At 41.1% G+C, this 144,179-nt stretch overlaps 3 protein-coding genes across 3 annotated transcripts; 2 read left to right on the top strand and 1 right to left on the bottom strand.

The window, feature by feature from the left end:
* Nucleotides 1–22,754: 22,754 nt before the first annotated feature.
* Nucleotides 22,755–33,880, bottom strand: cmpk2 (cytidine monophosphate (UMP-CMP) kinase 2, mitochondrial). Its single transcript, XM_080413922.1, has 5 exons — nt 33,122–33,880; nt 32,176–32,290; nt 27,630–27,831; nt 27,059–27,292; nt 22,755–24,529 (listed from the first exon to the last, which is right to left on the bottom strand). Exons 1-5 carry the CDS (start codon nt 33,782–33,784, stop codon nt 24,409–24,411), a joined length of 1,335 nt encoding a protein of 444 aa, XP_080270048.1. The 5' UTR covers nt 33,785–33,880; the 3' UTR covers nt 22,755–24,408.
* Nucleotides 33,881–35,395: 1,515 nt separating this feature from the next.
* rsad2 (radical S-adenosyl methionine domain containing 2) lies at nt 35,396–38,034 on the top strand. The gene is made up of 6 exons (XM_080414023.1): nt 35,396–35,730; nt 35,824–35,985; nt 36,342–36,571; nt 37,000–37,149; nt 37,443–37,475; nt 37,738–38,034. The coding sequence occupies exons 1-6, from the start codon at nt 35,397–35,399 to the stop codon at nt 37,900–37,902; spliced, it is 1,074 nt and encodes a 357-aa protein (XP_080270149.1). The 5' UTR covers nt 35,396; the 3' UTR covers nt 37,903–38,034.
* A 1,358-nt stretch (nt 38,035–39,392) lies between these two features.
* On the top strand, nt 39,393–101,055 carry rnf144aa (ring finger protein 144aa). Its single transcript, XM_080413725.1, has 9 exons — nt 39,393–39,499; nt 40,403–40,484; nt 73,452–73,602; nt 79,050–79,154; nt 81,275–81,335; nt 84,497–84,713; nt 90,622–90,769; nt 91,722–91,811; nt 94,626–101,055. Exons 3-9 carry the CDS (start codon nt 73,468–73,470, stop codon nt 94,755–94,757), a joined length of 888 nt encoding a protein of 295 aa, XP_080269851.1. The 5' UTR covers nt 39,393–39,499; nt 40,403–40,484; nt 73,452–73,467; the 3' UTR covers nt 94,758–101,055.
* The last annotated feature ends 43,124 nt before the right edge of the window (nt 101,056–144,179 follow it).

Here is a 144,179-nt window from a genome sequence, read left to right as displayed (position 1 = left end):
GTGATTAAAGTTTGTTATGTAACAAAATAACACAATTAGTGAGTGATGGATGACATCACTGAATAAGCCATCTTCTTAATGCAGGAAAACAATGTTTTAGCATTAGGCTGATAGAGAGCAACGCTACATGGGATGGGATGGATTTTTTAATTGTGTGTGTGTGTGCGTGCGTGTGCGCTTGCGTGCGTGCGTGCATGCGTGGGGCTGTGTGTGGGTGAACGGGTATGTACATGGGTGTGTTCTGTATTTGTGTCTGTATCTGTGCCCGTGTCCACGCGTGTATGTGGATGTGTGTGTGCGTGCGTGCGTGCATGGATGTGTGCGTGTTCCAGCGACAGGCAGGCTGGCCCCCTCCACACACTGACTGCAGTGAAATACGAGCTGCTGAGATGCTGTGAGACTGCTAGCCTCTGCCTGAACCTCCACCGAGGCCCACCTCCACCTCGGCCAATTAAATAGCACCCATAATGCAACCTGAAGGATGCACTGAGCCTGGCAGCTTTATAAACATCCTCCACGTGCACAAATCACACACACATGCACGCACGCACGCACGCACGCACACACACACACACACACACACACACACACACACACACACACACACACACACACACGCATGCACAGCATCCTCCTGCTCAGCTCGGCTCTTAGAGGTTGCGTTTGTACACGCATGTGTGTGTGTGTGTGTGTGTGTGTGTGTGTGTGTGTGTGTGTGTGTGCGTGTGCGTGCGAGTGTGTGTGTGTGTGTGGCGATGGAGAATGGCAGATAAGGAGACCACATTGTGCGCAACATTAACATACACACACTCACACATACACAGATCCACCTCTTTCTTCCCGAGATTGAGCAGTACAGCCATCACTCTCTCTATCTCTATCTCTTTCACTCTCTCTCTCTCTCTCTCTCTCACCCACACTCTCTCTCTCTCTCTCTCTCTCTCTCCCCCCTCTCTCTCTCCCTGCTACATTATCTTATCTGATTACGCTCAGAGCCAGGCAGCGCAGACATGCTGGAGACTGCAGTGTAAAATAACATGCCTTCATATGACTTGTGGTTGCTACATGAGATATGCCACCACACACACACACACACACACACACACACATCATACTGCCGGTAACATCAGACCCCTCTCTGCCTGCTATACTCAATCTGACAGTTTCATTGTTACGAAGGCCGTAAAGGAGAGAGAGAGAGAGAGAGTGACTGAGGGCCGCGGACACGCGGGTCTGTCTGTCGGCGTCGCAGTGACGTGCCCTAATTATGCAGTAACTCAGAGCGCCGGAATCGTTGCGAGCGCACCGGACGGTTTATCTCCAGAACCTGGAGGTTTTAATTGGCACGGGGGAGAAAATGTATCGCCCGGTTCCCCCAGGTTACTTTGTGTACACCGTAGAGACAGATTTATACATTAGTTGTGCGCAGGGTTGCCAGGTCTGCTTATTGTAATTTCCCCGCGAAGATTTTATTTGTAAATAGCCGATCTACAAGCTCACAACGCGTCGCACCGCGACGCGTTGTGAGCTTGTAGATCGGCTATTTTCAAATGGCTGATATATATGTTAAAGTGCTCATGGGGCCCATCGCTTCTGCTGGGCTAGTTTTCCTAGACCTGGTTGCTTGTTTCTCTCACAGAATCTGGCAACACTGGTTGCGCGCCGATGTTGCGCACCGAAAAAAGCCGGATCTACAAGCTTTGCAAACGACGCGTTGCAGCGCCCTCACGTTGCAGAGCTTGTAGATCTGCTATTTTCGGTTGCACGACACACCGACACACAACTAAGTATATAGCAAGCTCTTTGGGAAACAAACACGCGGGCTCTTATGATGGAGTGCAAGGTATGCCGTATATACATCTACGTGCGATGCCGCATCCCCAATGCAATCTCCATCTTCTTCGCCAGTGCTGAAAGATTGCTTTCCCAGCATGAGCTCATAAAGTGGCTGTGAAACCGTAGCCTCCTATCGGGTATACAGGACTATTAAATGATCCGCGGTGTTTTCAGTGGCCTGTAGGGATTGTAGGGCTGGGGATGGTATAAACATTAGAGTCGGGAACAGTGCTCCAGTAAGCCTTTCTTTTCTTTCTTTTTTTCATTTCTTTCTTTTTTTAACCCTTTAAGACCGGGGGACGCGTCTGTGTGTCATTTTAGATTTTACCCATTATCTCATACTTTGGCTATTCAAAAATAGCAGATCTACAAGCTCATAGCGCGGCACCGAGTGCCGCGCTATGAGCTTGTATATCTGCTATTTTTTGGGAAAATCTTGAAAACGTGTGCAAATCTCTGAATATATATTTTTAAAGCAATTGTTTTTTACTCAAATCTTTGCTTCTGGGGGGTCCCTGGAACAAAATATTTTGAGATGGGGGTCCTCAGCCAAGTACATATCTTTTTGGGGGTCCTTGACATGAAAAAGTTTGAGAACCACTGTTTCAGAAAACTGTTTTAAACTGATTTAGAAGACATTTGTAGAATCCCCAGAAGCTAGAAATGTTCGCTTTAAAAATATATACATTCAAAGATTTGCACACATTTTGACGTTTTTTAAAAAACAGCAGATATACAAGCTCATAGCGCGGCACTCGGTGCCGCGCTATGAGCTTGTATATCTGCTGTTTTTGAATAGCCAAAGGAATCTAAAAAATGACACGCAGACGCGTTCCCGGTCTTTTATGGGTTAATGCTGTGCGAACAGGTGTGATCTCTGCTTCTCTGCTCTCAAACAATTGTTGGGAGGTAATAACAGACATCAAACTTACACAACTGTGCTCCAGGCAGTAAAAATAAATAAATAAACGGCATCCCCCTCCGTGAAGTTCCTCCCGAATGATGGCATTTACAAAAGCCATTCAATAAGAAGTTCTCCCTGATAAATGCTGCATGTGAACTGAAATCACCTCCGTTTGCACGTATCCCGTTTATTGGCATATTGCTTGCCAAAACCGGCATACTGGAACACATTTCTGCAGGCAAACATTTTAAGGTCTTAACTTTAATACTGGCAAATTTGCTGCTTCAGTGCATCGGTCTCTAAAACTGACAGATTGGTTTCGGAGGCACAAGTGTGTCATTCCATTAGAACACTGTTCGCAAATTGAAAGTAAGGTGTTTTTAGTGATATATCACAAAATTATGTGCAGAAAGTGTGCACACAAAAAAAACATTTCACAAGACCCGAGGTCTCGTAACACTATCGTGCTCCTGACTGTCTTCCCCATTTAAAGTCATTCTCTGTAATTCTCTCTTCTTAAACCAGTGGTTCTCAAACTTCTTCACGTCAAGGACCCTCAAATTGACACTTATTAGCCCGCGGACCCCCATTTGAAAAGATATGCCAGGGACCCCCATAAGAGAAGATTTTTACGGCTCTAGCGGTGATTCTCAACGATTTTAATTTCAAGGACCCCCAGTTTGACATGCATTAGGCTACGGACCCCCATTTAATGGCATTTCTATCTCTTTGACCTCAATTTATATCGTAAAATCAATGTTTATTTAACTCTGAGAGTGTACAAATGGAACCATTTGTACACTCTCAGAGTTACAGACCAATAAGGTTCCATTTGGTTCCTATTCCTAACTATCCATCATTTAACTGGGGACCCCCTGGAACTCCCTCAAGGACCCCTGGGTGTCTCCGGACCCCACTTTGAGAACCAATGTCTTAAACCACAGATGGGTGTCTCACTTGGTGAAAATAAAGGGTGGCGTGCCCAACATGAGGGTCCTGTTGCCTGTGTAAAGGTAGGAGGACTTGTGATTCTCATAGCATCCACAGCTGAGGCGTATCTCTGCCAGACAGAGCATTACAAACACATAAAACGATGCAATGCCCACTTTCCATTAAGAGATACAGAGAAGACATGAGTTATATCACACATATATGCTCTCACACACACACACACACAACACTGTTGCCTGCTTCGGTATTGCTCATCTCAGTGCAACCCCCACACACACACACACACACAATGATGGAAATATGGAATGATGCAATCTTTCATATAATTTCCTCGACTGATCGGCGGGGAAGATTCCCCTTCGTATGAAGCGGTGGGATTTTGTGTCAGAGACTGTATTCTGTCCGACCAGCTCCTTGTCAGTCTTGCCTCTTCCAAACGTCACAGAGGAATGACAGTGACACGTGTATATAATGTAAAGACCAGTAGAAACTACAGGAATGAATCTGTTATTACATGGACATGGTCTGCTCCATGCTTGACTCCGAGACATTATCATTTATGTCTTCTTTATAATGGATAGTTTGTCATAGTCTTGTTGTAGACACATTCCATTGATCAAACTGTGTCATCTTCCAGCGGCCTCGATGGCAGACACCTTGTCTTGTAACCCTGACCTGTCCTTTGTACTCCACTTTCAACTTACACACTATATAATGTCAGCGGACAGCCTTTCTAATTAGTGTTTCTAATGAGTCCACTTTGTTCCAGTGAACTAATTAGACCTTTAGTCATATAGTGTCTCTAGCAGCTGGAGAGTAGGGTCATTTTCTCTCTGCAGAGAAAGACACCGTCTTTCAGAGAAAGACAGTCAATAACAGATAGAAATTATGTATGTGTATATAGTGTATATTACACACACACACACACACACACACACACACACACACACACACACACACACACACACACACACACACACACACACACACACACACACACACACACACACACACACACACACACATACACACAATTCAGTATGCCTATATGGGGATCCATATGGGTGCCTATGATTCTTGTATGCATGGTTTCTTTGTCTAGCCTGGAGTTCATAGTTGTACAATTGTTAGGTATTTATATTAGTTTTGCAATGAACCTCCAGTGGTATAAATTAGGCCTACCATTTGGTGCTTACCAATCAAGCAGTCTGTGAGAGCACGCACGCACGCACGCACGCACGCACGCACGCACGCACGCACGCACGCACGCACGCACGCACGCACGCACGCACGCACGCACGCACGCACGCACGCACACACACACACTCATAGATGGCTAGTCTCATAAAGAGCCAGGTTATAAAAAAGAACAAAAAGAACAAAAAAAATATGTAAGAAAATCTTTCAACATTCCCTAAAAACAATACAACAAAAAGCAGTATTCAGACTAGTGGAATAAGTAGAGTTGAGGTGTCAAGCTATCAAGCAATAATCAAGCAATATCAAGCAATAAATAAATGAAAGTAGAAAGGCTACTGTTAAGATTCCAAATAAGAACGTCAGGATATCTCACCCGATTGGCCAAGGTTGAGGTTTTTTGTTAACCTCATCTAACGGATACCAACCATGACCGGAACTCACCTGGGTATGGTTTCTGATTGGACAACCTGAAGTGTTTTCTGCCACCCTATTCATCTTGAGTACATTCTCTCCAATGATACAGTATATGGAACCCTATGAGTGCGACCTTTGGCCGAAGAGAGTAGATAACAGTATTCAGACGAATGTAATGACCAGTAAGAGTAAACACCTAGAAGTGACAAGCTATCAAACGATAATCAAGCGATGTTAAAAAAAAGTCAAAATACATAATACTACTGTTCAGTTTGCAACTAAAAACACCAGGGTTTATTTAGACCATACTCTGCCTTATTTTTGTTAACGGCATCTAAAACAAAAATCAACAACAAAAAAAAGATCTTGACTGCATTCCTTTATTTTCATTTTACGTGGCACACGCTTAAAATATTGAATCATGTGGGTATTGAGATCAGCACAGAGATAGCTTGGCTCCAATGTGGATCTCGGACATCCGTCATCTATGACGTATGACTCCGTATTCGGGCAAGGTTTCAGTACGATCACAGCCGGATTGACTTCCATTATAACATTTTTGTTAAATACTGTGCGTGATATTTCTGTGGCCTACTGGCAGCGTGCATGCAAGGATTGGCGGCCCTGTAGTTTGGAAAGGAAATGCAAAAAGGAATCTGAATGAATCTCAAAATTTCATCTGCTGCTGTTCATACTGTAGATGTGCTGTAGGTCCATTAGACAATGATGTACTCCATAGATGATGACCGATCACCTCAACCTGGTTGTGTTGGCTTGCCCTCTGGGGGGGGGATCCATCACAGGCTGGCCCCTGTGAGGTCCTCACGGGCAGAGGTGGATCCTGATAACCCATTAGCAGCATTGGTAGTCGCAGGTTTTTCATTTCCCTCTTCTACTACTGTACATTGGTGAGGGTTACTAAACAGTTTATTCTGGTGTACAACCGTTGAGCTTCCACATTTTGTGTTAAAACTGAATATTCACGAAGCAACATACTGAATAAATACTAGATAAAAGTCAGGAGGACAGCGTTTAGACTTGTTTAACCCATTAAGACCTGAGGCCGCGGACACCCATCTCAAAATATTTTATTCTAGGGACCCCCCAGAAGCAAAGCACACATTTTCAAGATTTTTCAAAAATAGAGCTTGTAGATCTGCTATTTTTCAATAGCCAAAGAAATCTAAAAATGACACAGATGCGGAGGGAGTGACACTGGTGAATAGCATTGTCTTCTGTAATCATTTGATCACAAAACGGGCTCTGGTACTTAATTATCATCCTTTTTTTCAGGTTGGAGGGTTACCAACCGTTCCCTGGACCGGAAGAAGCATGCCTAGCTTCTGCCGCATGGAGACCAGGGTCTGATGGGGGATCTTGTCGGCTACGGACTCCAGGTATTTCAGCACATAGAGGTCAGCATCGGTCAGGACGAAGCGGCTTCCGAAAACATCCACGGTGGCTCCAATCGCAAAGTCGGCCGGTGAGTAGAACTCAGGATTGTCCGATGTGCTGCCTTGCTTGGTGATGCGCATCTTACTCAGGAACATTCCACCTGCGATCCCACGGGCGGGCCGCTCATAAATATTAACCATGTCGTTGGCAAGGAAGTAAGACAAGATGAAGAAACGGCCCTCGTCGTGGGGATTCTGGGAGTCCAGCTTGGCGACGTAGCGTAACACTTGCTCCATAATGGTGTTCCGGATGAATCTGGATGGCCCCAGTCACTTCGGTGTCAGGTCGGAACAATACTTTTGGTTTTCGGGTGAATGTGAAGCAATCAAGAATGCTTCTGGAATGTTATAACTATTAGCGATAGCACTTTCTCTGCCTGGATTGTATATCGTAAATGGTTGAACAAGCCTTCCTGCTGCTATAAATACTATGTTTTTGATGTAGGTGTGATGTAAGTGATGATGTAACAATTATGTTGGCTATGGAGTCCAAGCAGTGGTGGAAAAAGTACTCAGATATTTTACTTAAGTAAAAGTAGCAATACCACAATATAAAACTACTCAGTTACAAGTAAAAGGCCTGTGTTCAAAATGTTACTTGAGTAAAAGTACAAAAGTATTGGCATCAAAATGTACTTAAAGTACCAAAAGTAAAAGTACAAAATATTTGAAAATAGCCGATCTACAAGCTCACAACGCGTCGCGGTGCGACGCGTTGTGAGCTTGTAGATCGGCTATTTTCAAATAGCCTATGTATAAAATAGGGCTAAAGTGGTTAATGTATGTTTTATTATATCATAGTTTATATCTGAAAAGTAACTAGTAACTAAAGATTTCAAGTAAATGTAGTGGAGTAAAAGTACAATATTTGCCTCTGAGATGTAGTGGAGTAGAAGTAAAAGTATTGGAAATTGGAAATACTCAAGTAAAGTACAAATACCTCAAAATTGTACTTAAGTACAGTACTTAAGTAAATGTACTTAGTTACTTTCCACCACTGAGTCCAAGCCCCCAGAACCGAGAGGGAAAAATGAAGCTCAGTCCTCCTGTCCATCTTAGGGCCCTATTTTGCGTGCCGCCTTAACCCTTATGCCTAAACTTATTAGCCATATTTTACTATTTTGAAAAACATTTAAAATTAGTTCAACTAGCCGATCTACATCGACACGTGAGCTTGTAGATCGGCAATTTGAACTATATTCTTTTAATGTTTTTCAAAATAGTAAAAATTAGCAAAAATGTTGAGGGATAAGGGGTAAGGCGGCGAGCAAGATAGAGAGGGCCCTTCGTGTTTTGTTACATATTTGGGGGCCCACAGGTTCAGCACTGATCTATATTAATCTATAGTCATATACAGTAGTATTATAGTCATTGCTTTGCCCTTTCATGCTAACCAGCGGTTGAACCCTGTTGATTTTGGTGTCTCCAGGACCATCTAGACTAGAGATGGATCTAGGGACAACTTCTGCCAAAATGTCCAGTTGGAGCAAGACGCAATCCGCAAACAAGTATAACTCAGATTTAGACTTGTTTTTTGTTCGTTTTTTTGCTACTGAAACAACTTGAGAGGTTGTGTCCTCATCCTGCTTTGATTTGGAGCTCAGACCATACAGTACAATGTATTTATTTCAGATTATAGATGCTCTCTCTTTTTCTCTTTCTGACATGGACAAAGCAAGCGGTATAAGCCCCCTGTCTTTTAGCTGCTTCTCCCTGTTGAAGAAAGTTGAAGAAAGAGAGAGGTGAGATTAGAAAGGGAACGAGGTGGGAAAACAGGGTGAATTCAACAGCGGGAGAGAGAGAAAAAAAACACAAAGAGAGACAAAAGGACAGAGACGGAGCGTGTTTTTGGCAAAATAGCTCGGTGTCAGATTCTAGCCGGGAGCCAGAGTGGGTGTCCCTGGGCTGTCATGAGTGTAACAGAGAAGGCCAATGGACCACTGTACCACTGGGCTGACTTTTCAAATTATAATGTTGCACCGTGCATATTAATCACACAGACACATCAGCCAGCCCACTGCACTCCAGGGCTGCTTCAGTTACTCACTTACAGGCCAGTATCCATTAACCATCCCAGTGTAAGGAGTGCTGATGCAGGACTGGTTCTGCTTACAGATTAAAAGCAGTGTGATGTGATGGTCAAGCGGGTCTGTGACCTTAGATTAGTACTCCTACTCGGGTTTGATAAATAGGGGCTCTAGTTTGTGCTATTTGTGTGTGTGTGTGTGTGTGTGTGTGTGTGTGTGTGTGTGTGTGTGTGTGTGTGTGTGTGTGTGTGTGTGTGTGTGTGTGTGTGTGTGTGTGAATGTCATGGGCTAGTCCTCCCAATTTAGGCGTGCGTGCGTGTGTGTGTGTGTGTGTGCGTGTGTGTGTGTGAGATAGGTCTAACCCTGTAACAATATCTCTGCCTTTTGTTGTCGGTCTTTCCTCAGGGTAACCTGGAGGTCAGTTCTTGTCAGGTGGTTTTGAGATTAACCAGTTGCGTGTCCTTTTGTGAAGAATGGCTCTATTTCTTTTGAACTGAAACCTGCCACTGGCACAGCACTCTTTTGAAAAGTTGAATCATTTAAGTGTGTAAGCCAATCAAACATCTCTGCATGATGTGCCATAGAATTGAATAGCTTCTTTTCTTTCTGAAGTGAACTTTAAGCAGTGGTGGAAAAAGTACTCAGATGTTTTACTCTGTTACAAGTAAAAGTCCGGAATTCAAAATTTACTTGAGTAAAAGTACAAAGGTATTGGTATGCAAATGTACTTAAAGTACCAAAAGTAAAAGTATTAAAATGTTTGAAAATAGCAGATCTACAAGCTCACAACGCGTCGCAGCGACGCGTTGTGACGCGTTGTGACGTGTTGTGAGCTTGTAGATCGGCTATTTTCAAATAGCCTAGGTATAAAATAGGGCTAACGTGGTTAATGTATGTTTTGTAAAGTATCTGCAAAGTAACTAGTAGCTTAAGTTTTCAAATAGTTGTAGTGGAGTAAAAGTACAATATTTGCCTCTGAGATGTAGTGGAGTAGAAGTAAAAGTATGGACAATTAGAAATACTCCAGTAAAGTAAAAGTACCTCAAAAGTACAGTAATTGAGTAAATGTACTTAGTTACTTTACACCACTGACTTTAACCAGATTCAAAGTGGTTATAAATATCTGTTCAGATGCTTATACAGTATCATGGCTGTTAAATACACAAGCAACAGTTTCTCACCGAACAGCCGAGTTATTATGCATGGCTTGAGACATTCGAATTTGGAAAAGAAATCCCTATTCTCCCTCGTTTTAACATTTCTGTCCTTCCTCCAAGTGTGTCCATACTGTATGTGCATATGGAGTGTGGAAAGTCATGAATAAAGCGTATGCTGTACATGCAAATACATACGGTTTTTGTCTTCAGGCAGAAACTATACTATTTTAGAACTCCTCCCCCTGCTCATGCAGAGATACCCTGAAAACATTTAAGTAAATTACTTTTTTTTTTGAAGACGACAACAAGTCATTAAAATGGAAGATCGTTTAAAATGTGCTGTTTATTCTTCTCTACTTCGCTGTGCTTTGATATTTGTTTTAATTTAGGTGGAGAAGTGAACACCTTTAGGGAACCTGCTATATGTGAGTGTGTGTGGGTGCATATACGCTGTGTGTGTGTGTGTGTGTGTGCGTGTGTGTGTGTGCGTGCGTGCGTGTGCGTGTGCGTGTGCGTGTGCCTGTGCCTGTGCCTGTGTGTGTGTGTGTGTGTGTGTGTGTGTGTGTGTGTGTGTGTGTGTGTGTGTGCGTGTGCCTGTGTGTGCGTGTGCGTGTGCGTGTGCCTGTGTGTTTGAGAGAGACTCGTTTACCCTCATTATCTGGGTTATTGATGCATTATTCAATTGACAAAGTTTATAAACAGAGAAAGTGTGACCCACATTAAAAAAAACAAAAAAATCTATAACTGTAGGGCATACACTGTAATGGTTGGTCAAGGTTATAAATGAAAAGCAGATGCATAAATAATCCTAAATAATTGCAATGCAAGTTTGATATTTTTTTAAATAGAATCAATCTAGTATTATGTATTTTACATTTTGCCTGTATATGAGGTATATCGTCTCTGTCGGGTGGAAACCTCATATGTCCAAAACTGTTACTTTTCAGGATTCAAATTTGAAAATAGCGAAAGTAGAAGATCTAGGCCTAGAAACGTGACGCTCCGCACCGGTTTTCGAGCTTGAGGATCTGCTACTTTTAATACTTTTGTGTGACGCTGTAGTATGATCAAGTAGGGCATTCATTTACGAAAAAAACACAATGAGTTAGGAATAAATGGAAATAAGAAGTTTCTTCCGGACAGTGACGATATTGTACTTTGATGAAGTATTGCTTTTGGCTGGACCACAACAGCCCTATAAACGTGAACGTCTCTGACTGAGTCACTCACTGACTGACTGATGAAGTCACAGCATTGGTCGGCTGGTTGGCATAACAACGAACTAACCAATTGCAGAGCAATCATCCCTCCAGGCTATGACATAATAATCTGTCCTAATAACCGACCTGGCCGGTTGCCATAGTGCTCCCAGGCTATGGCATGTGTGAGAGAGAGAGAGAGAGAGAGAGAGAGAGAGAGAGAGAGATGAGAGAGAGAGAGAGAGAGAGAGAGAGAGGAGAGAGAGAGAGAGAGAGAGAGAGAGAGAGAGAGAGAGAGAGAGAGAGAGAGAGAGAGAGAGAGAGTGTGAGTGAGTGAGTGAGTGAGTGAGTGAGTGAGTGAGTGAGTGAGTGAGTGAGTGAGTGAGTGAGTGAGTGAGTGAGTGAGTGAGAGAAAGAGAGAAAGCACTACTTGCAGGCACTTCACAAATGCACATATTTTTACAGTCTGTGGAACGCACTCATTTATTTGGTTCCAGCCAGGATGAGCTATTCAACTGGCACGACCAAACCCTCTACGGGGATAACACGAAAACCTGAACATCACTGTCTGATGAAGTTACAGGATTAAGCTATGCTAAAGCTAAGTCACGAGTGTCACCACTTCCTGTATAAAAGCTCTTAAATGCCCGCCAGCATTTCATGCACGGTTCAGCCCTATAGGCCTACTAGGTTTTGACCTATAGTGTTGTTATTAGTTTGTTTTGGTAATTCATGGATTCAGGCTGCGCTCTTCCTCTAAGGCTCTATTACAGTGCAAAGGGGTGTCTGCACTACCACAAAACTATGCGATAACTGTGTCCGCCACTCAGACTTCATAACCAGACAACTTATTGCAGCAGCAGGTTGCACACACCTTCGTCAGACGAACAACAACAAAAAAAATGTGTCTTCTATAGGAAGAGCTATAGGAATGTGCCTGCTCCGTCTTGGCCCAGGAGGAGACATCAAACACACCCTCCCCATGCCCCGCCTGCCTACTGTTCCCCCTGGAGAGACAGAGACTTAGAGAGTGGAGACTGGCCTCTGGTAGTGTAACTCTCTGTGGAGCCCATATTGATTACACCTGCCACCGGCGGCTAGCTGGAGCTGTGCTCTCTGACAGCTGGCAGCACAGGGCGAGATGGATAACTGCTCCAGCCAGACTCCAGCCATGCTACATCATTGCCTGGCTCCGGTAGAGGGTGTTTGGAAGGCGCGTTGTTCTTTTGTCATTGCTGCCGTTATTTAGTTAACTTGCACGCATCGTGCGTACCTACATGTGTCCGGTCGGCGTCCAATTAAATTACACCGATGAATGTAGCGGGAGGTTGAAAGGCAGAGAGAGCATCGCCTTGTTCACTCGTTCACAGTGCATTGTTTACCTGAGAGAAAAAAAGTTTTTCATCTTTATTTTTTTTCTTCCCTCGAGGGCGCGCTGCATCATCAGTCAGTTCGAAGTTCCAAGCCATAAGGGAATTGCATAATGCCTCGAACATTTGAAATGGCTGCAACTTGAGATACAGTATCTGCAACATCCAACGCAGTGTATCTGCATATCATTAGAGCAGTATATGCGTAATGTAAATGTCACATCAGGAGGCATTTTTGAATAACATGCATTCTGTGCACATTTAACATCAGGCGCGATTAACAGCCGTGGAAAAAGTACTCAAATTCTTTACTTAAGTAAAAGTACCAATACTGCAATATAAAAATACTCTGTTACAAGTAAAAGTCCAAAATTAAAAATTTACTTGAGTAAAAGTACAGAAGTATTGGCATCAAAATGTACTTAAAGTACCAAACTTAAAGTGCTAAAATATTTGAAAATAGCAGATCTACAAGCTCACAACGCGTCGCGATGCGACGCGGTGTGAGCTTGTAGATCGGCTATTTTCAAATAGCCTAGGTATACAATAGGGCTAAAGTGGTTAATGTATCTACCTTTATAATCGGAGAATTGCTACTTCCGCCGCTGACGCCACACCCACTCCATTCATTTGGACCTCTCGCCGCTGACGCCGTACCCACAGCATTGATTTGGACTAAACACAACAACTACATATGACATGTCACCACAACACCAGCCACAACGTGCACGCTGAATTTACGGGTGGCGTAGGGTACTTCTCATTGGTCACTACACATTTGCCTCCACGGAACATAATTAATTCTACTCGCCACATTACGACCACACCGGACGGGGAAACACTTTCGCACCGTTTACCGTCAGCACAACCGAACGCCGACGGCCACAGCCAAAACAACACGAAGCGGCGGCCATTGAAATCAGCGTCCTTCGCTTCAACCCCCCCGCTCCACACACACATTCTTCCACTTCATTGCACCGTGTCTTCTGCTTCCACGTTCCATTCAGGTCAGTACAATACTAATAAATTAATGCTCTACCTCACAACCACACGCTTCTCCGTTTAGTGTTTCATTAGCGCGAGCGTGGAAAAAAACAACAGCGCGTAGTGGTGACGCATCTGGTAAACACAATAGGCTAGGATCATGATACCAAGGATTCGACAGTGATGTCACCATTATGCAACCCGGAAGTAAAGTTACCAAGGATTCGTCAGTGATGTCAGTCGGGATGCCAGGTTCGAGTCAGGTTCGCGAAAAACAAGCGGCAGAAACAAGCAAGGAGGTTCATGAAAAAACAAAAGCCACAGGGAGCAAGACGGTGGATCTATATGGGGTCTGAAGGGGTACGCGCTGTTTCGCGCGGCTCTCCAGGGGGTCCGTGAGGGGGTCCGTGGACCACCATGTATTTTTTTTTTTCCCTTTTTTTAAATTACTTAATACATACAGACAGAGGGACACGGAGGGACCAACAAACGCAAAGCCCCGCGCAGCGGATGGCGTCTCGGGGGGCTACTCTAGTGTTTCATAATGTAATAATTTATATCTGAAAAGTAACTAGTAACTAAAGTTTTCAAATAATTGTAGTGGAGTAAAAGTACAATATTTGCCTCTGAGATGTAGTGGAGTAGAAGTAAAAGTATTGGAAATTGGAAATACTCAAGTAAAGTAAAAAATACCTCTAAATTGAACTTAAGTACAGTACTTAAGTAAATGTACTTAGTTACTTTCCACCACTGGTGATTATTAAGTAAAGTTTTCTTTATCAGTGATGGACAGCAGCTCTGCAGGAGTGAGTCAGTCTCAGAGTTGTGAAGATGTTTTCTACTTTCTATCTATCCTCCCCAAGGACTGCTCACTAAACACAGACTGTTGAGGAGCCAGGAGGCAGTGGCTTGTGTGAAGAGTTTTGGAGGTAAAGCCAGTATGAATCCTGTTCCCCTGTCGGCTCCCCCATAGTCCCTCCTCCAGGCTGATGGGTCTATGGTGTTGATTATTGAGATGAACGGCTATAAACTCAATATTTTCAGTAGGAGCAGTGAGGAGACTGTAAAGTAGGCAAATGCCCGGGCTCTCACACAGGAGAGCCGTGGAGTGAGCAAGCTAAATGGGTGTAGGGGGGATTCATACGGCTTAGTCAGGATAAGGAACTGGGATCTGGTAGGGGTGTTTCTCTCATTTCTCTTTCTCTCTCTCTCTCTCTCACTCTCTCTTTCTCTCTCTCTCAATCTCTTCTCCCTCTCACACACAGCCCAAGGGCTTTTATTTTATTTTTAATCCTGTACTTTTCACAGTACAGTCTACTCTGTAACAAAGGCAGTGAGAGACAGAAATGGAAATGTGATCTTGGCCAAATCCCTGGTCATTTGGTTTGAGAAATTGCGCTCATGAAACATTAACGTTGTGGAGCGCTATACCCGCGCAAACAGACAGCACACGTATAGTTATGGCACCAGAAAAAAAAGAAAATAAACAATAATAATTTGATATATTACAATGCGCGGCTCACTTTTACAGAGTTATCCCACTGAACTTGAGCAAACATTTGCTCTGCTTAATGATTCATATTCTGCAGTATTATTCTCATTTTCTCTGTCAGTCTCTGCATTGTAATTTCTCCATTCCCTGCAAAGCATAGTTTCCCCCCTCCACAACCCACCATGCATCTGTCTTTGGTTGCGTTCATCAAAGACCAGTCACTCCCCTGACACCATTACAAGAATCCGGGATCAAGTTGCTCTACTTTTATTTATGTGTAGCTAGCGACTGGGATGTTTAAATATCTTCTCTCCATGTGAGAGCTTTAGTCTGTTTTGACCCAGCCATCATTTCTGTCACAGCGACCACGGAAAAACCAGACCTCTGTGTCTCTCCTGAGACACAGAATCAAAGAGTGAGTGTAGATAGGGGGAGAGAGAGAGAGAGAGAGAGAGAGAGAGAGAGAGAGAGAGAGAGAGAGAGAGAGAGAGAGAGAGAGACCGCGTACCAAGAGAGAGAGAGAAAGAATGATGTAGATAGAGAGACTCAGTTAACCACTTGTCTGACAAACAAGTCGCTCCTCGGCTGTCTGGCGACGCTTGATGCTGATGAAGGTGGAGACATGCCTAAGCATTAATGGAACTGAAACGAAAATAAACCATCTCCAACTATAAAAAGAGACACACATAACATGTACGCGCAGCTGTGTGGAAGTTGGCCGTGTTGCCTTTGATTTATTCCTCTGGGGGGGAAAGAAGGACGGCATGTGTGTGTGTTGGGAAAGCATGGGGAAGAGGGGGGGGGGGAAAACAACGTAGCACACACAAGGAACATTCCAAGTTCGCCACAGGAAATCAATTTATTTGAGAGGGCAGCCAGGCTAAAAATAGGGAGGCCCCAAACAATAGCGTTGGAATTAATTGCCCAGATTTTGTAGGAAGGCAAGAAAGACTCCAGAGAGACAAAGTTTGTTCTCCATCTTGTTTTTGTGTGTGCGCGCGCGTGCGTGTGTGTGTGTGTGTGTGTGTGTGTGTGTGTTGTGTGTGTGTTTACATGTTATGGAAATATTAGTCTGGTCGACTTGTCGTGTTATTTTGTTTCCCTGGCACATTTCTTGCTAGTCTGCAGCTGTCACAACAGAACTGAGTCTCAATCATTTCCTGTCCTAGATATGATGACTTACGACGCGTTCGCGCCGCCGCCAAACCCGCCGCACTTGACGGGATATGATGATTTATCCTCGACTTCTGCACAGTAAACAGACAATAGCTGTTTTGTCACACTCCGCCGAGTTCTAACTGGCTTCTTTTTTTTTCAGGAGTATACGTGAAGGAGTGCTGCAGGGGCCTGATGGGGGCTGATGTGCCACTTTTAATGAGATCTCACATAGCAGTGTTTAAATATTTAACCGTTCCTGGTGAAGCCTCTCCCCCCAACGGCCGCCAGGCAAAAACTGCCGAGGTTTCCACTGAATCAACACCTTATACCGTACAGCACCTATCTCTCTCCCACGAAAACATCCCGGAAAAATAGGCACAGTGTGAATAGGTAATGGCATTTTAAATACATACAGTAGCGCCCGCCCCAATACCTAGCTGCCTCACCTATATATGGATAGGAGATGTCTGCCTGCTCCCTGCATAGAATGCATTCAAAGACACCACCGTGACAAAGGGGTGAAGGCTGCAAGATGGAGAAGCTGTTGAATTATACATCCGTTTTCAATTAGGTATTTTAACCCATTGATACCTGGAACGCATCTGTGTCACTTTAGATGTCTTTGGCTATTCAAAAATAGAAGATATACAAGCTCATAGCGCGGCACCGAGTGCCGCGCTATGAGCTTGTAGATCTGCTATTTTTGAAAAATCTTGAATTTTCATTTTTTAGATATTTTTTTCAAAAAACTGTTAAGATTTTAGATTTTTTTAAAGAATTGCCTCGTCTTAATGGGTTAAAAAGAGGGGGGTGGGGGGATTCCAGCCAAATAACTCCCATTCCTGCCATGTTTTGGTTGGGGGGGTGTTTCTATTTCACATCGAGTCTCACAGTGTGTTGTGAGGAGCATTTTTTTTTTGCAACAGATCATTTCAAATCCACCGTTTAATGTTTTTCCTTTTTTTCTGCATCTCCACCCCCCGCCCACCCCCCAAGCCCCACCCCCAATCATCCACAGAAAATGAGGCTGGGATGTTTGCCACCCCCCCCCCCCCCCCCTGCTGAGTTCAGAGGGCATGGTGGTGGTAGCAGAGTCATGTGTTTAATGTGTTGTGTTTGATGTTTGCGTACTGTAGTCTATAGCCTGATTCATACTTGGCCGTGCACCGGAAAATAGCCGATCTACAAGCTCACAACGTGTCGCGTGGCGACACGTTGTGAGCTTGCAGATCGGCTATTTTCCGGTGCACGACACAGCCGACACAACCAAGTGCAAATCAGGCATACAGTGTGTGTGTGTGTGTGTGTGTGTGTGTGTGTGTGTGTGTGCACATCTGGATGTGTTGAGCACGCTGGTGGAGAGGAGGAGATAGAGGAGATCATAAAATCCTCAGTGTTAATTCATCCATTTGTGAATCAGGGTGCGTACAAATGAAACCAAATGGACCACCAGTCCCCTTAGATTACATTGCACTTTCAGAGTTAAATTAACATTGAGGATTTTGCAGAGTAGAACTGGTTGTACAAAGTTTAGAATCTCTAGATCAGTGGTTTTCAACCTTTTTCATGTCAAGGACCCCTAAATTGATAAACATTTGGCCGCCGACCCCCATCTGAAAATGTTTTGTGCCAGGGGACCCCCAGAAGCAAAGATTTTAGTTAAAATGTTTGCTTTAAAAACATATATATTGAACGATAATGCACACATTTTCAAGATTTTTCAAAAATAGCAGATCTACAAGCTCATAGCGCGGCACTCGGTGCCGCGCTATGAGCTTGTATATCTGCTATTTTTGAATAGCCAAAGCTAAGTGGTTCAAATGACTGCTCTAGACCACTGCTCTAGATAGTAATGGAGCGTATAGGAGATTTGGAAGGGTTGACATAGTTGCTCTATAATAGCATTTTGTAATTTTTCAACCTGTACAGTAGTAACATCCATTTGAACCCCCTAAACACTGATTACACTCTGTTACCTTTTAATTCCTTTGACCCGCTAATCCATAAGCTATGATCTAAAAACAAAGAGCCTTAATTAACCAACATATTAACCACTTAAACCCTATATATACTTCGCCGACCGGAGTCCCCCAGGAGTCTATACTATAAAATCTCTTTGCCGAAAATACGTAGCGGATGTACAAGCTCACAGCACATCACGTTACGACGCGTTGAGAGCTTGTAGATCTGCTATTTGTAGATCTGCTATTTTGTCGAATGTTTACCCCAGAATAGGGACGCTAGATGTTGTTGGTTAAATGATACAATATATTAAATACTGCATTAATAACAATATCAATGTTGCTAACTGTACAACCACTGACATCCGTTATTTTGTTTGTAACATATGTCTAAATACATACAGTATAATCTAAGTAGATTTAGTTTTTTTACATAGAATTTGGCATGCACTCGTTTTGCCAATGTTTCAGATTGTGATCCATTCTCACGTGTTTCACTCGTGCACACACACAGATTTGGCAGTTGGCTGAGGGCGGTCGTGGAAGGAGGCTGTCAGGAAGGGATGGCGAATATTTGGGAGAGGACGGGCTGGCGTTTGAGTCTGTTTTGGGACGATACATATTTGGAGGGCGGGGGTGGCTTTTTGGAGGTGGCGGGGGCGGGATGAGGGGATAGTATTTGGGGAATATATGCTCTACCTGCCAGCTGGAGGATTCTGGAGGCACAGATGATAGGATTCATGGAATCTCTCCTTGCTCTTTACACTCCCCCCATGCACACCCCCAACACACACACACACACACACACACACACACACACACACACACACACACACACACAAATCCCCTCCTCCTTTCCCCTCTTCCCCTCTGCTGCCCTTCCCTCTTTCATCCCCCCCCCCCCTGCATCCCAGACGCAAACACAGCCTATCTCTGCCTGTCTGCCGTGCCAACTCAGCCCCTCTCTCTCCCCCGAAACAATCCTCCGCCGGCGTGCCCAATCCCTGCTCCCCCGCAGGATGCAGGGGAGCATCATTAATTCCCTCTAACCTGTCCGTTTTTCTGTAGGAAAGCGTGGTATTATTTGACAGTTGGATGTACATATAGACATTGCTGTGGATGTACAGGGTTTCGGCACACAGTCGGCGGGCGCGCCAAATCACATGCATGAGTCCTCTCGCCGCGTCGCTTCATCTGGCTGCCAATTCGGGCCCAGTGGAGAGGGGTGTTTGCCAGGGGGACCAGACTAAAAAGCCACCTCCCCCGACACACACACGCACACACGCACACATACACCACACGCCTCGTGCTACCCCGATGCCCTCCCTCCCCCCCCCCCCCCCCCCACCCGGTACCACCCCTTATGCCCTCCCACTCCCCGCCCCCCCCCCCCCCGTGTCCCCCCGTCTCTCTCTCCATACCACACTCATTATTAATGATCTGAGGGACAGCTTTCATTTGATCTATTACTTAGGATGGGACGGCGGCTGCTGCGCGGCTGCATCCCTGCTGGATGTTTAATTATTTCATGGAGGGCTTCTCTCTCCTCTCTCTCTCTCTCTCTCTCTCTCTGGCTCCATCTCTGTTGTGCAGATGAAATATTGAAGTTCAGGAGTGTAGTGCAAAGTGGCCCCATGCAGGGCAAGGTGTGTGCGTGTGTGTGTGTGCGTGTGACTGTGTGTGTGCGGGCTCGTGTGTACGTACAGTACATGAGCTTGTGGATGTTTGTGTGCTTGTATGTAAAGAGGCTGAGGTTTATTTACTTCTCAGACAGATCTTGTTTTTTTTCTCTCAGAGTTTACAGTTTGGACTTTCATCTAGCCCCTCCAGCTATGAGGTCACAGACTGGTAGCTGAGTGTATTAGTTTTTAAGGTCATCCTTAGTGAGAAAATGTGGCTTTTTTTACTTTCAAATGTCAGTTCCATTCACTTTTACTTATATGAAGATATATAGACCCCTTAACAGACGACGTCACACTGATAAGAACCAGTATGCGCGCGCAGGCCGGCACCAAATGAAACCCATTCTGTCATGTCTCGCTAGGACGCGCCTCACTAGCCAACACACAAGAGGAGGTTGAATTAACTGAAACCAGCGCACCTTGAAACAATACGTTGGGAATTGATTGCATGAAACAATCACCTGTGCGTCTCAATGTTGGTAAACAAATAATTGGTCAATACGTTTTCTACAAACTACCATAAACTTGTAAACTTGAGCTACCATAATCACGTGCTCAAGGAACATTATTTACGAAGCATATAATGCGCATATGAAATGCTATTAACGACAGCCCATTAATGAGGGCGGTTGTTGTTGAGGCACATAAAAATGACATCACCATTGATTTGAATTATTTATATATATTAAAAAAAAGATTTTAGCATTTTCTTCCAAGAAGGACAAACCATAACAACATCTATCATGGAAATATAGGTCTGACATCACATACATACATGTCTGTAAACGTTGCCTTCAGGCTATGACGCACAACACCATGGCTAAGTGCTTTACTTCACTACATCATACATGTTGGTCCCTCTTGAGACCCAGGCTACCATGTTACTTATAAAAGGCACAAAATGACATTTCTATCATTAAGACCCAGATTTGATGGAGTGAGCAGAAAGACAACATCCCTTAAAATTCCACACGAACTGACTTAACAGTCCTTGGTGGTTTAGCTGGCTCAGAATGCAGTAGTTACTAGAAGCACCACAGAGACCTAATCAGACCTGATCACCATGTTGTGGGTTCAAATTAGTCAATCATCTCACTCTCTATACCAGGGGTCTTTAATGTTTTTCAGGCCAAGGACCCCTTAGTAGAGAGAGAGATGAAGCAGGGACCAGCACTACATTTTGTATAAATATTAATTGTGCTGCAGATTCAACTTTTTCATAGACTTGTGTAGCGTTGTGTTGGATTCATGTTAGTGTGTGTTTTCAGACCGTTTTACCACTTAAACCCTCAATACTTAGATACCTTCTGCTCTTTTTTCACATTCATATTTACTGTATTTTGAGAAACAGTTCTCAAAATAACACTTTTAGCACATAAGCAAACAGAGCAGATTCTGTTTTTTAATCAAATTTCTTTGGTGCCTATTTGTCCTGCTTGTGTTGTCGTCTACAAAATGAGTGACTTCTGGATGCACTTTTGTTGCACTAGACTAGAGAATTACTGCATTGTAATTAAGTGCATTGTAAAATGAATACAGCATTATCACTTTCAAATTTGACCTGAAGACGATCCCAAATAAAGTTTTCCATGTAGCTGGAGTGCAGGCTCTCCTTTTGGCCCAGCACCCACTGTTGATGTGCGTATATTTATTTAAGTTCAAATTACGTACCACTGAACTTCTTTTTTTTTAAATATACTTGCAGCATCTGCTTCATTTGCATTCGTTTGTGTACTAAAACTTTGATTTTGAGATTAAGTGGAATCAATAGGCTACTTCTGGTTCCTCGGTCACAGAGCAGCACCCAAACAGATAAATACAGTATGATACAACAAAGTTTGGACTCATATCATAGCTATCAGGAGTTATATAACCCAGTGTACTACCAGAGTTCACTTTAAAATGATCTTTTTGGGGGTTTTTTAAACACCATATCACTCCTACATCTTCCACAGCTAAAGGAACACTGACACACAGTCCAAACGCAAGTCAGAAAAGAAGATATAACTTTACCAGACGGCCGGCCTGGGCCTTATAGCTTGCTTTAGTGTTTACACTAAAACTAGGGCCCGGTCGTTAAGCTCACGTATACGAATCCATATTCCATAAACATAATGACACCTTATTCGAGTGCGTGTGATTGCATGCGACGGGCTGAGATTTGCGTCCCACGGTGTGGGGGGGGGGGTTGGGGGGGCCACCTCTTCTCCGGCCAGTCGGTGAAGCATTGGACTGCTGTAATTGGTAGTGGGAGTAATCCACATGCTGATGTGGGGGAGCATCGCCAGTGACATTGATATACAGCGCTCCATTAACCCTTTAAGACCGGGCGGGAACGCATTCCGATGTGTGTCATTTTTTTAAGATTTCTTTGGGGCTATTCAAAAAAAATAGCAGATATACAAGCTCATAGCGCGGCACCGAGTGCCGCGCTATGAGCTTGTAGATCTGCTATTTTGGAAAAATCGTGTGCAAATCTTTGAATATATATCTTTTTTTAAGTGAGCTTTTTTAAACTCTGTTACAACTTCTGGGGGTCGCTGGAACAAAATATTTTGAGATGGGGGTCCCACGGCCAAACACATATCATTTTTGAGAACCACTGATATTATAGTAACATACTTAAAAAAATGTAATAAAAACTGACAGAAGCAAATATTTGAGTTACAAATGTTCGCTTTAAAAATATATTTATTCAAAGATTTGCACAATTTTTCCACAAAGATAGCAGATCTACAAGCTCATAGCGCGTCAAGGACCCCCAAAATTATATGTATATGGCCACGGACCCCCATCTCAAAATATGTTGTTCCAGGGACCCCCCAGAAGCAAAGATTTTAGTAAAAAAATTATATATATATTCAAAGATTTGCACAAATTGCACGATAAAAAACTCGGTGCCGCGCTATGAGCTTGTAGATCTGCTATTTTTGAATAGCCCAAAGAAATCTTAAAAATGACACATTAGATGCGTTCCCGGTCTTAACGGGTTAATTGCCATATGAATAGGGTCTGCAGCGCTTGGCTCTCTGCTGATGCATCACAGTAAAAGAGATGGGTCACTCTGTCTTCTCCAGCCTGCAGCCTTGCCAAGCTCATAATTACTAAAACCCCCAATTAATCTTCCCATCACACAGGCCAAATATACACTTCCTCCCTATATAAATGAGTTACAGTATATGCTTTAAGTAAACGTGGGTGTGCTTGACTTTGTGTATGCGTCGTGTGTGTTTGTGTGAGTGAGCATACATACATCTCTGTGTGTGTGTGTGTGTGTGTGTGTGTGTGTGTGTGTGTGTGTGTGTGTGTGTGTGTGTGTGTGTGTGTGTGTGTGTGTGTGTGTGTGTGTGTGCGTGCGTGTGTGTGTGTGTGTGTGTGTGTGTGTGTGTGTGTGCGCGTGTGCGAGCGTGTGTGTACATAGTAAAATTCTCAGTGTTCATTTAGCTCAGAGAGTGTACAGTATATAAATGGACCTTTATGGGTCTGTAACTCTGAGATCGTACAAATGGAACCAAATGGACCCTTAAGGGTCAGGATTAACACTCAGGAGTTGATTTGACAGGGTACAGAAGCATGTGTGCAAGTGTACATTTGCGCACACACACGCGCGCGCATGTGTGTGTGTGTGTGTGTGTGTGCCTGTGCCCATAAGAACATTATGTACTGCACTGGGTCAGTACTGAGTGTTCTCACTGGAAAAGCCAGAGTTGGCCACAAGGCACAGAGATTATCAATACCAAGTGCTATCAATTGTTCTAGCATCAAACTATTGCAGCAAACCTGTCTCCTCCAATAACACGATGAATGTGCTAATACAAAAGTGAAATGATTTAATAACAAACAGAAATGATTGCACACAAATACTGTCCATACTGTGTGCACATGTGTGTGTGATTGCAAGGTGAAGTACATGAATACAAGGCTGCTATGTTCCTTTTGGAAGACTTATGTAAGACGTCATCTGTCAAGGCCCCGGCCACGACCAGAAGACTTCTACTGTAATTCACATGTTTCCTTTTATTTGAAACTGTATTCTAACAAATGAGCGGTGTGTTATTACAACATGCTAAATGGATCATATGGTTTCTTTAACTCCGATGTATACCTACACCATATTTCCAGCATATTTCCAAAAGGAAAACACGGAACTGGTTCTTTTGAGTTGCCTTGTGCTTAAGTTAAACCTTAAGTGATTGGAGAATATACAAACCATCCTGTTCATTTCCTGTCGTTTTAGTGCCAAATTAAACTGACCGTCAGTGAGACGGACCACGTCGTTTCTGAACGTAGTACCCCTCCTAGAAAAGCAGTTAGATGAACATTTCTGGCGTCTGTACAATGCTAATCATTGTGAATTAGACTTGTTGACATATTATCTGTGTGCGTGCGTGTGCGTGTGTGTGTGTGCGTGTGTGTGTCTGAACATATATTTATGATTTTAGTGTCCCTAGCCCTTTCCCCATTGTGAATAGAATCTCAGAGCCTCTCTCCAGCCCTGCCACCCTCCCTCCTTCTTTCTTTTTTTTATCACATTCACAACACCTTACTGGCATCTAGTGGCTTAGTGCAGTACTGCGTCCACCTGATGCAGGAGCGCCGGTAGGGGAGATGAAGGATGTTTACAAGTGGCATTTGTCCCTAATTAAAAGCAGCACTTGTTGAAGCACTTGGTCTGGAGAAGGACTTGCATCCACAGTGACACAGGCCGGCCCACTGATCCTCTGGTAAGCCTGCTCCACTCTGTATACGCACAGGCACACATATGTGCACACACACACACACACACACGCACACACACACACACACACACACACACACACACACACACACACACACACACACACACACACACACACACACACACACACACACACACACACACACACACAAGCTGGTTAGCAATAATAAGTGAATATCAATTAATATCCCTTTCCAGTTAAAGGGAAACTTTGAGCGTAAGTGATATACGCCCAATGACGCCATTGTCTCGCAACGTCATTTTGCACAGGACACACAGAAGACAATGGGTTTTTTTTTTTTTGCCACACTATATTATTGATCTCCTCACATCTGAACAATAGGATTTAGGTTGAAAATTGGCACCGTTTTCCAATAATAAATAAGACATTGATCATAACAGGGGCAGTGTTGCCAGATTCTGTGAGAGAAACAAGCAACCAGGTCTAGGAAAACCAGCCCAAAAGAAGCGACTATGGGCCACATGTGCACTTTAACATGTACATCAGCTATTTGAAAATAGCAGATCTACAAGCTCACAACGCGTCGATAGATGTAGATCGGCTATTTTCAAATAAAATCTTGCGTGGAAATTAGAATAAGCAGATCTGGCAACCCTGAACAGGGGACTAGTAAACCACAGCATAGAAGGCATTGAAGCTCCATGTATGCTGTAGTGTGATGTACTTGTACAGTATGTGCTTGTCAACCTGATTACAGAATGAACTAAACAGTGGTCAGACAAGCAGTCCGGCATTTCAGTCCAGCGTTTCGGCAGACGTGGTGGTGGACAGTGACAAAGCACCGGATATCGCGGAAACATCCGAGAAACAACACAGATGGCTCACGGCACAAGCGTTTCCTGACACGAATGAACAATGGTCCTTGTGGAGGAGGAGGCATCAACCGTGATTGAAGTCTGTGGAATCTCTCTCCGTTTCTGTCAGTGATGCTCGTCTCTCTCCCTCCGTCTTTCTGCCTCCGCGCTGGCCCAACATCTGGCCATTCCGTGTGGAAAGGCCATTATGTCAGCGGAGAGAATAAATGAAAGTGGCCATCGACCTGTCTGCCTAGCGACTAGCCAGCCCAGCAGTGTCTTGAGTTGGGACCAGCTTAATGGAGCACAGCAGCTCAGCAACTAATCACCTGTTCTTTCTCATCAGCCCCTTCCCCCGTGGGACGGTAATTGATTGTTAAGTGTTTGATGGGTCAGAGATGTAGACTGACCTGACTCACGGAATTGCACGGTACAGTCTGCCACCCCTGTCTCGGTGTGTGTGTGTGTGTGTGTGTGTGTGTGTGTGTGTGTGTGTGTGTGTGTGTGTGTGTGTGTGTGTGTGTGTGTGTGTGTGTGTGTGTGTGTGTGTGTGTGTGTGTGTGTGTGTGTGTGTGTGTGTGTTTATTGCAATATGTAGTATTTGTCAGGGGCGAGTTTCAAAAAGTTCAGACAAATTCTGTAAATAGCCGCTCTACAAGCTCACAGCTTGTAAATTGGCTATTTTTAGTCAACTAATGTTTTTTTTTTTCAATTCTAGTTTAAGTTAATTCGTTATAGTTAACTATATTAACCTTGATGTGTGTGTGCGTGCTTTTGTATCCGTGTGTATCGCCTCCACACCGCATTTTTCACACACATGGACTATGCTTTTCCAAGTTACAATTTCTCGTCAGTATGTATCAATTACATTTGCAAATGTCTACAATGTTCCATACAGTAGACACAGAGGAACATGCATTTAGACACAATCTTTCTAAATGTATGTCTCCTGAATCACATGGTACTGATGGTTCTCATGCTTACCATGCATCCCAGACCATAGCCTTCCTCTGAGAAGTATGATAATTATGTACACCTGCTGTGCAGAGGCAGTCCATTGCATCTGTGTGTAAATGTGGGGCGTGTGTGTGTGTGTGTGTGTGTGTCTGCATCTGTTCAGATCTGCACATGAGCATAAGCACTACTGTGTACAGTATGTGTATGTGTGTATACATCCTGTCAACACCCTATCTGTGCAGAACTACACTTATGCGTACTGTGTGTGTGTGTGTGTGTGTGTGTGTGTGTGTGTGTGTGTGTGTGTGTGTGTGTGTGTGTGTGTGTGTGTGTGTGTGTGTGTGTGTGTGTGTGTGTGTGTGTGTGTGTGTGTGTGTGTGTGTGTTTTTATACCAAGGCTATTTTCAAACATTTCAGTACTTCAATACTTTTGTAATTTTACTCAAGTCAATTTTGAACACCAGACTTTTACTTGTAACAGAGTACTTCTACATTGCAGTATTGATACTTTTACTTAAGTAAAACATTTAAGTACTTTTTTTCACCATTGGCAGAACTATACTTATTCGTGCTGTGTGTGTGTGTGTGTGTGTGTGTGTGTGTGTGTGTGTGTGTGTGTGTGTGTGTGTGTGTGTGTGTGTGTGTGTGTGTGTGTGTGTGTGTGTGTGTGTGTGTGTGTGTGTGTGTGTGTGTGTGTGCGCGCGCGTGCGTGTCCTATCCTATGTGCAGTACTTCACACCATACTGAGTCTGTGTCACCTGAGTCTGAAGAGGTGGTTGTGGTCCAGCTGTTGCTCCTCTTGGGTCTGACCTTGACCTCTGTCCCTCAGCCTCCTCGTCCTCTCCTCGGGGTCCAGGGTGAGCACGACCACCAGGCTGGGCTGGAGCAGGTCTCCTGGCCAGCGGTAACCCTCCCAACCCTCTGACGGAAGGTTAGACACTGGACCAGTCACTGCTGTGGCGATGGCGTAGGACGCCGTGCTGTGCCAGTATCTGGGAAGAGAGATGGATGGATGGATGGATGGATGGAAGTTTGATTGGATGGATGATGGAAGGATGAGTGGATCGATGGAAGAAGGGTTGCATGGATGATGGGTGGATAGATGGAAGGATGGATGGATGGACAGACAGACAGACAGACAGACAGACAGACAGACAGACAGACAGACAGACAGATTAGGATAAATAATATCTCCTGATACCTGAGGAATTATATTGTATATATTGCTTGTATTCCGACCTCTACAAGAGACGAGAGAGAGAGAGAGAGAGAGTAAACTCGCTCCAACAGTAAGGAGGTACCACCTCCAACCTATCGACAAATCCTTACCTGTCAACGATGACAGGTGTCTGTCTGGCCTCCTGGCCTATTAGTTCTGCTGTGATGTAGTTCCCCAGGGCGTAGAAGGCTCGGCGGATGAGGGGCGGCTCCTGATCAAAGCGGGCCCTCCAGGGGGACAGGCACCGGGGAGGGGACCGCAGCAAAGTGGCCCCCAGCGCTTCCCTCAGAGACTCAGTCAGGGTGGTCTTACCTGAGGAGAGGGAATAGGGAGGAACGAAAAGATTCTCACCACAAAAACAGAAGAGAAACAAAGCAAGTAGGGGATCATGTTGAGCTTATATGGTTCAATTGGACTGATCAATTATTAGTAGGTTGGATTGGTTTTTTTAATTATAGTAATTAGTAGGGTTCCCATGACCATACTGACTAGTGACCATGACCATACTGACTAGTGACCATGACCATACTGACTAGTGACCATAACCATACTGACTAATGACCATAAACATACTGACTAGTGACCATAACCATACTGACTAGTGACCATAACCATACTGACTAGTGACCATGACCATACTGACTAATGACCATGACGATACTGACTAATGACCATGGCCATACTGACTAGTGACCATGACCATACTGACTAGTGACCATGACCATACTGACTAATGACCATGACGATACTGACTAATGACCATGGCCATACTGACTAGTGACCATGACCATACTGACTAGTGACCATAACCATACTGACTAATGACCATGACCATACTGACTAATGACCATGACCATACTGACTAGTGACCATAACCATACTGACTAATGACCATAACCATACTGACTAGTGACCATAACCATACTGACTAGTGACCATAACCATACTGACTAATGACCATAACCATACTGACTAGTGACCATAACCATACTGACTAATGACCATAACCATACTGACTAATGACCATAACCATACTGACTAGTGACCATAACCATACTGACTAATGACCATAACCATACTGACTAGTGACCATAACCATACTGACTAGTGACCATAACCATACTGACTAATGACCATGACCATACTGACTAGTGACCATAACCATACTGAGCTTGTAGTTTGGCTATTTTCTCTTGTAATGAAAATGTTTGGCAAAAATAATAATACGGGTGTGCAAAATGTTTTAAAAACCACTGCAATACACATTTGTCAAGGTGACATTGAGATGTGATTACACTTATTTTCTATCAATTAGTTTCAGTCAATAAGTAGACATTGAGTATCATAGTAAATTCCTTCCCAAGTTGAATCCTCAACCACTTTGATAGCCACGTCAGAAAGCTGTTTTATTAGCTCAAAATGACATGCAAAAAGAATTTGCTGTACTACGTTACATGTAGCGGTGTTATCGTGACGTTTCCCATTATGAATTTGTAGTATAGTGTATCATTTTTATTTAACATTAACAGATTGACATGTACCCTGTTGCAGAGACAGAGCTGGCTGTGTGGGGATGGGCTGTGAGAGAGCAATGAATCAGTTTACACCCATCCATATGAGTTATATCAGCGCAACTGATGCATTGGGAACACTGTCTTTTATTGCATTTTATTTCACCAACTTGTCTCTCGGTCTGTGTGCTCTATCCAGTCGACGTGGTTCTCCAAATAAAGGGGAATAAGAGGGACATCATTGCTTGTCAGTTAGAGATAGCTGTCATGGCCAAATATTGCATTAGTCAAATTTGCACAAATTGTCAGCAGAATTTAGATGCCACATCCATATCAGGAACACGCCATACCCATAGCAACAGTTCACAATACCTGGGTGGGAATCGAGGAAATGATGGGATATTTTGTAGTTTGTGCAACGTGCATGGAAATGGGGGAAGGAAAAAAAACACTGCTTGGCACTACCAAGCAGTGTTTTTTTCTTCTCCCCCCATTTCCATGCACACAGCACAAAATTGGCCAAGTGTACCAGTTTAATAACCTGACATCCATATTTTGGGCATGTCATTATAGGAAAACGTTATTTCACTTCAAATGGCCATAGCTTGGAGACCATTTCTCTGATCAGCGCAACATAGGACTGGATTTGAAGGCTGTGTAGCGTGAAAATCTAGTTTTAAATACTTTTCAAAAGATTAAAAAAAGAAAAATCTTTATCCAGATTTTTTTAAATTGTGAAAATAGCAAATCTACAAGCTCACAAATGTGTTGGATCGCAGTAAGTGAATTTTTTTGGTTAAAACAAAAATGTCAACGCTATATATCCTGATAGTAATCATTGTTGTAGAGTGTTTGTTCAGTAACAGGGGTCTCCCCATCTCTCAAGCAAATACATGTTCAGGTGGGTTGCCAATTTCAGCCAATCAGGAGAGAGTACCCATTTGTTAGCTTCAATTGTATAGTGTTCCAGTTCCAACATTGCCTGCTAAACTTATTTGTGTCATCATTTCCAATCTCACCATTATTTTGTATCCTGTATGAGTTCTCTCTACTGATTGGATCAAATTGGGTACACCAACCTGAAAATGCATTTTCTGTTTACTAAAGAGCTGCAGAGACGGGGAACCCCTTGTTACTGAACAAACACTCCATAGCAATGATTGATCAGAATATATAGAGCTATTTAACACCTGTAAAACATAACAAAAATAAAACTTCACCTTTAATTGCTAAAGCTGGAGGCCATCGTTTAACCCATTAAGACCGGGAACGCATCTGTGTGTCATTTTTAGATTTCTTTGGGCTATTCAAAAATAGCAGATCTACAAGCTCATAGCGCGGCACCGAGTGCCGCGCTATGAGCTTGTAGATCTGCTATTTTTGAAAAATCATGGAAAGTTTTTTTTGGCAGACATTTGTAACTCAAATCTTTGCTTCTGGGGGTTCCTGGAACTACATATTTTACAAATGTTCGCTTTAAAATTGCCACAAATATTCACGATTTTTCTAAAAATAGCAGTTCTACAAGCTCATAGCGCGGCACTCGGTGCCGCGCTATGAGCTTGTAGATCTGCTATTTTTGAATAGCCAAAGAAATCTAAAAATGACACACAGATGATTCGTTCCCGGTCTTAAAGAGTTAAGTGTGTGTGTTGGATGCTGCTGTTACCCTTTCCATTTTGGGATAACAGACTAGCATGACTTTGATGTGATTTACATTGAAACTAGGCCCATTTCAATCATGAAATGATAAAAAATATAAAGTTAGCGGCAGTGGATGTGCAGCAGAAATAATACCTGACGGTGCAAATTAGCCGCAAAAAATTATGTTTAGTTTGTTCAGTTACAGGTTATCATTGTCATAGAGCATTGTGCAATAGAGCAACAACAAATTTTGTCTGTGTTGGTGTTAATCCCTCTACAGTCTACATAAGTTGAAAACCTGTCATTAAAGAGACAGAATTAGCCTAAATGTTTTTCATAGTATTTTGATGGGTAACAGAGTCAAAATTGTTAACAGTTACAAGGACCTTCCTTTTACTGGCCAGAAATAACAAATCTCATATTACTATTAATTAACTCATATTTTAGCATTGTCTTTTAAACCACTGTATGTTACAATGTGGTTTATCAAATTTAGTATAACAATATATTTGAGGGTCATTTAAAATGTCCTGGAAATGCTCTGGCATATCATTTCTTGCAAAGGGTTAATCCCCCTCTACAAGTAATATTATATTTATATAGTAAACTCAGAGTCAGTGCTGAGATGGTGCAGATCATTTACAATGTACATTAATGGTCAAACGTTGTATCTAGCCAAAAAAACGATAGACCATAAGTAACCCTGACATGATGCTTGCGCATTCTTTAAGTTTATGGAAAGAGCATTAAAATGAGCTCCAGTAACAACTCCACATCTTCCTTTTTTTCCTTTTTTACAGGAGCATAAACCTTTCTGACGTCATGTTGCATGATATTCCATTAGGCAAGCCTCCCTGGCAGATAATGACATCTGCAGAGAGAAGGTTGTCCATCACTTAACCCATTAAGACCGGGAATGCACCAGTGTCATTTTTTTTATTTCTTTGGCTTTTCAAAAATAGCAGATTTACAAGCTTGTAGATCTGCTATTTTTGAAAAAAATATTTGTGCAAATCTTTGAATATATATATAATTTTTTTAAGCAAACATTTGTAACTCAAATCTTTGCTTCTGAGGATTCTACACGTCTTCTAAATCTTAACACTTTTATTTTTTTAACTTATGTTGCTATAGTGGTTCTCAAACTTTTTTCATGTCAAGGACCACCCAAAATAATATGTATTTGTCCGCGGACCCCCCCCCCCATCTCAAAATATTTTGTTCTAGGGACCCCCAGAAGCAAAGATTTGAGTTAAAAAATTATATATTCAAAGATTTGCACACATTTTCACGATTTCCCCCCCAAAAAATAGCAGATCTACAAGCTCATAGCGCGGCACTCGGTGCCGCGCTATGAGCTTGTATATCTGCTATTTTTGAATAGCCCAAAGAAATCTTAAAAATGACACACAAGATGTGTTCCCGGTCTTAATTGGTTAAGGAAGACATCTATGCATCATGCTGCCTATCACATGTTCATTTATGAGGTAATGACATTAACCTGTGGCATCCAGTCCTTCTATGACAATAACAGGGGAGTCTGTTTTACGTCCGACCTCTCCTCTCTGGTCCGCCAGCTCCAGCACGGCTCTAGTCTCTGGGATGATGTCACCGCACTGCCCGACCAGAGACACAGACACACACACACACACACACACACACACACACACACACACACACACACACACACAGGCATTTGTTGTATTAAGAGGCAGTAATATAACTCAGATGTCATGGGCCTGCTGGCATTGATACTCATTAGATGAAATAAATTAGGCCTACTTCTTTAAGCCGATAAGCAAAGCTATGCTGGGTTATTACGCTCTCCGCCACTAGAGTGCACTGTCGTGCCAATTATGTTGTTTCAGTTAACTGCCCCTACTACAGTAAGTAATGACAAGTTTATGCAAAATGTAAAAGTAGAAATATATAAATATAATATAAAAGCACTGCTTATACATGGTTTATGTACATGTAAAAATAGAAATATATAAACATAATGTAAAAGCACTGCATATACATGTTTATGCACATGTAAAAGTAGAAATATATAAATATAATATAAAAGCACTGCATATACATGTTTATGCACATGTAAAAGTAGAAATATATAAACATAATATAAAAGCACTGCATATACATGTTTATGCACATGTAAAAGTAGAAATATATAAACATAATATAAAAGCACTGCATATAAATGTTTATGCAATCATTTTAAACCAATATGGTCTTGAATATGACCATAATTCATATCATAATTATTATTAGGCTTAAAGATTAACTGTGTAACTTTTAGCCTATTTTATATTTATAAGTATATGTATATCAACATATATATGTAAACATATGTATCAATTAACTGCCATGGGCTGACTTGATTGATCGGGCCATAAAAGTGTCAAACTATGATTTATTTTTGTGAACATGAATGAAACAGTCCAAACCTCCTGGAGAACACTGTATGCCTCCTCAAAGCTGTAGAACACATCAGAGTTGATGATGCTCAGAGATGATGGATGACAGTCAGGCGCTTCAGAGGGAACTACACAGTAGGACTCAGACACGCCCATCCCCTCTTCCTCTCCTCCACAGGAGGACCACAGGTGCTGCTGGGACCACCACCACGCACGACCACACTCTCCCCCACCCCCACGCACGTAGGAGAAAGCCAGCACCGGGTCGTTGTTCCGCACCAATTCACTCAAAACGCGCTCCGTGGCGGCGGAGCACTCGGACGAATCCTTTAGGAAGTACCCGTTGAGGACAGAGTCTTTGACGTGAGGCAGGAATGAACACATGGCCAGAAGCTGACATTGTGACGGCAGCGCGGTCAGCAGTTTGTCTCTCAGCCCTCCGTAGAACTTAGCTCTGTGGATTCTGTCGTCGCTGTGGACGAGGAGAGAGTAACAGCGTTCGTTCTGTTGCACGCTTCTAAACGGTGGCGGTGCTTGTTCTCGCTGTTGTTGTTGGTGCGTGTCTCCTCCGTCTCGCGTCCGTCGCAGGGCATAGTAGATGGAGGGGAGCGACCTCCCGTCCATCTCCACACAGAACACCCGGGCGGACCACTGGCCGAGCAGAGACAGGGGCAGGCTGCGTCTAGTAGCCATGCTGGGTCAGGGATGAGATCTGATATATGGAGGATAGGATAGGTTTAAATAAGCTTCTGGGTTGCGATGTTTACAGTCTATGGTTGTGATGCGATGAGTAGGCTATCCTTCCCCCCCAACTATCCGTGTTACATAATCTCATAGAGACTACACAGTAGTGAAAACGAAACTTATAGGTGCGCTGGTGACGTTGAGTTTCGAAATCGAAACTTGTATCTTGACTATCTTATCGAAGCAGACCAATCCAACTGCGTCATGTGTTGTTAATGCAAATGACCATTTTAAGTAAATGAAAACCTACTGGCACTGGCAGTGGTGTAAAGTACATGTACTCAAGTAACTGTACTTAAGTTAAAATAAATAAATAAATAAAAAAGGTATTTTTACTTTCTTCAGCATTTAAAAATGTCTATACTTCTACCTCACCACATCTCAGAGGAAAATCTTGTACTTTTACTCCACTACAATTATATGAAAACTTTAGTTACTAGTTACTTTGTAGATTTAGATTATTATTACAAAACACACTACTTCAGCCCTATATATTTTGACCATTTGAAAATAGCAGATCTACAAGCTCACAATGCAATTTTTTTAATACATTTTGAACTTGGGACATTCTGCACAATGAGTACTTTTACTTTTGGTACTTTAAGTATATTTTGATGCCAATATGTTGTACTTTTACTCAAGTATATTTTGATGCCAATATGTTGTACTTTTACTCAAGTACATTTTGAATACCGCACTTTTACTTTTAACAGAGTATATCTACATTGCAGTATTGATACGTTTACTTAAGTGTGAGTACTTCTTCCATCACAGAACTTTAGTTTGTGTTTGTGTATCTTATCGAAGCAGACCAATCCAATTGCGTCATGTGTTGTAAATGCAAATTACCATTTTAAGTAAATGGAAACCTATTGGTCACACGAGAAGCAATAACCCAGCGTCCACGACTCGCTCATGCAACAAAATGTACTTAGAGTACCAAAAGTAGAAAGTTCTCATTGTGCAGAATGTCCCATTTCACAAGTTTTCACATGTTTAAAAATGTTATAAAAATCCTTTGTAAATAGCAGATCTACGAGCTCACAATGCATGGCATCACTCATTGTGAGCTTGTAGATCGGCTATTTTCACATTTCAAAATGTATACTGAAGTGGTTAATAATAATCTAAATCTAAAACTAACGTTTTCAAATAATTTTTGTGGAGTAAAAGTACAATATTTGCCTCTGAGATGTAGTGGAACAGAAGTAAAAGTATTGCAATTTGGAAATACTCCACTAAAGTAAAAAATACCTCAACATTGTACTTAAGTACAGTACTTGAGTAAATGTACTTAGTTACTTTACACCACTGATTGTTTGTAAATAGAAACTGACTGGAAAGTGGGCTAGCCTATATGATGAGTGAGTGACTTTGCACTTTGAGAAAGGAAAGGGATTCTATAGCCTAGCCTAGTAAACTGCAGTAGCCAAGTTACCGGTATTTGTTTCGTTTCTGGAGAGTCAGGTGGTCAGTCTTGTCATATTGAGAGCTGACTGGATTCTATTTAAGGTGCGCCTGCACCACCATCCTGCAATGTGTGATGATGATTACTTCCAAGATGTTTTGCTCTCCAGCAGTCGTGTCTCTGAAGATATTCCTGCACTTTTGCATCAGGATATTTTCAAGTCTCTTCTCCAATGCGCAGGCCTGGATAACTGGTGGTGGCTTGCAGGAGAAAGGGGGGTTTGCAGGTGGAACGACTGCACCTGTTAACTGCAAATTGGATCAGAAGAAAGAAGTCGAGAGCGCAACAACGACCCCAACCAGCGTCAATTATCATTTTACGCGCAAGTGCAACTACAAATGTGGCTTTTGTTTCCACACTGCGAAAACGTCGTTTGTCTTGCCTATAGAGGAGGCGAAGAGGGGTCTCGAACTTCTGCAGAAATCTGGTAAATTTGAAAGATCATAAAAAACTCAAATTAAGTCATTTGCATTTGCTATAAACATTTGCATGCTCATAACAGGCTATTGTTGTCCATTAGGTATGGAAAAGATCAACTTCTCTGGTGGGGAGCCTTTCCTGCACGAGAAAGGGGACTTTCTTGGGAAGTTGGTTCAGTACTGTAAACAGGACCTGAAGCTGCCAAGTGTCAGTATTGTCAGCAATGGAAGCATGATCAAAGAAAACTGGTTCCAGAAATATGGTAGGAGTTCTCATCTTTCAAACACTATGAACCATAACCCAAATAATATACTGTTATTATGCCAATCATTATTATCATCTTCATTATTATTCTTATTATTATGATTATTATTATACAGTTGAATGTATTAATTTAAACCTTCTACAGTAGGTGGCAGTATTTTCACAAAAACAAGGAATATAACTTTTTTGTGGTCTTATTTGAAAAGGATAGCCAGTGTATTTGTCTGCAAAATAAAGCATGCTTGCACACTCTTCTCTTTCTGTCTCTCTTTCTCTCCCTAACTCTCTTCTTCGCTCTGTCTGTCTCCCCCTCACACACATATTATTCACTCATTCTCTGTCCCTCACTCTCAGGTGAATATCTGGACATACTGGCCATTTCCTGTGACAGCTTTGACGAGGACACCAATCAGCTCATAGGCAGGGCTCAGGGCAGGAAGAGCCACCTGGACAACCTCTACAAGGTCCGCACCTGGTGCCAGCAGTACAAGGTGGCGTTCAAGATCAACTCCGTAATCAACACCTTTAACGTGGACGAAGACATGGGGGAGAACATTGCTGAGCTCAACCCTGTCCGCTGGAAGGTAGGAACGACAGAACGAAATAGAGAAGTTGTATTTGCGGTTAACACATGTGTGCCTATCCTCAGTTTGAATGTAACTTAGATCAGGGGTCTTCAACAAGGGGTCCGGGACCCCTAGGGGGTCCTCAGAGCTACTATAGGGGGTCCGTCAAATCTTTGTGTGATCGGCTATTTTTGGCAAAGAGGTATAGGTGTCGAGGGGAAAAAAGAGCAGACAAAGTAAACCAAAAAAAGTCTAATCTGAAACACAATTTTATACAATATACAGGAGGGGGTCCCTGCTTCATCTCTCTCTCAGCTAGGGGGTCCTTGGCCTGAAAACGTTGAAGACCCCTGACTTAGATTGTACTAAGCCAGGTAACCTTACCGGGTCCATTTGGTTACATTTTGTATAATTTGGATGAACACTCAGGATTTTCCTGTGTTCAGGTGTTCCAGTGCCTGCTGATCCATGGGGAGAATGCAGGGGAGGATGCTCTGAGAGAGGCAGAGAGGTTTGTCGTCAGCGACCAGCAGTTTCAGGACTTTCTGGACAGGCATAGCAGCGTCACCTGCCTCGTACCCGAGTCCAATCAGAAGGTGAGACATGAAAGAGGAACACTGATTTGTGCCATAAAAGTGCCAAAGTAGCCTACCCAAAAATATATGACTCTGTTGTTATGGGCTCCAATGAGGAAATGGCTTGACATCCATATTCATCATGTTTTGTACCCTAATCGCTCCATTGGAATATGAATGGATTTTCTTATCTCCTCTTGGGAGGTATAGCAACATGTGAAAGAGAATGACTTCTTCGATGATATTTGATTTGTAAAACCAGGTTGTTACCAGGTTGGAAACAATAGTTTTGACTAAGAATTGTGTCTTTTCAGATGAGGGATTCTTACCTCATCCTGGATGAATATGTAAGTACTTTATATAATACATGAACTTATTTATGCGCATGCACACCCATATAATTCAGAGCATTGGTAATTAAAGGACATAGCCACTTTGACATATAATATGCTATCCTTTTGACTGATTCATTAGAACAATGGCTGAGCTTTTATGTTTGATTTTCTTATTGTTTGAACACATTATTGCTGTCAATTTCAAAACACCAAAGTACCCACAGAAAGACATGTACCATTGAACATGAACCATTCCTGTTTTGCCCTCTTCCAGATGCGTTTCCTGGACTGCAGAGAAGGACGGAAGGACCCGTCTAAGTCCATCCTTGATGTTGGTGTGAAGGAGGCCATTTCTTTCAGTGGCTTTGATGAGAAGATGTTTCTAAAACGAGGGGGGAAATATTTGTGGAGCAAAGCTGATATGCAGCTTGAGTGGTGAAACTCAGCTACTCAAGAATTGCACTTTACGCGAGTGAATGCTAATTTGCACTGATATCTTTATTACAAAAGGTTTATTTGAATTTGTTACATTTATGTGTAGTTTGCCTGTCTGCATTACTGTGTCCACCAGAGGGTGGTGTGGATCAGCTTTGCACACCCCATATAAAGAAAAAAAAACACAATTGTTTGTAATAATTTTATATTTAATTGTTGTCTCTATAAGATCAAACCTTTACCTGTTTGTATATATGTTTTATAGTAACCTACATTGAAGGTCCTTTGCACAACAGAACTGTGATGAAAAGAACAGCATCTTTCTACATATATTGTATATATGTATATATTGTTGAATTAAAAAAAAAAATCATGAAAAATGTATTGTGAATAATTATTTATGTGTTCATAGGCTAAAACCAACCAACCTTTACAACTTTACACGCTTGTAAATAATAGCCAAAAACGTTGGCTTTACATGATTTGTAGCGTGCATATTCCAGAATACAAGATGCAGTCTTGTTGACTACATCTCTACAACATCAAGACAAACTCTTGTTGGAACCAGACCTTCCAGTAACCCTTGTTAAACTGGACAAGCCTGGAAACCAGACGAATCTGCCAGAGCTAAATAATTAGCTCCTGTGAGTCTGGCCATGCCAGGCTAAAATTGAACAGACAGACTTGTCTTGAGAAGCTCCTAATATGAAGCCCATTTGATATTGTACATTTCATTACTTTAATTATTACAAGAATAACAAAATATGTGGAACAAGAAAGACCCTCTTGTAGGAATTATTGAACCTGAAATGCCAGGACAGTTCAGTTAAGCCAGCTTTTAAACTTTTAAATCTTTTCTTGTTGACTTGTAAACTATATATGTACGGTCAATAATTCAAGCACAAATAGCTGCCTGTATTATGTCTATCCCACAAGCCTACTTTGCTGCTGTGACACAATTTTTGATGTAATATAATGTCGACAGCGTCACTTGGACAGCAGGGGGCGCTACTGTTAGTGGAATGTAGACTAGAAAGTGACGCTTGTGTTTCTCCTGGCAGCAGAGCTGAAGAGACTAGTGTTGCCATGTCGACTTATTATAAGTGACTTTGGGCTTGTTTTTCTGTAAAGTCGCTTGTAAATATTGGTGGTTGCGGTTTTTTGGGGCCTTGTTTCTGAAGTGTCGTTGCTTGTTTCCGAATGTTGTTTAAACCAGTGGTTCTCAACCCTTTTCAATGTCAAGGCCCCCTAAATTAATATGTATTTGTCTGTGGACTGAAAATGTTTTGTGCCAGGCCCAGGGACCTGTGTGTATCAGATTTGTGTTGTTAAAATATTCCACATTTTGTCAAATTTGTCAAGATTTTTTTGAAAATAGCAGAGCTTGTAGATCGGCTATTTTCAAATAGCCGATAATAGGTTTAAAATGCTCATGTGGCTGGGCTTGTTTTCCTAGACTTGGTTGCTTATTTCTCTCACAATTATGGCAACACTGCTGAAGAGACAGAGGAACGCACTTGCAGACAAATGGCGTCCCTCCAGTGCGAAGCAGCTGATTCTTCCCCACTGAGGAGGAGAGCAGCAGCAGTATCTGTTTAGAGGTAAACACACCACCGCCCACGGATGCTTGCTACACGATAGAGCAGCATATTGCTTTATGCAGGAAGCCTTCTTGTTTCTAAAACACATGCTGACGGTCGGGACGGTGCATTCTGCTGTAACCGAGGCTTTACCAGTGTTGCCATGTCGGATTATCATAAGCTATTTGGGCTTCTTTTTCTGTGAAGTCGCTTATAAATATTGGTGGTTGCGGTTTTTTGGGGCTTGTTTCTTGTTTCTAAGTTGCTTGTGTGGGCTCATTCATATTTAATGGCTTAAAATATTTTAATGTGAAAATTCCATCTGAAAATGTTTTGTGCCAGATTTGTGGTGTTATTACACATTTTATTTCAAGATTTTTTTAAAAGAAAATGGTAGATCTACAAGCTCACAACGCGTCGTGATGAGACTCGTTGTGCGCTTGTAGATTGGCTATTTTCAAATAGCCGATGCAAAGTGCTCATGTGGCCTATAGTTGCCTCTTTTGGGCTTGTTTTCATAGACCTGGTTGCGTATTTCTCTCACAAACTCTGGCAACAGCGACACTGTCAGCCAGGAAGGAAGATACTGTAGCTTTACTGTCAGTCAGACGCAGTTTGTGGTTTTCTCTTTGCCCACAGTTCGGGGTTAGCTTTGTTATTGTTTGCGTTTCACCGTCCGGGGCCTTATTATTGTGTATCGTAAACGCTCATAAAGGCTACAGTATATAATATAGCGACGGGTCAGCGGACGTTCCCACCCCCGGACGTGGGGAGGATTCATCATAATAATGAACAACATGGGCATCAGCATCATCACCCATTGCGTGGTATTCTTCTGTAAATCAGCCAGTATGCTGATGATACTCTGCTCTGGCGACTAGTTCTAGTTGTTGGGTCACAATCATCTCCGTTAATCCAATTCAGGAGATCACGGCGGCTTGTCGTTCCAAATCCTCCTCCTGGTCCTGGACCCGGCGATCAAGACGGCGTTCTCTCAACAAGCCAGGTAATATTTTGGTGTTATTGTAGCTGTAGAATACAACTCTCGTAGACTAGTATATATGATTCTGACGTTTTCAATCTACGAGAGTTGTAGGATTCACGCCCCATGTTGACAGGGACTTTCTGCACTATGCCCCATAGACACCCCAAACATGTACAAATTGAAAATAAAGGTGCTTACCCGCAAGCCCCGAATGTTAACTGTCTCTACGTGGTAGTATTTAATGTAATAGTCCATATCTTTCAATAAAGAAGTGGTTTAATGCCGTCTGTGGCCGATTCTGTCGGAAGTTCCCAATGGGCGGTAGTGACGGGGCGCATCCGGTGAAACCCGAAATTACACTAAATGTAAACAGGAAGTAAACGAGGGTGAAAAAATGGCGTTCGGCCACAGACGGCATTAAAACACTTCTTTATTGAAAGATATGGATTATTACATTAAACTACTACCGCGTAGAGACATTTAACATTTGGTGCTTGGGGTTAAGCACCTTTATTTTCAATTTGTATATGTTTGGAGTGTCTACGGGGCATAGTGCAGAAAGTCCCTGTGTCCATGGGGCGTGAACCCTACAACTCCCGTAGATTGAAAACGTCAGAATCATAAATACGTCTACGAGAGTTGTATTCTACAGCTAGTGTTTTTGTTTTGTAACGTATATGTGGTTCTGTTCTGTTCTGTTCTGTGGCCTGGCATTTTGACAGCAGTGTTAAATTAAAGCTGCAACCTATACCTTACCCATGATGACTTCCAGGTCTCTCTCTCACGTGAAAGAGCATATTTATACCCTGTCTTTTTACAAGACGCAAATCACTGCATGGGCAGCCAGGAGAGTCTCACTGCGTCCATGAGCTCCAGGCAGTATAGCTGCCTAGTACCTACTGCTTGTTGACCAGTAGGTGTCCTACGCCAGTGGTTGTCAACCTATTCAGGCCGTTACCCCCTAAAATAATCATATTTTTGAACTGGGGACCCCCCAAAATAATAATATTTTTGAACTGGGGACCCCCCAAAATAATCATATTTTTGAACTGGGGACCCCCCAAAATAATCATATTTGAACTGAGGTCTCCCCACCACTTGGAATTGTTGAGGCATTACATTTTTGTTTGACTCGTTTCCGCAGAAAAATATTGTGAAAATAGCAGATCTACAAGCTCACAACACCTCGCTTTGTGAACTTGTAGATCGGCTGTTTTCACAATTGTCTCTTTCTTATATTATTTGATCATTTGACCAATGTTTTACCAGTTTTTATTGTAAAGTTTGTTGATTACTTTTGACGCAGTAATGGTCTTCTATTTTATTAGCATTGTTTTTTAGGTATTTAAAAGGTCTTAAAGTCCGTAAATTGACACTTCACTGTCATCTGGAGACCCCCCCCCCCCAAACCCAGGTTGAGAACCACTGTCCTACCCAACACCAGGGTCTAAAGTTCTTAATGGAAGAGTAAGGAGACCACCTCCAACCTCTGCATACGTGCTGTATTAACATACTCTACCATAAAGATTGATTAAATAACATTTATTGATTAAAATTGCAGCTTTAATTGAAGTCCAGTGGGGGGGGGGGTGTGTGTGTGTGTGTGCGTGCGCGCGCGCGCAACATGCTATTCATTCTATTTATATCATATCAGGCTAATTATCCAGCTGCTGTTTACTGTTTACTTTGGCCATTTACCCATTTCCCCCCCCAAATGTCTGTTGTCTTCAAGACAAATATGAGCAATTATCTGATTGTCTGCATCTATAAGTATACGTCGTTTTCAAGTATTTTAATGAGAACTTGGCAGGTAACTTAAACACCGGCCTTCTGGTTCTCCCATGGGGATGTTTCCCTCATTTAGTTTGAGTTTTTCTTGAGCAAAGAGAGTGAGAGGGAGTTAGAGAGAGTGAACCGTTTTGTTGACACCACTTTATAGTCAATCAATACCACGTGTGTACTTCAAGTGTACACACACACACACACACACACACACACACACACACACACACATGCGATATTGATCGATTGAGCACACATTCAGGTGCACACATGCAAGTACAGTACTTTGCATGTGCAGTCGAGTGTGTTATCCTTTATGCACTTGAAATAACAGTGCATTGGTCCCATAGTACTACTTAATAAGAGCCTCCCTCTATATATTATGCAGAGATTACATGAAATTATACCCTTCTTTTTAACCACTTTAACCCTGGCGTCCCTATTTTGGACATTATCATTATGGGTGAAAATGCCCATAAATAGCTCAAATAGCGGATCTGCAACGCGTCACGATGCAAGGCTATTTGTCATAATAACGACCTACTGTACCCAGGGCTGTGTGTGGTTAATTCAAGTGCACTACAGTGCTGCCTGCATCTCAACTTTTCATCTCGAAATTGTTCACGAGTGTGACATGCATGAAGTGGATGGCTCCACTAAGCTGTGAAAGGTCAGCCGGTGCCATGCCATTTCCATTTTAACCCCTTAAGACCGGGAACACATCTCTGTCATTTTAAGATTTCTCTGGCTATTCAAAAATAGCAGATATACAAGTTATATACGAGCTTGTAGATCTGCTATTTTTTTAACTTTGTGCAAATCCTTGAATATATGTTTTAAGACCAACATTTTTAACTCCGATCTGTGCTTCTGGGGGTCCCTGGACCAACATATTTTGAGATGGGGGTCCCTGGACCAACATATTTTGAGATGGGGGTCCGCGGCCAAATACATTTTAGGTGGTCCTTGACATGGAATAGTTTGAGAACCACTCGTATAGTACGTTTTGCAGAAAACTGTTAGGATTTAGAAGACATTTGTAGAATCCCCAGAAGCAAAGATTTGAGTTACAAATGTTGTAAAAAAAACATATATATATTCAAAGAATTGCACACATTTTCATGGTTTTTAAAAAATAGCAGATCTACAAGCTCATAGCGCGGCACTCGGTGCCGCGCTATGAGCTTGTATATCTGCTATTTTTGAATAGCCAAAGAAATCTAAAAATTACACAGATTCTTTCCCGGTCTAAACGAGTTAATCAGCGACCGAGCAACCGCTACCCTCCAGGGCACGCGGTTGGGCACGTAAACCACGCTACGACGGAGCGATTCTGTGCTTTCCGTGATGGCCGACGCTGAGGGGGTCATGATACCTGACAGAGAGTGACGACGGAGGTCCATTTCTAACAGTGGTGGGAAAAGTGCTCTCGTTTTTTTACTTGAGTAAAAAGTATCAATACCGCAATGTAGCTCACAACGCGTCACGATGCGACACTTTGTGAGCTTGTAGATCGGCTATTTTCAAACGGCCTATGTATAAAATAGGGCTGAAGTGGTTAATGTATGTAACTAACTAAAGTTTTCAAATAATTGTAGTGGAGTACAATATTTGCCTCTGAGATGTAGTGGAGTGGAGAAGTAAAAGTATTGAAAATTGGAAATACTCCAGTAAATAAAAAATACCTCAAAATTGTACATAAGTACAGTACTTGAGTAAATGTACTTAGCTACTTTCCACCACTGATTTCTAACATATATAATACTATTGTTTCAGGGCGTACGTGTGTCTCACACTGTGTAATTGACTGAACTCGCTCCCCTGTGAGAAAGGTCACTGTGTTTATATCCTGATGAGTCTAATGCTGCGTTCACACTGCAGATACAAAAGATGCAACGCTACAGTATATTTGTAGCTGTGTATCTTTCAGTGGTGTAAAGTAACTAAGTACATGTACTTAAGTACAATTTTGAGATATTTTTTACTTTAGTGGAGTATTTCCAATTTTCAATATTTTTACTTCTACTCCACTACATCTCAGATGCAAATATTGTACTTTTACTCCTCTACAATTATTTGAAAACTTTAGTTACTAGTTACTTTGCAGATATAAATTATATTGTATTATAAAACATACATTACTCGCTTTAGCCCTATTTTATACATAGGCTGTTTGAAAATAGCCGATCTACAAGCTCACAACGCGTCGCGAGTGCGACGCGTTGTGAGCTTGTAGATCTGCTATTTTCAAATTTTAGTACTTTTACTTTTGGTACTTTAAGTATATTTTAATGCCAATATTTTGTACTTTTACTCAAGTAACATTTTGAACACGGGTCCGTTACTTTTACTTAAGTAAAATATCTGAGTACTTCCTCCACCACTGGTATCTTTGTAGCGGAAGTTGAAACCAGCTCAACTTTTTTGTAGCTGCTGTAGCTTTTGTAGCAGCTACAAACGTCGGCTGTACCTTCATGTCGCTTCATTGTATCTTCATGTCGCTGGCTTAGTGGCTTCCATTGAATTGTGAATGGTAGCCTGTATCTAATGTAGCTGCCAGTGTGAACGCATCATGGGAGTTACTGTTCAATGAATGTTCACTCACTGTGCTGCAATGACTTAATGTAGCGAGAATAACAACGTGGCATCATTTAGGGGAAATGTGAAGGCTCTTCATTGTTCATTTGATTCTGGGCAGCAGTATTCTAGGCACCTAGCTTTATCCAATTCAAAATTGGTGGTACACGCAATAATTATATTTAAAAGTTTTTTCATCTTAAAGACATCTCATATTGTTGTTGTCGGGCAGAAACCTTTCAACTTTGAATGTTTTTTGTTTAGTTTGTAAATTAATGCCCTACTTCGTCATACTGCTACAGCGTCACACAAAAGTAGCAACGATAGGAAAGGAAAGAAATTGAATTGAAATTGAAGGTGGTTAAGTGTGTCTGTGGGCTTTATATATCTATATATTGAACCAAGAGCTTGTGAGTTGTGACTAAAAGTAATAACTACATTGGATTCATTGGAACACAGGTTTTTTTCCCCATTTCCTGACAAGTTGCCATTTTGGACATACATGGTTTCCACCCCGACTGCGACTTATATACGAGTACACAGGCGTACTATTCTTTGGCTTTGGTTCCTCACATTGTGGCAGCAATAACGATAACAAAAGAGGTCATTCATTAATTATTACCAGAAGTATTAATTAAAGTGTCTGGTGCCTGTTTGTGTGGGCTGTGCGTAGCTGCTCGTGTGTGTGTGTGTGTGTGTGTGGTAGGGCTGGGAACTTTCCTCAGAAATGATATTCGAATATTGGTCTTAAAAATTGGCAGATATTCGAATATATTCAAATTTTATTATTATATGTTTATTTGACAGGGACAATACAAAAAACAATGTATCAAGTGCTTGTATCCAATAATACATTGTTTTTGTATTGTTCCTGTCAATTAAACATGAAAAAAAATAATTTAAAATATATATTTTTTAAATTCGAATATACATTTTCATAGTCGAATATACATATTTCCCCCATATTCGAGGAATATTCGAATATTAATTTACCAGCCCTAATGTGTGTGTGTGTGTGTGTGTGTGTGTGTGTGGTAGGCAGGCAGTTAGGCAATAGTGACAGTCGTTCGTAAACCTGATTGTCTGGTGAGATTACCTTTTTTCAAGCCCTACTAGCCCGTGGTCTTGTCATTCATTCGTGAACCTGATTTGTGTGTAAATCTACATGCACATAAAACATATATATCTCATATACTGTATAAGGCTGCAGCCTTACTATATTCTGTACCCATGGCTGTTAACTCGACACGGTTTCCATCGATTCCCTGTGGAACTGCATGCTACTAGGAATATGTTATGTTCAGCTTTAACAACAACAACACACACACACACAACCACACAATGTGAAGAGAGCAGAAATAGAGTGTGGCAGACAGTAGGTGAGGCGATGGAGGAGCTATTCCATTCTCTTTTTGTCCTATACAGGAGCAAGCCGTCCCCCATGAGGGCATAAACATGGTTTGTAGAAACAGTGCTGCGTTTTGTGGAGTGACCAGCAGTCAGCTTGCTCCCAGAGGGAAGTGGGGAAGGGCTTTCTTAAGAGAGAAGGAATGTGAGTTTTTTCTTTTCAATGGGGATGTGGTGCGGTTATGATGCCCAGAACACAGTGTGCCTTCCAGGCCTAGAGGACTAACACATGTACGCTATGCATCACTACATAGTATACTTATATAGTAGTGTATAGCACAATACTGTAAGTCCACCAGTGGTGGAAAAGTACTCAAATTCTTTACTTAAGTAAAAGTACCAATACTGCAATATAGAAAATACTCCGTTACAAGTAACAGTCCAGAATTAAAAATGTACTTGAGTAAAAGTACAAAAGTATTGGCATCAAATTGTACTTAAAGTACCAAAAGTAAAAGCTAAAATGTTTGAAAATAGCAGATCTACAAGGCCACAACGCGTCGCATCGCGACGCGTTGTGAGCTTGTAGATCGGCTATTTTCAAATAGCCTAGGTATAAAACGGGCCTAAAGTGGTTAATTTATGTTTTATAATGTAATAAAATGTATATCTGAAAAGTAACTAGTGACTAAAGTTGTCAAATAATTGCAGTGGATTAAAAGTACAATATTCGCCTCTGAGATGTAGTGGAGTAAAAGTATTGGAAATTGGAAATACTCAAGTAAAGTACAAATACCCCAAAATTGTACTTAAGTAAATGTACTTAGTTACTCTCCACCACTGAAGTCCACTTGAATAATAAACACTGCTGCAGTGTATAGCTTCTCTCCTAATAGACAGACTGTGGTTATGTTTGGTTCTGCTGTGCTGGGATCAGTTCAAACAGCACTGGCCCTCACTAAAAGTGCTCACCTTATTGCGCAATGTGTACCAACCTTAGCATTTCATGGGCCTATTTGACCTGAGTGAGTAATGGAGAGAGAGACGGAGAGAGAAACGCACAAAATGTCTTTCTGTGATGCTGGCGCTGACGTGGACAGTGTGTTATAATGAATCAAAATGGGTTTCACTTTCATTATTATGCTTTATTGAGTACAAAGAACTTCTGATGCTTAGCAATAAAGTTGTTGTGGGGTATTTGAGGTTATCTTGAAAGAGAGAGATTAAGCAAGCACTCATCAGACGAGTAGTTCACACAGTGCGTGTATCGGGTGCCCGGTTCTGGCAGAAATAGTTTCTGAAATGTCCTAACCCATTAAGACCTGAGGCGATTTTTTAAAATGTTTTAAAAATTTTAACCGTTTTTTGAAAAAAAATCTATACATTTTTTTTTCAAGATTTTTCAAAAATAGCAGATTTACAAGCTCGTAGCGCGGCACTCGGTGCCGCGCTATGAGCTTGTATATCTGCTGTTTTTGAATAGCCGAAGACATCTAAAGTGACACAGATGCGTCCCAGGTATCAATGGGTTAAGTGCATAATGTAACATTTCTAATAGCGTTAGTAGTAGTCTGCAGGAAACGTTGAATTGAATAGAAACATAAAAGACGAAGAAGTTAATTTGCGTGGATGCTCTTTTATGGTCAAATGTGCATACATCTTAGGCTACACTGAAAACCCATATGGAGGAAAAAACATTTGAAATCAGGCGAGGGATCCCCTCGTAAACCAGCTTCCTGGTTTTAGGACTTCAACCTGTTGCACTCCATTCGATATAGATCCAATTCCAAGCTTGACCTTTTTAGCTAGTCTGTGTCTTATTAAGTTACATTGTTGGCTCTGCTAACGGTAGTACACACTTTATTTCTGGCCCTCTGCATTAGTAGGGTGTCATGTTGTAATCACCCAAGTACGCGTGTCTGGTGAACTAATGGGGACTCCCATACTCACTGCCGTACATTTGTACTCGTTATCCTCGTTGTTGTCCTCCTCATAGAATATAATAGTCCCCCACTCCTTTAGGGTGTTATTTTGTACTGTATATTTGCACATAAGTGAAATCTGTCCTGCATTTACCTGTCCTATAACTACATTTGTACTCGGCATCTAAAGGGGTTCACTTCTTTCTTGTGTTCATGTCTAGAGGTTAGATCCAAGAGTTTGTTTGTTACATCTCATTTCCAGGTGCTCGAGTAAAATCTTTTGTTTGAGGTCCTCGTCATAGAATAAAATAGTCCCCACTCCTTAGGGTGTTATTTTGTACTGTATATTTGCACATATAAGTGGAATTTGTCCTGCATTTACCTGTCCTATAACTACTTGGAGCAGTGAGCACCATTCCACGGTGCTCGGGGAGCAATTAGGGGGTTGAGAGTTTTGCTCAGGGACACATTGACACATTGCTGGCCTGGATTCGAACTTTGGGACAACCAGGGCCTCTGGTTTCCCAGGCGGGCTCACTAACCACTCAGCTATGGCCGCCCCGTCATTGGAGTAACTAGCAACAACACAAATTAAATGATAGCAATAGAGTAAGAATAGTAATAGTGTAAAACTATGTATATACAGTGAATGAATAGCACACTGTGAGATGCCTTTGTTAGGTGCTGTGTGCATGGGTTCTACTTCTAAATAATATGTGTGTACATATAATATTTTATTATTCATTATTTAGTTTGTGTATAAAATTATACATTAAAGTGTAAAGTACCTCTATATAGGATTGGGACGTGTTTAATTGTGTATTTAACCTATTAAGACCGGGAAAGCATCTGTCGTTTTAGATTTTAACCACTTTTAACCATTATTTTATACTTTGGCCATTCCAAAATAGCAGATATACAAGCTCATGTGCCACACTATGAGCTTGTAGATCTGCAAAAAAAAAAGTGAACATTTGAAATTTGAACATTTGTAACTCAAATCTTCCATTTCAAGGACCCTCCAAATGATGTGTATTTGGCCGCGGACCCCCCATCTCAAAATATGTTGTTCCAGGGACCCCCAGAAGCACAGAAGCTCATGAGCTTGTAGATCTGCTAATTCTGAATAGCCAAATAAATCTTAAAAATGACACAGATTCGTTCCCGGTCATTAATGGATTAATCGGGCAAACCAGCAACAAGCCTGTAGTGTCTTATTGTTTACATGGGCCTGGTGGTTGCCTGGTGGAAAAGCTATCCCGGAGCCTGCTGGTCTGGGCCTGGAGGCTGCAGGAGAACCGCCTGCCAGATGGCAACAGCTGAAATGGTCTATGATTGGGGTGGCTGAGGTCCTTGATAACCCTACACTGTGCACAGGCTTCAATACTGACACAACGATCTGTGTATATTGTCACAGGGAAATTGGCATTCCAGGGGAAATTGAAAGGGGAGCGCTTGTTTTTAGGCGCGGGGCTGCGAGGCGGGGCTTTGATGCGAGGACGACAACGACGACAACGACAACATAGCAACCAGGAAGCCTCAGTGGCGCACTTCGATAATCATTGGACTCCCCATCCACTACCACTGGGAGTCTGGGTTTGACTCCCGCTTGGGACATTACTTTTTCAAACAACCGCAGACTACAATTATAATACAAGCCGATAAAGTATAGTTTTGGACCATGACGGAGGCGCGCCGACTCAGCAGACCTTGAGGCCGAGGAGTCGCGCCCAAGCGTGACGACCGGCCGATGGTCTGCTAGTCGACTAAGCGCCGTCCGAGTTATGTACCGATAGGCACAGAATCGTAAATGATGTTGTGGGGACTGCGTTTGCCCCAACTGCCACTCACTGCACTAACATAGCCCGCCAGCACCGCCCCCCCTTGTGCTTCAACTGCATGGAATAAGGCTGTTCGCGGGGGTGTGTGTGTGTGTGTGTGTGTGTGCGCGCGTGTGTGTGCGCATGCGTGTGTGCGTGCTCGTTTGTGGGCGTGTGCATGCGTGCGTGTGTGGTGTGGGGCTCATGTCTGGCTTGCATTGCCCTCTAGCGTTGATTCTACAGAATTGCCTGGGGGGTGGTGAAAACAAGCGCTCCCCTTTCAATTTCCCTGGAATGCCAATTTCCCTGTAACATATATATCCTTGATGGAGGGACGCTCACATCCAGGGGGCTGTCCCTACTGTACCACCTAGTGACTAGTCTGGATCACTGTGTAACTCAGTGGTTCTCAAACTTTTTCATGTCAAGGACTCCCAAATTGACACTTATTAGCCCCCATTTGAAAAGATATTCTACGGACCCCCCCATAAGAGATGATTTTTACAGCTCTAGCAGTCAATTCTCAACCATTTTAATTGAAGGACCCCCAGTTTGGCATGCATAAGGCTACGGACCCCTATTTAATGGCATCTCTGGGACCCAATCCATATTGTGAAATCAATCTTCATTTAACTCTGAAGGTCCTTACACACCGGCGAATGTGGCGAATATACGCAAAATTCGAACTCGTTCCGAATAATTAAAAGACGCTTTTTCGCTTCGCTTTTCTGCTTTTTCGCGCCATGTACGCTTGCATTGACTTTATAAGGTTTTAAAAAAAAGCGTATTATTCGCACGAAAAAAATCGCCCCGGTGTGTAAGGACCTTGAGAGTGTACAAATGGAACCAAATGGACCCGTTAGGGTCCATTTGGTTCCATTTGTACACTCAGAGTTACAGCCCCATAAGGGTCCATTTGGTTCCTAACTATCCATCATTTAGCTGGGGACCCCCTGGAACTCCCTCAAGGACCCCTGGGGGTCCCCGGACCCCACTTTGAGAACCAATGGTGTAACTCACTTGAACCCTAGCTAGGGATGTCACAAATTATTACATAATCGCCTGATCGCAGTTATTTGAGATCATCACAATTTTTTTTATGACGACATAATCGTTTCCGTGTTGAAAAATATTCATATATTTTCAGAATTTTTTTTTTTAATTGTGGAAATAGCAGATCTATGCGACGCGTTGTGAGCTTGTATATCGGCTATTTCCACTAGTAATGTTTTTTTTTTAAAGTATTAATTTATAAAATATATTATAGGTTATTTGTTTACTAAGTATAGAGAGGGTTTAAGGTGCTCAGACTCAGCCTGAGGCGGACATCTACTAGAAAATGTGAGTGACACCCCTTCTGGTCAAACGCAGACAGTTAACCCTAGTAATTAAACCCCAATTACCCCCCATTTCCTCATTACATTAAGTAAATCTGGTTAGGCTGGTCTCACTGAGGGAGGAGGGGTTGTGCGGGGGCCACGGCAGCAGCACAGGATGGAAGCCTCTCGCCCACGTTTTTCAAACCAGGGCCGACAGACGCGCTTGTCTCAATTACACACAAAAAAAAACGGTAGTTCCCCCCCCCATCTTAAATTATACAATGAACTGTGTAACACATATTGTTGTCTAGAAATCAGTGGGAGTGGTAGTAAGGCTTCAGTTTTTTGTTTGGAGTGTTGTTGGCTCTGTTGCATTCAGGTTGCCAAGGATTACGCAACAGCTTAAATGCCATTCGCTTTTAGCAAGAGTGTTGTCATGGGGGGGATGTCGTGTGACACCAGAGAGTAGCAGTCATCTCAGTGGTAAATGGTTCCTGAAAATGCTGCTCATTTCTCTTGAGGAGCACTACCATTCAGTGTCTGTGTGTGTGTTATGGCTCGTTGCCAGCCAAACGTTAGGATGAGATGAGAATCGTTAGTGATGGTTATGTTATTCCTCCGTGTGCCATGTTTGTTTTGGAGCCGGACGACTGACGCTTTTGGAGTGATTCAAGAGACGTTATTCGTCACATATGCGGCGAAGTGTTGTGGCAGATTCTGCAAAGAACAAGTCATTTTCCAACATATACTGTATAATGCAAGGTGTAGCCAGATAGAAGTATGGTAATAAAATGTGTAAAGTGTAGTTGAACCTATTAGGTGTGCAAAAAAACCCGGCATCAACAGACATTGGTGTAGTGTTGGTAGTGAGTGACCCTAGAATAGCATGTATAGTAAAAGTTTTAGAATTGCACCTTCCCTGGGCTCTCTCATGCAGTCCTGCAGTGAGCAGCTCTTAGACAGGTAAATCTGGTAAGGTGAGACCTGACTACATAAACGCTTGGTATACATGCTGACTGGTGGAGTATAACATTACACTTTCCAGTGGCATTTTGTAAACGTATAAATTGCAACCAAACCGCAGGAGTAGGATCCACTGTGTAGTGCGAGACAGAACGGTCTGAACCAAACTAGCACACTTCCTGTTTGTCCATCCATATTCCACAGAGAGTGAAATGTATTTTTAATGAATGCGAGCCTCTAATTGAATATCCGGATGTTTAATCGTATCTGTATTTTGGCGTTTTTGTTTTGTCCTCTTTATGTAATGCTGTGCTTAAAAGAGCTCTATAAATCGCAGCTGTCTAAGAGGATAAGAACTGGACTAAAAGCACTTGCGTCTTTGTCAATCAGACCAGTGATATGAATTGGTACAACAAGAAACAAGATCATAGTGATGTACTGCCTATTAGGGCTGGTGAATTAATATTCGAATATCGAATATTCCTCGAATATGGGGAAATATGTATATTCGAATATGAAAATTAATATTCGAATATTAAAAAAGAAACTTTTTTATGTTTATTTGACAGGGACAATAAAAAAAACTATGTATCAAGTTATAAAAACAAATAAAATATATGTTGTATTGGATCCGAGCACTCGATACATTGTTTTTCGTATTGTTTTTGTAAAAAAAAAAGAAACATTTGAGAAAACAAAATGAATATATTTTTTAATAATAATAATATTCGAATATATTCAAATATCTGCACATTTTTAAGACCAATATTCGAATATCATTTCTGAGGAAAGTTGACAGCCCTACTGCCTATTAACCTTATTAATTTCAAGAACCCCCAGTTTTATATGCATTGGGCCACAGGCTCACATGGGCTCACTGTGAAATCCTCTGTTAGTTTAAGTCTGAGAGTATAGTAACAATCAGAGTGAACGGGTCCATTTGGTTCCTAACTTATCAGTCATTTAGCTTCTTGGGAACCCCTGGAACGCCCTTGTGGGTCCCGTCCCTGGACCCCATGTTGAGAACCAGCGGCCTACATTATGTATAGTCAGAATGTTTGCGCAGGGACACCGGCATCACAGATCTGTGCTCACTGCATAAGAGCAGCATTTCACCATAGAATATGATATCTCCCAAGCTTTGAAGATCCTGTATTGTATCCTTTGGATCAAATCCTGGCCCTGTGATGTTAGATTGTGCTCCATATTAACCCTTTAAGACCGGGAACGCATCTGTGTCATTTTTAGATTTATTTTGCTATTCAAAAATAGCAGATATACAAGCTCATAGCGCGGCACCGAGTGCCGCGCTATGAGCTTGGGAAAAATGGTGGGAAATCGTGGGTCTTTGATATATATATATATATATATATATATATATATATATATATATATATATATATAATTTTTTTTTAAAAATATTTTTAAAGCAAAAGTTTTGTAACTCAAATCTTTGCTTCTGGGGGATTCTACAAATGTCTTCTAAATCCTAACTAATGTTGCTATAATATCAGTGTTTCTAAAAAATTACATGTATTTGGCCGTGGACCCCCATCTCAAAATATTTAGTTCCAGGGACCCCCCCGAAGTTATAACTGAGTAAAAAAAAGTTTCGCTTGAAGAAATATATATTCAAAGATTTGCACACATTTTTCACGATTTTTCAAAAATAGCAGATCTACAAGCTCGTAGCGCGGCACTCGGTGCCGCGCTATGAGCTTGTAGATCTGCTATTTTTGAATAGCCCAAAGAAATCTTAAAATGACACACAAGATGCGTTCCCCGGGTCTTAAAGGGTTAATGCACCCATCTCAACTGTCAACAAGCCTGAGGCGAGGCGGAGGTACTGTATGTACTGTTCAGAATGTGAAGAGCTAGGTGTGTAATGTACTCTCTACATGCCAACAACAATCCTTTCATGTACTGTATCTTCAGACAGAACCACCATCAACTGTGGCAACACAGGGCAGAACCTGAGGCCCATTACTGATATACGTTTTTTGATATTTATTTTTCTGAGGGAAGAATAAATGAAGTACAGTGGCCTCATCGTTGGTTAACGTCTCGGTTACAAGGCCCGGGACGGCCAGCAAACGCAAGCGCGTCATCCACAACAAGCTTATGTAATGTTATCAGTAAAAAGCAAATGAAGCATCAAGCATCATTTTTGCGAACCTGCTGTTGTTCTTTCTCTCCCTTTCTTTCTTTCTTTGCTCTTTTTGATGTGCAAAGTCACATGGCGACCTCTGCCTTTTTTTGAAGTGTTAGTCGGTGTTGCCAGATTCTGTGAGAGAAACAAGCAACCAGGTCTAGGAAAACCAGCCCAAAAGTAGCGACTATGGGCCACATGAGTACTTTAACATGTACATCAGCTATTTGAAAATAGCAGATCTACAAGCTCGCAACGCGCGTTGTGAGCTTGTAGATCTGCTATTTTCAAATACAATCTTGCGGGGACATTTTAATAAGCAGATCTGGCAACCCTGGTGTTTGTGTGTGTGTGTGTGTGTGTGTGTGTGTGTGTGTGTGTGTGTGTGTGTGTGTGTGTGTGTGTGTGTGTGTGTGTGTGTGTGTGTGTGTGTGTGTGTGTGTGTGTGTGTGTGTGTGTGTGTGTGTGTGTGTGTGTGTGTGTGTGTGTGTGTGTGTGTGTGTGTGTGTGTGTGTGTGTGTGTGACCAACAACAGGACGTCAGCTCATTTCCTAAGGTAGTCCTCCTCAGTTTCCTCCTTCCTGTTCCCCAGTGATGGGACTTGGGGAGCTGAGAGGAGATATTATGCCCGTTTTTTTTAAAACAAGCAGCTGCAGTGAGATGAGTAAAGGCCTGCAATGGAGGAGGAGGAAGGGTGGGGCGAGGTGTGTGTGTGTGGGGGGGGGGGGGAGAGGAGAGAGAGACAGAATGTGCTGTCTTGTATATAAAACCTTTTCTCTTTTTTTTTCACTTAGTCATCCTGTGGTGCGGTGTGAGCCAGCAGAGAACCTGCTGTGTTAGGCCTTTCTAACAGGACGTCTAGGCCACAGAGAGACACAAGGAATTCAAACGAGTGCGGAATACGAGAAGCCCCGTATCAGACTACAATGATCAATGCAGGCCCGGAATGTATATTCTGAATCCACAGATTTAGTTGTGCTTTTCTGTAAAAGAAGTAGGACCCAAAAAAAAGGTCATTGCTTTTTCTTCGTTGATACAATTTCGGTTTGAAGTTGCGATGGTTTTACAACCACACGACCTTGTGGTGGCGCTCATACATTGGTCCTCCTTGTACAGCGCCGTTTAGCCGCACTGATGAACTGATAAATGCAACTGAAACCTTCTTGTGTCCTTGATGATGTGTGGAGTTGCAGCGTTGGCACGATATAGCTAGCACTTTTCAGGTTCTCATTGAGTTGAGGCAGTGAGTGGAGACACTGGCATGGCACAGAACACTATTGTTGAACGTTTTCTCTTATAATTTTTTTCCCCCCTTTTCCCAATTCTCAGGCATTTCTGGAATTGCTCAAAGTGAATCGTCCTCGCTCTATTACTCTGTGAGAATGCCACCATGTCCCACAGATTAGTCTCTGTATGAGTGCCTCTCTGTTGGAGAGGCTCTCTCTTCCTTCTTGAGTGATTATGAAAACTCTTATTGTCCAGTGCAGTGAGTGAGTGCTGCTCCTTATGCAGCAGTCACACATACTTGCATAGCAAAAAAATGTGTTAATGTTAACTCTGACGGTAACGCTTTAACACCTAAATTTAGACTCATAATTTTGCTTTGCACTACTTGCAGAGGGTTTGTCGGTAGATTATGTAGTTAGTGACTTTAAAGAAGAAATTCACTTGAAAAAAAGACTGCTTCACCTTAATTGACTCTGGTCTGGTGACATGGAAGTGCACAGATTAAATATTCGAATTTGGCTTAATGGTACAAGCTTCTCAGTGCAGAACTCGTCAGTTAAAGTTGAAAACACTTCCTCTTTCCATAGAGTTTCCATTGGCGTCGTGGTGTTCTGTGGTTTACTTTCCACTGTCCACTTTTGTATTTCAATTAGAATATAAGCTGTTTTTGTTCCTTTATCTAGTTCAGTTTCTCCTGCTTTGCCTCTTCATGTGTGGTATTAACATTGCACTGTGAAAGTGTAGCAATATTTTCATCCTGCCGTGTGTGTGTGTGTGTGTGTGTCGGGGCACTGCTGTTGTCTCAAGGGACACCAAGGACACAGATTATTTTAAGGGAAAGCAAGGCAAACCTCACAATGGATTTTCCTGCTAACCAATGTTTGCTATGTATATCAGCAGCATTCGGCACTCGCTGTTTGTAAACATTCAAAGTTATTTTGGCGTTTTCACAGTTTTTCGGTAGCCCCAAAAAACGTCCTTGTCTACCAAAACCAACAGTGAAAACACCAACATACAGCGAGAGGGCAATGTGTTTGTAAACACACAGAAGTATTGTTTTGTTATGTAACCATAGGGCAAAGTTACATACTATGCCGTTAAAAACACCAACTGCTCAAAGGTTGACGGGTTGACGCCCAACCTGAACAAAGTAAAATAAGAACATACAGGTAGGCAGAGGGGTTAGGTGTCTATTAGGGGTCTATGTTCTAATCTTGTGGTTCATAAGTGATGATTGAGAGGGATTATTTTTGTTGAAGTTCATAATTATGCAACATATTTTGTTAGGACAGTCCAACTCATTACATCTTTAAGTACTCTTTACTATGTCACTTGACTTGACAGCACAGTACTTGAACATGTGAGAGTGAGTGAGTGATGTTATGTGCACTAGCCATTTGTTGCTGGAGTGGATAAGCATTTCACTGTGTTTTTTGCCAAACGCCAGCAGCAATGCAAAGACAATTTGCATTGCAAAAGTGCATTAACCCATTAAAGGCCTGAGGTTCCGATTCTACAAAATGCCTTCTAAATCCTAACATTTTTTTGAAAAAAACATATGCTGCTACATCAGTGGTTCTCAAACTTTTTCATGTAAAGCACCCCCAAAATGATATGTATTTAGCCGCAGACCCCCATCTCAAAATATTTTGTTCCAGGGACCCGCCAGAAGCAAAGATTTGAGTTACAAATGTTCACTTTGAAAATATATATATTCAAAGATTTGCCAAAAAAAAAAAATCACATTTTCAAAAATAGCAGATCTACAAGCTCATAGCGCGGCACTCGGTGCCGCGCTATGAGCTTGTAGATCTGCTATTTTTGAATAGCCCAAAGATATCAAAAAATGACATGGATGCGTCCCAGGTCTTAATTAGGTTAAGTACAACTAGAAGAACCCCTAAAGCCCTAACTAGGAATTCAAATCAATTGGGTTGATCTACTAGTAGTTGATATTACATAGTCGAAGCTATAGGCCTGTCTGCGATTACAAATTTAACTTGACGATTAATTGTATTAAATATTTTGCCTTTTAATTGTGTTTTTGGCATTGAACATAAACATTTAATTTCCGCTTGCCTTTTTAGGCTTCGTAATCCAAAATTGCACAGAGCAGATATGACACAACCTAAATATACAAAGAGATTACTGACGTATTTAATTTCACTTTGTGGCGCGTTGTAAGCTTGTAGATTGCAGCTATTTCTGCTTTTTTTTAATGTATTAAAATGTTTCCAACATAAACGATTATGACAAAATAATTGCGATTAGACAATTATGTAATACTTGTGACAGGCTTAGTCGACGCACCAAAGAGTGACTATTGTGAATATTATTGTGACGGGCGAGGACGGTGCTTTAACCCTTTTATACCGGGAACGCATCTGTGTCATGTTTTGATTTGAGCTAAAAAGCATTATTTTACACTTTGGCTATTCAAAAATAGCAGATCTACAAGCTCATAGCGCGGCACCGAGTGCCGCGCTACGAGCTTGTAGATCTGCTATTTTTGAAAAATCGTGAAAATGTGTGCAAATCTTATACATTTTTAAAGCAAACATTTGTAACTCAAATCTTTGCTTATTGTGGTCTTTGGAACAAAATATTTTGAGACGGGGGTCAGCGGCCAAATACATAATTTTGGGGTCCTTGACATGAAAGAGTTTGAGCACCACTGATTATAGGAACATATTTTCTTTTTTTTTCTCCAAAAACTAGGATTTAGAAGACATTTGTAGAATCCCCCCAGAAGCAAAGATTTGAGTTAAAAATGTTTGCTTTAAACATATATATATTTTCAAATATGTGCTCAAATTTTCACGATTATTCAAAAATAGCAGATCTACAAGCTCATAGCGCGGCACTCGGTGCCGCGCTATGAGCTTGTATATCTGTTATTTTTGAATAGCCCAAAAAATCAAAAATGACATACAATTGTGTTCCAGGTCTTAATTGGTTAATTACCTGCTGCATAGACATGAAAACACATGGTTTACTGTATGCCGGTGTGGAGATGGATGCACTGTAGAGTGGTGAGTGACAACAGAAGACCGCCCTGCCTGCGCTCATGGTCTCTGTGCGTCTGTCTGTCGACAGAAATGGACTCATTCATGGTGGCGGTGCCGTGCCTCCTTCACTTAGCTTTTAAAGCGCTAATATGCGTGCCAAGCGCCGTGGATGTGCCAAGAGGCTTCTTGGAAGGGAGAGCGTGTCTCTTCAAACTACTTATAGCCTTGTTTTAAGTACTATGGTGGGTAATTTGGACAGTTGTGATTTTTATTAAACCAGTCTTTTTCTTTGTCTCCGCCAGGCCGAAGGGGACTGTATTTTGCACCCTGTCTGTCTGTCTGTGTGTCTGTGTGTGTGTGTGTGTGTGTGTGTGTCTGTCTGTGAACAGCTAATCTCCGGCACCGTTGGCGTGAAACTGTGAACACACACTCCCTGGAAATGTCTCACATCGGCCTGTTATATAGCACCACCAGGAGGCAGAATTTTGCCAACATTTTTTTTTTATATTACTCCTTCAGATTTTGGCCAAACATCACGCAAATCGGTACACAGTATCTCTATAGTCATTAAACCAAACTTGTCTTTCAGATTTTTCATATTCCATCCTGATTGGCTAAGATTGGCTTCCAAAGTTTGCAGGAGTGCTCTGTTTTGAACAAAATGCCTCAAATCATGAACGCAGCCTGCGATTGCCGTGAAACCTTGCACGCACATTGCCACTAGACCAAGGAAGAAATGCCACTTGACATTTTTCAAATCAGCCTCATGGTGGCGCTATGACCGGCCGATTCGCGTTTTTACAGATAACTACGCCCATCTGAGTGAAACTTTGCACGCACACTCCCTAGAGGCCAAGGAAAAACCTCCGCCCTGCATTTATAGCACCACCAGGAGGCTGACTTTTGCATTTTATAGAGCAGTGGTTCCTTTTTTTTACATTACTCCTTCAGATTTTGTCCAAACATCACACAAATAGGTGCACAATATCTCTATAGTCATGTGATCAAGACGGATCTGTCCGATTTGTCGTATTCCATCCTGATTGGCTAACATTGGCTTCCAAAGTTTGCAACGATTGGTGTGTTTTGAACAAAATGCCTCTGATGATGAAAGCAGTCCGTTGTGAGCTTGTAAATCTGCTATTTTCTGCGAAAGCTTTCCCCACAGTACGGATGCTGCTGGGGTTTAAGTGGTTAAGATATCACAATATTACAACCCAAAATCCTAGGTGAAGATGATATCTAGTAGTCTCATATCCACAGTTATATTAATACTCGAGACAGAGTTGTTGGCTCACAGTTGTCAAATAACAATCTGTACATTGGAAGTGCTGAAAAGGCCTAGGAAAACACCCTTCAGTTTCGCCTTTGCAGTCGCCTAACCCTTTAAGACCTGGAACGCATCTGTGTGTCATTTTAAGATTTATTTGGCTATTCAAAAATAGCAGATATACAAGCTCATAGCGCGGCACCAAGTGCCGCGCTATGAGCTTGTAGGTCTGCAATTTTTTTGAAAAAACGTGAAAATGTGTGCATTTTTTTATATATATTTTTTTGTAAAGCGAACATTTTTTACTCAAATCTTTGCTTCTGGGGGTCCTTGAGATGGGGGTCCGTGGCCAAATACATATAATCTTGGGGGTCTGTGACATGAAAAAGTTTGAAAACCACTGATATTATTGTTTTATTTTATTTTAAACTGTTAGGATTTAGAAGACATTTGTAGAATCCCCCAGAAGCAAAGATTTGAGTTTAAAAATGTTTGCTTTAAAAAGATATATATATATATATTCAAAGATTTGCTCACGATTTAAAAATAAATAGCAGATCTACAAGCTCATAGTGCGGCACAGAGTGCCGCACTATGAGCTTGTATATCTGCTATTTTTTAATAGCCAAAGAAATCTAAAAATGACACAGATGCGTTCCAGGTCTCAATGAGGTAAATAAGCCCTACTGAATGAAACTAGTCGAAGCCTATCTAGCTTGCTGCTCAGCAGAAATGGACAATCCAAAATACATTTTGAAATATATATTCCTGAGCGGAAATGACAAACAGATACAGACTCTCTGTATTATTTGAAGATTGTGGAAGAATTGTGCTCGAGGGCCTAAGATGAGACAGCTTTATTGATCCCCATGGGTAAATTCAGTTGTCATAGCAGCAGCAGCAGCAGTAAGCGTGAAACACAGGATAGGCTCAGGTAGAATAGAGCAGTGGTTCCCAAACAGTGGCTCAGGAGTCAGGACCCATTTGTGGGTTGCGGGTCAATTTTTATGGGTTGGGAGTAAAAATCCTCCTTTTATTTTTTTTCATTTCCGACTTTTTGTTTTTAATTATATTTTGAAAACTAACCTTTTTCCTCCCCAAAATCAAAAATATTCATGAATTAAAAAACAAATTTTGTCTATCAAATATTCTGTTAGATAGTTATAGTCTGTTATAGTCTACCTGGCCTCTGTTAGTGTTTTAGTATATACCACAGTAACCAATGGGCAAGTCTTCCAGGGTCAAGCAGGACTCGGTAATCCCTAAGAACAGAACATAAGGGGGCTATTGGCATAAAGGACACATTTTGCTGTGTGCTGGTGGGGATGGTTGAGTCGGTAGCTAAATGTGCTCCTCAAACATTCCCGGTTCAATTCCCCGGATCAGCAGTTAAAATCTGGGTGGGGAAGTGATTGACCAACATTCACTCCTCCCTCAACAACCACCATTCAAGTGCCGTTGAGCAAACAAAGGCACTGAACCTCCCACTACTCCAGTGGAGCTGCTTAGTGGCCAACAACTGTGGTTGTACTGGGCAGCTCCCAGGTGGCAATGTGAAGCAGTGGGCCCAGTCCGGCCCACTTGAAAAAGAGATTGAAATCTCTGAAATGAGATAACGAAGAGGTGTACATCAGGATAGCGTCAAGCTTTCTCCTCATCCTCCCCTCCGCAACCACCATTCCAAGCAGTTATGGGGAGAGCCTTCCTCACCAGCTTGTTCAGTTTGTTGGCATCCCTTGTGTTGTTACCCCCTACAAACCACAGCAAAAAAAAGAGGACACTGGCTACTACAGACTGGTAGACGATCGATATATATCGATATGTTGCCAAAGACATATCATTAGGGTCTGTAAATTCAATTGTGATATCATAAAACGGAATGATATATTCTCCGGCTCCTGGACGATGAGGATTTTATACAAGAATAATGACATTGCTCACCCTCTTGTTTCTCTAGTGGAACAGTGTTCTTCTTCAGAGTGTACTGTGGTCTGTACAACAGCTCTCTCCAATTTGTCATGTTGTCTCAGGGTGTGCGTTCGCCCATCTGAGATCAAAACAACGGTCGTGTTGTTCATTGCCTTCCATGTCTTCCATGCAGCATGAAGTCACTTTGTTACTGTTGTGCTGTTATTATGTGTTTGTTTTGTCTCTTCCTGACAAGACTCAAAGTGTGTTTGTTTGTGTTTTTGGGGTGGGGGGGGGGGGTGTATATATCTGTCTGTCGGGGGGATATATCTGTCAGATATATATGTCTAGTGCTTGCATATACATATGTAAAAGTGCCATCCAGTGTTGGGTTCAGCCCTACAAGCAGTCTATCATCTCTGTGGTTTTATTTTATTTGTTCAGACTTTCCATAAATTTAAAATACACTTGCTCATCGAGCACAGCCTAAGTCAGGGGTCTTCAGCGTTGGCCAAGGCCAAGGACCCCCTAGCTGAGAGAGAGATGAAGCAGGGACCCCCTCTATATCGTATAAAATTGTGTTTCAGATTAAACTGTTTTTGTTTACCTGGTCTGCTCTTTTTCCCCCTCTACACCTCTTTGCCAAAAATAGCCGATCTACAAGCTCACAACGCCTCGCAGCGCGAGGCGTTGTGAGCTTGTAGATCTGCTATTTTTGGCTAAAGTTCTCCTCAGAAAAGAGATGTTAGGGTTCAAGTGGTTAAGGTAAAAAAAAAAACATATACAGCAACAGTACAATGCATATGCAGGGCATCCTATTGTCTTAACTCCTGTTCTTCTAACTCCCCAAAACCTCACGGGGTTCAGGGGTCAGTAACTAACCCTCCTCGCCCCCAGTCTCTTGCCTCTTGGTCCGTTTTCCACTCCAGAAGAAGAAGAGGATATTTAACTGGGTCTGCCGCAGAGAAATGGCAGGGGACCGAACGTAGGCATGAGACTGCCTTTGTTGTCCTACTTACCCAAGCATGACCACTGTCAGTGTGTCTGTCTGCCCAAAACAGCACCGACTCGCTAGGCACCATGAAGCATACGCACGCGCGCGCACGCACGCACGCACGCACGCACGCACGCACGCACGCACGCACGCACGCACACACACACACACACACACACACACACACACACACACACACACACACACACACACACACACACACACACACACACACACACACACACACACACACACACACACACACACACACACACACACACACACACACACACTTTTGTCTTACTATACTTCTGAGGACATCAACATTTTAGGAAGCCGATTTTATGATTGATTTATGATTTCTTTGGGGGCATTTTTAGCCGCAAGTCTATAGCAAAAATAGCAGATCTAAAAGCTCACAACGTGTCGCGCTGCGACACGTTGTGAGCTTGTAGATCGGCCATTTTACGATGTGTGTGCCATCTAAAATGGGAAAAATCTACAACCCGACCCCTAAACCTAACCTCTAAATGTCTGATCCCAATATTAACCCCAACCTGAATCTTTTTCTAATTGTAAACGTATCTAGGAAAATGGTCCTCACAACGTCTATTCCTCAAATTCTACTATACTTGTAAGAACGTTTGGTCCTCACAAGTGTAGTAATACACACACACACACACACACACACACACACACACACACACACACACACACACACACACACACACACACACACACACACACACACACACACACACACACACACACACACACACACACACACACAGTTCCTTCACACTACCCAACAACACTGTCAATATACGTACATCCTCACTCAGTGATTGCATAACTCCTCGGGGTGCTGCAAAAGTAGGCCCTATCACCTCCACACGTGCCCCCCCCCCCCCAAAAAAAAAAGGACAGACGGCGACTGTCCCCATCTGCTCCTTCTTCTCCATGTTGACGAGGCATGTCCCCTCACGTCCTCCTGTCCAAGCTTGAGATGCCCAAAAATAAACGACCCCCCGACTCCCATGGGTTAACGATATGAACATTGGAGAAGTTGTCAGCTTTGACTGTGAGAATAACTGCACAGGGTGGCTGCTGGCCAGTGTTGCCAGATTCTGTGAGGGAAACAAGCAACCAATGTCTAGAAAAACCAGTCCAAAAGAAGCGACTATGGGCCACATGAGCACTTTAACATATACATCAGCTATTTGAAAATAGCAGATCTACAAGCTCACGATGCGACGCGTTGTGAGCTTGTAGATCGGCTATTTTCAAATAAAATCTTGCAGGGAAATTATAATAAGCAGATCTGGCAACCCTGCTGCTGGCCCTCCTGGGTACACAGCGGTCAGTAAACGGTGTGTCGAGCACAGTCTCTGTGATGTCTCGCCATCTCGCCATGTCCCGCATAAGTGATTCTCAACCTTTTTTAATTTCACAGACCCCCGGTTTCGAATGCATTGGGCTACTACGGATCCCCATTTGATCATTTTTTTTGTATCTTGTTGAGATCCCCACGGCCTGATATCCTGACCACGTACCAAGTGCTACAGATATGTACGGTACGGCGGCATGCTTAGGGCTGTCACTGTCACCATTACAAATTTAAGTTGACCTAAAGTTAATTGTGTTTTTGGCATTGCTCTTTAGAACATATGAATACATTTTTTATTTCTGTTTGGTTTTTAGGCTTCATAATCACAAATTTCACAGGGCAGATATGACAAAATACTTAGATATACAAAAACATTACTGACCCATTTAATAATATTATACTTAACCCATTAAGACCTGGAACGCATCTCTGTAACTTTTTGATTTGAGCTAAAAAGCATTTTACACTTTGGCTATTCAAAAATAGCAGATCTACAAGCTCGTAGCGCGGCACTCTGTAGATCTGCTATTTCTTTTAAATCATGAAAATGTGTGCAAATCTTTGAATATATTGTTTTAAAGCAAACATTTTTAACTCAAATCTTTGCTTCTGGGGGTCCCTGGAACCAAATGTTTTGAGATGGGGGTCCACGGCCAAATAAATATAATTTTGAGGGTCCTTGAAATGGAAAAGTTTGAGAACCACTGATATAGAAACATATGTTTATTCAGAATGCTGTTGGGATTTAGAAGACATTTGTAGAATCGGCTTCGTTAACGTTGGGTTAAAAAAAAAAAAGATCTACAAGCTTATAAGCTTGTAGGCGATTATGTAATGACTGTGACAGGCCTAGGCGTGCTTTGTCCATGTCATCAGCGCTGTTTTTTATTTACAGTATGGCCGTGACCTGTGCCCGCCTCTGACCTTATGCAAGCCGCCGGTTCCAAACGTGCACAGATGTGATATTTCAGAAGGAGACGTCTAAACACACTGACGTCTGTTTAGAGTTTGGCCAGGTGTTGGATATGGGATAAAATAAGAAGCGGGTTGGGGTTAGAGGTGGCGTAACACACTGGTATGTTAGTTATTTGGGTATGATGTTTACCCTTGGAGTTGGATCAGCAATCGGCACACTTTATCCTGCCTACTCTACTCTTGCATGTTGTGCAGGAGTCGGCTGCAACTATTGATTATCGTTGTAGTGATTATTCTATGGATTACTTTTTCTATTCATCAAATAATCTAGGAAAAAAGAAGTGCACACCATCATCACTCTTCAAGAGTGATATGGTGTGCACTTTTGGGGAAGACTTCTTTCATGACTTTTTGTTTTCAAGTTGGCCACACTGTCCTGTACCCTAAGCAGTGGTGTAAAGTAACTAAGTTCATGTACTCAAGTACCATTTTGAGGTATTTTTTACTTTACTGGAGTGTTTCCAATTTTCAGTACTTTTACTTCTACTCCACTACATCTCAGAGGCAAATATTGTACTTTTACTCCACTACAATGATTTGAAAACTTTAGTTACTTTGCAGATATAGATTATTACATTCTAAAACATACATTAACCACTTTAGCTCTGTTTTATACCAAGGCTATTTGAAAATAGCCGATCTACAAGCTCACAACGCGTCGCACCGCAACGCGTTGTGAGCTTGTAGATCTGCTATTTTCAAACATTTTAGTACTTTTACTTTTGGTACTTTAAGTACACTTTGATACCAATACTTATGTACTTTTACTCAAGTAAATTTAGAATTCCAGACTTATTTTTATGCTTAAACACTTTTGTTAACCACTTGAATCCCCAGCATCCCTGTTCTGGGGGGCGAAGTTCGCCAAAAATAGCCGATCTACAAGCTCACAACGGGTTGCGTTGCAACGCGTTGTGAGCTTGTAGATCTGCTGTTTCTGGCGCATCGATTTGTGCAGAGTGCAATAAGAGCGTACCAAATGTTCTCTTTACAGGTCTGTTTTATGATAGTATAGAGTATAGAGGGTTTAAGACAAGTGGTACTGAGGACAGAGGACAATTTCCAGATAAATTAAAATCTCTGCGATACGATTTATTGTGAGCGACTTTTTATCACGATAAAAGATAGCTATTATCGTCCCATCCCATCCCTATAGAGAGTATTACTGTATTAACATGGCATTGGCCTAACCTGTGTCTTTCTGATTTCTATTCAGATCTGTTAACGACCACGCATCACGTTTCTGCAATTCTATTCCTTTCAGTACAGCGTGTGGGTGGGTGGCAGGAGACTCAATAAATAACCACAACAAGCTGACTGAAAACACGCTCACACCCTCGTTCAGAACTACCACACACACACACACACGTTCAATTAATTAATAACAGCACAACATGATCATGATTGAAATCCTATCCATGGTCTTATCTGTTGAATTTTGAATTTCCTCTCTGTTAGCCATAGAAGCTAATATCCAGGGATTAAGTGTGGAACATCACATATTTATTTTACTCATTATGTAACGTAATGAGTAAAATAAATATTGCACACAGGTTTGTACTTTACTTTTCACAGGTTTATTGATCATCATTTTAAAAAGAGTAAACATTTATTTAGGGCAGAAAAGTGATTCATTTTACTTGTGTAAATGTCTATGTAATTTGCCTTGTTGCACATTTATTTGTCATTTAGCTTTTATTTTATATATACAGAATACTACCATTAGCTCTGGAGACTGGCAGGTTTAATGCCACTCCAGAAGAAGAGATATATTGTCTGTTTTGTGAACTCATTGAAAATGAGGTACACTTTTTGTTTTATTGCTCAAAGTATGATGATATAAGAGAGGTATTTGTGAATAAGATGTATTCTATGTGTGAAAATGTGCTTGAGTTGGATGATTATGAAAAATTTGAGTTATGTTTTGTTAAAGGAGCTTTTGTTGTGGCAGATTGTATTTGTCAAGCTTGGGAGAGAAGACAGAACAGTCTGTATAATTCTGAGGTATAATTCTGAGATGTAATTGAATGTACTACGTGAATACATTGTAAAACATGTTATAAACATAAAATGGTGTCTTATAAACCCATGAGGGTTGGGCGCTTTGTGTGCAGGACACAGAAATAAAATTATCTATCTATCTACAGGGTAGTTTACTGTACAGTATGTATGGAAATTTGGGTTGCACTAAACTGTAGGAGTATATGAAGCATTCACTACATCTTAAAACCAGGCTTAGAAGAGGAAAGGCTTGAATAAAGATGTCATGTCTTCTGCTTATATCCAGTGGTATTTTGGTTTCTGGTTGAGGGACGACGGCAAAGGATTAAATTTAATGTTTTTGGCCTGTATATTCAAACTAGAATCACATGCAGTAGACAGATTTATCAGCTTTAACATTGATGTTATGACAAGCACATCTCCCTCTGGAATATTAGGGCATAATAGCATATTCCACATACCTCAGCTATGTTAATATTTGTGTATGTGTGTGTGTATGTGTGTGTGCGCGCCTGTATGTGTGTTTATATTGCATGTTTGTACTGTTCCCTAATGGGAGCTAGATACACAGCAAGGTGACCGGTAATAATCGTGGTAAACTGACGGGAGTCTGTGGGGAAAAAAGCGAGTAGGTTGGCATATTGCGCGCTTATCTCTCTCTCTCTCGTTCTCTCTCTTTTCAACCTGGCGTCACTATTTTGGGCGTGTCATTATAGGCAAACATTTTTGATACCATTTTTTAATTTATTTTTAACCCATTAAGACCTGAGGCTGATTCCAAAAAAAGGTTTTCTAAATCCTAACGGTATTCTCTTCTGAAAAACGTATGTTTCTATATCAGTGGTGCTCAAACTTTTTCATGTCAACCCCCAAAATGATATGTATTTGGCCACGGACCCCCATCGCAAAATAGTTTTGTTGAGTTAAAAATGTTTGCTTTAAAAAAAATATATATATATATATTCAAAGATTTGCACACATTTTTCAAAAATAGCTGATCTACAAGCTCATTAACAGAAGTGACACGCTATGAGCTTGTATATCTGCTATTTTTGAATAGCCAACCAATGTGCTATCTATATATATATATATATATATATATATAGCCAAAATCAAAAATTACACGGATGCTTTCCTGGTTAATTGGTTAAAAGAAAATTCCCAAAGATAGATCTACAACCCATCACAGTTAGTGGGCTTGTAGATTTCTATTTTGCTATGAATACAAGTGGGCCTTGAGATTTGGACTTTTCCAACAAAGAGAGCACTGATCTAGTGACTCCGTTTTTTTTTACACATTTTATAACGATGTTTTAAAGCAAAACAAATAACAATATAGGCCCACTGTGAACGTTGAGGCAAAATTTGAGGCAAAATTAACATTCATACATGCGAGTGAATGAAACCCATATCCAGCAGTGAATCATTTCATAAATTACGGGAGGCAATAATAGCTTGTTGGCTTAAGTTGGCGTAGAGATAGACTGAAATAAATATGAGACCAGATTGCGTTATTGTACGCTGATATTGCAGCTGAGGTGGCGGATGGCTCGACTCCGCTTCTATCATATATATGATGCACTCGTTCCATTAATGTTGCAGGAACAAATAATGACACGTAAGCGAGTATATCTACTGGCCTGTTCTCTTCTCAGGCTCCAGTTAAATCACAATCACCATGGTTTCAGCCATTATCACAGGCCCTCCTTTCCATCTCTCACTGCATCGAGAGCAGCCTTGAGTTTTTCTCCCGTCAATGCGCTCTCTCTCTCTCTCTAATTGGAGGACTGTGGATTCTTGTAGACCAGCTGACTGACAGCTTTGTGCATGCATTGAGAGAATGTTGCTGGTTATGGTGGGTGGACGGGTATGTATGTGTTTACGTGCAAGGCTATGCTATGTGCATTGGCTGCGTGTGTCTTTTGTGCGTGTGAGAGGAAAAATCATGTTTTGCGTGCGGCTCCCGCACACCAGAAGATTTTTAGCAGTTATGAATCTTGTCTTCACATCAGCCATAGGTGAGGATTATAAATAGAAGCATTATGCAATGCTTTGGTGTGGCATTATGTAATTATACACAGTGAAAGCTGTCAGGCCAGGTGAAAGCAGCAGAAAAATATCACTTTCTGTCCTCCTTGCCTCCTCTCTCTCCCTCTTTCCCTCTCTCTCCCTCTCTCTCTCTCGTATGTAATAGGCTATACATTATATAGGAGTAAGTGGCGTGGTAGATTATACTCACAGGATGTTTGGTTAGATTAAATGAGCTCTTCAGAAAGATCTACAGTGAGTGTGAATGTAGTCTATTGTAGCGTGTGTGTGTGTGTGTGTGTGTGCCTGCATGCTCGTGACAATCTTCTCCCTCTTTCTCTTTCATTCCCACTCAAGCCTGAGGGTGTCCAGGTGGGAATTGGCTTTTTATAGCGTTCTTAATAAGCTAGCAGGACAGAGCATTGATTTGAATATAGAGCTGGCCTCCTGTGCAGGACTGGGCGTCCAAATAAAATGAAATAAAATGATACCCAACTCGGTACAGACAGTGCTGCCGACCCTTGGTGTCATTGTCATTTGTTTAGCCCAATCTTCAAAAATGGCCAATCTACCAGCTCGCAATGCATCACGACGTGTTATTGTTTTGTATTTTAATTTTGGACATGCCCAAAATTGGGACTGACGCCCGGGTGAAAGTGGTTAAGACATCAAAGGGTATTTATTAAGCTGTTATCATTATAATTAAAATAATAAGAAAACCTTCTAAATGCTGTTGTTGGTTGTACATGTTTTGTTCATTTCACCAGGGAAATCAATGTATTCCTCCATTACATAATGTGCCTTAGTTCATCTAAAGAGCGGTTTATAACCATTTAGAAACCCGTATGTGAACTACTGTTTCATGTACCGTTTAATGTATGTATTTTAGTGTCCTGAACAATGGGAGAAACAATCCATTGTGTTTTGCTAATGTTTAAACATAGGCTTGTGTTTTGTCCCCCTCCATATTGTTGGAAACGTAGGTGAAGAGGTATTTTATTCTAATGCCATCATGTATGGTTGCAGAAAGGAAATGGCCTTTTCCTGTGAAGAGCTTTTCTATCTATTGCAGCTTAAGTTCTGTAAGTGCATTCACTTTCTAGGTTACATGCATAACCACTCATCCTGTTACAGAATGGATTGTCTGTCTCTCTCTCTCTGTGTGTGTGTGTGTGTGTGTGTGTGTGTGTGTGTGTGTGTGTGTGTGTGTGTGTGTGTGTGTGTGTGTGTGTGTGTGTGTGTGTGTGTGTGTGTGTGTGGTGTGTGTGATGACGTGACTTTATGTGTGTGTGTGATGACGTGACTTTATGTGTAGCGTTTGTGTGTTGGTTCATATATTGAATTAATTCTCTAGCAGCCATTCATTCAGCAGCAGTGTGAATGGTGATGTTATGCCTCTGAGCTGTGAGGTGACCTCCTTCAGACTGATGAGTGATGACCAGTGGTGAGGAAGAGTGCTCGACTTCATCATTCAGCTTGTAGAGAAGAAGATCGGCCTAATCGATTTTGGTTGTGCTGTTTGCACTGTCTGACCTTTCTATTTGAAATGAGCATGCACAGAGGACCGTCCCACACCGTGTGTGTGTGTGTGTGTGTGTGTGCACGTGTGTGTGTAATTCAGAGTGATAATGGACCCTCCAGTGAATAATGCAGCAGTTGGAACACAACACACTGTACCACCTTTTGCAGTGAAAACTCTCCTATCTCACTCCTCCTTTCCCTCTTTTTCTCTTTTTTCCCCTCACACATTCTATCCATCTATATCTCACTCTCTCTCTCTCTCTCTCTTCCCATCCTCCGGCACTCCACTCAGCGTTGCCAGATCTGCTTATCATAATTTCCCCGCGAGGTTTTATTTGAAAATAGCCGATCTACAAGCTCACAACGCGTCGCATCGCGACGGGTTGTGAGCTTGTAGATCTGCTATTTTCAAATAGCTGATGTATGTGTTAAAGTGCTCACGTGGCCCGTAGTCGCTTATTTTGGGATGGTTTTCCTAGACCTGGTTGCTTGTTTCTCTCACAGAATCTGGCAACGCTGACTCCACTCCTTATGAAACTATTTAATTTGTCCCCATCGACCTAAACTGTCAATCCCTGCACGGCCAATATAAACAAAGAGCAACCAATTCAGGCTGGAGGAAAAAAAGAAGCTTCACTCTCTATTAGACATTCTTTGACCGTTGCAGTAGGAGTATAGATTATTTTCCATCACCCTGGCAACTTTAGCTACAGTACAGACTTAAATATAATTCAGTGGCAACTAGCTTGGCTTTTTTTTTTCAGACAGACTGCTCTTGTGTATGCCCTCCTCCGCTCTCATGGTTTCTCTCTCTCTTTTTCTCACACTTGAACATTCTCACTGCCCCCCACCCCCCCCAATCACCAATTCTCCCAGAAGGATTTTTGTTTAACCCATTAAGACCTGAGGCAATTCTTTAAAAAAATCTAAATCCTAACAGTTTTTTGAAAAAAATATAAAAAATATTTTTTCGCGATTTTTCAAAAATAGCAGATCTGCAAGCTCATAGCGCGGCACTCGGTGCCGCGCTATGAGCTTGTAGATCTGCTATTTTTGAATAGCCAAAGAAATCTAAAGTGACACAGATGCGTTCCAGGTATTAATGGGTTCATACGAGCCCTTGACATGATCCTGATAACAATTTCACAGTTTCAGTTTTTGTAAAGTCTCAAGTGTTTGTTCGCACCATAATAGCCGATCTACAAGCTCGCAAGGCGTCGCAGCACACAGCGCGTCGTGATCTGATAGTTTTCAGTGCGCAACGCGGAGGCGCAAACCAAGTATAAATCAGGCATACGAATTGCTGGCTATACTCCATGTTGTCTGATTGGTGGACAGAGATAGTTGACCGTTAGGGGATCGATCCATCTTAGATCGATCCCTTGATTGATCTCCGATAAATCGTTTCTAGGACTGACCCCGATCGCCGGGCTGCTTACGTGAGAGAGTCAGAGACATAGCCTCGCTACCTACCTCCCTCCCTCCCTCCACTGCCTTTGAGCTCCTAAGGGAAGATAACACCTCTCTCGTGTCAGTTTACCGTGACTACTAGAACCAGCCTACTCTCTTTTCTCTCCTGTTTTTCCACTTTCCCCTTGCTCCATTTCTCTCAATGCAGCTCTCTCTCTCTCTCTCTCTCTCCTCTCAGGATGGCACGTGTATCGTAGACGGCACCAAGGTGGTGTTTACTCACAGTCCACCCATGCAGTGATCACGTGTTACCTTCCACCCCGCTGACACCCTCCCCCCCCCGACCCCATCCTTTCCCTCCTTTGTGTGAATTTAAGGCAGACTGTGCTTTGACCAGTGAAAGCAAAGCTGCCCACTCTCTCTCTCTCTCTCTCTCTTCTTTCCTTTCTTCCTTCACACTTATTTTTTTCTGTCTCCAGTCTCTGCAGTCTGTTGCTCTCTCTCTCTCTCCTGCGTTTGTTCCCCCTCTCTCTGCCTCTTCTTGTCTTCCTCGCTCCAACTCTCTCTCTCCCCCCTTACCGCCACAAAAAAAAACCCTGTCTCCGGTTGCTTAGCAGCGCGGGGTAGAGTTTTGACAGCGTTGACGTTGTGTGTGTGTGTGTGTGTGTGTGTGTGTGTGTGTGTGTGTGTGTGTGTGTGCAGGGCCACTTCCTGTAAACAGAACAGAGTGGGTGCTCTTTGCTCTCTCCGGTCTGACTGGGGGGGAAAGGAGAAGGAGGGAGAGAGAGAGAGCAAGACGAGACGGCCCAAAATAAACCCCTCTCACATAAAAAGGAGGAGGAGGAGGCATGACGCACTGCAAAGGAAAGTGTTAACTCACGGAGAGCGAGGAGGGTGCTTTGGAATAGTTGCTCTTTTCTCTCTCGTTAGGCCTTGAACGAGGATGAATGCAGACAGACTGGCTGTTTTAGGCGTAGGGCACATGAAATACTGCATACAGTGTGAGCTGTATAATGCATGTGTAAGATCCAAGGTGCAGATATATACTAATGCGCATCATCTCACTCTTGGATATATATTGCGGTGGCAGATGCGACACCAAAGTGTGCCAGATCTATTTTTCAAATTATGAACAACATGTCATCTTTTCCCTTTTGTTGTCTGTGGAATTATGAATGTGATGAACGTCCTTATGCTGTCTATTCTTATCTTCAAAGTTATCTGGATGCGAGAGAGCATCACTCAAAAACAATATGATGTTTTCTGGGGATGCGTTTGGCCTAAATAAAGAGTTTGCTTCTCTCTTTTTTTTCCTATCTATCCCTCTGTCTCTCTCTTTGCTTATCTCTCCGTCTGTCTCGATCTCTCTCTCTCTCCCAGCTCTGTGGCTGTGAAGATGACCACCGCACGATACCGTCCCACGTGGGAGCTGGCCCTGGACCCGCTGGTCTCCTGTAAGCTGTGCCTTGGAGAGTTCCCTCTGGAGCAGATGACCACCATCACACAGTGCCAATGTGTCTTCTGTGCACTGGTGAGACGGCCAAACGTTTCACAGACGGAACAAGGGGAACCCTAGAGCAGTGTTGATTTCGTCGACTAAAAAACTATGTACGTCGAAAAATGTACATCGACTACCTTTAGGCTTTTTTCACTGATGAAAACAAAACTAAGACTAAATATATTGACAATTTCGTCAACAAATGCAAACTAGACTAAAATGTTAGAGAGGGACTAGTGGAGAAGAGATCCAGTAGAACTAAAAGACAAGTCAAAGAAGCGCTGCAGGGATCATTCAGTGGCTCTGAGATAGGTGCTCTTTGGTGACACATAGACTTATATAGACTTATATCGACCCTTAGACCCTGATGAAGACCTTCTAGGTCGAAACGCGTTGGTCATACTCATTTGCCTTGCTCTAAATAAATTCATAAATGTTTTCACGTGAGACGGAGTGCCCTGGAATTATTTTCTTTTTTAAGTCTGCATTTCACACCTTTTTGGCAAGCAGTACTTCCTTGGGAATCCTTTTTGCTTACAAGTCATGTTATGCTTGGTTGCGCTCAAGCGTTGCGCTCAAGCGTTGCGCTCAAGCGTTGCGCTCAAGCGTTGCGCTCTGAAAATAGCAGATCTACAAGCTCACAACGCGTCGCAGCGCGACGCGTTGTGAGCTTGTAGATTGGCTATTTTCAGCATGCAACCCAAGTGGAAAATCGGCCATTAGGATGTCTTCAAGGCACCGCCAAAAATGCATTTTAGTCGACTAAATCAACTGTAGATTTAGTCGACTATAATCTTATGATGTTTAGTCGACTAAAACTAGACTAAACTCAAACTTTTCAGATTACTAAAATATGACTAAAACTAGATGAAATTTATTCAAGACTATGACTAAAACTAGATCAAAATTAGCTGTCAAAATCAACACTGACCTAGAGGTGTGCGTAGTTGAACGGTGTGGCTCATTGCCAGGTGACCTCAGTATCCTTGCCCTTTGACCGCTCAAATAGAACCATATTTCCGATATGGTGTATTGTCATTGTGGACAGAGTGACATAATAACAGGCTTGTTGGTTGGTCAGTCACATCACCGATTAGCTGACAAAGTTTGTCCAAGCCCAGCCTTAATGCATGGCTGCCAAAGGCTGAATGAGTGATCTGATTATACCGTGGTATGGTGGGGTATGGCTGGGCAGTTAACTGACAATATATTGAAACATTATTTAGAACCAATAACCGACTTATAAACTAATAATTGACAAGCACGTTTTTTTTGTAATAATAATATTCATGTTTTCTTCTTATACTGTATATCAATGAATTGACCCGAAAATAATTTGAAAAGCTGGTTTATAATTGACTAATTCGATTAGTCTGATTAACCACTTAACCCTGTATTATACTTTGTCGTACAATGGTGATGTCAAAACATTTTTTATAGCCGATCAACATGCGTTGGGAAAAAAATGAATGGTTCATTAATGATCTACTGAATACTGAGTGTAGACCGAATGCAATAATGTTCGAGATTGCCCCGAAGTAGTGCTAAAATGTGCGATAATGTTTTTCTTTCTGCGGTTCTCATTAGTCACAAAGCATCTCTATGGACTGAACAGCATTTCTATTTTTAAAAAAGCCGTTTGTGAACTAGCACAGCTGTCACAGCACCAGAGCACCGCCCCCCCCACCCACATGAGCATCTTACATTATGTTGAAAGTAATGATGGATGTGTTGTTGTGTAGTATGCTGATGAAACACGGGAGGGAAAAGAGATATGACCAATTCATCACACATAGGGGGTGTGGAAAAAGTATTTTCTTTCTACATTAACCCATTAAGACCGGGAACGCATCTGTGTGTCATTTTTTTATTTCTTTGGGATATTCAAAAATAGCAGATATACAAGCTCATAGCGCGGCACCGAGTGCCGCGCTATGAGCTTGTAGATCTGCTATTTTTGAAAAATCGTGAACATTCGTGGCAAAATCTTGGATTATATATTTTTTAAAGCAAACATTTGTAAAATATTTAGTTCCAGGAAACCCCCAGAAGCAAAGGTTTGAGTTACAAATGTCTGCCAAAAAAAGGAAAAAGAATCAAATATTTGCACAACTTTTCATGATTTTTCAAAAATAGCAGATATACAAGCTCATATAGCGCACTCGGTGCCGCGCTATGAGCTTGTATATCAGCTATTTTTGAATAGCCAAAGAAATTAAAAATGACACACAGATGCGTTTCCGGTCTTAAAGAGTTAAATGTTTAACCTCCCGTTTTATAAAACATTGTAACGGTTTCACAAAAAAAGTTATGTCCGGTAAAGAGCATGAATAAAACCATTTTGTATACGAAATGTATTTGAGACCATATTTCAACAAAGGAAGGAAAATGACAAAGAGTGCCTCCTATAACTGGCCGTATAACTTTACATGCATCTATTGTCCAGTGTTCTCTCTCTTAGGTTTCACTTCATGCCGTCTTTGCCTAAGCTCTAGAATAATGTCTAGTATAAGTGAACATTGAGCTCATGATTTAGGCTAAATTTAAGTGGAAAAAGGATCGCTTATCGGTTAGTCTTTTGTGTTTTTCCCCAAACATTTACAATGTGTAAACCTGTACATGTTTGCACCTGCAAATGGTAACACCCCTCATACTAGGGCTGGGTGATACGACTTCAAATCAACACAACGATTATTTCAAACTTTTGCCTCAATTACAATTAACCCATTAAGACCTGAGGCCGATTCTACAGACGTCTTATAAATCCAAATAATATTAGGATTTTGTAACATATTAATTATGTTACTATATCAGTGGTATAGTCAAACCTTTTCATGTCAAGGACCCCCAAAATGATATGTATTTAGCCGCCGACCCCCCCATCTCAAAATATTTGTTCCATGGACCCCCAGAAGCAAAGATTGGAAAATATTTATATAACGTATATATTCAAAGATTCTCACAAATTGTCAATATTTTTCAAAAATAGCAGATCTACAAGCTTGTATGAGCTTGTAGATCTGCTATTTTAAGTATAAAATAATGCTTTTTAGCTCAATCTGAAATGACATGGATGCTTTCCTGGTTTTAATGGGTTAAAGAACATTAACCCATTAAGACCTGGAACGCCATCTGTGTCACTTTTTGATTTGAGCTAAAAAGCATTATTTTACACTTTGGCTATTCAAAAATAGATCTACAAGCTCATAGCGCGGCACCGAGTGCTGCGCTAAGAGCTTGTAGATCTGCTATTTTTGAAAAATCGTGAAAATGTGTGCAAATCTTTGAATATATATATTGTTTAAAGCGAACATTTTTGCTTCTGGGGGTCCCTGGAACAAAATATTTTGAGATGGGGGTCCGCGGCCAAATAAATATAATTTTGGGGGTCCTTGACATGAAAAAGGTTGAGCACCACTGATATAGAAACATAAGTTTTTTTCAGAATACTGTTGGGGATTTAGAAGACATTTGTAGAATCGGCTTCAGGGGTTAATGGGTTAAATAGGCATCCGGAGTGGCACAGGGGTAACGTTCCTGCCCACCGCTGTGGAGACTATAGGGGTTTGAATCACACCACGGTGCATCTGGATTGACCCTGAGCTCCAAACGAACACAATTGGCTGTGTTCGCGGATGGGGAAGCCGGTTGGAGAGGCTCTGTCTCTGTCTCTCTTCACTAGCTACTCCTATGGAGTGGCACTGGCACCAATAGCATGTTAAACCCCTCCTGGTGGAAACTCCTCACTGTCGGGGGAAAGAAGCGGCTACAGTAGCGACTCAATGTGTATCATTGGAGACGTGTGGTTGTCTACACAGTACACCCTTCCAAAAACCAACAGTAGCGGTTGTCAGTGACAGGGACTTTATAAACAGGGGTTGGCAATGATTAAATTGCGGGAAAAAACGAAAGTACATTAACCCATTAAGACCTGATTCTACATGTCTCCTAAATCCCAACATTATTCTGAAAAACGTAAGTTTCTATATCAGTGGTGCTCAATCTTTTTCATATCAAGGACCCCCAAAATTATATGTATTTGGCCGCGGTACCCTCATCTCAAAATATTTTGTTCCAGGGACCCCACAGAAGCAAAGATTCGAGTAAAAAATGTTCGCTTTAAAAATGTATATATTCAAAGATTTGCACACATTTTCATGATTTCTCAAAAATAGCAGATCTACAAGCTCATAGCGCGGCACTCGGTGCCGCGCTATGAGCTTGTAGATCTGCTATTTTTGAATAGCCAAAGTGTAATATAATGTGTTTTTAGCTCAAATCAAAAAGTGACACAGATGCGTTCCAGGTCTTAATGGTTAAAAAAACAATAATCTATGGTTTAAACGTCCAGAGAACGGTTTGTTACTAAAATGTACCGCAATAACATTATTATGACATTATTACTGGGAAATGCATTGTCATGGTGCTGGCTGTAGGCCTGGGACCTCTGATCTCACCAAACTGCATTAGGTAATTTGTGGTGGAGTTTTTTACAAAGAGTCTGAAAAGAGCTTTTTGGCAGCAGCGCACGTTGGCCTTCGGACTTCAACCAACTTTTTCTCTTTGAGCCAATGGAACATCTGAGAATGAACACGCTGATCTGCAGTTTTTGGAAAAGTGGAAACGATTATTGTTCTTTTTCGACTACAAGAACCAAATGAACCACGCCTTGCCCATGTACTGTAATGGATTTCACAGCTTCTGGATTTGTTTCCATACGTTGCTACTCTGTTTCGGAGAAGGTTCTCAGAAGCTAATCTTGGGCGCTGTTCAGTAGATAGTTCTAACCCTGAGTAGGGCTGGTGAATTAATATTTGAATATCGAATATTCCTCGAATATGGGAAAAATAAGTATATTCGAATATGAAAATTAATATTCGAATATAAAAAAAATGATTATTTGACAGGGACAATACAAAAAACAACGTATCAAGTTATAAAAACAAACAAAATATGTTTTATTGGATCTGAGCACTCGATACATTGTTTTTTGTATTGTTTGTCAAAAAAGAATTTGAAAAACATAAAAAAGTATATATAAAAAATATATATATATATATATATATATATATATATATTATTATTATTTTTTATAATAATATTCGAATATATTTGAATATCTGCCAATTTTTAAGACCAATATTCGAATATAATTTCTGAGGAAAGTGGGATTTTAACTATTCCTTTTCGGGTCCATTTGGTGGACCTATAGGGTTCAAGTGGTTATATGCTGACAGTATAAAACTGTATCGCGTGACTGTCTCTGTCTTGTCACATTCAGTGCTATTATTAAACCAAACAAAAACTATGGAAGTATTAAATGCTATTGCATTCAGTTCTTCTCCAAAGAAATGATTTGGGGAAGTTATGTGGCTATCATGTTCCACTTTAGCTACTCTAAACAACGTGTGTGTGTGTGTGTGTGTGTGTGTGTGTGTGTGTGTGTGTGTGTGTGTGTGCGCGCGTTCTTCCCCTCCTAGTGCCTGAAGCAGTATGTGGAACTCCTCATCAAAGAAGGCCTTGAAACTGCAATCAGCTGTCCTGACTCAGCCTGTCCCAAGAGAGGACACTTGCAGGAAAATGAGGTAATGATGTGTAGAATGAAGGGAAAAAAGAAAACCTGCAACAAAACTCCTCTAGCGATGAAAGAGAACGTTATCTATCCTTGAATCTCTGGAAGGTCAGAGATCCACCACCTGTTTTCCTGTCCTCCTTTCAGCTTCCTTACCCTGAGCCCCCAGCCGTGGCCTGAGACTGGACTATATTTGAAATGTAAAACAATGTCAAGAACTGAATATCCACTTTAGCTTTTCATACAGTCGGGTTTCCAAATTAGAAAAACTTAACCCATTAAGACCGGGAACGCATCTGTGTAATTTTTTAGATTTCTTTAGGCTATTCAAAAATAGCAGATATACAAGCTCATAGCGCGGCACCGAGTGCCGCGCTATGAGCTTGTAGATCTGCTATTTTTGTAAAATCGTGAAAATGTGTGCAAATCTTTGAATATATATATATATTTTTTTAAAGCGTTAAGGTCCTTACACACCAGCGAATATGCGAATATATGCAAAATTCGGACTCGTTCCGAATAATTAAAAGACGCTTTTTCGCTTCGCGAAACTGATGTGGACGCTTGCATTGACTTTATAAGGTTTTTAAAAAAAACGTATTTATTCGCATGAAGAATTCGCCCCGGTGTGTAAGGACCTTAACACATTCCCTGCCAGAGGTTTTTTTTTATTTTACTTCCCCCAGTGCCAGTGTTTAATTTTTTTTTACACAGGAGCCGAGATACAGGATTTTAAAGTAATAAGTTAACCAAGGAGTGAATGGAGCTAGAAATCTTTGGATCGTGATATCTCTGGTTCTGTGTGGATAAATTGAAAAAAAAAGACAAAAAAAAAAAAAAAAAAAAGACAATTTTTTTTTTAAACGGTTATACTCGTGGATGGATTTTTTTTGGCAGTAAACGGGTGTATTTTTCATCAACGGTTATACTCGTGATTGGCAGGTAAAGTGTTAAGGATTTAGACATTTTTTTTTTATCGGCCTCAGCTCTTAATGGGTTAAACATAAACACATGCCTGAGATGAAAGAATAGAAACGAGGGTCATGTCTCTACATTATCAGTGTCCAGCTCTGCTGATCAATTTTCTAATAGTATTTGCTCGTGTCCATACAGTAGTTCTGGTAACATTCTCAGTTTTCTCACTCATTTCCACTCATTTCAGAGAAAAGCTGGTGATGAATCCTTGTGGTTTAAAAAAAACGCAAAACACTCATTGTCACACTTCCAGTCTAGCTTAGGGATTATTGCCTCTCTGTGCTCCAGCTCTCTTCCAGCCAAGTTTCTCCTGCATGAGATCTGCCTCTATGCCTTCCCTCCCAGCGGAGGTGAATCAGAGGGCAAAGCGCTCTCATCCTGCAGGCAGTTTGGTTGATGGACTCTCTCTCTCTCTCCCTCTCCCTCACTTTGTCTTGTGGGGCCCAGAGGCACAGCGTGGCTCAGCACGTCACGGCCTTATGTTTGCAATCAATCAGCGTCACTGGCCTTTAATGGAACCGGGGCTAGTCATGCCAGTCATCCCTCATATTGCGGCCGTTATGACGGCCAATGCCTTTGACTTGTAATTGACTGCTTCTCTATGAGCCCGGAACGTTCTTTTCATCACCCAGTAAATGAGTACGTTTTGCCGTTGGTTAGTGTGTGTACGGTATGTATGTACCTAGATGTCCTGTTTATGCGAACGGCTGGAATAGGAGGTCCATTGATAAGCTACGTGTTTAGCCTTCTTCAAGCTGAAATTCACTTTTTATTTTATTCTCGCAATTCTCAAATCGTATCTATGTTTGTAAAATGTATCTGTATACATGGTTATGCCTTATTGCACATTCTATGAATTCAGAAAAGAAAACATTAGCCACCCCTCATTTATTTATTTATTCATGTATTATTATTTTGCTTTACTATTATTATTATTATTGCCACACTAGCATTTCACTGCTTGCACCTGTATGAGGAGTGACGAATAAACCCTCTTGATTCTTTTGGAAATAAATGTATTATTTTGCATTAAAGATCCGGGCCTTTTTAGCTGTTTGCACAATTACATTCTCTCTCTCTCTCTCTCTCTACACCCCCCCCCCCAACACTCTCATTCTCTACCCCCATCTCTCTCCCTTCTTCATTTTCTGCCTCTAGATTGAGTGCATGGTGGCCACAGATATGATGCAGAGGTACAAGAAGCTTCAGTTTGAGAGAGGTGAGTAAGCATGGAAACGTCAGCAGTGACGGCAACAAATCCATGTCAGATCCGACGCTTGTCAGTGGATGATACGTGGGTAATGACTGTGGACCACAGACATCGCAAGACCCACCTGTCTTCCGACAGTAACTCATTGCCAGCAAAAAAAAAGAAAGGAATGATATAACTAACGTCCCTGGCAAGCGTAGCAAAGTTCTGTTTACCGCTTCTGAGGTCACTCCTCCCTCAGAACTTGGAAGTTTGAAATATCCCACCTGTTTCTGGGGAAAAGCTACAGTACAACGTGATTTGATCAGGGGAACATTGATTGAAATCTTGTTGCTGAGTGGCTGCTGATCTTTTAGTGCCCGACAGGCATTTGTTGAATTTGTTATCCTTCCACTGGTTTCATCGCCTCGTAGAATCTGAACGGCGTCAGACAGTGTTTGATTTGGACGTCAAAGTTCCCTGTCTCTTCCTTTGGGCAAATTGCCACCTGTGGTTTTCTATCAATGTCACCAAGAATTATAATCGACGTCGCTGGTGTTCTCTGTCAGAAATGTTATGGATCGGTTTCAGAACCTTCCTCAGAAGCCTGTGGGAATTTCCAAGATTCAATACACCTCTGTGTGCACTGGACATAATTAGCCACGCAGGGACAGTGCCTACAGGTATTCAGGCCAAACGCATGGCTGTGCTCTTAACCGTAGTATCCTGACTCAACCCTTGTCATCCTTATCAAAGTTTTAACACCAGTCCCGTATCAAATATACATGAAGGGGAAAGCCTCCCAGACTGGTTTTTTTTAAGGGATTTTAATTGGATTGGTATGGCTCTGGCCTAGTGAACTGTCTGACTGACTCTGATCGAGGCAGGTCTTTTCTAGCACAGCGTGATGGCTTAGTTAAAGCCTTTCTTTTTTTTTTATCTCTGCCTCAGTTATGTATTCAGTGTATGTGACTCGTATCTGCATATGTGGTTCGCAGCGCAAACGCTGAACAAATGTTAAGCGTGTGATAAAAGGCTGGGATATCAGTGCAGAGAAGATAAATGCTCTAAGGCGGGAGGAGGGAGGCGCAAGTCCTGCTGTCATTGTAGACATGCTAACTGGTGAAACGCCACCAGCCAAAGCAAGCTGTTGCTACCAATCTTTTTTTTTTGGTGGGTTCCCAGCAGGATCTGGAACGAACCCACCGCACGCACACGCGCACACACGAACGATACCAGTGGTGGAAAGTAACTAAGTACATTTACTCAAGTACTGTACACTCTTGAGGTATTTTTTACTTTACTGCAGTATTTCCAACTTGTACTTCTACTCCACTACATCTCAGATCCAAATATTGTACTTTTACTCCACTGCAATTATTTGACAACTTAAGTTACTAGTTAGTTGATTGATTGATTGACTTGATTATTTACAAACACACATTAACCACTTCAGCCCTATAGACTTCGGCTATTTGACAATAGCCGATCTACAAGCTCACGTCACAACGTGTGGCATTGCGACGCGTTGTGAGCTTGTAGATCTGCTATTTTCACATCCTTTTTATACATTTGGAAACTTGTGAAACTTTTACTTTCAGTACTTTTTAGTCAAGTACATTTTCAATACCAGACTTTTATTTCTACATTGCGTTATTGGTAGTTTTACTGGAGTACAAAATATGAGTACTTCTTCCACCACTGCATAAAACACATGAACAGACAATACACAGAATAGGGGGCATGACTGCATGATCTCCCATAATGAGTAAAAATCCACAGAACGGGCCGTGCCAATAGGTGACCAGATCGTGTGTGTGTGTGGACCACACAACCACGACGTTCCTGGTTCGATTCCCGGCTGGACGCCAGCTGTGTAGCATGTCCTCCTCCCTCCCTCTCTCTCTGCCCTCGGTTTCCTGTCCCTCTACAATCCTATATAAATAAAGCAGCGACTGCCTAAAAATATTAAGGGAAGAAAAAAAAAACACATTCCTCAGAGAAACCCTCAAAGAGGGCTATTGATGTTTGCCTGGATAAAAGCGTTCATCCATTTAATCAGTGTCCCAGCGCAGCCAGCCAGGCAGAATCACTGCTTGTAACCGTTCCCATGTTTTTGCAGGACGGAGAGCCCAGGCTGCGTGTGGAATGTGTGCTTTGGACCTTAATCAACACATAACAATGGGCAGCTTTAATAGAAAAGACACTAAAAACTCCAAACTGTGTCTTTGGAGGTTTCAACTTAGACCCATGAAGACCTGGAACGCATCTGTGTCACTTTAGATTTCTTTAGGCTATTCAAAAATAGCAGATATACAAGCTCATAGCGCGGCACCGAGTGCCGCACTATGAGCTTGTAGATCTGCTATTTTCGAAAAATCGTTATTTTTATTATTTTTTTTTTTTTTCAAAAAACTGTTAGGATTTAGAAAACATTTTTTAGAATCGCCTCAGGTCTTAATGGGTTAACAGTCGTGGGGAATCTGTGAAAGGCTTGGACTTAGGAAATGGTTGTTTGCCAGGCCATAGCATTATGAAAAATGCTGCATATTGACAAATATATGAATATTTTTCTGACCTGTCAATTAGTAATTACAGAGATAATAAAAAAACGATAGGAACTTGCCAATACAAGACACTTGAACCAGTGGTTTTCAACCTTTTTTTCGCATTAAGGACCCCCAAATTGACAAATATTAGCCCAGGGACCCCCATTTGAAAAGATATGCCAGGGACTCAACCATTTAGATTTCTTGGGGGTCCCCAATCTACACTGTATCACCATCATCAGTGTTCATCTAACTCTGAGAGTGTACAAATGGAACCAAATGGACCCGTCCATTTGGTTCCATTTGTACACTCTCAGAGTTACAGACATATAAGGGTCAATTTGGTTGCTAACTATTAATTTGGCTGGGGACCCCCTGGAACCCCCTCAAGGACCACTGGTGGTCCCCGGACCACTGGTTGGACCATAGACGATGACAAAAGGTTGTTCTTGGAAAGTGTTTCCATTCAGATGGCATCTCCCACACACTGTGGCGATTGTTGCGTGGTAAATAAAGACATCATGTCCATGACACTACCGCCGTGGCCTCTTGCCACCAAGACAGCGTGACTAGTTAGACGCCTCTTTTCAAAAAAGAGACACACACTATATTCTTCGTTTTTTTTGTGCGTGTGTTCCACAGAGGTGCTGCTGGACCCGTGCCGGACGTGGTGCCCGTCCTCTACGTGCCAGGCGGTGTGCCAGCTCAAGGAGGCGGACCCTCCGGCCTTGCCCCAGCAGGTCCAGTGCGCCGTCTGTGCCCTGGAGTTCTGCTCGGCCTGCAAGGCCACCTGGCACCCGGGGCAAGCCTGCCAGGAGAGCAACCTGCCCATCACCTCCTACCTACCAGGAGAGAACAGGTACCGTTTTTTGCGAACGCAGCGGAAGGAGGCGCGCCGAATGCGCAAGTGGAGCTTACTATGAAACCGTGCTCGGCTTGTGTGTGTGTCTGTCTGTCTGTGTGCAGTATGTGTGGAGCCTGCCCCTGGGTGAAATATAGCAGCTACAGTCACGTACCATACATCAAATGAAAGCTCTTTGAAAACTGAACACACCTGTCAATGTTGCGTTTAAGCCCGCCCCTTCCCCCGGAAGCCACGCCCCGGAGAAGGCTCCTAAAAACTCCCCATTGAAACCCCATGTTAAATGAAAAGTGCCCGAATCGCTCCCAAACTTTTTCTACCCCCCCTAAGTGGGGGTCTACGAACAAATACTTCGGGCTCGGATTTTGGCTCCGCCCCCCGGAAGTGGGTGAAACAGGCACTTCAAACACTTTGTTGAATTGTTCAAAAACATTCAAAGTTTTTTTTTTTTGTATTTAATTTTTTTTGTTACTTTGTTTTTTAATTAAAAAAAAATCATTATTTTTTTTTTTTTTTGCGTTCGCTTCCCGCGTTCGCGCGTCTTACTTGTGTATTACCTTGATCCCAACTGCCTCGGAGATGATGAACATCTCTCTCTCTCTCTCTCTCTCTCTCTCTCTCTCTCTCTCTCTCTCTCACGCATCCTCTCTCAACTAGTCTGAATACCCCACTGTACACACACATAGGACGATAATCGTTATTATCGTTTATCGTGATAAAAAATGCTCACAATAATCGCATCGCAGAGATTTTAATTTATCGTGAACTTGTCCTCCATCATACACTGGGATCAATTCACCTTTGCCGAGCTGCATATCCGGTACCACTTAAACCCTCTATAATATGGTAAAACGCACCTGTAAAGTACGTACTGGATACAGTCTTTTTTTTCACTTTGCCAAAAATAGCCGATCTACAAGATCGGCTATTTTTGGCAAATGTTCCACCCCAGACTATGGAGGATGGGGTTCAAGTGGTTAACAAAAGTGGAGTTTAAAACGTATTTTGATTATCGCGATAATATCGTAAATCGCAATTATTTTGGTCACAATAATCGTAGCCTCGATCTCCAGGCTTTTATTGTTTAGTTTTGCTAAAAAATAAAAGCCTGGAGGAGCGCGTCGGTGTACCCGGTATAGGAAGTGTTTCATTTCCCCAACCAACCAGAGTGCTGTGGGCGTCGCTCGTAATGTTGTGTTAACGGGCGGGGGTTGACGGACAGATCGGTGAACCAATGGGATCAGGCGCAATCTCTCCGCGCCTCTATACACCCGCCCCTCTATACACGAAAACAGGAGCGCTAGTGCAGCCTACAATAATCGTGACATGAAAATCTTTATCGTCCCATCCCTACACACATACAGTAGAGGTGCTCTACTGCCCTCCATGGGGGTCATTCAGCACCCCCCCCCCCCCACACTGCGCTTTGGCTCCAGTGACCTTTACATTTTGAGTTCACCGAGCGCCAATAAGGTCGTGACCTCTGAAGCGCACAAGGTTACGGTGAAACTCTTTACTGGAAACCGTATTCATTCATATTATTGAAGCAGGAAACACGCAGCCTTAGGATCAGCAGCTGTGGCTCGCCTGACCTTTTCCGCTCTCACTTGGGGAGATAAGTAGGTCTCAGAGACGAGTCCGGATGATCAATGAATATTGGCTCCTATAAAGAGACATGGCTTCCAGTTCCAGGAAGGCCTGCATGTGGTAAACACGGTAGGGATTCATGTGTTGTGTATTTAATATGGATCGGGCAGTCGGCTTAGTTGGCCCGGCTGTGCCCTCCTGTGGCTTCTGACAGGGCAGCTCAGGTTAGCCTGGGCTTTGGTCGAGGATACGGCCAACATAAAGTGATCGCCAGGCCGTTAAAATCTATCTTCTCAAATCTAGGCTGCAGCCATGTACTGTACACTGTGAATGGGGGTATGATTATTATTGTTATTAGTTGTAGTAGTATTTATACATTTCATTAACCCATTGAGACCCGGAACACATCTGTGTCACTTTTTAATTTGAGCAAAAAAAAAAGCATTATTTTACACTTTGGGCTATTCAAAAATAGCAGATATACAAGCTCGTAGCGCGGCACCGAGTGCCGCGCTACGAGGTTGTAGATCTGCTATTTTAGAAAAATCGTGAAAATGTGTGCAAATCTTTGAATATATATATTGTTTAAAGCGAACATTTTTTACTCTTTTCTTTCTGCTTCTGGGGGTCCCTGGAAAAAAATATTTTGAGATGGGGGTCGGCGAAAAGATATATATAATTTTTTAGGGTCATTGACATGAAAACGTTTGAGAACCACTGATATAGAAACATACGTTTTTTCAGAAAACTGTTAGGATTTAGAAGACATTTGTAGAATCGGCTTCAGGTCTTAACACATCCACCGCCAGAGGTTAATCTCATAATGTACTCACCAGTGCCAAGGTGTTTTTGTTGTTTTTTTGTTTTTTTCATGTCGCCATAGATCTTGTTAAAATCCTTAAGATTGAGCGCTACACAGTCTGTTTACATCCGCGAGATCTCCCTGTATCTCCCAGTGAAAACCACGTGTCAAACGGGGCATCCATGTTTGAGTTAGAGCGGATTACGTTAAACAGTGAAATGCGAGGAGAAAAAACTACAGGAAGAGAATTGAGTTTCAGTTTCGTCTGTAGAATGGGAGTGGGCGTGATCGTGAAAACCGGATCCCAAATAATTCTATTTCCTGTCATCAAACCGGAAACGGAAGTGGATCAAAAAAATTCCGAAAGTGCACCCGGACCGCGCATGCGCGAAAAGACCGCAGCCCGTAGGACTACGGGCTCGGCGCTTAACCGTTGGATTTAACGGCCCGTAGAACTACGGGCCCGGCGGTAAAGGTGTTAAAGGAGAATTTTGGACTAAGGTTTTCTTACCTTTTCTATGACGTTATGATATCTTAGGATGAATGGTACAGTAGAAAAATGTCATAACTCCATCCTGGGTCCGCCACAGCTTAAAACATGCGCCAATAGGCCTTGCGCTAGATCGCTTATTTTAATAGCTTTTAAATTGGTGAGATCTGATCACCCTGGAAAATAGCAGTGCAGTCACGTGGTGCAGGCTTGTAGATCTACTATTTTCGGCGAGCGGCGCTGTCGTATGGCTGAAGCGCAAATCGGCCTTAAGGCGTCTTGAGGATAGAGGAAGGGAAAGTGGAGAGGGCTGCTAGCTTGTACATGTCCACAGATTACCAGCTTCTGCTTTATGAGCTCGTCTTTCCCTGAAAACCCCCGGCTGCATGGAGGAGAAAGGAGCTTTCTTGTCCTCCGTCTAGGTTTAGCGTGGATCACAGAAGCCAGTGGGCTGTTGAGATCTAACTCCTTGGGCCTTCAGCACAGTGTTTTCTCTGACATCCTCGCAGACACAAAAGAAATATTACGCCACTGTTGTCAACCTAAAGAGGCCGATTCTACAAAATGTCTTCTAAATCCTAACAGTATTCTGTTTCCATATCAGTGGTGCTCAAACTTTTTCATGTCAAGGACCCCCACAATGATATGTATTTGGCCGCCGACCCCCCATCTCAAAACATTTTGTTCCAGGGACCGCCCAGAAGCAAAGATTTTAGTTAAAAAATGTTCGCTTTAAACAATATCTATTCAAAGATTTGCACACATTTTCACGATTTTTCAAAAATAGCAGATCTACAAGCTTAAGTCTTAAGCTTGTAGATCTGCTATTTTTGAATAGCCAAAGTAGAAAATAATGCTTTTTTAGCTCAAATCAAAAAGTGACACAGATGCGTTCCAGGTCTTAATGGGTTTAGCGGGCAAACAAATATTACATCCCTCTTCCCCTTTTTTTGGAGAACGATGTTGGACTGGATTGGGCACAACGGACCGAGAATAAAATGGAAAAATAAAATGCAGAAAAATGCCAGCAGTCTTGTGATGGATTGTTGCTTTTCATTCAGGTCCGTCTTTGTTCCGTTGTACCGGTTCTGTTGCTGCTGCTGTGTCAAACTTGGTGAACCCATCCATTTGCACTGCCGATATAAACAATAGAAATGCATTAACATCACCGGCCCTCAAACTAGAGGCGTTTGGTGTTGGAACCACACCTCTCTGGCTGTAAGACTGTCACCGAAGACTTGACGTAACGCATTTTGTCGGCCAAATAAACGGCTTCACCTGTGTATTCCTTTTCTATATCTTTCAGAAATGATGAACCTTTGAATTTAACCCATTAAGACCTGGAACGCATATGTGTAATTTCTTTTATTTGAGCTAAAAAAGCATTATTTTACACTTTGGCTATTCAAAAATAGCAGATATACAAGCTCGAGTGCCGCGCTACGAGCTTGTAGATCTGCTATTTTTGAAAAATTGTGAAAATGTCTGCAAATCTTTTTGAAAATATATTATTTGAACTCATTCACTGCCTGAATTATTTCTAGCCGCGTTTGCCCACTGCCAGAGATTTTTCATTGAAAAAAAAAAAGTACTCAGGAGCCGAGATACAGAATTTTTAAGTTTTAAGTTAACAAGGAAGTGGATGGGAGTCTAGATCTTCGAAAAATCATATCTCCTTGGTCTTTGGGTCAAATTGAAAAAATAAAAATAAAAAATTGAAAAATTGAAGAAAAAATGAAAAACAAAATTACGTTTTTTACGTCCGAGGCAGGTTTGGTAATTGGAAAAAAATAAGTTTTTTACGTCCTAGGCAGGGAATGAGTTGAAGAGAACATTTGTACCTCAAACCTTTGCTTCTGGGGGTCCCTGGAAGAAAATGTTTTGAGATGGGTTCCGCGTCCAAATTCATATAGTTGGGGGTCCTTGACATGAAAAACTTTTAGAACCACTGACATAGGAACATACGTTTTTCAGAATACTGTTGGGATTTAGAAGACATTTGTAGAATCGGCCTCAGGTCTTAATGGGTTAAATGGCCTCTCTATAGCGATACCTGATGAAGTCGAGCTGGTTGACTGATGCTGTTATTGTGGAAAAGGGCATTTTGTTCCCTCCTGTGAAAGGTTCCATTGAGCACCACACCCTCTGCTTGACTCTGATAAGGTTTCAGTTTCCTGTGTTAGTTTCCTTGCGTTGGATAAGAGCCACAGTATTCCAGGGAAGGGAGTTTCCTCACACAGATGCAGGTAGTTTCCTCTGGCATTTCTCTGTGTGACTGTTGTAGGTGTACTGCTACTATTAATACATTTTATTTAAGAAGCGCTCATGACACCTGAGTGGGAGAAAACCAGAGGGACGGACAGAGGCGGGCTTTCTTATTTTTACCTTTCCATTGGCTTTATCATAGCTGACCAAAAAAACTATCAAGGATGCGACTAATTCTGATTCAGTCCATGTGCGACAACCTATCCCTTCCCCCTGAGCAAATTCTGTTTTTGATTTTTTTTTTCAAGATGGCTGCTAGGTGTCAGATGAATGGGGGTCTGTGTGTGTGTGTGTGTGTGTGTGTGCGTGCGCGCCTTAAACCACTCGGGGCCGGTTCGATCAATACGAGAGAATTGGCCTGGAAATGAATGGGCTTGTTTTCTGTCTTGAAGAGGGCACATAGAAGGACAGCAACCATCTAACCCCCCCCAGCCTTGAGCAGTCAGCACTTTACTGAAACAGGAGGAATGGATATAGAATCACTGACATGAACAGCAGCGGAGCAGGAAATAAGGGCCCAGGAGGCTGACTTGAGTAAAAAATAATAATTCAAAACAAGCTTAAGAACACTTGAGGGTCAGGGTTCATTACTACAGCAGCTTTTTTTAAAGAACGGCATAAATATGAGCTTCCGGCTTCTCGCTTTCGTTTGGACGAAAAGCCTGCCGAATATTGATCACCACATAATTAACAAGTCTGACAAAGTATCTGTAAATTGGATGTTGTTCCTAATTCCTCCTTCACTCTCTCTTTTCTCTCAGCTCCTTCTTCAAGAACGATGAAGACGACGCCCCCATCAAACGATGTCCCAAATGTAAAGTTTACATAGAGAGGGACGAGGGCTGTGCTCAGATGATGTGCAAGAACTGTAAACACGCCTTCTGCTGGTACTGTCTGGAATCTCTGGATGTGAGTTTACAGTCAACTGGTCCCTAATGGCTTTCCTTATGTATTGATGATACGCACACATCAGCGCACGAAATGGTCACAAGTATATTTGGACATTAACGTGGGTGCTGTGTGTGAAAATGACAACTGCATTGGTTGTAAACTAACCATGACAATTGCACTAAATATTTTGTGCCGGGTGAAGGTAGGGCCCTTAGTCGAGAGTTTCTCATTATTTTGAAATACTAAGTCATTATTTTTACATACAAAGTCATTATTTTGAGCTAGTTCATCTTTATAATGACTTGTAGGATCTTTTTTTTCTTTCCTTTTCATTACATTGGCAGAAATGAGCTTCCATACTTATGTCAGTAATGGCTTTTCTTTATTAAAATAAATTGCTCTGGCTTCTTGATGGGGCTGGAATTGGATGCTATAGACCAGATCTGAATGTTTGTAAACAAATGGATATTTCCGGGTAGAATGTCAATGAACCTTTTCACAATATAAAATAACAGCTATGTCTAGTTTGTCAACCTGTTAATATTTATTACAAAATAATATACAGTATTTCTAATGGTCAATAACAAGTAATAATAAGTGTCCTGTTCTTCCAGAAATTAGGTTAATGAATAATACTTATCTACCTGGAAATACATTTTTGGTTTTGGTGATGTCATGATGATTCGGTCTAGTTAAATTGATTTTTTGTTTTGGATCCCCCCCAAGAAATCAATCAAAAGATTTTTTGTTTTTGTTTTTAAAGGTCCTTTTCGTCGTAGCTTCTTAGCTGGAATGAGTCTTACTTGCCTCAATGTCATTCTGTTTGTGGCGCTACCATACATACAGTGGACCACACAGGTCATTTAAAAGCCATTTTCTCTGAATAGCTAGCTGCATGTGCTTCTCAGCCCGCTAATGGTCAGTTGTTTGTGTGTGTGTGTGTGTGTGTGTGTGTGTACCTGTTTGACAGGATGACTTCCTCTTGATCCACTATGACAAAGGGCCCTGTCGTAACAAACTGGGCCACTCCAGGGCGTCCGTTATCTGGCACAGAACACAGGTGAGAGCGAGGCTGACTTCTTCTTTCCCTTATTTCCCCCCCCCCCCACTCATTCAGGGCTCCCCTCTTTATCTGCACTGCAGCATGTGGCACATAACGCGTGTGTTCCCCCCACTGTCTCCGTCTCGTCATCTCTCTTCTCTTCACTTCTCTCGCGTCTTTGTCACGCCCGCACACACACACACACACACACACACACACACACACACACATCTCTCTTTTCGCTTCTCTCACGTCTTTGTCACGCCCGCCCGCACACACACTCACACACACACACACACACACCTCGACACATACAGACACACAGTGGTGGAAAGTAACTTAGTACATTTACTCAAGTACTGTACTTAAGTATAATTTTGAGGTACTTTTACTTTACTGGAGTATTTCCAGTTTTCAGTACTTTTACTTCTACTCCACTACATCTAAGAGACAAATATTCATACTTTTACTCCACTACAATTATTTGAAAACTTTAGTTACTAGTTACTTTGTAGATATAAATGATTACATTATAAATCATACATTAACCACCCTATTTTATACCGAGGCTATTTGAAAATAGCCGATCTACAAGCTCACAACGCGTCGCATCGCGATGAGTTGAGCTTGTAGATCTGCTATTTTCAAACATTTAGTACTTTTACTTTTGATACTTTAAGTACATTTTGATGCCAATACTTTTGTACTTTTACTCAAGTAAATTTTGAATTCTGGACTTCATAACTTGTAACAGAGTATTTCTATATTGCAGTATTGGTACTTTTACTTAAGTAAAGAATTTGAGTACTTTTTCCCCCTCTGCCGCACACACACACACACAGCATCTCTCTTCTCTTCGCTTCTCTCACGTCTTTGTCACGCCTGCACACACACACACACACACACACACACACACACACCTCGACACATTCAGACACATCACGCAGCTACAGACTGAGAGTGTAATAGGTGAAGACAGCTAGGTCCATGTGCCGAGGGTCTCGGTTATGTTTAAATTAAAATCCGTCACTAGCCACAGCTACGTTTGTGAGCTATTTTTAGCAAGCAACACCAGTGTACGCCAAAGTATGAACCGGGCTATGAATCAGCATTACTAATGCAATGTTTATGGATTTCTTGTGAGCGACACCGTCCTACAACAAAGTAGTATGAATCGGCCTTTTTAACTACACGTTCACTGAGCTGTGAAGTCAAATGAAAGAAAGGACTACGGTATTGTGTGTAAAAGATTCCTTTTAATTAGCATTTATTTTGTCTGCAACAGAGGCTACTGCTACGTAGCACGCAGCTCTGGCACTGTTCACTTTCCCAACCTTTAGCTTCACTATCATTCCAATTTACGATTTAGGCATTTAACACCATTCCTTAACTTTTAGCACCATTCCTTAACCCTTTAAGACCTGGAACGCATCTGTGTCACTTTAGATTTCTTTGGCTATTCAAAAATAGCACTGAGTGCCGCGCTATGAGCTTGTTGATCTGCTATTTTTGAAAAATCTTGGAAAAAAAATGTTTTAGATTTTTTTTCAAAAAACTGTTAAAAAAAATAATTAAGAATCGCCTCAGGTCTTAATGGGTTAACTGGCACCATCTTAACGGAGTAACATTTATACCCAGGCGGGCACATTCCACCGTCCGACAGACTTGTTGTGAACATTAGTATACATAATGGCATCTGTTACCCAGTGGGGCGGGCTGAGTCACGAACACACTTAAGCCCCGTGCATACTGCACCGCAAGACGGTGTCGCGCGCCAAAAATAGCCGACCTACAAGCTCACAACGCGTCGCGGGACACGTTGTGAGCTTGTAGGTCTGCTATTTTTGGCAAGCGACGCAGCATAAATTAGGCATCGCAGATCGGCTTCTCGCTCTTTCTCTCCTTTGCTCTCTTTCTCTCTCTCTGCTGTCTCTTCATCTCTTGTCTGGTTCAGACCAGCCTTGCTTGCAGGAGATCTTTCATTCATAAATGCATTGGATGTCGCAGCACGAATCTGGCTTTTACGTACAAATCTCAGCTTCTCCACCACACCATACCATACCATGTCCTCCATGTATCTGATGGATAATTAAATGGGTCTTGTGTGTGTGTGTGTGTGTGCGCGCAGCCATGTGAGATAGCATAAGGAGGACAGAAGGTCACATCGTTGTGTCTAATGTTCTCCGACACACTAACTCTGACCAAAGGAGATATCACGGTGCTCAAACAAGCCGTGCTGTTCTCTCTACATCAGATCCTTTTTCCAACTGCCAAAAATAGGCAGTTACCGATGCAGATGTGTTTTTACATAACGGGTACTTGTCCTTCATAGACCTGCCCTCAAGTGATCCCAAAACAAAATCCCTTGTGCCCTGAATTTGGGGGGAAGGGCAGGGGGGGTTCATTATAAGTCACTGTGTTGCGTATCACTGCATGTTTGGCATTCAGTTCAGTGCCGCTGGAGTTTTACTGGTGTCTTGCGCCCCTGTGTGGTGAATTACCTGAATTGCACTCATGATAGAAAAACTGGTACCCTTAACTATATTATCCCTGTTTTCCTCTCTTATAATGTAATCAACAGACAGATTACTTAAAGGAGTAGTTCACCCAAAAAATGACTTATTCTCTATACATTTTTTCAAAAATAGCAGATCTATAAGCTCGTAGCGCGGCACTCGGTGCCGCGCTATGAGCTTGTAGATCTGCTATTTTTGAATAGCCCAAAGTGTAAAATAATGCTTTTTTAGCTCGAATCAAAAAAAAATCACAGATGCAGTTCCAGGTCTTAAATGAAGTTGTGGTGTGCTTGTATCGCTGTGTGTGTTCGTTCAGGTCGTGGGGATCTTCGCCGGTTTCGGCCTCCTGCTGCTGGTCGCCTCCCCCTTCCTCCTGTTGGCCACGCCCATCGTCCTCTGCTGCAAGTGCAAGTGCAGCAAAGGCGACGACGACCCCCTGCCCACCTAAAAAGAAAAACGAAACGAAGCAGCGTCCCCCGCCAAGGATGATGAGGAAGGCGGCGAGCCGCCGCCCCATGGAACGGGCCATCTCTCTCTTTTTCACCTTTCACCCCCTTCCTTTGTATTATTTTCCCTACTTCCAGCTTTGAGTGCTTTGTTTTTTCTTGGGGTGGGCCGGGGCGTGCGCCGTTGGTCCTGGCCGCCATTGGAATCCATCGCTCCGCTATTGGGAGAAGAAGAAGTGACCGCACAGTCACACACCCCCCCCCGTGTGGAGGAGGTAACCCGGGGGGGTTCAAAAAGGTCACGGGAGGTCAGAAAGACTTGAGGAAAGGACTGTTTGGTGTCCTCGTGTTTTTGTCGGTGGTGGTGGTTTTGGGCACGTGTGGCGCAAAAAGACGGATCCACCGTTCGCGGTGGGCCGTAAAAGCCAGTGAGTTACTGTGGCGAGGTACGTGAGTACGTGGGGTTTGTCGTGACAAGCAGGGGGAAATGTTACATGTTGTAAAATGCATCTACGGTCCTCTTGTAATGGACGCTATACCATGCAGGAGCTGCATTGGAAAGAACTTTAATCGCTCTGTTTTTGTTGGCTTTGTCGTGCAAAAAAGAAGAAGAGAAAAAATAAAGCTTCTCCCCCGCGCCACCACATTCTTTGTGTAGCTAAAGGTTTTGTCGGTAGCATTGGCCATATTCACTACGCCGGCCGTTTAACTTCTGACGTCATACTGTCTTGAAGTAAGACGAAACAAAAATGGCCACCACGTGAATATGGTTATACGAGTTGCACCGCATGTGTTTGGGCGGGCTCTCTGTTTGCACACAGAGCATTGGTTCCTGGTCCTGGGCCGAGGCAGAGATTGGGTGGGGGGCGGCGCTCTCTCCTCGCAGCTCACTTGTACAGCACGTCCTCTAAATGATGTCAATGTTTTATAACGTTTAACTTTTAATAGAACTGTCTCTCCAGAGTTGTGTCTATACAGTATGTACCGTACTTTATGAGTGTTTCCCAAACGGTTCGTTTGGTCCAGATGTCAGAGGTGAATGACGCTCACGTTAAGACTTGCTACATTGTCATTGCTTTGGTCTAGAATGGGGCATAGCAGTGGCGGCCATTTTCTGGTTCCACTTCAAAATAGTCAATGCATTTGAAACGTTTGATTCTGTGAAAACTTTTTTGAAAACGGCAAAACAAAGGGTATTTATTAGATATAGTATATCATATAATTAAATATAAAATAAAATAAAATCACAGAAAAAAATGTTTAATGGTCATGTGCAAATGTCAATGGGAAAAATGCATTGACTATTTTGAAGTGGAACCAGAAAATGGCCGCCACTGCTTTGCCCTATGGTCCATCCGATGTTTGTGAACCACAAATATGACGCGCCCCTGTTCCAAGTTACGTATAGACATTGAATGGGACAAATTGACATTGAGTGGGATCAATAGGGATGTCATCTTTTTTTTGTTTTGAAGAGTTTATCAATTTTGAAAAAATAAATATAACGGTATTCTTAGGAAACCTTGCCAGGTGCAATACAAGTAATCTCAACCATATTTCTTGGTTTATTTTCTATTGTTTACAGATTCAATTCACCTGCATTTTGTGTTCACAATTATTTACTGGACTAAGTTTTATTATAGACCAAAACATATTAGCAAGGGATTTCTCAACTTGAGTTGCTTTCCACTTCAAGGTCATCATTGATATATTAAGTCTATTATATCCACATGATGTGGAACCATTTTTAACAATTCACTGGTATATATACGTCACAGAAGTAATTTTCTGACCCCAGTGGGTGGTTTAGCCAAATAGAATCGAATGGCCTTAATTTGAGTGTAGCCAAAAAAAGGGAATGTCTCCCTGTGCATTGGAAAAAGTCAAATGTCAAAATCTGACCGCTGTCATCGCAGGGAAAGCACATTTAAAGACATTTTCAAAACATTACACTAAAGTCAATGTAAACCCTTTATTTCCTTTTCACTTGATGCTATGATGTCGTACATTCATTGCATTGTTAATAGCCATCCTGTATAACCCAGACTGCTGTAATTGCAACGAGATATTTTATGCGAACCAAGGCCCATATTTACAAGTCTCTTAAGGGCAGGAGAAATTATCTAGGACAGCAAATCGGGGTCCTTTCAACCACCATTTTTTGTTCATCATCTGAAACTGATCTTAGATCAAATCTCCTACTCTGTGATGCTTTAAAAAAAAAAGCCTGCCAATTTGAGTTGCAAACTTGCATATGTTAGTGGTGTGAGTTTTAATGTTATGTGTTGGTTGGTAGTGAGACCTTCCAGCGCCGTAGCTATTCCTTCTTGCAGGGACGTTTTAGAGTAGCCCGTAGAAATGAATATAAAGGAATGTTCCATTTTTGGGCACACAATTATTACAAAGCTGCTCTATATCACTTTATCTATGCAAGTTTGTACATTACCATTTGTAAAAGGTCATATCTAGATGTCACCGTACGTCATGACTCGGTTTATCACTTTAATGTTTATGCAGCAGAGGATGTCGTTTACCATCCTACAGTACGTGTACAGTACATATCATGGATTTGATTTAATCAGGGAACTATCCAGGAAGCCATCCTTATTTTTGTGGCATGATCTGTGTTTCTCGTTGTCAAAGATCTTGTGATCATAAACACCCAGTATAGGAATCACAGTTTTTAGTTTTTTCGTTTGTTTGGCTCTGTGAGAAAAACACGAGATAATGCATGGACATTTTACTCCCAATTTCAGGAGGAGGCTGACACATAGCCTACATAAAGCACTTCAATATACAGACCTTCATCCCAATGTGGTCCATTCTCATTGCAGTATGACATCGTCACTATCGGGCAGACACGTTGTAAGTCCATATTTTACTTTTGAATGTTTTGTTTTGTTTGAAATTAATGCTATTGGTCACCTTTAAACCACCCAAGCCCTATTTTATACTTCATACGACAGTTTCGTGCAAAAGTAGGGAAAATCAACAATCTCACATGTCATGACGTGGCTATTTCTGGAACTTTCCACCGATATGCTCAAAATAGAGACGCCAGCTTGGAAGTGGTCAAGTCTGTCCGTGGGTTTTATAAATATTTAACCAGCTAAAAATATGAACAAGAGCTTGTTGACCTCTATCCCCATGGGGTCCATTCTCATTTCATTATGATCTATCATCATCGCCAAAGTCTGCCATTTTAATCTCCCCACAAAAGCCAAATGGTATGTCCTTAGGCTTGATGTCAGGATGAATGACTGTTCTCTTGGCATTACATCAGTGCATCAGACTCCTCTTCCATGTACGCGGTAGAGTGATGCTCGTCAAATCGCCTGTATTTCTGTATCTCCTATGTCTCACCATGTGGGGCATACTCAAGGATCAGAATGATTCGTGTGCGGTCATGGAAGTAGTTGTAGAAGCCCAGTGTGAGAAAGTCCGACTTTGCGGTTGGAAGTAGTACAGAGGCATGGTATAGAGTTCAACCAGACGGTCTTATTTATTCACCAAACCCAACAAATATAACGTTCAGTCTTTGTCACAACATTGGCATGGTGGTGTCTAGCTTTGCAGTGTGCCAATGTGCTGTGCAAATATCAGTCAATAAATAAGGGTTATAGCAAACATAAGTAACAGAGGACCTCTCTCTGTTACACGCAGGATATTGGGATGTCTGAGATGAGACTGAATCTCAATAAATGACTGAATTGGATCCATTGGAGCACACGTTGTTTTGTTTCCATTTCCTGACAAGTAACGGTTCTGGACGAACGAGGTTTCTGCCCGACCGCGACGATATCGAAGCTTTACACGACATTACTGTTCGTTCATATCCATTCCGTACTTCATCCCGCCCTCGTTCAGGGTCATTCAGCAGAACAACTAAAGAACAGACGTTCTGGTCAGCGTCATGTGCAGGGGTTGCCAGATCTGCATATTATAATTTCTATAACTTGTAGATCTGCTATTTTCAAATAGCTGATGTACATGTTAAAGTACTCATGTGGCTCATAGTCGCTTCTTTTGGGGCGAGTTTCCTAGATCTGGTTGCTTGTTTCTCTCACAGAATCTGGCAACACCGGCCATGCGCATTGCACAACGTCATCCCTCAAGCCAATTAATTCCAAGACTTCTAGCATATACAGTTTCATGTGATTATTAGCCTTAAAGTTTTTGCACCTGCTGTAGCCTATCTATTCGTTCTACTGACCCCCATCTTACTATACAAGCATGATCGTTTTATATATCGGCGCTAATCCAGTTTCAGCACCATTTTCATTTTGTCCTCTCCTTGAAAATCTCATTCCAGATAAGCTTTTCGCTGTTTGTATGACAATCGTGCCAAAACAGATTTCCAGGCAGGATTTGGAGAGAAAAAAAGAAAAAAGTGTTTTTTTGACCATGTATTGTTAATGTGTAAAAACATATGTTATGGAGATGAACAATTAGCTTTTTTTTTATGCAAGTGCTGCACTGTGTATATGGGTTCCATTTGTTTTGCTTTGTGTTCCGGTCAGGTTAAAACTACTGTATTCATTCATTTTTGTATGTCAGGATACCTTCTGTGTTGAACAGAATGGAACTGAGCGGTTGAAATCAATACGAACTCAGTGGAGTCACGAGAGATCACACACACACCCACACGCTAAATGGTTTTCACAATGCTTTGGACTTAGGGTCCTTTAAGGTTTTATATCATCTGGCGGTGTCCAAGCCTGCATGGGGAAGAGATGTATTTGAAAATGTTCCATCTGATGTGTTTAAAAAAACGTTTTTAACCCATTAAGACCCGAGGCCGATTCTACAAATGTTTTCTGAAAAACGTATGTTTCTGTGTCGGTGGTTCTCAAACTTTTTCATGTCAAGGACCCCCCAAAATTATAAACATTTTGGCCCACCTCAAAATATTTTGTTCCAGGGACCCCCCGCGGTACTTGCCTTGAACAACAAGTAGCTAGCTAGCCGGCTAATGCTCTGGCTGTCTGTCGTGCTATAAACGGTTTGTTATTGAGTCTGCCGCCGAACTGAAGCTAAAAATGAGTGCCACCTCTTCTCAAAAAGTCGTGCTGCACCCTGTCGGCAACAATTATTGATCCAGTGATCCGCTTTCCCGGTTTTAATGGGTTGTAGATGTGCTATTTTTGAAAAATCTTGAAACTGCTTTTTTTTTTTTTTTTTTTTTTTTTTTTAAACTGTTAGGATTTAGAAAACATTTGTAAGAATCGCCTCAGGTCTTAATTTTTTTTCTTTCTCTTTTTCTAAACATCTAAACCGTCTTCACAAAATTGTACATACTGTATTTCACCCATGTCTGCTGCCTGGCAACACTGAACAGATAGATATTATGCAACAAATACTAAGGGCCAAACCGTAGACTTTTACAATCACCTCTGTGTCACACACACCATCCGTTTTCCACAGCAGGGCCAAATGGGGGCTTATTTTTATGACTATAACTTTGACTCGGATCAATATGCTATCGCTAATTGGCAGCAAGATGTATAAAGAAGAACCACCCCTCATGTTTTTGTTTTTTAAATCTCACCCATGCCCTTGTCGAGGAGAGATCGAAGCCGAGTAGCTTTACCAAGATTTACGTTGCAACTTTACCAAGATCGAGTCTGGCTATGATCAGCAATTTATATTTTATAACCTGTCGTGTCAATAGGTAATGTTGCATGCTCTTTGCTCTGACTACTAATTTATGTGTTAGAGATTACAATGTTGTAGCCTCGAAAGATCTTTGGACTTGGTAGCATTGTCACTCATAACATTTTTCTTTTTTTTTTGTTCTTTTAAAAAAAATGAAAAAAGACCACAATTTCTTACAAGGATGAACCTTTTGGTTATAGAATTAAGACTTGCCTAAATTGGTTACCCTCACTCTGTCTGTTTCCTTCTTTATGCCTGTTTTTATACGCCTGTGTTGGATTATGTTCTACTTTGTATTTTCTGTATCAACAAGGAAGGGAAAGCCTCAGTCCAGGTGGGTCAGTTCACCTTCAGTCAGTCACCCCTGCACATGGATCATTGAGATCAAAACAGAATATTTTAGGCGTGGGATAGTTTTCCCCTGTATAGTATAGTAGAGTAAGAATGTTTTACATCTTAAGTGATGTGGATGTGCCGAACTGAAGGTCGACTGACCCAAGCCATGATTGACGTAGAGAACCTTGCAAAAATGGCATATTTGGACAGCTTCTGTACAATTTGAGATATGTAGTTGCCATCTCCCCATGTATCTGCAGTCCCACTAACACTGTGACACAAGGTATTAAAGGTTGTTGTTTTTTGTGATTCTGTTATTTTTATTGTGATGTTCTGAATAATAATCCAGGTATTTGGGTGTTTTGAGGCATTGCGCAATAGCTCCCTCTGCTGTTAAGATAATGCTTTACAGTTCCACTCCCAAAAAAAGGAACAGGATGTTTTTCAAAATGTTAACCAGTTGAAAGGGGCTTAAAAATCTTTACAGAAATGTAAAAGAAACATTGTGAATAACTTAAAGAGACATGAACCCCTAGGCTGATTTTGCATTTAGTGTAAAGGTCCTTACACACCGGGGCGATTTTTTTCGTGCGAATAATACGCTTTTTTTTAAAACCTTATAAAGTCAATGCAAGCGTACATGGCGCGAAAAAGCGGAAAAGCGAAGCGAAAAAGCGTCTTTTAATTATTCGGAACGAGTCAGAATTTTGCGTATATTCGCCACATTCGCCGGTGTGTAAGGACCTTTACAGTTAAAGGTAGGGTAAGTGACCTCCCTGTTACTGAACAAACACTCTAATGAGTACTAACGCAACGCAATGAGTACTATCAGAATACAGAGCTATTTAACACTTATTTTAACCAAAGAAAATCACTTGGTTAAAACATGGCAGAATATTGAAACAGCTGCAGCTAATAAAATTGATAATGTATGTTAGATTTAGGTGGGCCAGCAAGCATATTTTTATTGCTTGCACATTGACACCTCTACATCTAACACACCCATCCTTTGAGTAGTTGCAGCTGCACCGCTTATATCAGTGGTTTTCAACCTTTTTCACGCCAAGGACCCCTAACTTGATATACATTTGGCCGCGGACCCCCATTTGAAAAGTTTTTGTGCCAAGGACCCCCAGAAGCAAAAATATCAGTACATTTTCGCTATAAAAAATCTAAATATTCAAAGATAATGCACACTTTTTCAAGGTTTTTCAAAAATAGCAGATCTACAAGCTCATAGCGCGGCACGCGCTATGAGCTTGTAGATCTGCTATTTTTGAATAGCCAAAGCTAAGTGGTTAAAAATGATTGTGACGCTATGTTAAGTAATTTTGCTGGGGACCCCCTGGTACTCCCTCAAGGACCACTGGTTGAAAACCACTGGCTTATATCACAGTGTAATATAAGGTCAGTGTTATGCAGTCTGCCATGTTTTTCCTCTTTTTTTTCATTTAAACCTGAAGAAAAAGATCTGCCCCTTTGGTTGATAAATGACCATGATGTTTATCATTGGATACACTAGTCCAGTGCTTCTCAACCTTTTCAGGCCGTGACCCCCAAAATAATATTTGAACGGGGGACCCTTACCCTGATAAGCACTTGGAATTGTACGAGTTGAGGCATTTAAATATTGTGAAAATAGCCGATCTACAAGCTCACAACGCCTCGCAACACGAGGCGGTGTGAGCTTGTAGATCTGTTTTTTTTTTTTGCCTCTTATATTATTTGACAATTTGACCAATGTTTGACCCGTGTTTATAGAATAGTTTGTAGATTACTTTTGATGCAGTAATGGTATTTTTCCTTTCTTTTTTTTAGGTATTAAAGTCTCAAAAGTCCTTCAATTATCACTTCACTGTCAACTGGCGACCCCCCCAAAATCATGGGGACCTCCCTGGGGATCCCGACCCACAGGTTGAGAACCACTGCACTCGTCTGCTGTATCCCGGTATAAACATGTTAATGTAATAATCCAACATCTCTAAAGTCCTGTGACCAGACTTTAGAGATGTTGAATTATTACAGGATGTATAGCTAGCATTTTAGAATAACACTTCAATTATAATCTGTTTATTAGGCAGTTAACCACTTGAGTCCCTCCGCATACAAGGGGTAGCAAAAATAGCCAATCTACATGTTATATAGAGAATACATGGGCATAAAAAGGACAGACGGATGCAGAGATCTCCATATATGGGCCATAAAAGGGACTCGTAGACACGGTTGCCAGATCTGCTTATTATAATTTCCCTGCAAGATTTTATTTGAAAATAGCCGATCTACAAGCTCACAATGCGAAGCGTTGTGACCTTGTAGATCTGCTATTTTCAAATAGCTGATGTATATGTTAAAGTGCTCACGTGGCCCATAGTCGCTTCTTTTGGGCTGGTTTTCCTAGACCTGGTTGCTTGTTTCTCTCACATAATCTGGCAACACTGCTCGTAGAGACAAGACACACAGAAGATACTGATAATTGGGGATTTTTTAGGTTCTGGACAACCACCGGTCAGACCAACACGCCCTCTGGTCCTCGGTGATGCACACGCCACGGTTAAAGTCGGTCTGTCGGACAGTGCTCGAGTTGAGGGGGGACAGACACACACCGAAACAGAGATTCTGTGCATTTATAGGTAGATGGATGCCCCCCCATCACTGACTTCCTCTAGAGATGATTCCTTATGGCTAGGAACTGGCCTCTATAGAGTGAAATATGCATATAACAGCCAGGACACTGAATATATTTTGTTTTAACAAAGGGGGGGGAATCCAAGGCATGCTTATGGCAAAATGTTTTAAGTTAAAGCGCCTTCATTTCAATGGCAGAATGTTTCAAAAACAATACATGTGTAAAACAGGGCAGCTGTTTGTTTCTTACTGTTTGAAATAAGTCATGTATGAATTTCATCTCCCCCACACGCCTCTCTGACACCAGCTCCGATTAAATAACATCCTTATTTAAAATAGGACGTCAACCTACTCTCGTCCGCTCATTTCCATTGCGTTTGACTCTGTAAACAAGCAGCTTAGTCCTGCTCTGTTTGATCAGCACCTGGGTTTCAGGCCTTTTCGCTCCTCCAAAGAACAGGTTGTTCTCTCTCTTTTCTCTTCGCTCTCTTTGTCTCCCATTTCCTGCCAGACGCTGGATCGGGAGGCATTAACCAGACAACCCTGAAAATGAAAGTGCAAACTCCAAATAACAACCCCGGTCATATATCATCCCTCACCAGCTGTTCTCCGTTTGGAAGGCTCTCCAACCAATCACCGGGCAGGACCACAGGAAGTTGCCATCTGTGGGCGCCATGGCGACGACGGGGTCTGTGGATGGGGCGTTTGAGGGCTGATGTGTTATCTGGAGCAAATGAAGTATGATGCACACATGGAGAAAACAGGAGGGAGGGAAAAGATGGGGACAGAGATGGACCGGAAGGAAAGTTGACTTCCAATGGGTGAAATCGAATAAAGGACTGACACAGAGAGAGAGAGAGTTGATCTCCAACACGGTGTAATAGAAGAGAGAGAGAGGCACCTGCTCTTGCACAGAACGCAGGGTTCTGCCATCACATGTGTGCTGGCTGCTGGCCGATCGAGCCCTGGCCCTGCTCTGGCTTTATCTAATGCACTTCACTGCCAACTCCTCCTCCTCCTCTCTGCTCCAACCCATCCTCTGCTGCTCTGCAGTTACAGTACGTACCAGCCAGCCAGCCAACCAACCAAGCAACCCTTAACCTCTATAACATCATAGCAAAAAAAAATATCTGGAAAATCTCATCGCGAACGCAAATCATTGAGGTTGATTCTGTGACGGAATAGAAAACGTGCGCTGATGGTGCATTGCAGTATCAGCAGTGGTGTGTTACATACTGTAGATCAGTGGTGGAAAGTAACTAAGTACATTTACTTAAGTCACATTTTGAGGTATTTGTACTTGACTTGAGTATTTCCAATTTCCAATATTTTTACTCCGCTACATCTCAGAGGCACATATTGCACTTTTACTCCACTACAATTATTTTAAAACTTGAGTTGCTAGTTACTTTTCAGATATAAGTTATTATATTATAAAACATACATTAACCACTTTAGCCCTATTTTATACATAGGCTATTTGAAAATAGCCGATCTACAAGCTCACAGCACGTCGCATCGCGACGCGTTGTGAGCTTGAAGATCTGCTATTTTAGTACTTTTACTTTTGGTACTTTAAGTATATTTTGATGCCAATACTTTTGTACTTTTACTTTTACTTTTTTTTTTATTCCGGACTTTTACTTGTAACAGAGTACTTCTACATTGCAGTATTGATACTTTTACTTAAGTAAAACATGTGAGTACTTTTCCACCACTGCTGTAGATCCAAGCCGTGGGCTCAGAAATCACACTGGGTCATGATGGTTTGTCACACACACAGGACAAGCTGGACTGGGACTGTAGTGTGGCGATGCACCACGTTAGCACAGCAGCACACCCGGACAGTTCTGAAGGTATATGAGTCCACAGAACTGTCCAAGTAACGTTTTGATGAACGTGGCATGAAGCATCTCAAAGCAATATTGAATATTGAAGAAATGAGGTGGATTGCCCAGCATGTGCTATTCAGACATTATTGGCTACAGACCAGGCCCTGACTAAAAGCAGCACAGATACATTGAAAATTGACTGAACTGAATAGCTCTTTATGGGTAAATTTCATTTACATGTGAGTTATGTTCATTTTTCTCTTCATTTTTTATCACTTGGCTCGCTTGGATTTGACTTCAATCTGTTTAACACATCTTATTTTGTGAGTTGAAACGTGGTTTCTTGGCATGTCTATACTTAATTTGCAACTTAAAAAAACAAAAACTTCAGAATTTGGCATATAGGCAGATACCACCTCTTTTCATATGGTTCAAATACAGCACATCTGTTGGCGATGCAGTCTCAGATTTCACAGTTGTAGGTGTTGATTGATGGCTCGGCGCGAGTTAGCCTGTATTTAGTGAACCATAAATGTGTGCAGTGAACAGAATCTGATTAGCATAAAGAAAGATAGCAGCTATTTTTGTTCTCCCCCATTCGATAATAGATTATAGTGGTTCATTAACCTGTCATATTATGTAGTTGACGAATGCAGTTAAGAGAAACTTACTTCTCTGCATGGTTGAACTAATAGCGTTCATCTGATACAGGAATCTGAAGTCTAATGATCTATTGATACAGTATGAGTTTTAACTTAAGTCACTTTTGGCTTCTGCCGTGTTTATGTCCAGAATTATTTTTTTAACGTGAAAGAAATGTGCCGGCTTGGGAAGGCAGCAAAACCTCCTAATAGGCTCTATGCACAGCCGCCATATTGGAGAGAAATTGGGCCTCTTCCTTACTTACTTCCTTCACAGGTGTTACCAATGATACTAATGAAGGCTCTGTTCTATTCTGGTCAAACAAACAGAGTCAGGGTGCTGATATTGTTGCATGTTGGCTCACTGGAAACACTCTGCTACACCAGTGGGTCTCAATGTGTGGTCCAGGGACCCTCATGGTTCCTTGAGGGGGTTCCAAATGGCCCCTTACGGATGGCTAACTCTGAGAGTGTACAAATGGAACCAAATGGACCCGTAAGGGGCCATTTGGTTCCATTTGTACACTCTCAGAGTTATGAGAAGTAACTAGCACAACTGAGAACCATTGTGCTACACTAAATGGAACAGAGCCTTAATTAGTAGCATTGGTAACACCTGTTAAGGAAGTAGGGAAGGGGCCCAATTTCTTTCCAATATGGCTGCTGTGCATAGAGCCTATTGTGAATTCACATGGTGGTGAGGTGAGTAATGTGAATGGCCTTTGCTGGCCAGCAGAGGGAACCAGAGTGCTATAGAAGGAATAGGAATTGTTCAAACGTGCATTCACACACACACACACACACACACACACACACACACACACACACACACACACACACACACACACACACACACACACACACACACACACACACACACACACACACACACACACATGCACAGAGAGATGCAGAGAGTGATGTGGAACATCAACTATAAGGGAAGACAGACATTTGCCAGGAGCTACTGCAGACTGATAGTGTATTCCTGCACGTTGTAGCTTGTCTCGCGTATGGCTAGTAGCCACACAACCAGACATGAGGTTCATCAAACACATGGGCTAACGGTCTAGAAATGGACCAGAGAGCAGTAGTCAGTGGGTCTGGACCCCCAGGGAGGTCCCCACATGACTTTTTTGGGGTGGGGGGTTAACTTAAGTGACAATTTAAGGACCTTTAACACCTTTGATTATTTTAGGGGGTCGCTGCCTGAAAAGGTTGAGAGCCACTGGCCTACATAATAGTATCAGAGTAAGGATTCCTTCCTGGCAGTAGGCCTACAGTGTTTTCATTCTATCAAATCACTTTCTACTCTGGTCTGTAACGGTGTTGCTTGCGGAAAATGACTCATTTGTGTTCATCTTCTGGGTTATTTTCACTGTCGCAGAACAAAATGACAAATTAGGCCTAAAGTATATCTGACATTAACCATAAAACCCTATACACTTCATTTTCTTTTCTAAACTGTTTATATGATGATCTGCATAGTAGTGATCTGTCTGTCACTTAATGTCACTATGAATTGAGTACATACTACGTAAGGACCCCATTTGAAACAAGCCGTTAGGCTTTCATGGGCTTTTTAATCCTATTAAAGTTACCTTGTGTTTAAACTGTACTTTCATGTGCTTTTTCCTCTGCAAACTTCTAAATAAAGTATTCAATTAATCAATCGAAACTGAAGTCCCCCAGGGGTATATACTAGGCCCCCCTCCTTTTCCCCTCTTGAGTCTCCACCAAATCTCTTTGGTGACTATCGCTGATCTACAAGCTCACAACGCGTTGGCGACGCGACGTGGAGCTCGTAGATCTGCTGTTTTCACAGAAAGTTCGCCTCAGAAAATGGGACGCTATAGGGTTCATGGGTGGTTGGTTGATAGTCAAACGTTCTTGGGTTCAATAATGGTGGTCGTACAACAAAAAGCATGTGTTGTTTTCTGTCTCTGTTGCACAAATGAGTGTTCAGGGCCTTCAGTGATTCCCTGACAGGTCACTGCAATGAATGGAGTAAACACAGGTTGACATTTAGAGCTATAAGAGCTCCCCGCTAGCTCTCCGCGGGGGTTAACCCATTAAGACCGGGAGTTCTTTGGCTATTCAAAAATAGCAGTTATACAAGCTCGTAGCGCGGCTTGTAGATCTGCTATTTTTGAAAAATCTTGAACATTTTTCTGAACAGTTTTCTGAAAAAACGTATGTCGCTATGTCAGTGGTTCTCAAACTTTTTCCTGTCAAGGACCCCCAAAATTATATGTATTTGACAGCCGACCCCATCAAAATATGTTGTTCCAGGGACCCCTCCAGAAGCAAAGATTTGAGTTAAAAATATATTTATTCAAAGATTTGCACAAATGTTCAAGATTTATTTACGAGCTTGTAGATCTGCTATTTTTTTAATAGCCAAAGTATAGAATAATGCTTATAGCTCAAATCTAAAAATGACACAGATGCGTTCCCGGATCGAGTGGGTTAAGGGTTAATAATAGGCATGCGCCCCTCGCTCATGCACTCTCTCACATGGCGTTGGATGTTTGCTGTGACCAAAAGGACCATTGTACATTACCCAGTGACTGACTGTAGGATGACAGGGCCGGTCGGGGGTCCCGCCTCTGATCTGCTCCGTCTCAGCATGCCGGCAGTATTGTGTTCGTTGTCCTCGCTGCCCATGACGCCCATTAGCTTCCATTAGCCTCCATTACCTTCCTGGAGTTCAGCAATACTCGGGTCACGCCTTGTCTATAGGAGTGATGTATGACTCCAAGCATGAACAAGAAAGAACAGCCACACTGATGTCCTCAAAAACAAACAAACAAGATGTTTTTTCAGTTTTTTTCTGGAATGGTTGAGATTGTGAGCGATATTTTTACTTACGGTTTACAGTATATAAATACTAAAATATACACAACAGTATTGAAGGTCCATTGTGGAACCTTGGGCCGTCAACCTTTACTTATAGAGTGTGGAGCACAGAGGCTGTGCTCCAGTCAGAAGGCAGGCCTTGCCAGCCACCGCTTTGATATACTGAATGTAAAAGATAAGAACTTCAGAATTCTCCCGGCGCTCATCTGAGAGCTGGTCTTAGCATGCTGCCTTTTTGTGGAGCGAATTGACGCGAAATTATCAGGCTTGTATTTTGTTTTATATCCTCCTATAATTTGACAAACCTCTGTAGTGCGTGGTGTAGTGGTGAGGCCAAAATTGGTTCTGCCCGTTTCTCCTCAGTGGCTGGAGCAATTGATCTGAATTTGCACACAGCCATTGACCATTACCATGTGCACCTAACAGCGAAGCCCGTTTCCCGATTACACAAAATCTCAGCTGTTTATTACCGTTTTTGTGTTCGCTGGCTCCCGGGTTGCCAGATCATGTGCGCATATCCCCCCACGGGTATGGTCTAGTATCATTCATTTGTTATTTTATTCACATATTATAGAGGGAATCTCCCTTGTAATCAATAAATGTGCCCTGCTCAGGCTAACGGTAATTTCTGCGTATGTCGTCTATAAACTGGACTATAGGGTTTTATTGAACCATAGAGTGACAGGACCACGGCTTAACAGTATACACTATGAAGCCTGCAACAATAAGAGAATTAAAAATGTGATGAAATAAAAAGTATTTGTTCCAGAAAGGCAGACAGTGTTGTTTAGTGGGATCAAATCATTTCAAGAGGCTCTTACATAAGAGAGCTGTCAGTGTTTATGTAGACTGCCCCAACGCTCCTGATTTCGTGTATAGAGGGGCGGGTGTAAAGAGCCGGCGAGAGACTGCGGCTGATCCCATTGGTTCACCGATCTGTCCGTCAACCCCCGCCCCGTTAACACAACATTACGAGCGACGCCCACTGCACTCTGGTTGGTTGGGAAGTGAAACACTTCCTTATACCGAGTACACCGACACGCTGGGCCAGGCTTTTATTTTTTAGCAACACTAAACAATAAAAGCCTGGAGATCGAGGCTAGTGTTTATGTGACAGATTGGATTCCACGCCCTCTTCCTCACTCCACCCTTTTTCCCACCTTCCACCTCTTTATCTTTTCATCTTCGCCACCATCCTTCATCTCTGTACACACTCTCTACGCCAGTGGTTCCCAACCTTTTCTGGATCAGAGCCCACCTGAAAATCCCAAAAGCGTTTGACATCTGACCACTTAAGGTGGGCCGCCTGCATTTTCAGAGCATGTTTATTTAAATGAAGATCGATCAATCGATTGTGTTCTGGCTTGGATCAATGGAACTAACGTTGAAGTACATGGATTTCTACAGTTATGTTATCGTTCAAATCTTTGTGTTTTTTTGGCAATTATCTGGGGGCCCACTTGTAATCTCCTCACGACGGGCCCACCAGTGGTCCCCCATGGCCGACATGTTTTGGAATCACTGCTCTACACTCCTTTTCCTTCCATTTTCCTCCATCTCTCCGTCTTCCCTGCTTGGAGGAGTTTGCCTGGGGTCATTCACCTGAGCCTCCTTTTTTTTTTGGGGGGGGGGGGTCCCCAGATGTCAGTGAAGTGACAATTTAAGGAACTTTAACACCTTTTTAATACCTCAATAAAGAAAGGAAAAAATACCATTATTGCATCAAAAGTAATCAACAAACTGTACCATAAGAACTGGTCAAACATTGGCCAAATTGTCAAATAATATAAGAAAGAGGCAAACAGTTTGAAAATAGCAGATTGTAGAGCGGCTATTTTCACAACTGTGGAACAGAGTCAAACTTTTCCTTCTATTTCCCCAATTCCTTGTTCTGTCGCCTCCCGTCTCCCCACGCCTCCCTCCCTCCCTCCCTCCCTCCCTCCTTCCCTCCTTCCCTCCAGCCTCTCTCTCTCTCCGTCTTCCTGACTGTTTGCCCGGGGTCATTCACCTGAGCCCTCCTCACCTGGCACAGGCCGGGAGGGAAATGCCTTCTTCTTTCCCTACACACTCCAGAGAAAATTTTGCAAACTGTTTTCGGTCAACATGACGTACCTCATAACAGCAACAATGGCTTTGAAGATGTAAATACATAAAATGATAAATGGTACATTTATATAGCGCCTTTATCCAAAGAGCTTTGCAATGTGCATAACTGTCATCCATTCACACACACACACACACACACATTCACACGCTGACGGCAGAGGCAACAACAATGCAAGGAGCGTTTGGAGGGGGAAGTGTCTTGCTCAAGGACACTTTGACACTATAACCCATGGGGGAGCCAGGGATCAAACAAGGAACCTTCCAAAGCGGCTGCTCGACCTCATAGCTCATAGCTCCACATGTCAAATTGCAGCAGTGGTGGAAAGTAACTAAGTACATTTACTCAAGTACTGTACTTAAAGTCCAATTTTTAGGTATTTGTACTTTACTTGAGTATTTACAATTTCCAATACTTTTCCTTCTACTCCACTGCATCTCGGATCCAAAATATTGTACTTTTACTAAACTACAATTATTTGAAAACTTAAGTTACTAGTTAGTTGTAGATTTGGATTATTATTGCAAAACATACATTAACCACTTCAACCCTATATACATTTCGGCCATTAGAAAATAGCCGATCTACAAGCTCACAATGCATCGCATCACGAGCTTGTAGATTTTTATACATTTGAAAACTTGAAATGCGACATTCTGCGTAATGAGTACTTTCTACTTTCGGTACTTTAAGTACATTTTGATACTTTTGTACTTTTACTCAAGTACATGTTTAATTACAAACTTTTACTTGTAACAGAGTATTTCTACAGTGCAGTATTGATACTTTTACTTAAGTAAAACATTTGAGTACTTTTCCCACCACTGCTGTGCAGCAGCCGGTGCGTCTTGATTTTGAAAAGTGCTTTTACTCTGCAATTAGTTTTCACTTTTAATTCTTCTTTTTTAGGGCAATTCAAAACTTTTTTTGGAAGAGAAACCCGTGGGTCTAACGGTGAGTTTGTAGAAACAAGTTGGAACTCTTTCCAGCCACTATAGTTTTAATCTGGTGTCAGTCATGTCTCTGTTAGTCACTTAACTGTTGATGTTTGATAAGTGGGGGATGGAAGTAAAGTGTCAGTTATCAGCAATGATGTACTGCATCAAGCTCGTGCCGCCACCGCCACCACAGCTTCCAGCCATGCACCTGTTCCTTCAGCCTGCTCTCCCTCTCCCCCATATCTCTCTCTCGCTCTCTCTCTCTCACACACGACACATACACACCCAGCCGTGCACACGCACACACACAAACACGTGATTGTGAATTTAACGTGGCATTTCTCATTAACTCTGTAAGACCGGGGAACGCATGTCATTTTTAGATGTCTTTGGGCTATTCAAAAATAGCAGATATACAAGCTCATAGCGCGGCACCGAGTTCTGATCTATGAGCTTGTAGATCTGCTATTCTTGAAAAATTGTGAAAAGTTGTGCAAATATTTGTTTGTTTTTTTGTTTCGTTTTGCGGACATTTGTAACTCAAATCTTTGCTTCTGGGGGTTCCTGGAACTAAATATTTTACAAATGTTCGCTTTAAAAAATATATATAATCCAAGATTTTGCCACGAATGTTCACGATTTTTCAAAAATAGCAGATCTACAAGCTCATTGCCGCGCTAGGAGCTTGTAGATCTGCTATTTAGCCCAAAGAAATCTAGAAATGACACACAGATGCGTTCCGGGTCTCAATGGGTTAAAGACTCGCTGAAACTTGACAGGTTTCGGCGGTGAAGGTTTCCACGGAGAGAGGAGAGACAGATATCCGACAGCTCGATGAGAATCGCAGCCTCGTAGCACAGAAACACAGGTGTCCCTGACGGACGATGACAATAGCCAGCTCTGAGTGACAAAGCTGCCGGACAGGTTTGATGAAAAGTCACGCGGCCGGAACGAGTTGGAATTGCGGTGGAGTGTGCAGGCCCGGACGCATTAAAAGACAGAGGTCATGACCTTTTGTTCTATGAGGGCATTGTGGGCGGGGACACTGGGTCTCTCCCAGTGGATCTCTGATGTCATATCCATATATGTGAACAAAAGAGGGCATGCCTATGATGTATGGCCATATACTGATGACATCAGCGATCTCCATATATGGGCATATACAGTAAGGGGCAAGGACTGACAGATCTCTGTATTCGATGATCCTACGGTTTACTGAGACACTACACTGTCTCTCTGTATTCTATGATCCTATAGTTTACTGAGACACTACACTGACTCTCTGTATTCTATGATCCTACAGTTTACTGAGACACTACACTGTCTCTCTGTATTCTATGATCCTATTGTTTACTGAGACACTACACTGTCTCTGTATTCTATGATCCTATAGTTTACTGAGACACTACACTGACTCTCTGTATTCTATGATCCTATTGTTTACTGAGACACTACACTGTCTCTCTGTATTCTATGATCCTACAGTTTACTGAGACACTACACTGTCTCTCTGTATTCTATGATCCTACAGTTTACTGAGACACTACACTGTCTCTCTGTATTCTATGATCCTACAGTTTACTGAGACACTACACTGTCTCTCTGTATTCTATGATCCTGTAGTTTACTGAGACACTACACTGTCTCTCTGTATTCTATGATCCTATAGTTTACTGAGACACTACACTGTCTCTCTGTATTCTATGATCCTATAGTTTACTGAGACACTACACTGTCTCTCTGTATTCTATGATCCTATAGTTTACTGAGACACTACACTGTCTCTCTGTATTCTATGATCCTATAGTTTACTGAGACACTACACTGTCTCTCTGTATTCTATGATCCTATAGTTTACTGAGACACTACACTGTCTCTCTGTATTCTATGATCCTATAGTTTACTGAGACACTACACTGTCTCTCTGTATTCTATGATCCTATTGTTTACTGAGACACTACACTGTCTCTCTGTATTCTATGATCCTATAGTTTACTGAGACACTACACTGTCTCTCTGTATTCTATGATCCTATAGTTTACTGAGACACTACACTGTCTCTCTGTATTCTATGATCCTATAGTTTACTGAGACACTACACTGTCTCTCTGTATTCTATGATCCTATTGTTTACTGAGACACTACACTGTCTCTCTGTATTCTATGATCCTATTGTTTACTGAGACACTACACTGTCTCTTTGTATTCTATGATCCTATAGTTTACTGAGACACTACACTGTCTCTGTATTCTATGATCCTATAGTTTACTGAGACACTACACTGTCTCTGTATTCTATGATCCTATAGTTTACTGAGACACTACACTGTCTCTCTCTATTCTATGATCCTATAGTTTACTGAGACACTACACTGTCTCTCTGTATTCTATGATCCTATAGTTTACTGAGACACTACACTGTCTCTGTATTCTGTGATCCTACAGTTTACTGAGACACTACACTGTCTCTCTGTATTCTATGATCCTACAGTTTACTGAGACACTACACTGTCTCTCTGTATTCTATGATCCTATTGTTTACTGAGACACTACACTGTCTCTCTGTATTCTATGATCCTATAGTTTACTGAGACACTACACTGTCTCTCTGTATTCTATGATCCTACAGTTTACTGAGACACACTGTCTCCCTACATTATATGATCCTATAGTTGGTACTTTGTGCTCCTGCATCATTCTTGAGTACATCCACGTTATGTTAGTGTGGGACGTCATCCTCGTGACCGTAGGCCTACGGTGCTTTGCTGTTTCATAAGTACATTTACCTGTACCTCATTTTGAGGTATTTACAAAAAAAATCTGTTCGATTTCCTGAAAAGTAACATGCTACAAGGCTACCTGCCTGATACCTATCACATCCCGCGGGGGAACTTCAATTTTCAGCTTCACCCAGCTGAAGTGCTATGTACCCACAGAGGAGAACACAATATGTTGTTCCAGGGACCCCTCAGAAGCAAGGATTTGAGTTACAAATGTTCGCTTTGAAATACTATATATTCAAAGATTTACAATACAGTTGTGTTTCTTTACATATTTTAGAAATATATCTTCTTAGTTCTAGTTTTAATTTACACTTGTGTACCTTTTGTTTTGTAGTGATGTCTGAGTGTTCCTGTTTGCTGCTACCTGTCTTGTCTCACCATGTCATTTGCAAATGTTGTTCACCTGTGTCTTGTTTAGCCCTAGCCAATCGTGTGTTGATTGTCCATAGATAAGCACCTGTGTCTCCAATGTTTTTCTGTTTGCCCTTCACTGCTAGTCTGTTTGTTGTATGTAGTTGTCTGTGAGTATCTTAGTGTGTGATCTAGTCTCCTTGATTCGGTGTATGTAGGCCTCTTCTTGTGCTTTTACAAGTGAAACTTGCAAGTGCCCTCCTATAGTCCTTCTCGTGCTCCTTGTGTTCCCTGGTTTTTGTCATAATAAAAACAAGAAAACTCCTTGTATCTGAACTAGTCTGCCATGGTCTTTCTGTCCTGCACTCCCTCCTGACTCGCATAGTGACGGCAGTCTTCATTACTTTTGGAGTCTCTCATTCTCCCCTCTCACATTTTGGCTTGTTTGTCTTTTGGTTTTCATCCAAATCCTTACTTCTAAGACATTTTAATTTCAATGACCCCCATATCTCTGAGAGTGTACAAATGGACCATTAGGGGTCCATTTGGTTCCATTTTGTACACTCTCGGGAGTTACAGAAATGTAAGGGGACATTCAGAACCCCCTCAAGAAACCATGAGGGTCCCCTGGACCCCACTTTGAAAACCACTGCTTTACACACATCCACTACAGATTCTGCAGACTAACTCACTCATAAACAATTAGTTAATTAGCCTTTGTCTTTATATTCATAATACATTTTCTGTGTTTAAGTGTATTGCTCTTATTTTGTTTGAACTCTGAGCCAGGTTCACACTCTTGATTAAAACTGCTAGTTTTGGTCTTCTGAAATTGATAAATGACTTAAAGATATGACAATAACGAATATGTGTTTTGATAACATTAAACATCCCTCTGTTTGCTCTCCTGTTTTTTCAACAGATGTTTTTTAACAATAACCTAAAACTCAAAAAAGTTGTGTCATAATGAACCCTGATCATCAGTGAATCTAGTAGATTCAGTCATTCTGTCAGGGGGAGAGGTGTTTGCTGTAGACTTTCAACTTTTGACCTGCCACCTCTCCCTTAAACTTCAAATATTACCTCGAGTTTCTAATTAGTGTGAAAAGCCTGGTGGCGCAAGAGAAAAGGAGAGGCCTCGCAGGTGGAAGGTTGGGAGTTTGAATCTTGGTCCTGGTAAATCTCTATCTTTGCTCTTTTTAAGGCGAGGAGCGTGAAATCAGCCCGCCTCCCTCCTCACGCCCTCTTTTAGCTCCGGTAGGAGGGGGAGGAGCATGGGTAAAGCCCACCTCCAGTGGGAGGAGCTTAATACATTTACATACTAAGCAAAACAATTCGTGTTGTATGTCATTGACATTATTAGTATTATAGCTGACTTATTTGTTATTTTTTTTACCACTGTTTTATGCTTTTTTTATTGAGGCACTTTGAAGGTTTGTATTGATTTTTTTTTGGGTTGTTTGAGATATTTTGTATTAGTTGTTAGAGTGGTCTTTTGTATTAGTTGAGCTTTGAACCCTGAACCTTTGGTTTATAAACCGCTGATTCATCTATTGAGCCACGCTGGCATAGAAGATGCAATTGGGAATGTAATACTTAACTCACCTTTTCCAATTTAGATGGAAAGTGAAAAATGCTCTTTGGGAGTTTTGAACCTAGAACCTTTAAATTATAAACCCCTGATTCTTCTATTGAGCCACGCTGGTATAGGGGATGTAATCGGGAATGTAATAGTTAACTCACCTTTCACAATTTAGATGGAAAAGTAAGACTGCTCTTTGGGAGCTTTGAACCCAGAACCCTTGGATTTGAAACGCCTGAGTTATCATTTGAGCCATGCTAGCATGCAAGTAGCAATCGGGAATGTAATAGTTAACTCACCTTTCACAATTTAGATGGAAAGTGAAAAAAGTTCTTTGGGAGCTTTGAACCCAGAACCCTCAGGTTCGAAACCCCTGAGTTATCATTTAAGCCATGCTAGCATGGAAGAAGCAATCGGGAATGTAATACTTAGCTCACTTTTCACAATTTAGATGGAAAGTGAAAAATGTACCCAGAATATTCAGATTATGAACCCCTGATTTATCATTTGAGCCATGGTTTGTACTCCTGACTCATGTGCCATGCTACCATGCAACATGCAATTGAGAATGTAATGATTAACTGAGAATGTAATACTTCACCCACCTTTGAGAATTTAGACGGAGAGTGATTTTTTTCCTTCTGGAGTTTTGGTCCTTAAACTTTCTGTTTATAAACCCTTGATTCATCATTTGAGCCATGGTTTGTACTCCTGACTCACATGCCATGCTAGCATGGAAGATGGAATTGAGAATGTAATAATTAACTAAGAATGTGATACTTAACCCGCCTTTTAGAATTTAGATGGAGAGTGATTTTTTTTTTTAGGAGTTTTGAACCTTTAACCAACGGTTCATAAATCACTGATTTATCTCACATTCTAGCTGGCATGGAAGATGCAGTAGAGAATGTATTACTTCACCCACCTTTGAGAATTTAGACAGAGGGTGATTTTTTTTCTTCTGGAGTTTTGGCCCTTAAACTTTCTGTTTATAAACCACTGATTTAACGTTTGAGCCACATTGGCATTGAAGATGCAACCGAGAATGTAATATTTAAACCCCTTTTAGAATTTAGTTAGAGTGATGTTAATGTTCTTCATGAGGTTTGATCCCTGAACCTTTTATTTATAAAACCCTGAATAATACCTCGAGCCACACGAACATGGAAAACTCCCGTAAGAATGCAATACTTAACCAACCTCTTCGATTTTAGATTGAGAGTGAAAAATTATATTAAGGAGTTTCAAACTCTAAACCTTCAGCTTATAAATCCCTGGTATATCTCCTGAGCCACACTGATATGGAAGATGCAACTCTATTTAATGACTATAAGATATGACAATAACGGATTTGTATTTGGATGACATTAAACATCCCTCTGTTTGCTCTCAATGAAAGAGTAAATCTGGGTGCAGAGAAAAATGTCCCAACAGATGTTTTTTTAACAATAACTGTTGTGTTTTCTTGTTGTGTTCCTTATTTCTTAGTTATACTTGGTGTTTTACAATAAACAGTTGTGTTTCTTTACATATTTTAGAAATATATCTTCTTAGTTCTAGTTTTAATCTACACTTGTGTACCTTTTGTTTTGTAGTGATGTCTGAGTGTTTCCTGTTTGCTGCTACCTGTCTTGTCTCACCATGTCATTTGCAAATGTTGTTCACCTGTGTCTTGTTTAGCCCTAGCCAATCGTGTGTTGATTGTCCATAGATAAGCACCTGTGTCTCCGATGTTTTTCTGTTTGCCCTTCACTGCTAGTCTGTTTGTTGTATGTAGTTGTCTGTGAGTATCTTAGTGTTTGATCTAGTCTCCTTGATTCGGTGTATGTAGGCTTTTTTCTTGTGCTTTTACAAGTGAAACTTGCAAGTGCCCTCCTATAGTCCTTCTCGTGCTCCTTGTGTTCCCTGGTTTTTGTCATAATAAAAACAAGAAAACTCCTTGTATCTGAACTAGTCTGCCATGGTCTTTCTGTCCTGCACTCCCTCCTGACTCGCATAGTGACAGCAGTCTTCATTACTTTTGGAGTCTCTCATTCTCCCCTCTCACATTTTGGCTTGTTTGTCTTTTGGTTTGCATCCATCATCCAACTCCTGACTTCTAAGACATTTTAATTCCAATGACCCCCATATCTCTGAGAGTGTACAAATGGACCATTAGGGGTCCATTTGGTTCCATTTTGTACACTCTCGGGAGTTACTGTACAGAAATGTAAGGGGACATTCAGAACCCCCTCAGGAAACCATGAGGGTCCCCTGCACCCCACTTTGAAAACCACTGCTTTACACACATCCACTGCAGATTCTGCAGACTAACTCACTCATAAACAATTAGTTAATTAGCCTTTGTCTTTATATTCATAATCAATTCTGTGTTTAAGTGTATTGCTCTTATTTTGTTTGAACTCTGAGCCAGGTTCACACTCTTGATTAAAACTGCTAGTTTTGGTCTTCTGAAATTGATAAATGACTTTAAGATATGACAATAACGAATATGTGTTTTGATAACATTATACATCCCTCTGTTTGCTCTCCAACCATCTGTTGCATGTTTGTTTTTTTCAACAGATGTTTTTTAACAATAACCTAAAACTCAAAAAAGTTGTGTCATAATGAACCCTGATCATCAGTGAATCTAGTAGATTCAGTCATTCTGTCAGGGGGAGAGGTGTTTGCTGTAGACTTTCAACTTTTGACCTGCCACCTCTCCCTTAAACTTCAAATATTACCTCGAGTTTCTAATTAGTGTGAAAAGCCTGGTGGCGCAAGAGAAAAGGAGAGGCCTCGCAGGTGGAAGGTTGGGGGTTTGAATCTTGGTCCTGGTAAATCTCTATCTTTGCTCTTTTTAAGGCGAGGAGCGTGAAATCAGCCCGCCTCCCTCCTCACGCCCTCTTTTAGCTCCGGTAGGAGGGGGAGGAGCATGGGTAAAGCCCACCTCCAGTGGGAGGAGCTTAATACATTTACATACTAAGCAAAACAATTCGGGTTGTATGTCATTGACATTATTAGTATTATAGCTGACTTATTTGTTTTTTTTTTTTACCACTGTTTTATGCTTTTTTTATTGAGGCACTTTGAAGGTTTGTATTGATTTTTTTTTGGGTTGTTTGAGATATTTTGTATTAGTTGTTAGAGTGGTCTTTTGTATTAGTTGAGCTTTGAACCCTGAACCTTTGGTTTATAAACCGCTGATTCATCTATTGAGCCACGCTGGCATAGAAGATGCAATTGGGAATGTAATACTTAACTCACCTTTTCCAATTTAGATGGAAAGTGAAAAATGCTCTTTGGGAGTTTTGAACCTAGAACCTTTAGATTATAAACCCCTGATTCTTCTATTGAGCCACGCTGGTATAGGGGATGTAATCGGGAATGTAATAGTTAACTCACCTTTCACAATTTAGATGGAAAATTAAGACTGCTCTTTGGGAGCTTTGAACCCAGAACCCTTGGATTTGAAACGCCTGAGTTATCATTTGAGCCATGCTAGCATGCAAGTAGCAATCGGGAATGTAATAGTTAACTCACCTTTCACAATTTAGATGGAAAGTGAAAAAAGTTCTTTGGGAGCTTTGAACCCAGAACCCTCAGGTTCGAAACCCCTGAGTTATCATTTAAGCCATGCTAGCATGGAAGAAGCAATCGGGAATGTAATACTTAGCTCACTTTTCACAATTTAGATGGAAAGTGAAAAATGTACCCAGAATATTCAGATTATGAACCCCTGATTTATCATTTGAGCCATGGTTTGTACTCCTGACTCATGTGCCATGCTACCATGCAACATGCAATTGAGAATGTAATGATTAACTGAGAATGTAATACTTCACCCACCTTTGAGAATTTAGACGGAGAGTGATTTTTTTCCTTCTGGAGTTTTGGTCCTTAAACTTTCTGTTTATAAACCCTTGATTCATCATTTGAGCCATGGTTTGTACTCCTGACTCACATGCCATGCTAGCATGGAAGATGGAATTGAGAATGTAATAATTAACTAAGAATGTGATACTTAACCCGCCTTTTAGAATTTAGATGGAGAGTGATTTTTTTTTTTAGGAGTTTTGAACCTTTAACCAACGGTTCATAAATCACTGATTTATCTCACATTCTAGCTGGCATGGAAGATGCAGTAGAGAATGTATTACTTCACCCACCTTTGAGAATTTAGACAGAGGGTGATTTTTTTTCTTCTGGAGTTTTGGCCCTTAAACTTTCTGTTTATAAACCACTGATTTAACGTTTGAGCCACATTGGCATTGAAGATGCAACCGAGAATGTAATATTTAAACCCCTTTTAGAATTTAGTTAGAGTGATGTTAATGTTCTTCATGAGGTTTGATCCCTGAACCTTTTATTTATAAAACCCTGAATAATACCTCGAGCCACACGAACATGGAAAACTCCCGTAAGAATGCAATACTTAACCAACCTCTTCGATTTTAGATTGAGAGTGAAAAATTATATTAAGGAGTTTCAAACTCTAAACCTTCAGCTTATAAATCCCTGGTATATCTCCTGAGCCACACTGATATGGAAGATGCAACTCTATTTAATGACTATAAGATATGACAATAACGGATTTGTATTTGGATGACATTAAACATCCCTCTGTTTGCTCTCAATGAAAGAGTAAATCTGGGTGCAGAGAAAAATGTCCCAACAGATGTTTTTTTAACAATAACTGTTGTGTTTTCTTGTTGTGTTCCTTATTTCTTAGTTATACTTGGTGTTTTACAATAAACAGTTGTGTTTCTTTACATATTTTAGAAATATATCTTCTTAGTTCTAGTTTTAATCTACACTTGTGTACCTTTTGTTTTGTAGTGATGTCTGAGTGTTTCCTGTTTGCTGCTACCTGTCTTGTCTCACCATGTCATTTGCAAATGTTGTTCACCTGTGTCTTGTTTAGCCCTAGCCAATCGTGTGTTGATTGTCCATAGATAAGCACCTGTGTCTCCGATGTTTTTCTGTTTGCCCTTCACTGCTAGTCTGTTTGTTGTATGTAGTTGTCTGTGAGTATCTTAGTGTTTGATCTAGTCTCCTTGATTCGGTGTATGTAGGCTTTTTTCTTGTGCTTTTACAAGTGAAACTTGCAAGTGCCCTCCTATAGTCCTTCTCGTGCTCCTTGTGTTCCCTGGTTTTTGTCATAATAAAAACAAGAAAACTCCTTGTATCTGAACTAGTCTGCCATGGTCTTTCTGTCCTGCACTCCCTCCTGACTCGCATAGTGACAGCAGTCTTCATTACTTTTGGAGTCTCTCATTCTCCCCTCTCACATTTTGGCTTGTTTGTCTTTTGGTTTGCATCCATCATCCAACTCCTGACTTCTAAGACATTTTAATTCCAATGACCCCCATATCTCTGAGAGTGTACAAATGGACCATTAGGGGTCCATTTGGTTCCATTTTGTACACTCTCGGGAGTTACTGTACAGAAATGTAAGGGGACATTCAGAACCCCCTCAGGAAACCATGAGGGTCCCCTGCACCCCACTTTGAAAACCACTGCTTTACACACATCCACTGCAGATTCTGCAGACTAACTCACTCATAAACAATTAGTTAATTAGCCTTTGTCTTTATATTCATAATCAATTCTGTGTTTAAGTGTATTGCTCTTATTTTGTTTGAACTCTGAGCCAGGTTCACACTCTTGATTAAAACTGCTAGTTTTGGTCTTCTGAAATTGATAAATGACTTTAAGATATGACAATAACGAATATGTGTTTTGATAACATTATACATCCCTCTGTTTGCTCTCCAACCATCTGTTGCATGTTTGTTTTTTTCAACAGATGTTTTTTAACAATAACCTAAAACTCAAAAAAGTTGTGTCATAATGAACCCTGATCATCAGTGAATCTAGTAGATTCAGTCATTCTGTCAGGGGGAGAGGTGTTTGCTGTAGACTTTCAACTTTTGACCTGCCACCTCTCCCTTAAACTTCAAATATTACCTCGAGTTTCTAATTAGTGTGAAAAGCCTGGTGGCGCAAGAGAAAAGGAGAGGCCTCGCAGGTGGAAGGTTGGGGGTTTGAATCTTGGTCCTGGTAAATCTCTATCTTTGCTCTTTTTAAGGCGAGGAGCGTGAAATCAGCCCGCCTCCCTCCTCACGCCCTCTTTTAGCTCCGGTAGGAGGGGGAGGAGCATGGGTAAAGCCCACCTCCAGTGGGAGGAGCTTAATACATTTACATACTAAGCAAAACAATTCGGGTTGTATGTCATTGACATTATTAGTATTATAGCTGACTTATTTGTTATTTTTTTTTACCACTGTTTTATGCTTTTTTTATTGAGGCACTTTGAAGGTTTGTATTGATTTTTTTTTGGGTTGTTTGAGATATTTTGTATTAGTTGTTAGAGTGGTCTTTTGTATTAGTTGAGCTTTGAACCCTGAACCTTTGGTTTATAAACCGCTGATTCATCTATTGAGCCACGCTGGCATAGAAGATGCAATTGGGAATGTAATACTTAACTCACCTTTTCCAATTTAGATGGAAAGTGAAAAAATGCTCTTTGGGAGTTTTGAACCTAGAACCTTTAGATTATAAACCCCTGATTCTTCTATTGAGCCACGCTGGTATAGGGGATGTAATCGGGAATGTAATAGTTAACTCACCTTTCACAATTTAGATGGAAAATTAAGACTGCTCTTTGGGAGCTTTGAACCCAGAACCCTTGGATTTGAAACGCCTGAGTTATCATTTGAGCCATGCTAGCATGCAAGTAGCAATCGGGAATGTAATAGTTAACTCACCTTTCACAATTTAGATGGAAAGTGAAAAAAGTTCTTTGGGAGCTTTGAACCCAGAACCCTCAGGTTCGAAACCCCTGAGTTATCATTTAAGCCATGCTAGCATGGAAGAAGCAATCGGGAATGTAATACTTAGCTCACTTTTCACAATTTAGATGGAAAGTGAAAAATGTACCCAGAATATTCAGATTATGAACCCCTGATTTATCATTTGAGCCATGGTTTGTACTCCTGACTCATGTGCCATGCTACCATGCAACATGCAATTGAGAATGTAATGATTAACTGAGAATGTAATACTTCACCCACCTTTGAGAATTTAGACGGAGAGTGATTTTTTTCCTTCTGGAGTTTTGGTCCTTAAACTTTCTGTTTATAAACCCTTGATTCATCATTTGAGCCATGGTTTGTACTCCTGACTCACATGCCATGCTAGCATGGAAGATGGAATTGAGAATGTAATAATTAACTAAGAATGTGATACTTAACCCGCCTTTTAGAATTTAGATGGAGAGTGATTTTTTTTTTTAGGAGTTTTGAACCTTTAACCAACGGTTCATAAATCACTGATTTATCTCACATTCTAGCTGGCATGGAAGATGCAGTAGAGAATGTATTACTTCACCCACCTTTGAGAATTTAGACAGAGGGTGATTTTTTTTCTTCTGGAGTTTTGGCCCTTAAACTTTCTGTTTATAAACCACTGATTTAACGTTTGAGCCACATTGGCATTGAAGATGCAACCGAGAATGTAATATTTAAACCCCTTTTAGAATTTAGTTAGAGTGATGTTAATGTTCTTCATGAGGTTTGATCCCTGAACCTTTTATTTATAAAACCCTGAATAATACCTCGAGCCACACGAACATGGAAAACTCCCGTAAGAATGCAATACTTAACCAACCTCTTCGATTTTAGATTGAGAGTGAAAAATTATATTAAGGAGTTTCAAACTCTAAACCTTCAGCTTATAAATCCCTGGTATATCTCCTGAGCCACACTGATATGGAAGATGCAACTCTATTTAATGACTATAAGATATGACAATAACGGATTTGTATTTGGATGACATTAAACATCCCTCTGTTTGCTCTCAATGAAAGAGTAAATCTGGGTGCAGAGAAAAATGTCCCAACAGATGTTTTTTTAACAATAACTGTTGTGTTTTCTTGTTGTGTTCCTTATTTCTTAGTTATACTTGGTGTTTTACAATAAACAGTTGTGTTTCTTTACATATTTTAGAAATATATCTTCTTAGTTCTAGTTTTAATCTACACTTGTGTACCTTTTGTTTTGTAGTGATGTCTGAGTGTTTCCTGTTTGCTGCTACCTGTCTTGTCTCACCATGTCATTTGCAAATGTTGTTCACCTGTGTCTTGTTTAGCCCTAGCCAATCGTGTGTTGATTGTCCATAGATAAGCACCTGTGTCTCCGATGTTTTTCTGTTTGCCCTTCACTGCTAGTCTGTTTGTTGTATGTAGTTGTCTGTGAGTATCTTAGTGTTTGATCTAGTCTCCTTGATTCGGTGTATGTAGGCTTTTTTCTTGTGCTTTTACAAGTGAAACTTGCAAGTGCCCTCCTATAGTCCTTCTCGTGCTCCTTGTGTTCCCTGGTTTTTGTCATAATAAAAACAAGAAAACTCCTTGTATCTGAACTAGTCTGCCATGGTCTTTCTGTCCTGCACTCCCTCCTGACTCGCATAGTGACAGCAGTCTTCATTACTTTTGGAGTCTCTCATTCTCCCCTCTCACATTTTGGCTTGTTTGTCTTTTGGTTTGCATCCATCATCCAACTCCTGACTTCTAAGACATTTTAATTCCAATGACCCCCATATCTCTGAGAGTGTACAAATGGACCATTAGGGGTCCATTTGGTTCCATTTTGTACACTCTCGGGAGTTACTGTACAGAAATGTAAGGGGACATTCAGAACCCCCTCAGGAAACCATGAGGGTCCCCTGCACCCCACTTTGAAAACCACTGCTTTACACACATCCACTGCAGATTCTGCAGACTAACTCACTCATAAACAATTAGTTAATTAGCCTTTGTCTTTATATTCATAATCAATTCTGTGTTTAAGTGTATTGCTCTTATTTTGTTTGAACTCTGAGCCAGGTTCACACTCTTGATTAAAACTGCTAGTTTTGGTCTTCTGAAATTGATAAATGACTTTAAGATATGACAATAACGAATATGTGTTTTGATAACATTATACATCCCTCTGTTTGCTCTCCAACCATCTGTTGCATGTTTGTTTTTTTCAACAGATGTTTTTTAACAATAACCTAAAACTCAAAAAAGTTGTGTCATAATGAACCCTGATCATCAGTGAATCTAGTAGATTCAGTCATTCTGTCAGGGGGAGAGGTGTTTGCTGTAGACTTTCAACTTTTGACCTGCCACCTCTCCCTTAAACTTCAAATATTACCTCGAGTTTCTAATTAGTGTGAAAAGCCTGGTGGCGCAAGAGAAAAGGAGAGGCCTCGCAGGTGGAAGGTTGGGGGTTTGAATCTTGGTCCTGGTAAATCTCTATCTTTGCTCTTTTTAAGGCGAGGAGCGTGAAATCAGCCCGCCTCCCTCCTCACGCCCTCTTTTAGCTCCGGTAGGAGGGGGAGGAGCATGGGTAAAGCCCACCTCCAGTGGGAGGAGCTTAATACATTTACATACTAAGCAAAACAATTCGGGTTGTATGTCATTGACATTATTAGTATTATAGCTGACTTATTTGTTATTTTTTTTTACCACTGTTTTATGCTTTTTTTATTGAGGCACTTTGAAGGTTTGTATTGATTTTTTTTTGGGTTGTTTGAGATATTTTGTATTAGTTGTTAGAGTGGTCTTTTGTATTAGTTGAGCTTTGAACCCTGAACCTTTGGTTTATAAACCGCTGATTCATCTATTGAGCCACGCTGGCATAGAAGATGCAATTGGGAATGTAATACTTAACTCACCTTTTCCAATTTAGATGGAAAGTGAAAAAATGCTCTTTGGGAGTTTTGAACCTAGAACCTTTAGATTATAAACCCCTGATTCTTCTATTGAGCCACGCTGGTATAGGGGATGTAATCGGGAATGTAATAGTTAACTCACCTTTCACAATTTAGATGGAAAATTAAGACTGCTCTTTGGGAGCTTTGAACCCAGAACCCTTGGATTTGAAACGCCTGAGTTATCATTTGAGCCATGCTAGCATGCAAGTAGCAATCGGGAATGTAATAGTTAACTCACCTTTCACAATTTAGATGGAAAGTGAAAAAAGTTCTTTGGGAGCTTTGAACCCAGAACCCTCAGGTTCGAAACCCCTGAGTTATCATTTAAGCCATGCTAGCATGGAAGAAGCAATCGGGAATGTAATACTTAGCTCACTTTTCACAATTTAGATGGAAAGTGAAAAATGTACCCAGAATATTCAGATTATGAACCCCTGATTTATCATTTGAGCCATGGTTTGTACTCCTGACTCATGTGCCATGCTACCATGCAACATGCAATTGAGAATGTAATGATTAACTGAGAATGTAATACTTCACCCACCTTTGAGAATTTAGACGGAGAGTGATTTTTTTCCTTCTGGAGTTTTGGTCCTTAAACTTTCTGTTTATAAACCCTTGATTCATCATTTGAGCCATGGTTTGTACTCCTGACTCACATGCCATGCTAGCATGGAAGATGGAATTGAGAATGTAATAATTAACTAAGAATGTGATACTTAACCCGCCTTTTAGAATTTAGATGGAGAGTGATTTTTTTTTTTAGGAGTTTTGAACCTTTAACCAACGGTTCATAAATCACTGATTTATCTCACATTCTAGCTGGCATGGAAGATGCAGTAGAGAATGTATTACTTCACCCACCTTTGAGAATTTAGACAGAGGGTGATTTTTTTTCTTCTGGAGTTTTGGCCCTTAAACTTTCTGTTTATAAACCACTGATTTAACGTTTGAGCCACATTGGCATTGAAGATGCAACCGAGAATGTAATATTTAAACCCCTTTTAGAATTTAGTTAGAGTGATGTTAATGTTCTTCATGAGGTTTGATCCCTGAACCTTTTATTTATAAAACCCTGAATAATACCTCGAGCCACACGAACATGGAAAACTCCCGTAAGAATGCAATACTTAACCAACCTCTTCGATTTTAGATTGAGAGTGAAAAATTATATTAAGGAGTTTCAAACTCTAAACCTTCAGCTTATAAATCCCTGGTATATCTCCTGAGCCACACTGATATGGAAGATGCAACTCTATTTAATGACTATAAGATATGACAATAACGGATTTGTATTTGGATGACATTAAACATCCCTCTGTTTGCTCTCAATGAAAGAGTAAATCTGGGTGCAGAGAAAAATGTCCCAACAGATGTTTTTTTAACAATAACTGTTGTGTTTTCTTGTTGTGTTCCTTATTTCTTAGTTATACTTGGTGTTTTACAATAAACAGTTGTGTTTCTTTACATATTTTAGAAATATATCTTCTTAGTTCTAGTTTTAATCTACACTTGTGTACCTTTTGTTTTGTAGTGATGTCTGAGTGTTTCCTGTTTGCTGCTACCTGTCTTGTCTCACCATGTCATTTGCAAATGTTGTTCACCTGTGTCTTGTTTAGCCCTAGCCAATCGTGTGTTGATTGTCCATAGATAAGCACCTGTGTCTCCGATGTTTTTCTGTTTGCCCTTCACTGCTAGTCTGTTTGTTGTATGTAGTTGTCTGTGAGTATCTTAGTGTTTGATCTAGTCTCCTTGATTCGGTGTATGTAGGCTTTTTTCTTGTGCTTTTACAAGTGAAACTTGCAAGTGCCCTCCTATAGTCCTTCTCGTGCTCCTTGTGTTCCCTGGTTTTTGTCATAATAAAAACAAGAAAACTCCTTGTATCTGAACTAGTCTGCCATGGTCTTTCTGTCCTGCACTCCCTCCTGACTCGCATAGTGACAGCAGTCTTCATTACTTTTGGAGTCTCTCATTCTCCCCTCTCACATTTTGGCTTGTTTGTCTTTTGGTTTGCATCCATCATCCAACTCCTGACTTCTAAGACATTTTAATTCCAATGACCCCCATATCTCTGAGAGTGTACAAATGGACCATTAGGGGTCCATTTGGTTCCATTTTGTACACTCTCGGGAGTTACTGTACAGAAATGTAAGGGGACATTCAGAACCCCCTCAGGAAACCATGAGGGTCCCCTGCACCCCACTTTGAAAACCACTGCTTTACACACATCCACTGCAGATTCTGCAGACTAACTCACTCATAAACAATTAGTTAATTAGCCTTTGTCTTTATATTCATAATCAATTCTGTGTTTAAGTGTATTGCTCTTATTTTGTTTGAACTCTGAGCCAGGTTCACACTCTTGATTAAAACTGCTAGTTTTGGTCTTCTGAAATTGATAAATGACTTTAAGATATGACAATAACGAATATGTGTTTTGATAACATTATACATCCCTCTGTTTGCTCTCCAACCATCTGTTGCATGTTTGTTTTTTTCAACAGATGTTTTTTAACAATAACCTAAAACTCAAAAAAGTTGTGTCATAATGAACCCTGATCATCAGTGAATCTAGTAGATTCAGTCATTCTGTCAGGGGGAGAGGTGTTTGCTGTAGACTTTCAACTTTTGACCTGCCACCTCTCCCTTAAACTTCAAATATTACCTCGAGTTTCTAATTAGTGTGAAAAGCCTGGTGGCGCAAGAGAAAAGGAGAGGCCTCGCAGGTGGAAGGTTGGGGGTTTGAATCTTGGTCCTGGTAAATCTCTATCTTTGCTCTTTTTAAGGCGAGGAGCGTGAAATCAGCCCGCCTCCCTCCTCACGCCCTCTTTTAGCTCCGGTAGGAGGGGGAGGAGCATGGGTAAAGCCCACCTCCAGTGGGAGGAGCTTAATACATTTACATACTAAGCAAAACAATTCGGGTTGTATGTCATTGACATTATTAGTATTATAGCTGACTTATTTGTTATTTTTTTTTACCACTGTTTTATGCTTTTTTTATTGAGGCACTTTGAAGGTTTGTATTGATTTTTTTTTGGGTTGTTTGAGATATTTTGTATTAGTTGTTAGAGTGGTCTTTTGTATTAGTTGAGCTTTGAACCCTGAACCTTTGGTTTATAAACCGCTGATTCATCTATTGAGCCACGCTGGCATAGAAGATGCAATTGGGAATGTAATACTTAACTCACCTTTTCCAATTTAGATGGAAAGTGAAAAAATGCTCTTTGGGAGTTTTGAACCTAGAACCTTTAGATTATAAACCCCTGATTCTTCTATTGAGCCACGCTGGTATAGGGGATGTAATCGGGAATGTAATAGTTAACTCACCTTTCACAATTTAGATGGAAAATTAAGACTGCTCTTTGGGAGCTTTGAACCCAGAACCCTTGGATTTGAAACGCCTGAGTTATCATTTGAGCCATGCTAGCATGCAAGTAGCAATCGGGAATGTAATAGTTAACTCACCTTTCACAATTTAGATGGAAAGTGAAAAAAGTTCTTTGGGAGCTTTGAACCCAGAACCCTCAGGTTCGAAACCCCTGAGTTATCATTTAAGCCATGCTAGCATGGAAGAAGCAATCGGGAATGTAATACTTAGCTCACTTTTCACAATTTAGATGGAAAGTGAAAAATGTACCCAGAATATTCAGATTATGAACCCCTGATTTATCATTTGAGCCATGGTTTGTACTCCTGACTCATGTGCCATGCTACCATGCAACATGCAATTGAGAATGTAATGATTAACTGAGAATGTAATACTTCACCCACCTTTGAGAATTTAGACGGAGAGTGATTTTTTTCCTTCTGGAGTTTTGGTCCTTAAACTTTCTGTTTATAAACCCTTGATTCATCATTTGAGCCATGGTTTGTACTCCTGACTCACATGCCATGCTAGCATGGAAGATGGAATTGAGAATGTAATAATTAACTAAGAATGTGATACTTAACCCGCCTTTTAGAATTTAGATGGAGAGTGATTTTTTTTTTTAGGAGTTTTGAACCTTTAACCAACGGTTCATAAATCACTGATTTATCTCACATTCTAGCTGGCATGGAAGATGCAGTAGAGAATGTATTACTTCACCCACCTTTGAGAATTTAGACAGAGGGTGATTTTTTTTCTTCTGGAGTTTTGGCCCTTAAACTTTCTGTTTATAAACCACTGATTTAACGTTTGAGCCACATTGGCATTGAAGATGCAACCGAGAATGTAATATTTAAACCCCTTTTAGAATTTAGTTAGAGTGATGTTAATGTTCTTCATGAGGTTTGATCCCTGAACCTTTTATTTATAAAACCCTGAATAATACCTCGAGCCACACGAACATGGAAAACTCCCGTAAGAATGCAATACTTAACCAACCTCTTCGATTTTAGATTGAGAGTGAAAAATTATATTAAGGAGTTTCAAACTCTAAACCTTCAGCTTATAAATCCCTGGTATATCTCCTGAGCCACACTGATATGGAAGATGCAACTCTATTTAATGACTATAAGATATGACAATAACGGATTTGTATTTGGATGACATTAAACATCCCTCTGTTTGCTCTCAATGAAAGAGTAAATCTGGGTGCAGAGAAAAATGTCCCAACAGATGTTTTTTTAACAATAACTGTTGTGTTTTCTTGTTGTGTTCCTTATTTCTTAGTTATACTTGGTGTTTTACAATAAACAGTTGTGTTTCTTTACATATTTTAGAAATATATCTTCTTAGTTCTAGTTTTAATCTACACTTGTGTACCTTTTGTTTTGTAGTGATGTCTGAGTGTTTCCTGTTTGCTGCTACCTGTCTTGTCTCACCATGTCATTTGCAAATGTTGTTCACCTGTGTCTTGTTTAGCCCTAGCCAATCGTGTGTTGATTGTCCATAGATAAGCACCTGTGTCTCCGATGTTTTTCTGTTTGCCCTTCACTGCTAGTCTGTTTGTTGTATGTAGTTGTCTGTGAGTATCTTAGTGTTTGATCTAGTCTCCTTGATTCGGTGTATGTAGGCTTTTTTCTTGTGCTTTTACAAGTGAAACTTGCAAGTGCCCTCCTATAGTCCTTCTCGTGCTCCTTGTGTTCCCTGGTTTTTGTCATAATAAAAACAAGAAAACTCCTTGTATCTGAACTAGTCTGCCATGGTCTTTCTGTCCTGCACTCCCTCCTGACTCGCATAGTGACAGCAGTCTTCATTACTTTTGGAGTCTCTCATTCTCCCCTCTCACATTTTGGCTTGTTTGTCTTTTGGTTTGCATCCATCATCCAACTCCTGACTTCTAAGACATTTTAATTCCAATGACCCCCATATCTCTGAGAGTGTACAAATGGACCATTAGGGGTCCATTTGGTTCCATTTTGTACACTCTCGGGAGTTACTGTACAGAAATGTAAGGGGACATTCAGAACCCCCTCAGGAAACCATGAGGGTCCCCTGCACCCCACTTTGAAAACCACTGCTTTACACACATCCACTGCAGATTCTGCAGACTAACTCACTCATAAACAATTAGTTAATTAGCCTTTGTCTTTATATTCATAATCAATTCTGTGTTTAAGTGTATTGCTCTTATTTTGTTTGAACTCTGAGCCAGGTTCACACTCTTGATTAAAACTGCTAGTTTTGGTCTTCTGAAATTGATAAATGACTTTAAGATATGACAATAACGAATATGTGTTTTGATAACATTATACATCCCTCTGTTTGCTCTCCAACCATCTGTTGCATGTTTGTTTTTTTCAACAGATGTTTTTTAACAATAACCTAAAACTCAAAAAAGTTGTGTCATAATGAACCCTGATCATCAGTGAATCTAGTAGATTCAGTCATTCTGTCAGGGGGAGAGGTGTTTGCTGTAGACTTTCAACTTTTGACCTGCCACCTCTCCCTTAAACTTCAAATATTACCTCGAGTTTCTAATTAGTGTGAAAAGCCTGGTGGCGCAAGAGAAAAGGAGAGGCCTCGCAGGTGGAAGGTTGGGGGTTTGAATCTTGGTCCTGGTAAATCTCTATCTTTGCTCTTTTTAAGGCGAGGAGCGTGAAATCAGCCCGCCTCCCTCCTCACGCCCTCTTTTAGCTCCGGTAGGAGGGGGAGGAGCATGGGTAAAGCCCACCTCCAGTGGGAGGAGCTTAATACATTTACATACTAAGCAAAACAATTCGGGTTGTATGTCATTGACATTATTAGTATTATAGCTGACTTATTTGTTATTTTTTTTTACCACTGTTTTATGCTTTTTTTATTGAGGCACTTTGAAGGTTTGTATTGATTTTTTTTTGGGTTGTTTGAGATATTTTGTATTAGTTGTTAGAGTGGTCTTTTGTATTAGTTGAGCTTTGAACCCTGAACCTTTGGTTTATAAACCGCTGATTCATCTATTGAGCCACGCTGGCATAGAAGATGCAATTGGGAATGTAATACTTAACTCACCTTTTCCAATTTAGATGGAAAGTGAAAAAATGCTCTTTGGGAGTTTTGAACCTAGAACCTTTAGATTATAAACCCCTGATTCTTCTATTGAGCCACGCTGGTATAGGGGATGTAATCGGGAATGTAATAGTTAACTCACCTTTCACAATTTAGATGGAAAATTAAGACTGCTCTTTGGGAGCTTTGAACCCAGAACCCTTGGATTTGAAACGCCTGAGTTATCATTTGAGCCATGCTAGCATGCAAGTAGCAATCGGGAATGTAATAGTTAACTCACCTTTCACAATTTAGATGGAAAGTGAAAAAAGTTCTTTGGGAGCTTTGAACCCAGAACCCTCAGGTTCGAAACCCCTGAGTTATCATTTAAGCCATGCTAGCATGGAAGAAGCAATCGGGAATGTAATACTTAGCTCACTTTTCACAATTTAGATGGAAAGTGAAAAATGTACCCAGAATATTCAGATTATGAACCCCTGATTTATCATTTGAGCCATGGTTTGTACTCCTGACTCATGTGCCATGCTACCATGCAACATGCAATTGAGAATGTAATGATTAACTGAGAATGTAATACTTCACCCACCTTTGAGAATTTAGACGGAGAGTGATTTTTTTCCTTCTGGAGTTTTGGTCCTTAAACTTTCTGTTTATAAACCCTTGATTCATCATTTGAGCCATGGTTTGTACTCCTGACTCACATGCCATGCTAGCATGGAAGATGGAATTGAGAATGTAATAATTAACTAAGAATGTGATACTTAACCCGCCTTTTAGAATTTAGATGGAGAGTGATTTTTTTTTTTAGGAGTTTTGAACCTTTAACCAACGGTTCATAAATCACTGATTTATCTCACATTCTAGCTGGCATGGAAGATGCAGTAGAGAATGTATTACTTCACCCACCTTTGAGAATTTAGACAGAGGGTGATTTTTTTTCTTCTGGAGTTTTGGCCCTTAAACTTTCTGTTTATAAACCACTGATTTAACGTTTGAGCCACATTGGCATTGAAGATGCAACCGAGAATGTAATATTTAAACCCCTTTTAGAATTTAGTTAGAGTGATGTTAATGTTCTTCATGAGGTTTGATCCCTGAACCTTTTATTTATAAAACCCTGAATAATACCTCGAGCCACACGAACATGGAAAACTCCCGTAAGAATGCAATACTTAACCAACCTCTTCGATTTTAGATTGAGAGTGAAAAATTATATTAAGGAGTTTCAAACTCTAAACCTTCAGCTTATAAATCCCTGGTATATCTCCTGAGCCACACTGATATGGAAGATGCAACTCTATTTAATGACTATAAGATATGACAATAACGGATTTGTATTTGGATGACATTAAACATCCCTCTGTTTGCTCTCAATGAAAGAGTAAATCTGGGTGCAGAGAAAAATGTCCCAACAGATGTTTTTTTAACAATAACTGTTGTGTTTTCTTGTTGTGTTCCTTATTTCTTAGTTATACTTGGTGTTTTACAATAAACAGTTGTGTTTCTTTACATATTTTAGAAATATATCTTCTTAGTTCTAGTTTTAATCTACACTTGTGTACCTTTTGTTTTGTAGTGATGTCTGAGTGTTTCCTGTTTGCTGCTACCTGTCTTGTCTCACCATGTCATTTGCAAATGTTGTTCACCTGTGTCTTGTTTAGCCCTAGCCAATCGTGTGTTGATTGTCCATAGATAAGCACCTGTGTCTCCGATGTTTTTCTGTTTGCCCTTCACTGCTAGTCTGTTTGTTGTATGTAGTTGTCTGTGAGTATCTTAGTGTTTGATCTAGTCTCCTTGATTCGGTGTATGTAGGCTTTTTTCTTGTGCTTTTACAAGTGAAACTTGCAAGTGCCCTCCTATAGTCCTTCTCGTGCTCCTTGTGTTCCCTGGTTTTTGTCATAATAAAAACAAGAAAACTCCTTGTATCTGAACTAGTCTGCCATGGTCTTTCTGTCCTGCACTCCCTCCTGACTCGCATAGTGACAGCAGTCTTCATTACTTTTGGAGTCTCTCATTCTCCCCTCTCACATTTTGGCTTGTTTGTCTTTTGGTTTGCATCCATCATCCAACTCCTGACTTCTAAGACATTTTAATTCCAATGACCCCCATATCTCTGAGAGTGTACAAATGGACCATTAGGGGTCCATTTGGTTCCATTTTGTACACTCTCGGGAGTTACTGTACAGAAATGTAAGGGGACATTCAGAACCCCCTCAGGAAACCATGAGGGTCCCCTGCACCCCACTTTGAAAACCACTGCTTTACACACATCCACTGCAGATTCTGCAGACTAACTCACTCATAAACAATTAGTTAATTAGCCTTTGTCTTTATATTCATAATCAATTCTGTGTTTAAGTGTATTGCTCTTATTTTGTTTGAACTCTGAGCCAGGTTCACACTCTTGATTAAAACTGCTAGTTTTGGTCTTCTGAAATTGATAAATGACTTTAAGATATGACAATAACGAATATGTGTTTTGATAACATTATACATCCCTCTGTTTGCTCTCCAACCATCTGTTGCATGTTTGTTTTTTTCAACAGATGTTTTTTAACAATAACCTAAAACTCAAAAAAGTTGTGTCATAATGAACCCTGATCATCAGTGAATCTAGTAGATTCAGTCATTCTGTCAGGGGGAGAGGTGTTTGCTGTAGACTTTCAACTTTTGACCTGCCACCTCTCCCTTAAACTTCAAATATTACCTCGAGTTTCTAATTAGTGTGAAAAGCCTGGTGGCGCAAGAGAAAAGGAGAGGCCTCGCAGGTGGAAGGTTGGGGGTTTGAATCTTGGTCCTGGTAAATCTCTATCTTTGCTCTTTTTAAGGCGAGGAGCGTGAAATCAGCCCGCCTCCCTCCTCACGCCCTCTTTTAGCTCCGGTAGGAGGGGGAGGAGCATGGGTAAAGCCCACCTCCAGTGGGAGGAGCTTAATACATTTACATACTAAGCAAAACAATTCGGGTTGTATGTCATTGACATTATTAGTATTATAGCTGACTTATTTGTTATTTTTTTTTACCACTGTTTTATGCTTTTTTTATTGAGGCACTTTGAAGGTTTGTATTGATTTTTTTTTGGGTTGTTTGAGATATTTTGTATTAGTTGTTAGAGTGGTCTTTTGTATTAGTTGAGCTTTGAACCCTGAACCTTTGGTTTATAAACCGCTGATTCATCTATTGAGCCACGCTGGCATAGAAGATGCAATTGGGAATGTAATACTTAACTCACCTTTTCCAATTTAGATGGAAAGTGAAAAAATGCTCTTTGGGAGTTTTGAACCTAGAACCTTTAGATTATAAACCCCTGATTCTTCTATTGAGCCACGCTGGTATAGGGGATGTAATCGGGAATGTAATAGTTAACTCACCTTTCACAATTTAGATGGAAAATTAAGACTGCTCTTTGGGAGCTTTGAACCCAGAACCCTTGGATTTGAAACGCCTGAGTTATCATTTGAGCCATGCTAGCATGCAAGTAGCAATCGGGAATGTAATAGTTAACTCACCTTTCACAATTTAGATGGAAAGTGAAAAAAGTTCTTTGGGAGCTTTGAACCCAGAACCCTCAGGTTCGAAACCCCTGAGTTATCATTTAAGCCATGCTAGCATGGAAGAAGCAATCGGGAATGTAATACTTAGCTCACTTTTCACAATTTAGATGGAAAGTGAAAAATGTACCCAGAATATTCAGATTATGAACCCCTGATTTATCATTTGAGCCATGGTTTGTACTCCTGACTCATGTGCCATGCTACCATGCAACATGCAATTGAGAATGTAATGATTAACTGAGAATGTAATACTTCACCCACCTTTGAGAATTTAGACGGAGAGTGATTTTTTTCCTTCTGGAGTTTTGGTCCTTAAACTTTCTGTTTATAAACCCTTGATTCATCATTTGAGCCATGGTTTGTACTCCTGACTCACATGCCATGCTAGCATGGAAGATGGAATTGAGAATGTAATAATTAACTAAGAATGTGATACTTAACCCGCCTTTTAGAATTTAGATGGAGAGTGATTTTTTTTTTTAGGAGTTTTGAACCTTTAACCAACGGTTCATAAATCACTGATTTATCTCACATTCTAGCTGGCATGGAAGATGCAGTAGAGAATGTATTACTTCACCCACCTTTGAGAATTTAGACAGAGGGTGATTTTTTTTCTTCTGGAGTTTTGGCCCTTAAACTTTCTGTTTATAAACCACTGATTTAACGTTTGAGCCACATTGGCATTGAAGATGCAACCGAGAATGTAATATTTAAACCCCTTTTAGAATTTAGTTAGAGTGATGTTAATGTTCTTCATGAGGTTTGATCCCTGAACCTTTTATTTATAAAACCCTGAATAATACCTCGAGCCACACGAACATGGAAAACTCCCGTAAGAATGCAATACTTAACCAACCTCTTCGATTTTAGATTGAGAGTGAAAAATTATATTAAGGAGTTTCAAACTCTAAACCTTCAGCTTATAAATCCCTGGTATATCTCCTGAGCCACACTGATATGGAAGATGCAACTCTATTTAATGACTATAAGATATGACAATAACGGATTTGTATTTGGATGACATTAAACATCCCTCTGTTTGCTCTCAATGAAAGAGTAAATCTGGGTGCAGAGAAAAATGTCCCAACAGATGTTTTTTTAACAATAACTGTTGTGTTTTCTTGTTGTGTTCCTTATTTCTTAGTTATACTTGGTGTTTTACAATAAACAGTTGTGTTTCTTTACATATTTTAGAAATATATCTTCTTAGTTCTAGTTTTAATCTACACTTGTGTACCTTTTGTTTTGTAGTGATGTCTGAGTGTTTCCTGTTTGCTGCTACCTGTCTTGTCTCACCATGTCATTTGCAAATGTTGTTCACCTGTGTCTTGTTTAGCCCTAGCCAATCGTGTGTTGATTGTCCATAGATAAGCACCTGTGTCTCCGATGTTTTTCTGTTTGCCCTTCACTGCTAGTCTGTTTGTTGTATGTAGTTGTCTGTGAGTATCTTAGTGTTTGATCTAGTCTCCTTGATTCGGTGTATGTAGGCTTTTTTCTTGTGCTTTTACAAGTGAAACTTGCAAGTGCCCTCCTATAGTCCTTCTCGTGCTCCTTGTGTTCCCTGGTTTTTGTCATAATAAAAACAAGAAAACTCCTTGTATCTGAACTAGTCTGCCATGGTCTTTCTGTCCTGCACTCCCTCCTGACTCGCATAGTGACAGCAGTCTTCATTACTTTTGGAGTCTCTCATTCTCCCCTCTCACATTTTGGCTTGTTTGTCTTTTGGTTTGCATCCATCATCCAACTCCTGACTTCTAAGACATTTTAATTCCAATGACCCCCATATCTCTGAGAGTGTACAAATGGACCATTAGGGGTCCATTTGGTTCCATTTTGTACACTCTCGGGAGTTACTGTACAGAAATGTAAGGGGACATTCAGAACCCCCTCAGGAAACCATGAGGGTCCCCTGCACCCCACTTTGAAAACCACTGCTTTACACACATCCACTGCAGATTCTGCAGACTAACTCACTCATAAACAATTAGTTAATTAGCCTTTGTCTTTATATTCATAATCAATTCTGTGTTTAAGTGTATTGCTCTTATTTTGTTTGAACTCTGAGCCAGGTTCACACTCTTGATTAAAACTGCTAGTTTTGGTCTTCTGAAATTGATAAATGACTTTAAGATATGACAATAACGAATATGTGTTTTGATAACATTATACATCCCTCTGTTTGCTCTCCAACCATCTGTTGCATGTTTGTTTTTTTCAACAGATGTTTTTTAACAATAACCTAAAACTCAAAAAAGTTGTGTCATAATGAACCCTGATCATCAGTGAATCTAGTAGATTCAGTCATTCTGTCAGGGGGAGAGGTGTTTGCTGTAGACTTTCAACTTTTGACCTGCCACCTCTCCCTTAAACTTCAAATATTACCTCGAGTTTCTAATTAGTGTGAAAAGCCTGGTGGCGCAAGAGAAAAGGAGAGGCCTCGCAGGTGGAAGGTTGGGGGTTTGAATCTTGGTCCTGGTAAATCTCTATCTTTGCTCTTTTTAAGGCGAGGAGCGTGAAATCAGCCCGCCTCCCTCCTCACGCCCTCTTTTAGCTCCGGTAGGAGGGGGAGGAGCATGGGTAAAGCCCACCTCCAGTGGGAGGAGCTTAATACATTTACATACTAAGCAAAACAATTCGGGTTGTATGTCATTGACATTATTAGTATTATAGCTGACTTATTTGTTATTTTTTTTTACCACTGTTTTATGCTTTTTTTATTGAGGCACTTTGAAGGTTTGTATTGATTTTTTTTTGGGTTGTTTGAGATATTTTGTATTAGTTGTTAGAGTGGTCTTTTGTATTAGTTGAGCTTTGAACCCTGAACCTTTGGTTTATAAACCGCTGATTCATCTATTGAGCCACGCTGGCATAGAAGATGCAATTGGGAATGTAATACTTAACTCACCTTTTCCAATTTAGATGGAAAGTGAAAAAATGCTCTTTGGGAGTTTTGAACCTAGAACCTTTAGATTATAAACCCCTGATTCTTCTATTGAGCCACGCTGGTATAGGGGATGTAATCGGGAATGTAATAGTTAACTCACCTTTCACAATTTAGATGGAAAATTAAGACTGCTCTTTGGGAGCTTTGAACCCAGAACCCTTGGATTTGAAACGCCTGAGTTATCATTTGAGCCATGCTAGCATGCAAGTAGCAATCGGGAATGTAATAGTTAACTCACCTTTCACAATTTAGATGGAAAGTGAAAAAAGTTCTTTGGGAGCTTTGAACCCAGAACCCTCAGGTTCGAAACCCCTGAGTTATCATTTAAGCCATGCTAGCATGGAAGAAGCAATCGGGAATGTAATACTTAGCTCACTTTTCACAATTTAGATGGAAAGTGAAAAATGTACCCAGAATATTCAGATTATGAACCCCTGATTTATCATTTGAGCCATGGTTTGTACTCCTGACTCATGTGCCATGCTACCATGCAACATGCAATTGAGAATGTAATGATTAACTGAGAATGTAATACTTCACCCACCTTTGAGAATTTAGACGGAGAGTGATTTTTTTCCTTCTGGAGTTTTGGTCCTTAAACTTTCTGTTTATAAACCCTTGATTCATCATTTGAGCCATGGTTTGTACTCCTGACTCACATGCCATGCTAGCATGGAAGATGGAATTGAGAATGTAATAATTAACTAAGAATGTGATACTTAACCCGCCTTTTAGAATTTAGATGGAGAGTGATTTTTTTTTTTAGGAGTTTTGAACCTTTAACCAACGGTTCATAAATCACTGATTTATCTCACATTCTAGCTGGCATGGAAGATGCAGTAGAGAATGTATTACTTCACCCACCTTTGAGAATTTAGACAGAGGGTGATTTTTTTTCTTCTGGAGTTTTGGCCCTTAAACTTTCTGTTTATAAACCACTGATTTAACGTTTGAGCCACATTGGCATTGAAGATGCAACCGAGAATGTAATATTTAAACCCCTTTTAGAATTTAGTTAGAGTGATGTTAATGTTCTTCATGAGGTTTGATCCCTGAACCTTTTATTTATAAAACCCTGAATAATACCTCGAGCCACACGAACATGGAAAACTCCCGTAAGAATGCAATACTTAACCAACCTCTTCGATTTTAGATTGAGAGTGAAAAATTATATTAAGGAGTTTCAAACTCTAAACCTTCAGCTTATAAATCCCTGGTATATCTCCTGAGCCACACTGATATGGAAGATGCAACTCTATTTAATGACTATAAGATATGACAATAACGGATTTGTATTTGGATGACATTAAACATCCCTCTGTTTGCTCTCAATGAAAGAGTAAATCTGGGTGCAGAGAAAAATGTCCCAACAGATGTTTTTTTAACAATAACTGTTGTGTTTTCTTGTTGTGTTCCTTATTTCTTAGTTATACTTGGTGTTTTACAATAAACAGTTGTGTTTCTTTACATATTTTAGAAATATATCTTCTTAGTTCTAGTTTTAATCTACACTTGTGTACCTTTTGTTTTGTAGTGATGTCTGAGTGTTTCCTGTTTGCTGCTACCTGTCTTGTCTCACCATGTCATTTGCAAATGTTGTTCACCTGTGTCTTGTTTAGCCCTAGCCAATCGTGTGTTGATTGTCCATAGATAAGCACCTGTGTCTCCGATGTTTTTCTGTTTGCCCTTCACTGCTAGTCTGTTTGTTGTATGTAGTTGTCTGTGAGTATCTTAGTGTTTGATCTAGTCTCCTTGATTCGGTGTATGTAGGCTTTTTTCTTGTGCTTTTACAAGTGAAACTTGCAAGTGCCCTCCTATAGTCCTTCTCGTGCTCCTTGTGTTCCCTGGTTTTTGTCATAATAAAAACAAGAAAACTCCTTGTATCTGAACTAGTCTGCCATGGTCTTTCTGTCCTGCACTCCCTCCTGACTCGCATAGTGACAGCAGTCTTCATTACTTTTGGAGTCTCTCATTCTCCCCTCTCACATTTTGGCTTGTTTGTCTTTTGGTTTGCATCCATCATCCAACTCCTGACTTCTAAGACATTTTAATTCCAATGACCCCCATATCTCTGAGAGTGTACAAATGGACCATTAGGGGTCCATTTGGTTCCATTTTGTACACTCTCGGGAGTTACTGTACAGAAATGTAAGGGGACATTCAGAACCCCCTCAGGAAACCATGAGGGTCCCCTGCACCCCACTTTGAAAACCACTGCTTTACACACATCCACTGCAGATTCTGCAGACTAACTCACTCATAAACAATTAGTTAATTAGCCTTTGTCTTTATATTCATAATCAATTCTGTGTTTAAGTGTATTGCTCTTATTTTGTTTGAACTCTGAGCCAGGTTCACACTCTTGATTAAAACTGCTAGTTTTGGTCTTCTGAAATTGATAAATGACTTTAAGATATGACAATAACGAATATGTGTTTTGATAACATTATACATCCCTCTGTTTGCTCTCCAACCATCTGTTGCATGTTTGTTTTTTTCAACAGATGTTTTTTAACAATAACCTAAAACTCAAAAAAGTTGTGTCATAATGAACCCTGATCATCAGTGAATCTAGTAGATTCAGTCATTCTGTCAGGGGGAGAGGTGTTTGCTGTAGACTTTCAACTTTTGACCTGCCACCTCTCCCTTAAACTTCAAATATTACCTCGAGTTTCTAATTAGTGTGAAAAGCCTGGTGGCGCAAGAGAAAAGGAGAGGCCTCGCAGGTGGAAGGTTGGGGGTTTGAATCTTGGTCCTGGTAAATCTCTATCTTTGCTCTTTTTAAGGCGAGGAGCGTGAAATCAGCCCGCCTCCCTCCTCACGCCCTCTTTTAGCTCCGGTAGGAGGGGGAGGAGCATGGGTAAAGCCCACCTCCAGTGGGAGGAGCTTAATACATTTACATACTAAGCAAAACAATTCGGGTTGTATGTCATTGACATTATTAGTATTATAGCTGACTTATTTGTTATTTTTTTTTACCACTGTTTTATGCTTTTTTTATTGAGGCACTTTGAAGGTTTGTATTGATTTTTTTTTGGGTTGTTTGAGATATTTTGTATTAGTTGTTAGAGTGGTCTTTTGTATTAGTTGAGCTTTGAACCCTGAACCTTTGGTTTATAAACCGCTGATTCATCTATTGAGCCACGCTGGCATAGAAGATGCAATTGGGAATGTAATACTTAACTCACCTTTTCCAATTTAGATGGAAAGTGAAAAAATGCTCTTTGGGAGTTTTGAACCTAGAACCTTTAGATTATAAACCCCTGATTCTTCTATTGAGCCACGCTGGTATAGGGGATGTAATCGGGAATGTAATAGTTAACTCACCTTTCACAATTTAGATGGAAAATTAAGACTGCTCTTTGGGAGCTTTGAACCCAGAACCCTTGGATTTGAAACGCCTGAGTTATCATTTGAGCCATGCTAGCATGCAAGTAGCAATCGGGAATGTAATAGTTAACTCACCTTTCACAATTTAGATGGAAAGTGAAAAAAGTTCTTTGGGAGCTTTGAACCCAGAACCCTCAGGTTCGAAACCCCTGAGTTATCATTTAAGCCATGCTAGCATGGAAGAAGCAATCGGGAATGTAATACTTAGCTCACTTTTCACAATTTAGATGGAAAGTGAAAAATGTACCCAGAATATTCAGATTATGAACCCCTGATTTATCATTTGAGCCATGGTTTGTACTCCTGACTCATGTGCCATGCTACCATGCAACATGCAATTGAGAATGTAATGATTAACTGAGAATGTAATACTTCACCCACCTTTGAGAATTTAGACGGAGAGTGATTTTTTTCCTTCTGGAGTTTTGGTCCTTAAACTTTCTGTTTATAAACCCTTGATTCATCATTTGAGCCATGGTTTGTACTCCTGACTCACATGCCATGCTAGCATGGAAGATGGAATTGAGAATGTAATAATTAACTAAGAATGTGATACTTAACCCGCCTTTTAGAATTTAGATGGAGAGTGATTTTTTTTTTTAGGAGTTTTGAACCTTTAACCAACGGTTCATAAATCACTGATTTATCTCACATTCTAGCTGGCATGGAAGATGCAGTAGAGAATGTATTACTTCACCCACCTTTGAGAATTTAGACAGAGGGTGATTTTTTTTCTTCTGGAGTTTTGGCCCTTAAACTTTCTGTTTATAAACCACTGATTTAACGTTTGAGCCACATTGGCATTGAAGATGCAACCGAGAATGTAATATTTAAACCCCTTTTAGAATTTAGTTAGAGTGATGTTAATGTTCTTCATGAGGTTTGATCCCTGAACCTTTTATTTATAAAACCCTGAATAATACCTCGAGCCACACGAACATGGAAAACTCCCGTAAGAATGCAATACTTAACCAACCTCTTCGATTTTAGATTGAGAGTGAAAAATTATATTAAGGAGTTTCAAACTCTAAACCTTCAGCTTATAAATCCCTGGTATATCTCCTGAGCCACACTGATATGGAAGATGCAACTCTATTTAATGACTATAAGATATGACAATAACGGATTTGTATTTGGATGACATTAAACATCCCTCTGTTTGCTCTCAATGAAAGAGTAAATCTGGGTGCAGAGAAAAATGTCCCAACAGATGTTTTTTTAACAATAACTGTTGTGTTTTCTTGTTGTGTTCCTTATTTCTTAGTTATACTTGGTGTTTTACAATAAACAGTTGTGTTTCTTTACATATTTTAGAAATATATCTTCTTAGTTCTAGTTTTAATCTACACTTGTGTACCTTTTGTTTTGTAGTGATGTCTGAGTGTTTCCTGTTTGCTGCTACCTGTCTTGTCTCACCATGTCATTTGCAAATGTTGTTCACCTGTGTCTTGTTTAGCCCTAGCCAATCGTGTGTTGATTGTCCATAGATAAGCACCTGTGTCTCCGATGTTTTTCTGTTTGCCCTTCACTGCTAGTCTGTTTGTTGTATGTAGTTGTCTGTGAGTATCTTAGTGTTTGATCTAGTCTCCTTGATTCGGTGTATGTAGGCTTTTTTCTTGTGCTTTTACAAGTGAAACTTGCAAGTGCCCTCCTATAGTCCTTCTCGTGCTCCTTGTGTT

The sequence above is a fragment of the Gymnoscopelus braueri genome, assembly GCF_963280865.1.
Source record: "Gymnoscopelus braueri genome assembly, chromosome: 19".
NCBI lineage: Eukaryota > Metazoa > Chordata > Actinopteri > Myctophiformes > Myctophidae > Gymnoscopelus > Gymnoscopelus braueri.
This window is presented reverse-complemented; position numbering and strand designations above follow the sequence as displayed.

Excerpts from the sequence above, each read along its gene's own strand:
- rnf144aa (XM_080413725.1), top strand. The coding sequence starts at position 73,468 with ATGACCACCGCACGATACCGTCCCACGTGGGAGCTGGCCCTGGACCCG. Across the intron at positions 73,603-79,049 it reads AATGTGTCTTCTGTGCACTG|TGCCTGAAGCAGTATGTGGA; the intron begins GTGAGACGGCCA and ends TTCCCCTCCTAG. Across the intron at positions 79,155-81,274 it reads GACACTTGCAGGAAAATGAG|ATTGAGTGCATGGTGGCCAC; the intron begins GTAATGATGTGT and ends TTCTGCCTCTAG.
- rsad2 (XM_080414023.1), top strand. The coding sequence starts at position 35,397 with ATGTTTTGCTCTCCAGCAGTCGTGTCTCTGAAGATATTCCTGCACTTT. Across the intron at positions 35,731-35,823 it reads CGAACTTCTGCAGAAATCTG|GTATGGAAAAGATCAACTTC; the intron begins GTAAATTTGAAA and ends GTTGTCCATTAG. Across the intron at positions 37,150-37,442 it reads TACCCGAGTCCAATCAGAAG|ATGAGGGATTCTTACCTCAT; the intron begins GTGAGACATGAA and ends GTGTCTTTTCAG.
- cmpk2 (XM_080413922.1), bottom strand. The coding sequence starts at position 33,784 with ATGGCTACTAGACGCAGCCTGCCCCTGTCTCTGCTCGGCCAGTGGTCC. Across the intron at positions 32,291-33,121 it reads CATACAGTGTTCTCCAGGAG|TGCGGTGACATCATCCCAGA; the intron begins GTTTGGACTGTT and ends CTGGTCGGGCAG. Across the intron at positions 24,530-27,058 it reads AACCACCTCTTCAGACTCAG|AGTGGAGCAGGCTTACCAGA; the intron begins GTGACACAGACT and ends GTGCGTATACAG.